The 142341-nt window shown below is 45.6% G+C and overlaps 4 protein-coding genes across 13 annotated transcripts; 2 read left to right on the top strand and 2 right to left on the bottom strand.

Moving 5' to 3' along the window:
• Positions 1-45738: 45738 nt before the first annotated feature.
• MRPL15 (mitochondrial ribosomal protein L15) lies at positions 45739-50523 on the bottom strand. The gene is made up of 5 exons (XM_043483899.1): positions 50352-50523; positions 49655-49809; positions 48952-49117; positions 46655-46778; positions 45739-46235 (listed from the first exon to the last, which is right to left on the bottom strand). Exons 1-5 carry the CDS (start codon positions 50457-50459, stop codon positions 45898-45900), a joined length of 891 nt encoding a protein of 296 aa, XP_043339834.1. The 5' UTR covers positions 50460-50523; the 3' UTR covers positions 45739-45897.
• A 6148-nt stretch (positions 50524-56671) lies between these two features.
• On the top strand, positions 56672-75114 carry LYPLA1 (lysophospholipase 1). 3 transcript variants are annotated; one of them, XM_043483164.1, is made up of 10 exons: positions 57019-57152; positions 57846-57953; positions 58140-58171; positions 63328-63393; positions 64890-64937; positions 67504-67574; positions 68550-68623; positions 70564-70665; positions 71581-71757; positions 73332-75114. In XM_043483164.1, the coding sequence occupies exons 5-10, from the start codon at positions 64897-64899 to the stop codon at positions 73383-73385; spliced, it is 519 nt and encodes a 172-aa protein (XP_043339099.1). In that variant the 5' UTR covers positions 57019-57152; positions 57846-57953; positions 58140-58171; positions 63328-63393; positions 64890-64896; the 3' UTR covers positions 73386-75114. The 3 variants fall into 3 exon arrangements, with proteins under 3 accessions (XP_043339098.1, XP_043339097.1, XP_043339099.1); XM_043483162.1 differs by lacking the exon at positions 57846-57953 and having other exon boundaries at positions 56677-57152; XM_043483163.1 differs by lacking the exons at positions 57846-57953; positions 70564-70665 and having other exon boundaries at positions 56672-57152.
• A 4148-nt stretch (positions 75115-79262) lies between these two features.
• TCEA1 (transcription elongation factor A1) lies at positions 79263-105365 on the top strand. Of its 2 annotated transcripts, none has more exons than XM_043483165.1 (10): positions 79263-79604; positions 89465-89527; positions 90996-91101; positions 95886-95973; positions 96862-97007; positions 98124-98180; positions 99157-99311; positions 101405-101551; positions 102187-102258; positions 103836-105365. In XM_043483165.1, the coding sequence occupies exons 1-10, from the start codon at positions 79542-79544 to the stop codon at positions 103842-103844; spliced, it is 906 nt and encodes a 301-aa protein (XP_043339100.1). In that variant the 5' UTR covers positions 79263-79541; the 3' UTR covers positions 103845-105365. The 2 variants fall into 2 exon arrangements, with proteins under 2 accessions (XP_043339100.1, XP_043339102.1); XM_043483167.1 differs by having other exon boundaries at positions 79373-79604; positions 96865-97007.
• Positions 105366-106190: 825 nt separating this feature from the next.
• RGS20 (regulator of G protein signaling 20) lies at positions 106191-137614 on the bottom strand. 7 transcript variants are annotated; one of them, XR_006272363.1, is made up of 6 exons: positions 136106-136591; positions 116234-116382; positions 113452-113538; positions 112027-112261; positions 110777-111164; positions 106191-107310 (listed from the first exon to the last, which is right to left on the bottom strand). XR_006272363.1 is itself a non-coding variant. In XM_043484035.1 (5 exons), exons 1-5 carry the CDS (start codon positions 137496-137498, stop codon positions 110976-110978), a joined length of 729 nt encoding a protein of 242 aa, XP_043339970.1. In that variant the 5' UTR covers positions 137499-137614; the 3' UTR covers positions 110289-110975. The 7 variants fall into 7 exon arrangements, 6 of the variants coding, with proteins under 6 accessions (XP_043339970.1, XP_043339973.1, XP_043339971.1 ...); XM_043484035.1 differs by lacking the exons at positions 106191-107310; positions 136106-136591 and adding an exon at positions 137430-137614 and having other exon boundaries at positions 110289-111164; XM_043484038.1 differs by lacking the exons at positions 106191-107310; positions 136106-136591 and adding an exon at positions 136952-137324 and having other exon boundaries at positions 110289-111164.
• Between the last annotated feature and the right edge of the window lie 4727 nt (positions 137615-142341).

Raw genomic sequence — 142341 nt, 5'->3', positions numbered from 1 at the left:
TTTGTCATCTAGGTCGTCTTATTTGTAACTTGATTAAAGAGAAGAAAAACTTGGGGTGGGAGCAAGGAGGGACAATGCTGGCACATATTATCATCAGCCCTAAATGCCTTCAAGTTCCTCATGTCTATCAGTGAGTTCTTCTCTTTGGAGGGGAAGTATTTTCCTAGGAGCTTCAGGATTTCTCATCTCTGACTGTGCTGCTTGCTGAGGACTGATTTGGTCACAGGTTCTCTTACTCTCTCAGCAAACAATACAGTCACCCCACACACCTAAGGCTACTGCATCATAAAGCTCAGTGCTCTTTCTTGTCAAGTTAGAACCTTGAATGTCTGTCTGGTTAACAGTATAGCCTTGCGGGTCTGTTCTTCAGAAATAACTGTGCAGTACTTCCATTTCCCAGGCACTCCTGTGAGAGTTCTCTGTGACTGTAACTAATTTGCCCTTTTCAGAAGTGATAAGTGCCAGTTAATTCAAGCACCAGGAGATGGTAAACGGTGCAAGAGAATAAATTAGCCACTTGGTCCGGGTGATCAGGGAAGCCTCAATGGCTCAAGAGGTAAAGAATTCGCCTGCAGTGCAGGAGAGGTGGGTTGAATCCCTGGGTCAGAAAGATCCCCTAGAGAAGGGAAGAGCAACCCACTTTAGTATTCTTGCCTGGAGAATCCCATGGACAGAGGAGCCTGGTGGGCTACAGTCTTCAGGGTCACAAAGAGTCAGACTCAACTGCGCATGCACATGCACACCAGATAATCAGAGAAGCCGCCCCTGAGACAGTTGGGTAGCCTGGTATGTGGGGAACAGCACACCCAGAAAGCTGACCACGGCCCTGCCTGAAAACCAGCTCTGTAACCAGGGGCCCCTCCGCAGCCTGAAATCTACCTTCCCCTGAGGGACCTGTTGGTCCAGCACAGAGGGTCCCTCGTGACACCAGGACTTGATCTTGTGCAAGGAACATCCTTTCTCTCTTGTACCACCTTTAACCCATGAGAACTATTTAGTCTGATCTATTTAAAGAAAGTGGTGCAATCATGCCAAGGTGAAGACTCTGCCAGAAAAAACAAAATCCTAATCACTCCTTTAAAGTTATATTTATTGCAAGTGCTGGGTAAGCTCCTCACAAAGAACCACCGGGTTAGACCTCATACCAACCACACAAACGGGCGTCACACCCATTTCTGAGATGCGGAAACTGGGGTCAAGAGGTTGGGAAGGTGCTCAGGTCACTCACTGGTACACAGGGCAGTGGGGAGGGATGAAGCCAGACCTCATGTTCTTTACTGTTACTCTTGGAAACTAAACTCACAGAGCTTTGAAGAGCATCTCGTCTGGTCAGACAGAACACATGGGGCTGGGACTGGGGCTGACCTAAAATTCTCCTGTGTTTACATGAACTTGGGTTTTCATTTAAAGTTCCTTTATAGTCTTCTACAGTTAAGTCTGTACGTTCTTGCATGAATCAGAATTAAAAAAAAAAAAAGGAATCTGTGTGTAGGACATATGTTGCTAGTCGCTCAGTTCTGTCCGCGGCCTGTAGTCAGCCAGGCACCTCTGTCCATGGAATTCTCCAGGAAAGAATACTGGAGTGTGTTGCCATTTCCTTCTCCAGGGGATCTTCCTGACACAGGGATTGAACCTGGCTCTTCTGCATTGCAGGCATATTCTCTATCATCTGAGCCACCAGGGAAGCCCAGGACAGATATTGTTAACCTGAAAAATGTATTCCTATATACAGCTTTTATGTATACAGTTTTTCTACACACAGTTTTTGAATATAAATGTATTACTATATACAGTTACAAATAGATGGGGAAACAATGGAAACAGTGAAAGACTTTATTTTGGGGGGCTCCAAACTCACTGCAAATGGTGACTGCAGCCATGAAATTAAAAGACACTTGCTCCTTGGAAGAAAAGCTATGAACAACCTAGATAGCACATTAAAAAGCAGAGACATTACTTTGCCAACAAAGGTCCGTCTAGTCAAACCTATGGTTTTTCCAGTAGTCATGTATGGCTGTGAGAGTTGGACTGTGAAGAAAGCTCAGTGTCAAAGAATTGATGCTTTTGAACTATGGTGTTGGAGAAGACTCTTGAGAGTCCCTTGGACTGCAAGGAGATCAAACCAGTCAATCCTAGAGGAAATCAGTCCTGAATATTCTTTGGAAGGACTGATGCTGTAGCTGAAACTGCAATACTTTGGCTACCTGATGTGAAGAACTGACTCATTGGAAAAGACCCTGATGCTGAGAGGGATTAGGGGCTGGAGGAGAAGGGGACGACAGAGGATGAGATGGCTGGATGGCATCTCCAACTTGATGGACATGAGTTTGAGTAAACTCCGGGAGTTGGTGATGGACAGGGAGGCCTGGTGTGCTGCAATTCATGGGGTTGCAAAGAGTCGGACATGACTGAGCGACTGAACTGAACTGATACACAATAGGTGCGGACAAACACTGTTTGATTCCACTTGTACGAGGTGCCTAAAATAGTCAAAATCAGAGTCAGACAGTACACTGGTAGATGACAGGGGCTGGGAGGTGGTGGTGGGGAGTGGTGGGGAAGGGGAGATGAGGAGTTAGTGTGTAATGGAGACAGAGTTTCAGTTTAGGAAGGTAAAAAATTTGGAAGCTGCATGCTGGTGAGAGTTAAACAGCCATGTGAATGTATTTAGTACCACTGAACCATACAGTAAAAAATGGTTAAAACAGTATATCTTACATTATGTGACTTTTACCACAATCAGAAGCATTTGAAAAATCAACAAAGCAGAAGAAAATGTCGAAGATGCTCGTGAGAAGATGAAGAGTGAGGAATATCACAGGCAGTCAGAGGAAATGATCATTTTCAAGCTGCTTAAATCAGCTGAATCACTATTTGTACAATTCGCGCTCCTGTCTTCAGGGCATGATGGTTGTAATGGGTTCGGTTCCTGGAGATGTTTTAACAATCTCTCCTGCCTCCACTGCCCCCCTCCTCACAATAAGGCAAATCAAACCAGGGACCCAGGACCCACCTCTGTAACACGCAGAGGTGGGAGAGAGTTGCGTGTGAGTCAGCAAGCTATGCAAGGAATTTGCAGAGGACACAGGAGTTTACTAATGGAATGGCCTCAAAGCTCGCCAAAGCATCTCGTTCCTAATCTTCCTCTGTGTTGTCAGACATGGGTGGAAGCCCACAGCCAGCCAGCATGAAGAGACAAAGTTCATTCTCCAGGAGGGAGGGCCCTTCCCCGTCATGATGCCCCTTCCCCTCGTATTCTTACAAGATGGTGAGCGGCTGGCCCACTCAGTGTGCAATCTCCCTTAATCTCCTGCTGGCCACCCTACCCAGCAGCCCACATTGACCTCTCTGATGCCTCCTCTTGTGAGGGAGCCGTGGACAGGTGGCCAAGAGAGGAGGTGGGAGGGGAGATTCAGGCCTAGGGAGCAGCCTGTGCAAAGGCCAGGGAGGCGAGAATAGGGAAGCAGCTCAGGGCTCTGAGCAGAGGTCCCTCCAGCCAGCTGCCCATTACCATCACCAGGGGGCTTGGAAGGTGCCCAGGCTCACGGGTGACCCCAGATTAACAAACAGGACCTCTGCGGTCAGGACACAGACATCCGCGACCCCAGAGGCAGCCACGGCTGAGACCAGGGGTGCCAAAGGTGAACGCAGAGGAAGGCCAGGGGCGAGGCAGAGGGCTGGCATTGGAGAGTGTACGGACTGGATGGTGGGGTCTCGGATGAACCTCCCATTTCTTAAGTACGAGGAGCAGAACCGGCTGTAAAGAGGCTGCTGTGGTCCTCAGACAGGAGACGGCGCTGTCAGCCCTAATTCTCGACACAGGAAGGACCCAGAGCACAAGGACAGTTTCGGAGATCAGAGGGAGTCAGGTGAGGGGAGTCAGGGGGAGGGGCGGCTACGTAGCCAAAGGGATAAAGAAACGGGGACTGGTCAGGAAGACCTCTTTACTTTTTATGTGACTATAAATATAGGGTATTTACTTATCTATTTTGGTTGTGCTGCATGGCTTATAGAATCTTAGTTCCCTGACCAGTGACTGAACTCACACCCTAGGCATGAAAACACGTGGAGTCCTAACCACTGGCTGTGCTGCTGGGCTTGGTCACTGAGTCTTGCCTGACTCTTTGTGGCCATAGTCCACCAGGCTCCTCTGTCCAAGGGGTTTCCCAGGCAAGAATACTGGAATGGGTTGCCATTTCCTACTCCAGGGGATCTTCCTGACCCAGGGATCGAACTCAGATCTCTTGCATCTCCTGCTTTGGCAGGCAGATTCTTTACCACTAGTGCCACCTGGGAAGCCCCCTAACTACTGGACCACCAGGGAATCCACAAAATAGGGTATTTTGAGAGGACTATTCCAGAAAACCCTAGAAGTGTAATTTCCAGACTCAAATATGCCATTGTTTTGTTTACCAAGTTCTGCTCACTCTGTAGAAAATAATTCTTAAAATGTTCACCAGAAAGGAGGACCTGAGCATCTGCAGTGATGAGCTTTCTTATTCTTACAGATAAAAATCAGAAGTGGGCCTCAACATAGCCACCTAATTTAATGCAGCCCTGCTCTGGGCTCTCCATGGTGTTTTTCATCACTGGCTCAGTTTTACAGAGGGAACATCAGCATTGTCTTCTGAAGCCTTTCAGAATAAAAATCTACACAAACTTGTCAGGAGAGAGCAAGAGAGGCCAATCATAGAGGAGTTTTTGGGAATGATAACATAAAAATAAAGTCCTATGATTATGTCTATAATAAAAAATATTTATGTGATGAAATAAAGCTATGAGGAAGACACCCAGACCCACAGTTGCAAATGTAACTAAGCATTTAGCACTTGATCCATTTTTTAGGTTTATTTCAATTGTAGGCACTGAACTGCTTTTGCACTGTGGTGTTGGAGAAGACTCTTGAGAGTCCCTTGGACTGCAAGGAGATCCAACCAGTCCATCCTAAAGGAGATCAGTCCTGAACATTCATTGGAAGGGCTGATGCTGAAGCTGAAATTCCAATACTTTGGCCACCTCATGCGAAGAGCTGACTCATTGGAAAAGACCCTGATGCTGGATGAGATTGAGGGCAGAAGGAGAAGGGGATGACAGAGGATGAGATGGTTGGATGGCATTACTCATATGATGGACATGAGTTTGACTAGGCTCCAGGAGTTGGTGATGGACAGGGAAGCCTGGCGTGCTGCAGTTCACGGGGTTGCCAAGAGTCGGACACGACTGAGCGACTGAACTGAACTGAACTGAGGCACTGATAAATCATGACGCAGAGCACAGTGGGCGGAGCACTGGGTTCTGTGGTCTGGCTGTGCCTCCCACTTTCCCTGGGACCCCAGCTGTCCTGCCTCTGTGGGCCTCGGATGCTACTCTATCTCATGAGCCCTTGGAATATGAAGTGTTTCTCTACCCAACTGCCTGTTAGAATCTCCTAGGGAGATTTTACATATCAACGCCCCTAGAAATTTCTGGTAGTAGGTCCTTGACATCAATATTTTTAAAAAGCTCCCCAATATATGGGTTAATAAAACAAATATTGTATGTTAGCACATATATGTGGAATCTAGGAAAAAATGGTACACTGAACCTGTTTGCGAAGCAGAAATAGAGACCTAGACCTAGAGAACAAATGCATGGACACTCAGGAGGGGAAGAGGGAGTGGGATGAGTTAGGAGATTGGGACTGACATATCTCCACTACTGTGTATAAAGTGAAAGTGAAGGTGTTAGTTGCTCCATTGTGTCTGACTCTGAGACCCCCATGATTTATAGCCGCCAGGCTCCTCTGTCCATGGAACTCTCTAGGCAAGAATAGTGGAGTGGGTTGCTACTCCACTTCTGCAGGGTGTCTTCCCCACCCAGGGATTGAATTCAGGTCTCCTGCATTGCAGGCAGATTCTTTCCTGTATAAAATAGATAACTAATGGGGAACACAGTGGTGACCAATATGGGAAGGAAATTGAAGGAAGAGAGAATATACGTGTACGTGGGGCTGATTTACTTTGCCATACAGCAGAAAACAACATGACATTGTAAAGCAACTAAACTCCAACAACGAAAAAGAAAAAAAAAAAGAAAAATCTCCCCAAGGGGTTCCAATGCATTGCCCAAGCTGATAATGACTGGATGATAAAGATGATTTCTAAGATCTCTTCTAAAAATCGGGTTTTTTAAAACCTAATTTCATGGGACACTTCTCCCTCAGTCTCTCATTCCAAAAAGAAAATCCGGAATAGCACAAGCTTCCTTTTGTTTCCAGGAAGCACACACATGCAAAGACGCAGCAGTCAAGACCAAGGTTTAAGTACTCCCTCAGCACTGGGATGGTTTGGCTGATTTTAAGGAGACATTCTCCAAAGCTTCTGAAGGGGTTTGCTGTTTCCAGGTGCACTGAGAGGCCCCCAGGTGAGCAAGAAGGAAAGGAAATCAATGGAGCCCTGGGCCAGCTCTCAGGAACCAGCCAAGCCGTGGTGGCCCTCCGGCCACTAACCTTTACGCCAGTGGAGTGAGCCGTCCCTGAACACAATAGAAGCTCTGCCACTTTGAAGATAAGCTCGCACAGCCTGCTTGAAACAATAATTCTGTACTTTCTTTCCTGTTTCTAGATTTATTTTAAGTATTAGTATAAAATGTCAGAGCAGCTGATAGCAGCCAGATCAGTTTGTATAAAACTCGACTGCCTGTTTGTGGTATATTATGGCTATATTTGACACAGGAAAGCACTTAATCATGCAGGCTATCAGCAGACCACACCCACCTTTGTGAGGACCCTCCGAGGCCGCGAGATTTATCACTGTGAACTTGAACTGGATGGACAGGCCCTGATGGATAACACAGGCTGCTTCTGAGAAGTTGGGGCTAGAAGGGTACCATCCACAACCCAAGGGCCAGGAGAAGGTCAGGAGCGCAGAGCCGTCTCCCACAGAGGGCCTGAGCGTCTCCCACCTATGCCCTGGCTCTTATCTCAGGCTGTTGAAATCTTCGGAGTGGAAATCTGATGATGTGGGAATTGTGGCAACCACCCAAAGCCCCATTTCACTCCAAAATGGCTTTTTCTGAGGCTGCTAACCAGTTTTCTCCGCACACCTGCTAATCAGTGAAGAGTGAATCTGTTTACAGAAAAAAGCCTAGCATCTCTGCTGTTCACTAGTCTCTTTTCCAGTGGGTTACTCTGTTTGCGTATTTGCAGGTCTTGGCAGTTGAGAGGCTGGCACTGCGGGCAGGGTGGGGTGGTGGGGCTCCTTCTCTCCCTTTCACTTACTGGACACCTGAGACCCATAAGAGAAGTAAGTGAGGGCTTCCCTGGGGGCTCAGGGGTAAAGAAGTCACCTGCCAATGTGGGAGACACAAGTTTAGTCCCTGGATTGTGAAGATTCCACATGCCATGGAGCAACTAAGCCCATGTGCCACAACTACTGAGCCCACATACCACAACCATGAAGCCTGTGCACCCTGGAGCCCAAACACAGAACTAGAGTAGTCCCTGCTTGCCGCAACTAGAGAAAAGTCCACAGAACAACGAAGACCCAGGACAGTCAAAAATAAACAAATAAATAGAGAAAATTACTTTTTAAAATGTGACTAATGCAAACAGAGAAACTGAACCTTTAAAAGCAAAAAGGAGTGAGCTGACCATGGGGAGGTATCCAAAAGTCCCCCAATTCAGAAATCCCAACCCTAAATCCTCCTGCTTGCATGTGAAGCACTCAGGCCATTCCATCTGGTGCTGGCATTTGCCCAGAGTCAAAAACTCTGAATTCTGCTCCTGGTTTCCCCTTTCTGTAGTGGCAGTGTGACCTTTCACAAGTCACCTGTGCTGTCTGCTTCCACCTCTGAGATGGGGGTGGTTGTCCCCAGGTACCCAGTGTACTGGGATGTACCCAGATGGGAATGTACACCGCAGAGGACTAGTGTCGAATGGGTGGGAAAATACTATTATGTTGTCATTAAATATTAATATTCTTAAATACCTGTTTGGAATTACACTCTGGGGCCAGTCTCACTGCTCACAGCTCAGCTCTTCCAAGTTGCTTACAAAACCCCTCCCAGCCTCAGTTTCCTCATCTGTAAGGCAGCAACAGTAGAATCTCATAGCTTCTTTTTCTCTTTATTATGGACATACTCAGACATATTTTTAATGGTAGAAGGAGTAGGAGAATCAACTACAGGAATCCGTGCGTCACCTAGGCCCAAACATTTTTTCTCTGATTTCCTCCAAACCAAGACCCAGGCAGCAAGCCCTTTCCCAGCCTCTGGCTAATTAGGCTATATGTTTTCTAATATCACCACTGTGCCATGTCACACCCGACAAAATCAACAACACTTCTTTATCATCCAATATCTAGGCCAGAGCCAATTTTCCCTGATTGTCTCAAAGATGTATTTTTACAGTTGGTTTATTCACTCAGAATGAGAGTAAGGTTCAAATGCTGAACATGGTTACTATATATCTTAAGCCACATTTATTCAGTAACAGTCTGCCCCCCCACCTCACCCCTACCTTAAATCACAGCATAGTTGTGTTGGAGAAATTGTATCATTTGTCTCCTGGAATGTTCCACATTCTGGATGAGGTTGATTGCTTCTTTCTGCTGCTGCTGCTGCTAAGTCACTTCAGTCGTGTCCAACTCTGTGTGACCCCATAGACGGCAGCCCACCAGGCTCCCCGGTCCCTGGGATTTTCCAGACAAGAGTACTGGAGTGAGGTGCCATTGCTTCTTTCTACTGGTATCTAACTCGCCACTCCATCCTCAGTACAGAGGTAGGTTTATGGGAAGGATTACATGAGTTGATACCTGAAAAACAGTGCTATATTAGTTTGTAAAGGCTGCTGCCACAAAGTATCACAAACTGGGTGGCTTAAACAACAGACCTTTATTCTATCACAGTTCTGGAGGCCAGAAGTCTCTCTTTGGCACCTAGATGCTGTTTCTTCCTGGGTCTCTTTACCTCCCCACCCCTGTATTTGTCTCTGTGTCCAAACTCCCCTTTCCTAGAAGGACGCCGGTCATATCAGGTTGGGACCTACCTCAGTGACCTCACCTCAGTTAACCACATCTGCAGCAACTTGATTGCCTAACAAGGTCACATCCTGGGGTGCTGAGGGTCAGGATTTGAACATACGCATTTTGTGGGGACACAGTACAACCCGTAAGAGCACAAATACCTGGCACATGGTAAAATTTCTATAAATATTAGCTATGTTGTCAATAATTCCATCACAACCATGTTATATTGTTACTTATTTAAGGATTCAGTGAGTCAATTCATGTAAAACATTGAACACAATACCTAGCCAGTAGTGAAATTTCTATAAATATTAGCTACGAAGTTGTAATGTGTTACAATGTTACTTATTTAGTAATTGTTTCTGTACTAATGTATATTCATGTTAGAGTGTTTCTTCTTTAGTAATTTTAATACTAATTTAAATTCACTCTTGTTATTCAGTCGCTCAGTCATGTCAGGCTGTTTTCAGTCCCATGGACCGCAGCATACCACTTCCCTGTCCTTCACTGTCTCCTGGAGTTTGCTCAAACTCATGTCTATTGAGTCAGTGATGCCATCCAGTCATCTTATAAGACTCAGTAAGAATGAGCCTCAGGCCAAATAAGTGTTACTAGGTAGGGGCACAGGAAAAGGTCTGCCACTTGGGAGAGAAGAGGGTAAGAGGGAGCCTGTGGCCACTAGAGCAGCCGGGAGCCCCCGTGGGGAAGGGCAAGTCCTGGCCCTCATGTGTCACTGGCCATACCATCTGGACCAGCTGCTTCTTCAGACTGAAGTTTCCTTCCCTCCGAAGTAAGCAAACATTTGATATTCTCCAAGCCTGTTTCACTTCTGCTATTTCTAGGTTCTATAAAGAAAAGGATGGTAAAGGGCATAGCAGACAATGTCACTTACAACATTAAGAAAGCTATTTCCTCTCTGTTTATAGTAGCATCAAAAAATTTACCAGTTATTAGGCAACTGGTAACCATGTTTAAGGGCTTCCCTGGTGGTCAGTGTTAAAGAATCTGCCTGCCAATACAGGAAACACGGGTTCGATCCCTGGGTTGGGAAGATCCCCTGGAAGAGGAAATGGCAGCCAATTCCAGGATTCTTGCCTGGGAAATCCCTTGGACAGAGGAGCCTGGCAGGCTACAGTTCATAGGGTCACAAAGAGTTGGACATGACTTAGCAACTAAACAACAAGAACAGTCATGCTTAAAATGCACCATAAAAAAATTGTTGTGTGTGTGTGTGTGTGTGTGTGTGTGTGTGAAACTGGTCAAGTAAAAGGTCAGCCTCCTTTTGTAACACAAACTTCTTCATTTTGGTTGATCACTAGTTGTTTTTTGTTTTCTATCTCACGGACCATTTTTATTTTCTTTTTATAAGTAAATTTTCTTTGCTCTCAGTGTTGTGGTTATTTCTTTCTCTTTTTTAAACCTGTAACTAATTACTTTCTTTTTTAATTTTTTAAAGTTATTCCATATTACAGTATAGTCAATTTACAATGTTGTATTAATTTCAAGTGTATAGCCAAGTGATTCGGTTACACATATACACCTATCCATTCTTTTTCGGATTCTTTTCCCATATAGGTTATTACAGAGTATTGAGTAGAGTTCCCTTTGTTATACAGGAGCTGCTTGTTGATTATCTAGTTTATATATCAACTAGCTACTTTCTTTGTCTTCCTTTTTCATTTTTTCATCACTAAGCTCTCTTTCCTGATCTGTGTTCTCTTTTATTTCCCTTCTTGGTACATTTCTTTTCTTCTCCCACTCATCTCTTCCTTCTCCAGTCTGGACGAAGGAGTCCAAATTTCTTGATACAAAGATGGAATCCCAGCATTCCAGTGAGAGTTAATCCTGAAAAATCTACTTACCTTTTTCAGATGAGAGCAGTAAACCAGAAAACTGCTCCTGGAGAGAAAGACACAGGGCTCAGTGTGGAACCACACAGCTCTTCACAGCTTTACACAAAGCTCTGCCTCACACCCCACAGGAAGCCACCGTCCCTGCTGGATAACCCTACCCTGGAACAACTCTCCCAGGGAGCTCAGATTCACTGCCCAGGAGCCCGTTGGGAAGAACTGTGGGCAGGCGTGATGCTCAGCCAGGAGGGAGCCTGTTGTGCAGCCAAAACACAGCCTTTGAGATGCTGACATCGTGAGAAGAGTGAGCATTCATGTCTGGATCATCAGAAATGATCATTCATTGAAAAGCACATCTGGAGTTGTCCAAGGGCCCTTAACAACTTCTTGTAGGTGTACCCACAGCAAGGGGGACCCAGGGGCAGCTGTGTGGGTATGTGGGGAGAAGGGGGCAGTGGGAGCTGCTTAGACCAGGAGCCAGCATCCAGGGGTCTGTTCATCATGATGGCTCCTTTATTTTCTGTCCCCACCCATCCACCAGGCAACATGTTCTTCCTGGTTTTGCTCCCCTAATAGACTTTTCTCCTGAAAAACATAGTTCCTGTTAGAAAAAAACTACATGACTTTCTGTCTCAGATCAATTTCACTTGCTTGGACAGTACAAGCCAGTTTTCCCCTAAAACCCGATTACCCTGGATAAACTGAAAGGCCAAAGTAATACAACCACAGGTCAGCAATGCTTGTGACTGGAGGAACAGACAATAAGGAAAGAGTCAAAGTCAGTTTCGAACGTGTCAGTCAGAGTACGCAGTAGGGTGACACACCACACAGCATGATGAGGTGGAATCACAGGTAAGAGCCTGCAGCCTGGCCTCCCCACTGGCATCTCTACCACCGTGTCAGGGCAGAGGGTCCCTCGGACATCATCGGGAACCTCAGGGCCGTATCCCACATCCATGTTCATTTAACAACGATGTGTCAAGTGCTCACTACACGCACGACCCTCAGAATGTGCCATGAGATCTTACAAGGATGAAGCACTCAGGGCCGCCTGTGCACTATAAGACGTTTGTAAGTGACTACAAGTGCAAATGTGTTGGTTATTTGTACCAAGTGTCACTTAAGATGCAGTTGGCAGCAAATACTAGAAAATGACAGCTTCTCATTTGGTTTCATGAGTAAAGTAATTGTATTATCTCACCGGGGCTTCCATGGTGGCTCAGACAGTAAAGCACCCACCTGCAGAGCAGGAGACCCGGGTTTGATTCTGGGGTCAGGAAGTTCCCCTGAAGAAGGGAATGGTGATCCACTCCAGCATTCTTGCCTGAAGAATTCCATGGACAGAGGAGCCTGGTAGGCTACAGTCCGTGGGGTCACAAAGAGTTGGACATGACTGGGAGACTAACACGCACGCATTATCTCACTAAGAAGTCTAAAAATAGCGTGACTGTATATTGGTTAATGCAACAGGCAAGATGTCCTCCTGGACTAGGGTCTCTCCTTTTCCTTGGCTGCCCAGGACACTGGCCTTGTCCCAGGGCTGTCCCCTCATGGACACAGGAGGACAATAGTTCCAGTCACTACACATGGCACATCAGGTGAAAGACCAGGGGCCAGTGTGTCCAAGTGTTGATCCTTCATTTTTATGGTCAATCATCTTTGGATCTGCCCCTCCCCCACCCTATGTTTCACTTCTCAGAATTCTCAGCATTATGTCACCAGCCAGAGAAATATTAACCTGAGCACCTGGACCAATCAACACTCAACACTCCAGACCTAAGGAAGGAGCCCGGGACGCAAGACACTGAAACAAAATCTGAACTCTGTTATCAAGGGGGAAAGGGGGGTGGGGGGGAATGGCTGTCAGGTGGACCTTTATGGAAACATGCGCCTGGTCTGGAAAGTTTACTTGAAGATGTTCAGCCCCGTCCCACAGACGGGGACCTGTAGAGAGATCTAAACCTGGACTACAAGGAATCGGAGAGTCTCCCACTGCTTTGCAGGAGAAAGGAAAACAGCGTGTCTCCCAGAACTGAGGCCAGCACTGGGGTCAACACGGCTGCTCCTCCTTGTAGCCCTACTGTGTGCCGGAACCCGCGTGCAGGTCTGCGCTGAGCATCCCACACCGGTCAGTCCCTTGCTTCCTCCTAAGTCCTGCTGAGGGAATGTCTTATCCCCGCTTGCACTGACTAAAGGAAACAAAACCAAAAACTTGGCTTCGAGGAAGTGAAGACATTTGGCAGTCACACAACTGATAGGTGACACAGGTGAGGGTCAGCCCCACTCCCGGTACCCACTCTGCTGCATCTTGTCGGGGTGACCGGCGGATAGGGGGAGCACGGCCGCATGCCCCTCACAGGCTCTGCACTGTCCCAGAACCCGGGGCTTGGGGCTGGGTGGAGAGAAGCCCTGGGGGCTTGTCCAGGGGGCTTGCTGGTTGTCTGAGGACCATCTGGGAATCTGGGAGCTACAGAGATAAGGCTTTCCTCCTCTCTCTCCCAGGAAAGAGAGCTCATCACCCTGGTGGCTCAGCGGTAGAGAATCCACCTACAATGCAGGAGACCTGGGTTCAATCCTGGAGTCAGGAAGATCCCCTGGAGGAAGGCAAAGCTACCCACTCCAGTATTCTTGCCTGGAGGATCCCACGGACAGAGGAGCATGCTGGGCTACAGTCCATGGGGTCGTAGAGTAAGACACGACTTAGCGACTAAATAACAAACAACATCGCTGCGGATGGTCACAGGAGAAGGAGAGCTGCCTCGTGAGAGGACTGGACAGGTACCCTAGAGCCACATCATCCCATCAGACTTCTCTTCAGGAAATCTGGGATGCCCTCTGCCTCCACCCCAGTCACCAGTGACACATGTGTTCTGTGCTTCACTGCACACAGGGTGTCCCCCACACACCACCTCGTCTGATGCTGAGATGACACAGCCCAGACCAGCGCTGTCCCAGAGAACTTCCCAGGACGGTGGGGAGGTTCCAGATCTGCCCGCCCGAGGCGGGAGCAGCAAGCTCCCTGGAGCTGGTGAGCACGTGAGGTGTGTCTGCGTGACAGAGGAACTGCCTCTTGAGCAGTAACTAATTTTAGTTTAAATTTAGAGAGCCACATCTGGCTGGTGGCTGCGGGGGTGGGCCGTGCATGTGCGTGGCGTGGCTGCTCAGGTTCCCTGCTCCGGTAAGCTCCGCTCCTCCATTTGTGGCAACCGGTTGTGACCAGAATTCCTCCCGGGTTCCTCGAGTTAATCATCAACCTGATCTCAATGCTGGAAATTAAATTCTGTGACAAAAACTTCTCAAGTATGAGTTCAATAAGGGGAAGGGAACAAGAATAGTTGACAAAAACTTTCCCTTATGTCAGGGAGGTCTGAATTTGTTGGGCAATGAGTATATGTATAATCAGGGCAAATATGTATATATATAATCATATATATATATATATAGTTCCTTTGCTTGAGTGAAGTTTTCCACTTGGGTTCTGGGTAATAGAATGAGCTGCTGAAGCCAGTAATGCAATACCCCAAGAAAATCTACTGATGAAGGGGTATGGCCATAGCTGTCTTTTCCCTCCTGGGAGAAAAAAACAGAACCTAAGCCTCTCCTGTGAGTCACTAGGGTGACCATCACTTCTGGAAAGTTCTAGGCACCAAACGGAAATCACTATCTGACAGCGGTCCTGCTTGTCAACCCTGGTCAGGCACGTGGAGGGGACCTGGGGACTGGAGGACAGGAAAGGAGGGACTGCATCAGTGAGGTCTCGTGCCTGAACAGAAAAGGCGCATGAGGGTGAGAGCCCGCCCTCCCTCACCCCCGGGAAGATGTTTCTTGCCTTGTGAGGCTGGGGGTGTAGCTCCCTGTTAACCTGGACAAACCCTCCATCCTGCAGCATGTTCTTCCTGGGCCCTGTAAGGTCATGGATGGCGTTTCTCTGACTGGCTGTCTGCCCACTATGGGATCTTGGGAAGGCTTGAGAAGAGCTGCCAATGACAACATCCCCACCCAACCCCCACCCCATGCCCCACAGCCTCGGCCTTGCTGCTCCATGAGGCTGAGGCCCATGGTCTCTGCCATCTCCACCGCCCGCCTTCCTGGACAGAGAGAGGGGCAGGTCAGCCGGGCAGGTGACCCTCACCTCCACCCCAGATTGAGTCCCGTGGAGTCAGACCCTTCATTTCATCATCATTATTAATAGCTGGGTGTGGGGATGTTTCCTGGAGCACACGATAAGAACCACATGGAATCAGGAGGAAACGAAGTCATGACTCAGCACTTGCCCCCCTCCCATCCAAGGGCTGGGGAGAGTTTCCTGTTCGACCTGAGGATATCTGGGGGGTCTGGGACGACTGCCCAGTGTCTGCTCGGAGATCTAACATCGCGTGCGGTCAGGGTGGGCGGCCGCTGAGAGCTAGCCTGTGTGGGTCACCCTCCAGCCCTCGGGTTCCTGACGCCTATGAGCAGAACCGCCTCCCTTAGTTCATCACAGTGCCAGCTTCTCTTTCCTGCACTCCAACTAGTCTGTCAAAAGGGCGGGAACCTAACGTATACTGAGGATTATGTTCAAGGTCTCTCTGTAAATACAGAGGTATATCAGATTAGTCTCTTTATCTCCCCATGAGGTAAGAAATATTAAACTGTTTTATGGGCATCCCAGGTAGCTCAGTGGCAAAGAATCCACCTGCTAATGCAGGATATGTTGGTTCAATCCCTGGGTCAGGAAGATCCCCTGGAGCAGGAAATGGTAACCTACTCCATTATTCTTGCCTGGAGAATTCCATGGACAGAAGAGCCTGATGGGCTACAGTCCATGGGGTCACAAAGAATCGGACATGACTGAGTGACTTACACTTTCACTTTAAGGTTAAATGAGGTCATGAAGGTGGGGCCCTCATCCAATAAGACTGAAGTTCTTAGAGAAGAGGCTGAGCCCCAGGAGATCTCTCTCCTTCCATGGCCACAGAGGAGAAGACTGTCATCTCAAGCCAGGACATTGTCCTCACCAGAATCCTCTCTCTAGGCAGCTTGACCTCAGCAGTCCAGCCTCCAGCACCATGAGAAGATGCCCGGCCCTTGTTGAAGCTGCCCAGTCTGCTGGGGCTGCCCTTGCAGACTCAGATGCCCAGCTTGGGGCTTTGAGACCTTTCTCTTCAAAACTCTCCACGTTAACACTCAGAAAAACGCCATGCCCTGAAACTATGCCCCCCCACACCTTCCTTGCCACTGACCTGCCTCACCAGCACGGCTGGAACACAAGACACATGGTAATTTCCCAGAGACACCAAAAAAGCTTGGTAATTAAGATAAATGCCATCTTATTGAAATATTCTTTCAATGAGTGAGTGTTGCATGTTCACTTGTGTCCGACTCTTTGCAACCACATGGATTGTAGCCTGCCAGACCCCTCTGTCCATGGGATTCTCCCAGCAAGAATACTGGAGTGGGGTGCCATTTCCTTCTCCAATTCTTTAAATAAATAAAAATTAATACCAACTGTTCCATGAGGCTTTGGCCCCTTCTGTTCAGCCCACAGCTAGCCAGGGTGAGAACTGTGTGTCCCAGGCTCTTCAGGGTAAGTGGAAACCCTGTGAATGAACCCCAGACTCCACTCTAGAGATGAAGGAACAACCACTCTTCCCAGGACAGATGATTGTTATTGAGCTGTTACTGATAATCAGCACATCTGGGTTGACCGCTTGTGTCTCACAGATTTGATCCTGGTTGCAGAGTGCTCAGTGATGAACAAGGGGGTGGGGGCTGCTGTCTGCAGAGGGACAGAAGCAGGTGAGGGGCAGTAACAGTCCACGGGGCTTGGCAGCCATGTGCCAAGAAGAGAGGACGACAGATGCAGGAGGAAGACACCAAAGCCTGACCGAGGGCATCAGGAATGGCGCCTGGGCAGGTGACATCTTAGTTTACCAAACACAGGGGCAAGGTAACATGAGCGTGTGCTGCAGAGCAGCTGCTTTTCACTGAATATTTGTATTAGTTGACAAATGGCAAACATCATGGCCCCAAAAACTAAGGATGTCCTGCAGGAAATCTGTGCTTCTTTCTTGAACACTCCCATCTAATCCATCAACAAATTCTTGTGGTTTCACCTTCAAAACACACAATCCAACCACCTCTTAACAAGTCCAGAGACCCCCCCCCCCCGCCCCAGATAAGTCCCTAAAGCCCCTGACTTCCTCCTTTTCCTCCTCACCCATCTTTTAGTGCTGGTTCCAGAGCCGTCTTAAACATTTCGTCACACCCAGACCTGCCAACCACTTCTCCCTCTTCTTTTTTTTAAAAATTTTAATATTTATTTACTTATCTGGCTGTGCTGGGTCTTAGTTGCAGCATGTGGGATCTAGTTCCTTAAGCAGGGATTGAACCTGGGCACCCTACACTGGGAGCCCAGAGTCCTAGCCACGGGACTACCAGGGAAGTCCCCAGTTCTCCCTCTTACTCAGAGAAGTCCAGTGAGTCAGTACTTCTGCTGCACAGTTTGCAGGAATCAAGGGGACCCATGAGAATTATTTATTTCCAAACAGCATCCACCCCTCATTTCTGTACCATTTTGGTTTCTAGTAGATTTTCCTATAAAAATACTGCTCTGTCATTCTCTCCAATTTATCCGACCACAGAGGCTGGGGCTAGGCCTCCTTGGTTAGTCTCATACAGCAATTAGTTAAGGTTAAGACCTCCTGGACCCTGAGCAGCAGGGGAAGGCCAGTCTGCAGTATAGACCCCAATCATATCCCCCAGGGTCCTGGATCCAACCATCTAAACAAATCCCACAAATCATCAGGGTCTCCCTTAGAAGTCAAAATGGCTTTTTCCTTAACTTTATGTATTAAGGAAACTTCAGTTCCGTTCAGTTCAATCGCTCAGTCGTGTCTGACTCTTTGCGACCCCATGAATCGCAGCACGCCAGGCCTCCCTGTCCATTACCAACTCCCGGAATTTACTCAAACTCAAGTCCATCGAGTTGGTGATGCCATCCAGCCATCTCATCCTCTGTCATCCCCTTCTCCTCCTGCCCCTAAGGGGAGAAGACCCAATGCAAAAAAGCAAAACGGTTGTGTGGAGAGGCCTTACAAGTAGTTGAGAAAAGAAAAGACATTAAAGGCAAAGGAGAAAAGGAAAGATATATCCATCTGAAAGCAGAGTTCCAAAGAATAGCAAGGAGAGATAAGAAAGCCTTCCTCAGTGACCAATGCAAAGAAACAGAGGAAAATAATAGAATGGGAAAGACTAGAGATCTCTTCAAGAAAATTATAGATACCAAGGTAACACTTCATGCAAAGATCGGCATAATAAAGGATAGAAACAGTATGGACCTGATAGAATCAGAAGATGTTAAGAATAGGTGGCAAAAATACATAGAAGAACTGTAGAAAAAAGATCTTCATGACCCAGATAACTGCGATGGTATGATCACTCACCTAGAGCCAGACATATCCTGGAGTCCGAAGTCAAGTGGGCCTTAGGAAGCATCACTATGAACAAAGCTAGTGAGGTGATGGAATTCCAGCTGAGCTATTTCAGAGCCTAAAAGACGATGCTGTCAAAGTGCTGCACTCAATATGCCAGCAAGTTTGGAAAACTCAGCCGTGGCCACAGGACTGGAAAAGGTCAGTTTTCATTCCAATCCCAAAGAAGGGCAATGCCAAAGAATGTTCAAACTACTGCACAATTGCGCTCATCTCATGTGCTAGCAAAGTAATGCTCAAAATTCTCCAAGCCAGGCTTCAGCTGTTCATGAACCAAGAACTTTCAGATGTTCAAGCTGGATTTAGAAAAGGCCATGCAACCCGAGATCAAATTGCCAACATCTGCTGGATCATAGAAAAAGCAAGAGGATTCCAGAAAAACATCTACTTCTGCTTTATTAATTACGCCAAAGCCTTTGACTGTGTGGATCACAACAAACTGTGGAAAATTCTTCAAGAGATGGGACTACCAGACTGCTTTACCTGCCTCCTGAGAAATTTGTATGCAGGTCAGGAAGCAACAGTTAGAACCGGACATGGAACAACAGAACGATTCCAAATTGGGAAAGGAGTATGTCAAGACTGTATATTGTCACCCTGCTTATTTAACCTATGTGCAGAGTACATCATGTGAAATGCCGGGCTGGATAAAGCAAAAGATGGTATCAAGATTGCAGGGAGAGATATCAATAACCTCAGATATGCAGATGACATCACCCTTATGGCAGAAAGCAAGGTGGAACTAAAGGGCTTCTTGATGAAAGTGAAAGAGGAGAGTGAAACAGCTCACTTAAAACTCAACATTCAAAAAACAAAGATCATAATATCCAGTCCCATCACTTCATGGCCAGTAGATGGGGAAACAATGGAAACAGTGAGAGACTTTGTTTTCTTAGGCTCCAAAATCACTGCAGGTGGTGACTGCAGCCATGAAATTAAAAGATGCTTGCTCCTTGGAAGAAAAGCTATGACCAACCTAGACAACATATTAAAAAGCAGAGATGTTACTTTGCTGACAAAGGTCTGTATAGTCAGAGCCATGGTTTTTCCAGTTGTCGTGTATGGATATGAGAATTGGACCATAAAGAAAGCTGAGTGCTGAAGAACTGATGCTTTTGAACTGTGGTATTGGAGAAGACTCTTTCCCTGGGCTACAAGGAAATCAAACCAGTCAATCCTAGAGGAAATCAGTCCTAAGTATTCATTGGAAGGACTGATGCTGAAGCAGAAACTCCAATATTTTGGCCACTTAATGAAAAGAACTGACTCTTTGGAAAAGATCCTGATACTGGGAAAGATTGGAGGCAGGAGGAGAAGGGGATGACAGAGGATGAGATGGTTGGATGGCATCACCAACTCAATGGACATGAGTTTGAGCAAGTTCCAGGAGTTGGTGATAGACAGGGAAACCTGGCATGCTGCAGTCCATGGGGTTTCAAACAGTCGGACACAACTGAGCGACTGAACTGAACTGAATACAAGCCCAAGGCATTAATTCTGGTACAGGAGGACATGTAGGACATTTTATTAGCCGTGATAATCCTGACCAATGAGTTTAGCCCAACTTAACTGGCCTTCAGGGATGCGGTCACAGCACTGACCACTTCAGGTAAAACCGGGGAAGGGTTCCCCACCACCTCTCCTAACATCACAGGAGAAAGTGCCCACAGCAGTGCATAAATAACCAGCCAGCATTCCTGCACAGTGCACCCCTGAGACCCAGGGCACAGCTGCTTTGGGAAAGGGGCTCCACCGCCACCCAAGGACCACATGACCTCCTGGTGGTGTTTTCTTAAACACTTGCAGGTCTCCTAGACCCACTCCTAGCAGTCAGGCCCCGAGTTGTCATGAGAAAGGAAGATTACCCCTGGACTTCCAGATTTGATGCAGAGTACCGAGCACACACCAGGCCCTGGAGAGAATGCCCACAGCCATGGGGGCCACTCAATGGAACACACGTCACCAGGTGTGTGTGGAAGACAGACAAGGCCAGTGAAGTGGCATCCTGGTCAGCTGGCATGTCTATGGGTCCCAGTTCAGCCTGAAAAATGGAGACTAGTCCTTATGTTGAGAATGACTGGGGACTTCCCTGATGGTCCAGTGGTTAAGAGTCTGCCTTTCAATGCAGGGCATGTGGGTTCCATCCCTGGTTGGGGAACTATGATCCCACATGCCACAGGGCAACTAAGTCCGAGCGCCACAAGTAGAGAGCCCGCATGCTGCAACAAAGATCAGTGCAGCCAAAAAAAAACAAGGAGAGTGAGTGCCTGAAGAACAGCTCTTGTAACCTGTTATGTCTGCACGCGTAGCCCGTGGGCAGTCTCCATTCGCCCTGCTGGATGGTGCGGCCATGGCTACAGTAACCAGAAACAAGGTTGGGAGCAGGAAAACATCCGGTGGGGCCAACAGTATGCTTTTGTCTTTGTGTGTGCGGGCCCCTCTGCCGCCGTAAACATGTCTGCTGCTGGCAGCGCTAGAACGATGAGGCTAAGCTCTCAGTTTGCAAGCAGGAAACATGCCTCCCAGTTCTTAATGGTCACCCTCATCACCTTGCTCATCCTGGTTACTGCCCTGGAAGCTGAGAAGGGAGACAATTCCATCCTGGGGACTGCAAGATCCAGCGAGCAAACGGCCTCCCTCAGGTGTGTAGACCAGGAAGAGAGGGGGGGTGAAGAGTCAACTTTGGAGAAGGCTATTTCCACACCCAGCCACACCGGACACCTGTGAGTGGGGGAGAGTGAAGCTCCATCCAACGCTGGACTGTCAGAGCCTTCCGAGGTAAAACCTCACCATTGCTGAGATGCCGATGGTCCAGAAAACCAAACAGAGATTCGGGTCAACGTTCCACCGACCAGGGCAGCCAAGGGCGCGTCCCACGTGACATGTTCCCCACTTTGTGAGGATGGTTGAAGAAGGGGAGATCATGCACAGCTCTGGGACAGCTTCCTTGAGGCTGACAGAGAGTCCTCGCACCAAGGAGGCACGTCTGGTCACCCCTGGAATGAGCCTGAGGATCCCTGGGAGCCCTTAGGCTGGGCCGCCTGCCCTCCATGTGATGTGGAGATGGGGTCAGAGGTCAGCTGATGGAGCTGGGTCCACCCACACTCTCTGAGAGCAGAAACCTTACAAGGTGCATCCTTATGACCCCACAATCCTGTGCTGAACAACAAGGGTCCATAATAAATCATATTATGAGGAAGCAAGGGATTAAGACTGAAGCAGAAAAATAGAACTGCAAAAATTAGGTACATATTCAGTATCTATATATATATACAATATAGTGAATAGAGAAAAGGAAAAGGACTAGACAGAGTGTCACACAGAGAATCAAATTCATAGTGTGTAAATATTTATACTTTAAAAAGATTCTATGAAGAACCAAAAGCCACCTTTTAAATCCTGCTGAGAAAGTCATGCTAATCTCTATGTAAATTGTTCAGTGGGATCCATCATGTTTTTCTTGTCTCCATAACCAAAAACAGCCTGAGGGACTTCTTCTGTCTTTTATGTTTGTGGGACTCAGTCAGGTAGGAGGAGGGTATGGGGGGGCCCCTCCCCTCCCCTCTCACTGTAGTCTGGGGTCCCCTCCTACCCCAGCGTGGCTGCCACCACGTGTGAGAAGGCTCTCTCACTGGAAAAGGCCTCCCTGTGGTGGCCTGGAGTCAGGATCGGAGTGGGGGAGGAGAAGAGAGTGTGGGGTGCAGGAGGCCCAGAGTTGCCACTCCACCTTGTCTCATCACCTCCCTCCCTACCTACCTGCACGTCAGTTATGTTAAAAACGAATTGGGATAGAATTTACCCCCACATAAAAAATTCACCCATGTAAAATACACCATTCAATAGTGTGAGTATATTCACAGAAATATACACTATCTCCATGGTCTGAGTTTACGGTAATTACACCACTCCAAATGTCAAGACCCATGAGCAGTCATTTCTCCAACCACCCCTGACTCCAGCCCAAGAAAACTGCTAATCTGCTTTCTGTCTCTCACTCTGCCTATTCCCGACAGTCCACACAAACGGGGTCACATGGTAGATGGTCTTTTTGCCCAGCTTCCTTCATGCACTTCAGTGTGTTCGTGGCTCCTCAGGGCTTGTCAGCAGGTCATCCTGCTTTATGGCCAAATAACATCCGTCATGCACCACACTTGGATGCACCCCTTGGTGTATATCTGTTCACTAATTAATGGACACTTGGGTTGTTTCATGTTTTGACTGTGATGAATAATGCTACTAAGCACATTTATGTACAAGTTTATGTGTGGTTGTATGTCATCAATTTTCTTGGGCACATACAAGAGGAGGCATATAGTAACTCTACGTTTAACATCTTGATGAGTTGCCAAACTACTTTTCTTACCCACTGCACCAGTTTACTTTCTCACCAGCATTCTAGGAGGGTTCCACTTTTTCCACCTCTTGGCCAACATTCATTATGGTTGATTTTTTTATTATACTTATCCTAGTGGGTTTGAAGTGGTATTTCTTTGTGGTTTCGATTCACGTTTCCCTTAATTCCAGAAAAACATCTACTTCTGCTTCATTGACTACGCTAAAGTCTTTGACTGTGTGGATCACAGCAAACTGTGGAAAATTCTTCAAGAGGTGGGAATACCAGATCACCTTACCTGCCTCCTGAGAAATCTGTGTGCAGGTCAGAAGCAACAGTTAGAACTGGACATGGAACAACAGACTGGTTCCAAACTGGGAAAGGAGTATGTCAAGGCTGTATATTGTCACCCTGCTTATTTAACTTATATGCAGAGTACGTCATGCGAAATGCCAGACTGGATGAAGCACAAGCTGGGCTCAAGATTGCTGGGAGAAATATTAATAACCTCAGATAAGCAGATGACACCACCCTTATGACAGAAAGCAAGGCGGAACTAAAGGGCTTCTTGATGAAGGCAAAAGAGGAGAGTAAAAAAGCTGGCTTAAAACTTAACATTCAGAAAATGAAGATCATGGCATCTAGTCACATCACTTCACGGCAAATAGATGGAGAAGCAATGGAAACAGCAAGAGACTTTATTTTCTTGGGCTCTAAAATCACTGCAGATGGTGACTGCAGCCTTGAAACTAAAAGACGCTTACTCCTTGGAAGAAAAGCTATGACCAACCTAGACAGCATATTAAAAAGCAGAGACATTACTTTGCCTGTAACAAAGGTCCATCTAGTAGTATGGAGACTCCTTAAAAAACTAGGAATAAAACCACCATATGACCCAGCAATCCCACTCCTAGGCATATATCCTGAGGAAATCAGAACTGAAAAGACACATGTACCCCCATGTTCACTGCAGCTCTATTTACAACATCTAGAACATGGACGCAACCTAGATGCCCACTGACAGATGAACATGTATGCAGTGGAATACTACTCAGCCATTAAAAGGAACCCATTTGAATCTGTTCTAATGAGGTGGATGAAACTAGAGCCCATTATGCAGAGTGAAATAAGTCAGAAAGAGAAGTATAAATATCATATAGAAGAGATGGCACTAATGAATTAATTTTCAGGGTGGCAATGGAGAAACAGACATGGAGAACAGACCTAAGGACGAGGTGGGAGGAGAGGAGGAAGAAGGGGAGATGTATGGAGAGAATAACATGGAAATTTACAATACAACGTGCTAAAACAGAAAGCCAATGGGAATTTGTTATATGACTCGGGGAATGCAAACAGGGGCTCTGCGACAGGCTGAAGGGTGGGGTGGGGAGGGAGAAAGGAGGGAGGCCTGGGAGGGAGGGGACACGGGTGTACCTATGGCTGATGCTTGTTGATGTATGACAGAAAACCACAAAATTCTGTGAAGCAATTATCTTTCAATTAAAAATTTTTTAGAAAGGTCCATCTAGTCGAAGCTGTGGTTTTACCAGTAGTCATGTATGGATATGAGAGTTGGACTATAAAGAAAGCTGAGTGCCGAAGAATTGATGCTTTTGAATGGTGGTGTTGGAGAAGACTCTTGAGAGTTCCTTGGACTGCAAGGAGATCAAACCAGCCAATCCTAAGGGAAATCAGTCCTGAATATTCATTGGAAGGACTGATGCTGAAGCTGAAGCTTCAATACTTTGGCCAACTGATGCAAAGAGCTGACTCATTGGAAGACCCTGATTCTGGGAAAGATTGAAGGCAGGAGGAGAAGGGGATGCCAGAGGATGAGATGGTTGGATGGCATTACTGACTTGATGGACATGAGTTTGAGCAAGTTCAAGGAGTTGGTGATGGACAGGGAAGCCTGGCTTGCTGCAGTCCATGGAGTTGTAAAGAGTCAGACAGGACTGAACGACTGAACTGAACTGAATAAAATGCTAATAATGTTGAGCATCTTTTCATGTGCTTATTGGCCATTTGTATATTGTCTCTAGAGAAATAGCTATTCATATCCTTTGCCCACCTTAAAAACTATGTAACTTGTCTCTTTGTTGACTTGGAAGAGCTATTTTTATATTCTGGGTACTAGTTTTTTATCAGATATATGATTTCTAAGTATTTTCTCCCATTTTGTGGGTTGTCTTTTCACTTTCTTGATATATCATCTGTAGCACAAAAAGTTTAAACAGTGACATAGTCCAACTTACCTATTTTTTTCTTTGATCGCTTGTGCTTTGGGGGGTCATATCTAAATGGACATTAGCTAATCCAAGGTCAGAGAAATTTACTCTCATGTTTTCTTCTAAAAATGTAATAGCTTTAGTCCTGACACTTAAGTCTATGGTGTATTGTGACTTAGCTTTGTGTGTGACGTAAGAAAGGGGCTGGCTTTCACTCTTTTGCATGTGGATAGCCCTTCTCCCAGCACCGTGTGTGGAAAAGGCCCTCCTCACCTTCTGGAACTCTGTCAGTTTTAAGCAAAAATAATTCTGTTTTGCTCTGACCCACAGCCTGAGCAGAGGGCAATCAGACCACTCACATTCCTGAATTTCCAGTACCGGGTAAGTGGTGAGACAAACCCCAGCCAAACGCATTTGTTAACTAAACAAACACAAGAAGCATACTTAATCTTGCTGAACTACCTGAGAGTTTGAACCACTTCTGTTTGCTATAAATACTCAGCACTGTGGAGGAGACTGTGTTTCTATTGAAACTCGATCCCGGAGTATTTGTCTGAGAAGCGGGGGGACTGATTTTCCTGTTTTACCCATGACCCCTCCCAATAAATGCATTTATTAATTTCCATGAATTGTTGTGGCTGCTGGGAGGTGTAGAGCAGCCGCCAGTGGGGGCCCAAAATCCCAGGCTGCCAGCTGAAGGCCACATAGACCGTGGACTCGCTCCTCCTCCACCCACCATGGTCTTAGTCCCTCTGGTTCACAACCAGTTCTTGCCCGACCTTAGTCTTCCATCTGACTGCAGAGAATCATGGGCACTTTCAAGTTCTCCAGGCCAGTCCTCTGATAGCTCCTCAAAAGCATCAAATGAAACCTCAGCCTTCAAAGTGGACCAACTCAAGCTCCTTGGCCCGCTGTGCGTGCTTAGGAATCAGTTGTGTCTGACTTTACGCGACCCCATGGAAGGCAGCACGCCAGGCTTCCTGGTCGTTTACCATCTCCCGTGATTTGCTCAAAGTCATGTCCACTGAGTAGGTGATGCCATCCAACCATCTCATCCCCTGTTGCCCACTTCTCCTGCCCTCCCTCTTTCCCAGCATCAAGGTCTTTTCCAGTGAGTCGGCTCTTCGCTTCAGCTGGCCAAAGTATTGGAGCTTCAACATCAGTCTTTCCAGAGAATACTCAGGGTTGATTTTCTTTAGGATTGACTGATGGATCTCCTTGCTGCCCAAGAAACTCTGAAGAGTCTTCTCCAGCACTGTAGCTCTAAAGCATCAATTCTTTGGTGCTCAGAAGCTGAGGCCCAGAGAACCCAGGAGCTGGCCTGTGTCACACAGGGAACTGAGGTTTTAGAGAAGGATTGTAAACTTTTGGTCATGATAAGGTTCTGGGTCAAAAACCACTGATCCGAGACAGTTTTCCAGTCAAAGCTGATGCCACTTCCAGCATGCCACTGTCCCACCCAAATGATGAAGGTGAGATTTGGATAATCAACCTCAAATTAATTGGGTAGAAGATGGAAGAGGGGAATGGGCAGTCACTGCAGCCTCAAATGAACCAAATCTAAATCTGATTCCCCACAGCAGGGCTGGACAGAAAGAAAGGGTCTCCTCTGGCACATTTTTCTCCGCATGAGGTGTGTGACAATGGGAGGCCAGCTGACCTGGGTTCCTGGGATTATGCTGAGATTGCGCAAAGAGCCTCCCAGTCTGTGTCTCGCAGGGCCCAGGTGCTGGCCACCCCGGGACGCGGGTCCCCAGACCTCACTGTCCACCGCGGCAATTACGCTCTCTCTGCAGCTGCGATCGGAAGAGTGCTTTGTGGACCACCAGGCATTTCCTGTGATAGAATATCAGAACGCCAGTGGTGGCTGGGAGGAGGTGACCTCACAGGGCAAAAGTTCCCTTTCTACAATAAACATTCTCAGCGTGGCCATGTCAGAGACTTCCTACACAGACCCCACACCTACGAGCCACTTGTCATCGTGACACTGAAGAGCTGGGGAAAGAAACGCAACCGTTTCCAGCAGATTCTCTTTCTGGAAAGGGAACTGGCCTCTGGCTTCTGAGTACATAGGCATCATCCTAAAAACCGGTGAACTTACAAAACAGAAAGAGACTCAACAAACGTAGAGAACGCACTCACAGTTGCCGGGGTGGGGGTGGGGGGGAAGGGATAGTTAGGGTGTTTGGGATGGACATGTACACACTGCTGTATTTAAAATGGATAACCAAAAAGGATGTACCGCATAGCACAGGGAACTCTGCTCAATGTTATATGGCAGCCTGGATGGGAGGGGGCTTTGGGGGATAATGGATACACATGAATATACATGCTTGAGTCCCTTAGTTGTTCATCTGAAACTATCACAACATTGTTATAAGAGAACTTAGGGGTTCTACCAAGCAAACAGTTGGTGGTTCCCAGGAGAGGGATAGAGGCCTAAAAACCTATGACCCTTTAGCATCTTGAGGGGAGAGGAGCAGGGGTGTTTGCTGTGCCACATGGAGGGCCCGGGAGCATCATGGGGGGTGACCGAGGCCATTGACCCCAAGGCTTTACGTCCCCAGCGGTCGCCATGCAGAAGAGAATCACTGAAGAAAGAAGCCAGGGCCGTGGATGATGCGGCATCAGACCCGATGTCCAGGGAAGACACGCCCCGGCGGGTGGCGGTCCAGGGAAGGGGCGCTGGCACGCTTGCCCCAGCCTCCTCCCCGGGCCCGCACGACTACCACCAGCAGAGACAGCACCGCAGGCCAGAGGGTGACGTTCTCTCCTCTCTTTCAAAGACCTCTCTCTGTGCCTGACTCTGCCTGCATGTCTGAACAAAGTCCCGGGTCCTTGCTCACAACATCTCCCGTCTAGGGGCTGCACATGTCCGCACCGGTAAGTAAGGAGCATCGCTGTGGACTGACCCGTGTGCCAGCTCGAGAGCAGATGGAACTGTCAGAGCTGGAGGTTAACTTCGACCCTTCCGAGGGCCTTGTGAGGAGCCACGTCCTTAGCGAGAACCCCTGCGAACATACCCATCCCTCCAGCTTGGAGCTTGGACCCTGACTTTCACCTGCTTCCATTGAGTGATGCTTCCCACTCATATGACCAGACCCCTCGGTAGCTCATAAGCTTCCATCCTTCCTCTAAAACAGGATGCAACGGTTCGACTAGCCTTGTGTTCTCCAAGGCCCTGTGGCTCCTACCCTGCCTCTCTCTCTCTCACACACACAGATACACATGTCTAGAGTTCTTCCCATCTTTCTGCAAGAAGGTGACCGCAGCTGGGTTGGCCTGGAGGCAGGGAGGTCAGCTGTCCTCACCCATGTCCTGAGCTCCACTCCCAAGCATCCCCAGGCCCGCGTCCCTCAGGTCAAGTAGGAAGCAAGTGTGACCAGAGGCAAACACTGCACAAAGCTTTAGTGCGTGTGTGCTCAGTCATGTCTGACTCTGCGTGACCCCATGGACTGCAGCCCGCCAGGCTCTGCTTTCTGTCCATGGGATTCTCTAGGCAAGAGCACTGGAGTGAGTTGCCATGCCCTCCTCCAGGGATCTTCCTGACCCAGGGATCAAACCCACATCTCCTGTGTCTCCTACATTAGCAGGCGGGCTTTTTACCACTGAGCCACCTGGGAAGCCTGCATATCTTTGCACAGTCAGATTCACCCTAGTTCTCCTCTAGGGTCCTATGTGTCCGAGAAGAGCCCTGAGCCCTGGTCTTCTTCTCCTTGTTCCATGTGAACTAGAATTATAGGCAGGACGTTGGAGCAAAGTGTTGGCCCCTTAGACCTTTCCTGAGCCCACATCCCATACAATTTGCCTTTGATGTTATGGCCACTGTGTCCATCTGAGGACTAGACAGAGGCTCCTTTCGAGACCACAGTGTGGGTGACTTGGGCTCCCGTGCCCCTAGTCCAGGGCACTCTAGTCAAGCTGCCGTTGTTCCAGGGGTAGGGTGGGGGGCATGCTTGCCCAAAGACGGGGGTTCCAGGGCTCTGGTCTAGGAAAAGGTCTAGGAAAAGGAGCTGGCAGGTTCATACAGGAGGAGGAGGGATTTCAGGCTCCAGCCTGACGCAGACAGCAGTTACATCAGAGATACCTCAGAGCTGGGTCCCTCCACCCAGCAGCCCCAGAGGCACTGCCTCTGCTGAAGGAACACAACGCATATTCATAGGTTTGGGGAATGAACGCGGCAAAGAGGCACATGTCTCCCACTTCTGAGCAGCTCCTGAGAGCTGAGACACTAGCTTTCTGAGAGGGGACCGCCTCCCCACCTCCGCCCCTGCTTCCAAGCTGCCGCCAGCTTTTCTTCTTGCTCAGCCCTGCTCCTGCCCGGGGTGCCTGGGTTCAACCTCGACTCACCCATTGTTCAGCTTCCTCCCAGGCAGCCTCCTAACCCACGGCTGAACCATGGTGAAGTGACGTTTACAAACACGTCTGTTTGGCTCTAATAAATTGGCACTGACTTCTTCTCTATAGAATATTCAGGAAGGATGTATACAATGGGGCCCAGACAGAGACCCAGGCCTGGCGGACGGAACTGGGAGCTGGGGGTGATGTCATCTGGGTCCCAGGGAGGACAGCCCCTCCCCCGCGGTGACAGGATCAGGTGCGTCATCGCCCCAGACCCCAGCCTGCCCAGCGTCTGTGCATCAGCAACAATGATCGAGGGGGGCTGAGGCCCTCGGCTCTAAAAGTTCGGGTCGCGCATATAGTTTCTGAGCGCTCATCTGGTAGCAGGCCTAAGACAGCCCAGACTCTATCCCCATGACCTTGACCTAAAGGGGCAGGGAGACGCCCAGTGAACAATTATAAACAGAGAAACACTGTGTGCTCTCCAGGCACATATGCAGTCTGGGCACCGTGACGGCATGGATTTTTGCAAACTTAAGGAACACGAGGGGGAAAGGTACAGAAAAAGCTGGGGTGCATCTCAGTGGGAAACACGTAAGGCCTGATGGCATCCCCAAGACACAGAACTTGAAGAGAAGACAAAAGCCAAAGGGTACGCTAACCCAGTTCTTACTCCCCGTGCCCACAGGGCCTGATCAGTCCAGGTGAATCCACACCAGCCGTCATGTCAAGACATTTCCACCAGCAGGAGAAGCTGATCCTGGCAGATTCAGGCTCAGCCTACCCGGAGAACCGGGTTCAGACGACCGGTAGGAACAAAGACAAGCCGGGCAGGGGGAGGCCGGCCAAACGCTCAGCAGGACCATAGCACACATACCACCCCACACAGTGGGCTAGCCTGGAGGCAGGTTGTTTTGTTGGGAAGACCCGATGGAGGAAATGGCAACCCACTCCAGTGTTCTTGCCTGGGCCATGGACAGAAGAGCCCGGCAGGCTGCAGTCCACGGGCTCACAGATCACATGACCAAGCGACCACCACCACCAACGAGCTGTGCAGCCCGGAGCTCGTTGCTTAACTTCTCTGTGCCTCAAATCGTCCTATGTAAATAACCTTAAAAATACATTGCAGCCATATGACCCAGCAATCCCACTCCTGGGCATACACACTGAGGAAACCAGATCTGAAAGAGACACGTGCACCCCAATGTTCATCGCAGCACTGTTTATAATAGCCAGGACATGGAAGCAACCTAGATGCCCATCAGCAGATGAATGGATAAGGAAGCTGTGGTACATATACACCATGGAATATTACTCAGCCATTAAAAAGAATTCATTTGAACCAGTCCTAATGAGATGGATGAAGCTGGAGCCCATTATACAGAGTGAAGTAAGCCAGAAAGATAAAGAACATTACAGCATACTAACACATATATATGGAATTTAGAAAGGTGATAACGATAACCCTATATGCAAAACAGAAAAAGAGACACAGAAATACAGAACAGACTTTTGAACTTTGTGGGAGAATGTGAGGGTGGGATATTTCAAAAGAACAGCATGTATACTATCTATGGTGAAACAGATCACCAGCCCAGGTGGGATGCATGAGACAAGTGCTCCGGCCTGGTGCACTGGGAAGACCCAGAGGAATCGGGTGGAGAGGGAGGTGGGAGGGGGGATCGGGATTGGGAATACATGTAAATCCATGGCTGATGCATATCAATGTATGACAAAACCCACTGGGGAAAAAAAAAATAAAAATTAAAAAAAAAAAAAAATAGAAAAAAAAAAAATACATTGCAATGAGCCTACAACGTTGCCAATTGTAAGGTGTGCTATTTTATGAGCCACTAAGCAGGAAAAAAAAACACTGGGACCCAGTGCTTTCTCATTGTTCCAATTTCTGATTTTATATTTTGTAAAGAATCCATCTTAGATCTTCTAAGATGCAGGCTTTTACTATCCCACTCTTATACAGGCATAGAAAGGAAAAATAAATTAATTAGGAGACTTCTGTTGTTGTTCAGTCGCTCAGTCCTGTCTGACTCTTTGTGACCCCCATGGACTGCAGCACACCAGTTTCCTCCATCCTTCATTATCTCCTGGAGTTTGCTCAAACTCATGTGCATTGAGTTGATGAAGAAGGAGACATCTAGACCTTTCTCAGTTCAGAGCCCAGCTCTCCACCTTCCCCATGGCCTGACGGCCTGGTCGTTGTCACCCCGGGCACTGCAGCTCCAGCACTATTTCCGCAGAGCACTTCTGCTCCGTCTCCTCCTGGACTTGCGACAAGCCTCAGACAGCCCTCCTCCAAGCGTCACTTTCTTACTGCTGCTTTCTTGATCTCCCAGAGGTGTCGAGCTTCCAGAGCACAGCCACGGGCCTTTCCAAGTGACCCTCAACCCGTTCACCCCCTGAGACAGCGAGGGTTTGTATACCCTCCAGGCCACCAGGAACACATGTGAGCATGCGCAGCAAGACTGGCCCGGCGACCACAGCCGGATTCTAAACGCTGGCCAGGCGGTGCCTCGGGTCCCAGCAAGGAGTGACATTCCTGCTGGACCCCAGCTGAGGGTCGTGACCTCGAGCTCACTTCTTTACGGAGCCCAGTCCTGGTACACTGTCAGCACTCAATAGACATCAGTTCTTTTCTGCTTTTTAAAAAAAAATTTCTAAAATAATTTTATTTATTTATTTAGTCTTGGCTGTGCTGGGTCTTCGTTGCTGCCCAGGCTTTTCTCTAGTGGTGGAAACTGGGGGCCACTCTCTAGCTGGTGCTCCGGCTTCTCAATGCGGTGGTTTTTCTTGTTGCAGCTCACGGGCTCTAGACACAGGTTCAGTAGTCGTGGCACACGGGCTTAGTTGCTCCGCGGCACGTGGGATCTTGCTGGACCAGGGATTGAACCTCTGTCTCCTGCCTTGGCAGGTGGACTCTTTACCACTGAGCCACCAGGGAAGCCTAGTTCTTTTCTGCTTTTAAGCAAAAAACTTGCAGCAACCGGGAACGGTACTCAATATTTTATAATAACCTCTAAGGAAAAAAATTTGAAATATATACATATATATATGTGTGTGTGTATATATATATATATACATATATATGTGTGTGTGTGTATATATATATATACATATATATATGTGTGTGTGTATATATATATATACATATATATATGTGTGTGTGTGTATATATATATATATATATATATATATATATTTCTTCAGCTCTGCCAGGTAGCATGAGGTCTGCTGTCCTTGGGATGAAGTTCAAGATGTGTAACCAGCAGCCAGCACTCAGATCAGCTCAGAGACATCCCAGCAAGGGAGGCACGTTCTTTACGGGTCTGCACAAGTATCTACATACAGTTTTTTCCATCTCTAATTATTTCAGCTTAGCTCGGTGATTACGTATGTTCTTGGGAGCCCAGAACAGCCTTGATGGTTTTCTTTTGTGTGATAAGGGACTCGGAACACTGAATCCTATTTCTGACCGTGACACGCCTTTCCCCCATGTGCAAGCGGATTGGGGGATGGGAAAGGCCCTCCCCTGGGTGGGGCCCTTGGAGGGGCCAGTGGAACAAGGGCCAGGACACCCTCTTCCGGTGCCCGATGCCTACTGCATGAGTGACCGGGGGCCAGGGGGAGGCAGCTGATGCCCCACTAGAAAAGCCATCATTTCATGATCCTTTGTGAAAAATAGAAGACCTTTGACCCTTTACAACCATCAGTCCCTCCCCCTTGCATTTGCCTTTGGTGCAATTTGGTGTTTCTAAGGGAAATACTTTGAAATCCTGATTTGATGAGTCATCAGCTACAGGGACCAAAACTCTTTGTTTTGTCTGTAAAATGAGAATCAACAGCACAGGCCTGGGTGGCAGGCACCCAGGAAGAGGAAGGGGAAGAGGGGCACTTGCCTTCCCTTGAAATGAAAGCTATGACAAACATAGACAGCATATTAAAAAGCAGAGATATTACTTTGCCAACAAAGGTCTGTCTCGTCAAAGCTATGGTTTTTCCAGTAGTCATGTATGGATATGAGAGTCAGATCATAAAGAAGCCTGAGGGCCAAGGAATTGATGCTTTCTAATTGTGCTGGAGAAGACTCTTGAGAGTCCCTTGGACTGCAAGGAGATAGAACCAGTCAATCCTAAAGGCAATCAACCCTGAATTTCACTGGAAGGACTGATGCTGAAGCTGAAGTTCCAATACTTTGGCCACCTGATGTGAAGAGGCGACTCATTAGAAAGGATCCTGATACTGGGAAAGATTGAAAGCAGGAGGAGAAGGGGGTGACAGAGGACGAGATGGTTAAACGGCATCACTGATTCAATGGACATGAATCTGAGCAAACTCCAGGAGACAGTGGAGGACAGAGGAGTCTGGCGTGCTGCAGTCCACGGGGTCACAAAGAGTTGGACACGACTGACTGCACAACAAAGCATCCACAGGTCAGCATCAGATGTCAGGTTTCAAGTGTTCCAACGCCACTGATAGCTTAGGATGTGGCTTTGAGCCCAAAACATGAGGATTTTGCATTTCAGTAAATACCACCCAGCTGTGCCCAGATGCAGTTCCAGCACAGAGTCAGAGAGAGCCAGCTCCACACTCGCCCACAGACCCCAGGTTCTTTGGTTTTTATTGCATCGTTGGTGAGATGCTGCAGGCGTCATGCAGTCATGAACAACTCTGAATTTCTCCTTTCTCTATCAAGTTGGGGGATCCAGCTTCATTTGTATCTTACCCCAGCAGCAAAGGGGAGAATATCCGCTTGGACTGAAGGAGGACCAGTCACCGATAGAAATTGTTGTTGTTCAGTTGCTCATTGTGTCCAACTCTGCAACCCCATGGAGTGCAGCAGGCCAGGCCTGCACTCAGGTTCATGTCCACTGAGTCAGTGATGCTGATAGAAGAGAGCCTCTCAACTCTCCAGGGCAATTGGGCCCACAGAGCTGGGAACCTCTCTCCATGGAACCTGCTCCTGAAACCTTGAGGTGGAGAAGAAAAGTGCTCCAAGGAGCTCCCAGGGGGCTTAGCTCTGCCCAGAGGGCTGGGCTCCCATCACAGGGTGGCCCAGGAGTGCAGGGCAAGCGGCTGCTTTATGCTTCCTCTCTGCCACTTAGCCCAGCCACAGAGTCCCCGGAGCTGGTAAGCCTGGAATCTCAATTTATAAATTTCTTTGTTTATTCTGAAGGAAAGAAGCGGGAAGTTCATTTTTACTGGTGACCTTGACTAAAAGTCTTTGATGAGGAGGCTTCACGGGTTAAAGGTTCACCATGGTTTATTTATGTCTTGATAAAATGACGCCATCCTTCTTCTTACATTTTTTTTTCACATTTCTCTGATGGATGTACTTCTTGAAATAAACTACACACAAACACACTCACACACACACACATACACCTGTAGTTAAAAGCCTAAGTTCTTCAATTTACTATACCTATTTTTATTGTAGCTCCATTCCAACCTATCATACAACAATGCCATGTCATTTTCAGATATTTGCCTGGACTTTTAGAGCAAACATTCTTTCTAAAATGTTTTAGACTTCAAAATATTCCTTCTCCACAATTATTCCTCAAATATAACTTTATATGTTGTACATAATTTTTTGCTATTATATTTGTTTTCTCTTCATTTAAAAAGCAAAACATTATTTCAGTAAAGGAAAAGAACATTATTACAAAAAAAAAAAAACCAGCACAAAAACTATGCTCTGAGTTTTGTCACCCTTAAGTATAAAAAACTTGAGGAGCTGGCTCCTCTTAGTGGTCGAGATGAGATACTGCAACATGCAAGCTCCATATCTGGTACCAGAGCTTCTCAAACTTGAAGATGTACAGAAATTATCTGGGATCTTGTTAAAAGGAAGACTCTTACTCAGCTGAAAGGTGAGGACTGGAGATTGTAAATAGCTAATGAGCTCCCTGGGGATGCCAGTACTGCTGGTTCATGGAACTTCCATGAATTTGATGATGTCTAGTTGTCTAAAAAGAATTAGAAGGTTGTAACTATATGTAAGGACTTCCCTGGTGGCTCAGATGGTAAAGAATTTGCCTGCAATGTGGCAGACAGGGGTTCAGTCCTTGGGTAGGGAAGATCCCCTGGAGAAGGGAATGGCAGCCCACTCCAGTATTCTTGCCTGGAGAATTCCATGGACAGATGAGCCTGGTGGGCAACAGTCCATGGGGTCACAAAGAGTCAGACATGACCAAGAGACTAACACTTCACAAAGACCTTTTCACATGGTAAAAATTCCTAAGTCAGACTCATTTCCTCCATTTTTTACAAAAGGCACTGTATAGTTGAACTGGTGACGTTGATTACTAATTGCAGAAAAGCTAATTGCCCTAACTGAATTCCCATTAATGCTCAACCCATATTTTGTTAATACCACATGTCCCCTACATATGAACAAGTTCCATTCTGAGAGGATATTCATAAGTCCAACAATGTTAACCCAGTACCCAACCAGCACAATTGGTTATATAGTACTGTACTGTAACAGGTTTATAAGATTTTTCCACACAAATAATACTCAAAAACAAACATAAAAAATAAACATTTCAAGGCCCTTTACAGTATAAGGCCCTTGAAAAGTACAGTACAACAGTGGCATACAGGGGCACGTTTGCATCTTTGAAAGTTTGAAACTTGAAGGTTCGTGTGTAGGAGACGTACTGTACAACATTTAGAATGAGTTCACTTGCTCCTGTGCCCACTGCCTTACCGTGAGCAGCTCTGAAAGCAGTCTTTCTGTGTTCTGTTTCACCTCCCTGGCAGCTGTCATCGGCTGAATTATAGCAGGTGCCCAGCCCACTGGTCTTGGGAGATGAATTTTCCAGATGAGGGAACTAAAGCAGGTGGGCACACAATGAACCCCTTCTGGCAGGTGTGGACCCAGCGAGTGTGCACCCTGAGATTCTGCTGTGTCACTGGGCCCACCCTCCCTGAAGCCATCCACACGGTGTCTTCACGAGGATAACAAGCTCCCCGGCTTCCTGGACCTCCACTCTGCCCACCACCTGCCAAGGATGCACATCTCTCTCACCAGCACCACAGCTGTTGGAGGAAAGGATCATGCTCTTGCTGTCTTGCAGGGGAAGCCGATGAGGTTTGAGTTTTAAAGCCCCCTAGGGAAGCAGCCCCCACGGGACCACCTCATCCAAAACCTGTGGCTTTAAAACACTTTGCAACCACGTGTAACCCCAGCCTGTGAGCACATACTGCCTGGGACATCTCTCTTAGGTAGTCTGCAGCCAGCTTTCAAACGTGTGTGAGGATATATAGTCCCAGAAATTAAGAGTTTGTCTATTCTGTACCCTTAACATGTTAGGAGGTGCTATGAATGTCAGTGCTGGAAATGGGCAAGCGGACACCTCAAGCTTTACGGGGTCTTGGGGAGAGCTGAGAGAATCAGAGTGGATCCTTTGCAGCTACTTTGGGTTTGGTTCCCCCTTCCTTTCACCCTCCTCCTCCTCTTCCTTTGTCACCAACTGCAGCCAAGGAAGAACTTGGGTTTGCTGTGCCCACATGCAGGTCTCAATTCCTTTAAAACTGAGGATGAACCAGAGTGTTGGGAGCAGGCTACGCGCGGCACTCGGGCTCTGTGATTTCCTTACTCCTTCCCTTAGCTCCTCGTTCCCTTCTACTGGTCTGTGTGGGTCAATCACTCCACCTTTCTCACTGTAGTGGCCCCAGTGCCTAGCGTTGTGTCTGCTGTGTGAATGCTTCAGGTGTGCTGAACGTACCGAGCATGAGTACATCCTAACTAAGGAGGACCGAGGTCACACCTGGAGATGCCTGCAGTCTCACATGTGGTCACTAGGTGGCAGCCTTGCCTCATTTCTGATGGCTAAGGATGGGGGGGTGTATATGTGTGGTGTGTGTGGTGTGTGCGGTATGTGTATATGTGTGGTGTGTGTGTGTATGTGTGGTATGTGTGTATATGTGTGGTATGTATGTGCGCATATAGGTGGGGGGTGTGTGTATGTGTGGTGTGTGTGTATGTGTGTGGTGTGTGTATATGTATGGTGTGTGTGGGACGGGTGGTGTGTATATGTGTGGGGTGTGTGTGTGTATGTGTGGTGTGCATGTGTGGGTATATATGTGTGGTATGCGTGTATATGTGTGGTGTGTATGTGTGTGGTGCATGTGTGCATATAGGTGGGGGGATGTGTATGTGTGGTGTGTGTGTGTGTGGTGTGTGTGTATATGTATGGTGTGTGTGGGACATGTGTGGTGTGTGTGTATATGTGTGGTGTGTATGTGTGGGTGTATATGTGTGGTGTGTATGTGTGGGTGTATATGGTGGTGTGGGTGTATGTGTGGTGTGTGTGTGTGTGGTGCGTGTGTATGTATGGTGTGTGTGTGTATATGTGGGGGGTGTATATGTGGGGGGTATGTATATGTGAGGGGGTGTGTATATGTGAGGGGGTGTGTATATGTGGGAGGTGTATATATGTGGGAGGTGTGTATATGTGGGAGGTGTGTATATGTGAGGGGGTGTGCATATGTGAGGGGGTGTGCATATGTGGGGGGGTGTATATGTGGGGGGTGTATATGTGGGGGGTGTATATATGTGAGGGGTGTATATGTGGGGGGTGTGTATGTGTAGAGGGTGTATGTGGGGGTGTGTATATGGGGGTGTGTATATGTGGGGGGTGTATATGTGGGGTGTATATGTGGAGGGGTGTATATGTGGGGGGTGTGTATATGGGGGGTGTGTATGTGGGGGGATGTATATGTGGGGGGTGTGTATATGTGGGGGGGTATATATGTGTGTGGTACATGTGTGGTGTGTGTGGTATGTGTGTGAGGTCTGCAGCAACCTCTCCCAGGTCTGGACACACACCGTGTCTCAGAGACCACAGCCACGGGTGCACACCAGGGGCCCACGTGGAAGCAAGGCACGGGCTCTGACAGCAGCTTCTCCAACTTCAAACAATACTCGGGAGCATCTGGGCTTTCTCTGGATCTCTTCCCTCCATTACCGGAGATGTGAGCATTTCGGATGCGTTAGGACGGCTCTCTTTCCGACACCAGGGGGTGAATTTAGTTCCAGTCAATGTGACTCCACAGAGGGACTGGGCTCAGGACCAGAGTCCCCAGAGGGTTGGGCTGGAGCCTAATTCTTCATAGATTCTTCAAAAAAAAAAAAAAAGACAAGGAGGAAATACTTTCAAATCATTCTATTTGCCCAGTATTACACTGATACCAAGCCAGACCAAGACATCACAAAAATCATGAACAAAATACTAGCAAACCAAATCTAAGAACAAAAAAGCAAGTGGGGTTTATCAATGATCTGCAAAGCATGTTCAATATATCTGAAAATCAATGCAACACCCCCAAAACAGAATAAAATACAAAAACCACATGATCATCTCGAAGACACAGAAAAAGAAATGCACAAAATTCAACATCAACTGATGATGAAAACACTCAAGAAAACAGCTGAGGTTTCTTTAATTCCATAAGACCTATTACAAGAGTCAGAACTGAACAAGCTGGCCTTGCAAGTGCTGGTGAGAACAAGGAGTACATGGGATCTTGCTCAGGGGTGGGAGGGGGATGAAAAATGGTTAAATGACTTTAGACAACAGCCTGGTATGTGATGTAGGCGTTTACCCATGAACAAAGGAGTGCACACCCAGAGACTGGTACACAAATGTTCGTGGCAGCTTGATTTGTAACAGACAAAAACTATAAAGGAGGCAATTACCCTTCTCCAGGTGGATGAGTGAGCAGGTTGTGTAATGGAACATGTGTGCTGCAGTGGGAAAGAACGCACTACTTATAGGCACGTGGGTGTGCAGAGGTCTGAAGCTTATCATGATGGTGGCAGGCTGTGGCACAGCCACGAAATGGAGCGGCACTCAGCAATCAAAGGGCAGAACTACCTGCAGAGACAGCGGCACAGCTAAGCCCTCCACAGGCCTTGTGCCAAGTGAAGAAAGCCACACTCAGGATGCTCCAAAGCCCAGGAGGGAAATTCTGGAAAAGGCAAAATCACGGGGACAGAAGTCAGATCACCGGTTGCCAGATGTTAGGCTATGGGGGAAGGAACTGACTAGAAACGGACAGGAGGTAACCCTGGAGAGGGTAATTGAGCATATAAATGTGTCACAACTCAGTTGGACACCTGAACACCTTTACTGGACATAACTCATGTCTCGATAAGCTAGAGTTCTTAGGAAAAGACATCAGCAGTTCTTATTGGAGAGACACAGGCATCAGCCAGGCCACAGAGGAGGAGGATAGAGTTGACTCTACAGTGGAAAGGGCCCTGTGGAAAGTTTTGCCAGGAAGTCCACAGCTGTGGACTTTGGCTACCTGATGCGAAGAGCCAACTCATTAGCAAAGACCCTGATTCTGGGAAAGATTGAAGGCGGGAGGAGAAGAGGATGACAGAGGATGAGACGGTTGGATGGCATCACCGACTCAATGGACATGAGTTTGAGCAAGCTCTGGGAGATGGTGAAGGACAGGGAAGCCTGGTGTGCTGCAGTCCATGGGGTCACAAAGAGTTGGACACGACTGGGTGACAGAACAACCACAGCTGTGGGAAGAAGGCAGATGGGATACACAAAGCTGTGAGCACGTCGGAGGAGAGACCTGAACACACTGACACAACACACAAACCGCTCCCGACTGGCTTCTCCCACTGGAGACGAGAATCCCTTTCCTGCAGAGGGACTGTACAATGCTTTGAGCCTGGATTTACAAGGATTAGCAAGATCATGGCTACTTCTGTGATTGATTCAGAGCAGTGAACGCTGCCAGGCTCTCTGACGAAAGCGTGCACTGGGGCTTAGGCTTAGTGGATGGCAGACGTCTTATCCCAACCCACTTACCCCACCAGGTTTTGCCTTTTGGTCTCAAAAGGATTTATTCTTTGAAAGATGCAAGTGTCTAGAGCTCAAACGAACAGAAAAACTTCCTCTTTAAAAACCTTTTCATTTTGCTTTCAATGTGAAAGTAATTATTTAAAACATGCAACCTCAAAAACAAAACAAAAACAAAAACATGCAACCTCACAAAACCTATACTAGTAGCATTCAAATTTATTTATGAGATAAGAGACCAGAAGGTAAAACCTAGTATTTCTTGATTTCTTCCAACAGTACCCAGGTTACTCTGTAATTCACAAGGAACTTAAATCCTGAGCCAGAAATGCTGACAACTGCTCTGTGCAGCAAATGCATTTCCCATTTCACATCTGGGGAAACTCAAGTGTCAATACATCCTCTGTGGTGGCCAGCACGGAGAAGCGTGGGTTAGAAGGTCAAGTGCAGTCTGATCTGTGCCCTTTGGCCGAGTGAGCGGGTCAGGAAGATCCCCTGGAGAAGTGAATGACTCAGTAATATATTTATATAAAAGAAATTAAAATTACTTTGATGTTTATAAATTATAAGATATACACAGGGCTTCCCCGGAAGCACAGAGGTAAAGAATCTGTCTGCAATTCAGGAGAGTAAGGTTTGATCCCTGGGTCAGGAAGATCCCCTGGAGAAGGAAATGGCAACCCACTCCAGTATTCTTGCCTGGAAAACCCCATGGACAGAGGAGCCTTGTGGGCTACAGTCCAAGGAGTCACAAAAGAGCTGGACATGACTGAGTGACTGAACAATAAACAATCACATAAGAGGTGGGCCACGTAAGATGCTTAATTCATCAACACTTAGAGGCACTTCTGTGCCAGGCACAGCGGTAAGTGCCAGGCACAGCGGTAAGTGCTTCACACGCTGATTTCTCTCAGTCCCCACCATCACCGGATATGTTAGGATCTGTCATTATCCCGCATTTTTCAGATGGTGAAGTGGAGGCTCAGAAAGGTTAAGCAGAGGTCACATTAATGCTAGATTCTGAGCCCAGGGAAATTCTCCTGACCAGTCTGCACACTGGCCTCTGCGCCTGGAGCCTCTGCCCAGGTAACCGGGTGAGTCTCCTGCCCAGGTAACCCAGTGAATGAAGGAGACAGAAGGAGTGGGTGTTGCAGGTCAGCCGGCTACCGTGAAAGCCTAGATCAGCACCGAGGTTTACAGAGGCAAGGCTGTGCCACGCACGCCATAGCCAGCCCCCGACACAGCACAGCGTGTGCACTCACTGACGCCAGGGAGCGTGCTTCGTTCTGACACACGCTCAGCAGACCTGCTGCTGCTGCCGGACGCTTGCCCTGCCACTGCAGAGTCTACCCACAACCCAAAGAACAAAGGGACATTAAAAAGGGAAAAGAGGGGAAATCCCTGACGGTCCAGTGGTTAGGACTCCATGCTCTCACTGCCAAGAGGCGTGGGTTCGATCTCTGGTCGGGGAACTAAGAACCCCCATGCCAAGAGGCACGGCCAAAGAAAAGGAAAATAAGCCAAAGCAATCCACAGTAATTACTTTCAAGCACTAAAAGATCTTTTCTAACCCATATCAACTCAAGACTTCTCTGCAGACACGCACAGGCCACGTCCGCTGAGAACAGGCTGAAGTCACACCAGGCAGGACTGGCATGTAGACGGAGGGCGTGTGGCTTTCCTACTTAGATCTGCTGCCTTGGAAATGACCTGGCACACAGCACTGTTACATAATGCGGCTCCAGTCTCTCCACTGACCTCGATGAGGGCAGAGTGGACGGACTCTGTGGAACGTGCCTGCACTGGCTGAGAATGAGCTGCAAGACTATGAGATTAAGGCCAGGATACAGCTGTTTGTGACTAAGCCCCATGCCCCGAGCAAGTGATCCCCGGCGTGACGCATCACCAGGCACCTGTTTCCTGTTTTCACTCTTCCCTTTATCGTTCTCTCCCGACTTCCCTCCACCTGGAAGGCCCGAGACCACCAGCTTCAGCAGGCCTGGTGTCTGCCCGCCTCCTCCTCCACTCTTACTGCGGCTCCGGGTAGCTGAGTCACTGACTGGGCGCGGGGGACACTCCTAAGTGCCTCCTGAGTACTTCCTGGGGCTGGAGAGTGAGGTCCCATCGTCCACCTGCCCGTGATGACCGCCCCCCTCACATCTCCTGAAGAACTGCCTGTCGGGGCCCCTCCAACTCGGCTGTGAACTGAATCACGGGACAAGCTCCAGCAGCACGTCTGGGGGTGGGGGCGGGCGGTGGTAGTAGCCCACCCACAGCGAGGTCCACGCTCTGCAGAGACAAGTGGTCCACTCCAGACGGACACAGGACAGGATGTGCTTAAATGTAAGGAAGTTCATTTCTGCACAAAAGGCTGAGGTCATACAAGCCTTCCTCAGCCCAAGACAACAGCTCAATCAGCCTGGTATTTGAGCCTGTGCTACACAAACAGTACGTGTCACCACAGTTCAGCCAGGAAGGTGAAGGGACTCGTCTAACGGACCCTGTGTGAACGGCTTGTTAGTCGCTCAGTCCTGTCCGACTTTGTGCGACCTCATGAACTGTGGCTGGCCAGGCTCCTCTGACCATGGGATTCTCCAGGCAAGAACACTGGAGCAGGTTGCCATTTCCTTCTCCAGATCTTCCTGACCCAGGGATTGAACCCAGGTCTCCCATATTAGAGGTGAAGTCTTCACCATCTGTGCCACCAGGGAGGCCTATGTGAATAGCTTAGTTAGTAAGAGTAGACATCATTTAGAGTGGACATTTAATTTCCAAATACATGGGGTTTTTGAAGTTTGATATTAATTTCTCATTTAAATGCTTTCTTCTCCACAATCACCCTGTTTTTTTCAGTCTAAATTCACTGAGGCTTTCAACGGCTGAGTCAAGTATCTCTCTCGGTAAAGGTCACATTGCACTTGAAAATATGTGGGTTATTTTCAAGTGACTTTTGATATTGATTTCTAACACAATTCCACAATGACAAGAGAACGGACTGTAATGTCTCAATACTTTTAGACTATGAAACTTATGCACCTTGGTTTATGTCCCCAGATATGTTCCACTGTCTCCTAGCTTATAGTCTATGGAAACTTCAAATTTGTATCCTACTGTTGTATGAAAACTATACAAACCTTAATTATGTTGAATTGGTTCATAGTGCTTTTCAGGTCTATTTTTGAGAGTGTGACATCAAAACTAAAAATCTACTAAAAAAAATCATAATTATGTAGTGGAATTACAAGTAACTTTGGTCTCTATTTTCCAAGTCTCCTGTAAACATGTTATCATACTTTCAAAATTTAAAAAAAGAAAAAAGGTGTTGTTTACCCTAATGGAAAGTGTTTTTGAAACACTATTAGATGTAACAAGGTTAACTGTCTTTATTTTCCATCTATGCCATTTTGATTAAAAAAAAAAAAAAAGACTCCAAACAAAGCAGTGGTTTTCTCACCTCTGGGAAGTAGGTCAGGAACCAGCAACAGTAAGACAATATGGACTTTCAAATTTTTAGACTTCAGTATTACATAATTTCAAAACAGGCATTGGCTACTTTCATGATACCAAGTTTTTGAGGACCTTTCCCAGTGATTTTAAAAAATGAAAATGTATTCTATCTCTGGTTCTTAATGAATCACTGTAATCATCAAAAACATGTTTTCTGTGTACCATGTCTTTGCAATATAGCACCTCTCTTCTTCCACATACAGTATTCCAATATAACTTTTTAGAATCTAACACAGGCAGCCTAAGACAGCTTGATGGTCAAAATGTTTAGAAAAAGGAGGCATGGAAAAAAGTAGATGGTGTCTGGTCCTTTATCATCACTCTCCTTTAAAAACGTCAATCTTACCCAGACTGATGAATTAATCAACGTAAGTTTTTGTAACTCACTGAACAGAATAGTGAATATACCATTAACACATACTTGCGTGTGCTCAATCATGCTCTTTTGTGACTTCATGGACTGCAGCCAATCAGGGTCCTGGGTCCATGGAATTCTTCAGGCAAGAATACTGGAACCGGTTGCGATTTCTCCCTCCGCAGGATCTTCCTGACCCAGGAATCAAACCCATGTATCCTGCACCTCCTTGCATTAGCAGGCAGGTTCTTTACCACTGAGCCACCTTGGAAACCCCTACTATTAAGCACAGAAATAAAGAATTCTGCACTTTTTTGGATGTTTGTCTAACTTAAGTCAATCAACCTCAGGGTTGAAGTTTGGTCAAAACCCAAAGAGGCGTCAACCCCCACTGCTGGTTACCAACATTCCCACTCGTGATTCACCCATCACAACAGGGTTTTTCAGCTCAGCTGAGAACACAAGCGGCCGAAGAAAAGACTTCAGACCCTTGTGTTAGCAAAAGACTGTAGCCAAGCTTTGGCCAGTGGGATGGGTGTAGTGCAGGTTTTGTGTGGCAGCTTCTAGACTCATCTTGGGGGAAGTGGCCCCGTGTGGGTCATATTTGGGTCCCAAAGATGCACCTCTCTCTCTAGGGCTGGGGGAAGTCAGGGACTGGGAGTCGACCCTACAGTGATCGCCACACTTCACTTGAGAGAACAAGAAACCTTATCTTATTCAAGCCACTGGGACCCAGGGCTCCAGTCAGTGGAGCCAAATCTAATCCCAACACTGCCAACTCTTGTCACCGGGTGTCCTGGAAAAATAAAAGCATGTTTTTAAATTGTTGCCTATCTTCTGAAATTCACAGGTGTCTTTTCAGAGAAGGTAATCCTAGTACTGATTCTTATGAGTTCTGGGTACTAAGAAATGGCTTAATAACAAGCCAGACTAAATAATCCTGGATAAACTGAAACATCCTCTTGGTACATAAATTACTTCATCAATTGAATATTAGACCAGCAATATTTGAGGTAGATAAGTTAACAAAGTAATGCACTGTTTAGGTTTTTTAAATTTTTTAAATAAAATAAACAGGAATCATTTTAATTCTACTGTAGAAGAATTATCATGAATTATTCAAGATTTAATTGCATCAGGATAAATTAAGCTTCCATGTGGTTTAGACAACAGATCTTTGCAAAGCTAAATAAGCTTACTGACCACTGAACCTTTTACATTAATAGTTTAATTTTCACATTACCAACTGTTCTAATGGCTTATATAACCACTGACCGTTTTCTTCAATCATTTAAAATGACTGAAACACAAAGGTTTTCAAAGTCTAGGAAATAAGCAAAATTATATCATTAGAACATTTACCTTCTTCAAAGAAAAAAAAAGCTAATGGCTTGATCGTTTTGACAGCTCTGCTGGAGTTGAGAAAAATGAATTCACCTGGAATTTTCATTTCAATCTTGCCAGCAAATACTGCAATACTTGGAAACTATTCACCAGCCTTACACTCACATCCAACATCTTCATCAGTCTGGGTTGAAGGGTTGCTGCCTTGACTCTGGGTAAGAGGTTCCTCAGGGCTAACCAAGAGGTACACCAGCAGCCCTCGGACCCCAACTGAGCGGACAATGAAGTGAGCCCAACCCATCTGCATTCATTCTGATTTGCAACAATAAGACAAGACCTGAAAGGGAAGATGATGGAAAACTCAAGGGGAAATGGTCTAAGAGCCTCCTGCTCCCTTGGGCAGCGTGCCAGCAAGCTCGTGATGCTGAGACACACACAGATCCACATCTTCCATGCAGCCCTTGCTTACTGTATTTTTAATTTTGATTAAAAAAAAAAAGACATGATTACACAGAAAACATCATCCGTGGCAGAACCACAAACTGAGCCAATGCAGTGGGAAACACGTGTCACCGCCCCTTCCGGTGCCCTCCTACCACTGGCTCCCCTGGACGGAGCTCAGGAGCTGTAGTACTCAAGCAGCTTCTCATCCGTAGGTTTCAGAATCTTCTTGTCTGCCATGTTCACCACCCATCCTGGAGCCAGACCAAAGAAAATCTGCCGTGGATCCTTCCGAGTACTGAGCATTTTGAAGAGTTCGTCTTTGGTGATGTCGGGTAAAATATAGCCGTACTTCTTGGCGAGCTCCAGTCTTGCTTCGGGAAATCCGGCGGGATCCGCCAGGTAGCCTCGGTTTCTCGCATCAGTGTAGTAGGGCACGAGTGCCTCGGGGGGGAGCATCCGCTTGGGAATGGGTTGCCCACGGAGAAAGAATGGGATGGGTTTGCACAGAATTTCTAAAAAACATTTTTAATAGAGAGATGCAAATACTGGCAATATATATACTGGTTTTCTCTTAATGATATTCTTTTAGCTATTAATTTTAAAGTATTTCCAAGATAAGAACTTAATCCCCAAAACTTTTTTTTTTTTAACTCAGTTGACTTAAGGAAACAAATGGAAACACTTGATCTTCAAATATTTGCATCTTGAAGGTCAAAGTCACTCCTGGGTCATCAACAATTAGTGAATTTCTAAACAGAGGGTATTTAAGCCCCAGGTTTTTTTTCTAAAAAATCTTATCACATACTGGCTGAGGTGTATCAGAAGATAGCCCCACCAGCCACACCACTAGCAGAAATTCCCAAAAGAGAAATCGAGGTGTCTGAACAAGTCAAACCCTGGTGAGCAGTTGGCCCGGGGAGGACAAGCTTACCCAGGCTTCGCGGGTCGTAGAAGGCTGTCGTGACGACACCCCCATTCTTCTCGATGGCGGCGATGGCCAGCTCAGAAGCTAGCTGAACTTCGATGTTAACTTTTGCCTTAAAGGTGTCAGCGCCCTGTCATCCATCAAAACAAAGTGTGTGAGGAGATGGCTGGGCTACCAGCAAACATCACGAGGGCCTCCTCCCTGCCCTGTTTTCTCCTCCGGAGTGCCTACAGCCCAACAGTGACTCCTACTTTAACACCTCTGCTTTGAGGTCTCATCAAACACCACCAAATCGTTCCTCATTTCTTTAGGCCACTGTATTTTCCTAGTTTTCACTCCCTAAGAGCAGGGATGATAAGACTTCCATTTTACATATTCAGCAGGCATCATCGAAAGCACCCATTCCCAACACCTCCTCAACAGCAGATTGTTCAGCCCTCAAAACAACTCTAAACCAACAGAATTACTGCAACACCAATGCCATAGACCGTGGCACAGAGAGTCTGGGCAACTTGCCCAACAACATAAAGCAAGGGAGCCTAGTCCCAGTGGCTGCATTCCTAACCCCAACATTATGTCATGTGATACAGACAGAAACTTACCTTCCTGACCCACAAGTAAGCAAGAGGCCAAGAGATGGTTAAACCAGGGGACAAGCACGCTGGAGCCAACGGAAGAACAAAATAGCTAAGCTCTGGAGGGGACCAGCCCTCTTGAGTGAAAGAGACAGAGACAACAGAAGTAAAAATAGTTCTGAACTTTTTAAAGTCCTGTCTCTGGTCACTTTCATTAGGCCTAATTTCAAAACAGATTCTGACAAAAATTAAAAGGTGGTGGCACTACCATTCTTTTTGCAGTGGTAAAAAAATTTTTTTGCTCTTTTCATGTGGTTGAAACAAGGTGGTTCCCAGTTTCAATATATTCCATCAATTCTAAGACACATTTCTCCCATCTCTGATACTGGTAGGCATTTTTACAATCAATGGGACCTCTGACTCAATAAAACAAGGTCTTGTCACGTTACTTGACATTTCTCATTACTATTCCATAGACTACTTAACCATTTCCCTGACTCTGGGCACTGGTGTTATTCCAGCATTTTCAGGGCTGTAAGAAGCCTGTTTAGCATTTCTTTATATCAGTTAAGTTTCTTTTATCTTGTTTTACCTTAGGACACGTGTTCCTAAATTGGTGATTTTACGCTGAAAAGATCAAAACCACCTTATTACCCAATACTGATTGCAAATCTGAAATCCAGAAAAGGGCAACTGGTTTACAAAGCTGTAAATGATGAATAACTGTACATACTCAACCAATAGATTTCAGAATGATTTCTGCTAGTTTAATAGACATATGTCCAAAGCTGTTGGGATGTGCAGTTTAAGGTCTCATGAAGTCATGGGTTTTTCCATATGCTATTTTATAACCATGTTCCTTGATATGCCTAAAGTAGAATACTGAGGTTTAATCCTGTATTTGGTGTTCTCTCTTCAAATCATTTATTTGAAAAACTTTTATTGACAAGTTTACTTTTTCAAAGATCTGAAAGGTTTTCCCATAAACTATGCTTCCCTCTAGTGGACACTAAGTTAGTCACTTACACAGAGATCAACTATATTATTGACACAGATGAAAAAGGGGGTGGGGGGCAGTAGCTGATTAGCAATGTACAGGTTCATTTGCCAATAAAACTCCTGGCCAACTTCTCTAAATAGAAAACCTCTTCCCTACAATCAGAACTGGATTTCATTCATCCCTTTCTTTCATAAATATTGAGTGACTATCACAAGCCAGTATTTCCAATGTTGAAAATACAGCAATGAGTCAAAGTACCTGCACTCAAAAGAACTGACATTACAGTGAGGAAGACAATGAAAAATGCATGCACTGTTTGGTAATAAATATCAGGTGTTCATATATTCAAAGAAAAACCCTTTTGGGCACAATAAGGCAGACTGTCAAGATATGAGAGTGTTCCTTTATAAAGAACATCTCTGTAACAAAAATAATTTGTCTCAAATAATTTGGAAGGAAAAAAAAAGTCAAAAAGATCTTCCTACTAAGATGGTATCTGAACAGAGAACCAAAGAGAATGAGGGAGCAAGCTGAACAGATACACAGGAAGAATACCCCAGGACCAGGAACAGTGGCTTTCTAAAACCACAACTGAATATAACACAATCAACCATTATGTAATGGTTACAACGCGAAAGAGATAAAAATAAAGGAGGCACAGTGTTGAATATATGGAAATCAGAAACAGTCATCTACGAAACTCAAAAAAAAATCTAATTCCGACTTACCTCCTCTACTAGCTGGACTCCATAGTCCCTTTTAGATGGCTGGATGGTAACACCTCGCCCATTGACCAGCTGGGTTAAGTCAATAGGTTGTGTGGGATCAACACGGCCCAAGTCAATCAGGTACTGAAGCCTGTTGAGACTCAAAGGCTGATACTGGCGTCTGAAGCTACAAAAAAAGTAACAACAGATAGAAAACTCAGCCAGACTTATCTTCCTGTAAGACCTCCAGATGAACGCAGAGCTCTGTCCTGTGCTTTCCTGCATCAATTTAGATGGTTTAAAATAAAACTCCTACATTTACTTCGCTCATTTATACAAATAAATATGTGGAAAATTTAACATACTCTCTGAATTATGCATTAACGGAACTCAAAGTAAGAGCAGTTACCATTTACTGGGTGATGACAGTGGGCCAGAGTTTCAAACATAAAATCATTCTAAACCTCCAGAGAATGCACCATTACCTCCATTCTGCAGGTCTGAGTGCAACCTCTGGCTTTTTCCCTCTACTAAGTCAGGCTAAACTTCATTACCAAAAATGGTTCAGAGGAACGGTAGCAAAAGTTTGCTTTAAAGAAGTGGATTTAAATTTCTACCAAGCTATCATTTGGTGATTCTCAGAATCACATATTTTTACACTAAGAAGCAAAGCAAAGTAAAAAACAAACAAACAAAAAAACCCCCACAAACAAAGCAAACTTACCTGTGTCCTTCATTAAACCCGTATTTTGGGATTCGAAGGTAAAATGGAGTCTGGCCTCCTTCAAAGCCCAGCCGGGGCCGGGTTCCTCTCTGACGTTCTCCCTTGTGGCCCCTGCCACACTTCCTACCTCTTCTCTGACCTCTTCGTCGTCTTTCCTGGAAAGAGAGAAAAATGTTTTATGAGCTGAAAATGCACTTTTTAAATTGTATTTTACCTCTGCGCTGTGTCTGTTGGTAAAGCCCTCATTCATCCTGCCAGCCAGCAACGGGCCAAACCCACTACGTGCCAGGCACCATTCGAACTGCTCTGAGGTCAAGACACCAAATTATAAAGAAAACATTTTTCTTACTTCGCGAAAGCAACGAGTTGATTTTTAAGGTGGCAGTATGACCATAACAGCTTTTCTAGCTGTGTTCAGTGACTTGCAGAACGTAAAGTATCTTTCCCCTGAAGATAAAGGCATAATGGAAAAGCACTTCATGCTAACCCAATATTGAATGAGGCAACCATGTGCACTTCCTGCGACCTCGCTCCCCGCCCAGGTTAACGTGATTACTCCTCTAAACCCGAACCTGAGAGCTGGGACTACGGGGGCAGGCTTCCCGCATTACTCAAGAGTAGGGGCTCATAGGCCCCTCGTTTCCGCAGCGCCTCTAGACCCGCGATCCCAGGACTCCCGCTCCATCCCCAGCATTACCGGTTTCCTGGAGCCCGGGTTCGGCCTCAAGTTAGCCAGGCTCACACGAGGCAGAGCCCGAAGCAGGTCCAGGGCCCTGGGCCCTGCGCCCCGCACCGGGCCGGCCATGACCCGCTTGCCTGAGACGCCGCGAGGGCGCCTGGCATCCAGACCCACGTGACCTCCGGCGCTGCTTTACGACCGCGGCCCCGCCCCCGTCGTGAAGTAGGCGCCGTAGCGCCGCCGGCTGCGGGGCACGCCGGGAGCCGGTCTCCATCCTGGCGGCAGCGGGTACTCTAGGCTACCTTCTGCGAGCTGAGCTGGCTTTATGTTTAGTTCACTGGGGATGGGACCGTATTTTGAGAGATCGTGGCTTGCTCTTGGCTTGGAATGTGCTGCATTTTCTTTCGCCGCACAAACACGGATTGAAACGCTGCACGTTGGAGGGTTGGTGTCACTGTGTTCTGAGCTGTCTCAGTCTGGTCCTTAAAAGAGGCAGGGTCTTCTCCGAGCGCCACGTGGAGCCCAGAATAACATACTTGGCGCTACCAAGTTCCGGTTTGGAGCTGGGAACTGGGCTGATTATACGCCCTGTCAACTGAAAAATTGCACAACACAGAGCTGTGAGTTATTTGGGGCAAAATGAGAGCTATAGCCCAGATGACAGCCACTCAGCTCTGAGAAGCAGTTCCGAAGAGGTGGGGGTGGGGGGAAGTCGGCTTGTATGTTATTTTAGTGGAGTCAGCAGTCATTGGAAAAGACCCTGATGCTGGGAAAGATTGAAGGCAGGAGGAGAAGGGGACGCAGACGATGAGATGGTTGGATGGCATCACCGACTGGATGGACATGAGTTTGAGCAAGCTCCAGGAGTTGGTGATGGACAGGGAAGCCTGGCGTGCAAAGTTGGACACGTCTGAGCGACTGGAGTGAGTGGAGTCAAGCACAATTTGCAGAGGCTCCTGCTAGTAAGGAGGAGCAGGTGTCCCCTTTAATGATTTCACTGCTTTTCTAAACACAAGGAAAGTCAAGAATTTGGGCTTGTAAAATCTGACAATTATCTGAATATATGAAGGCCTGTTCTGCCGGTTTTTCCCAGAACACAGATGCCTCACTCCTGATCTCAGACCTGAACTCTGAGGTTGCGGGGGGCGGGGGTTGTTGAAGGACAGGGGCTGCAGTGGCTCCTGACTTCGTCCTTGTAGAGGCAGATAGTGAGTGCCTTTCAGTTGGCAACCCTGAGATGTGAGAATAATACCCAGAGTCGAGCGATTACCAATGACTGGCTGGTACCAACCTGTGCTGAAGACTCAAACTCTGCACCCCATCCAAGTGCGCTTGTGCTGCTCCGACCAAGTCAGAGATGCTGACCTCATCTGCTGTTAATGAAGGAGCGGAGCACTTGGTAAGCGTCAGTAGCCTGCAGAGCCACCCTGGCTTGATTCATCAACTAAACAACCCCTTGTCGGGTAGATGTTATTACCTTTGACAGACTTGGCAAGGCCGGTAGCTTAACCAAATTCTAATAGTAAGCAGCCAAGATTCATACACTACCTCTTACTATGTAAATAGTATTTTTTGTTTCATAGCATAAAGTTGAATATCTGCAGCCCAAAATACATTACACTATTTTCACTCAGAAATATCAGCTTCTCTATTTTTGTCTTAAGTAAGTGTGATACAGACCATGCCCCTTTCTGTTCTTTTTATGTTTCACCATCTTGCTGGGGGGTTGTTCCCACTGGTGATCACAAGTAATGAAGGTGGAAATAAACTTTTGGAGGGCTATTTCTATGTTTCTATGTTTAGCTATTTCTGTGTTTATCTATGTTTCTATATTTATCTATGTTTAGCTATTTCTATGTTTAGCTAAACCTTTTTGAAGTCATTTTAAATCAAGTGTAAAAAATGAAAGGGAATTCCCTGGCGGTTCCGTGGCTAAGATTATGAATTTTCACTGCTGGCCTGGGGTTCCAGCTTTGGTCAGGGAACTAAGATCCCACAGGTTGCATGTGTTGGGGCAAAAAAAAAAAAAAAAAATACAGAAAAAGTTGCATTCATTCCTTTATTTGAGCAAGATACTGAACTTGTTACAAAAATATACACAGACGAAGTCAAAAGTTTTGTTCCCAGATTATTTCACGGTAAGGGAGATCTTCCAAAAATTAGTACTTTTGAAAAGTTAAAAAAAGCCTTTTGTAAAGCCAATAGCACAAATACTTTCAAGAGGGAGGGGACATATGTACACCTGTAGCTGATTCATGTTGACATGTGGCAGAAAACAACAAAATTCTCTAAAGCAGTTATCCTTCAATTGAAAATAAAGTAAAAAAAAAAAAAAAGAAATACAAATATGTGAGTTTCGTAAAACAGTATGAAGATACAAGACCAGGCTCTATTTAGAAATACAGAAAGAAATATAGTGAAAAAATAAAAGCTAGTTCCTGACTTTAAGGCTTCTTAGTTCAATATATTTCATCATCTTTCTGTTAGAAATTTCATACTTCTGGGAAGAAAATTGCAAAATATGTTGCAAAATGTGTCCTAATCTCCGGAAAGAAGCACAAATCTCCCCCTTATCTAGAAAAATCATAGTTTTCACTAAATAATAAGCTTCTGGGTGAGTGTTCATTCCAATATTGTTTTTTATCATCAAAAAATTTTATATTGAATAAATGAGATACAGGAAACATAAAACAGTGTGCTGCACTTCTGGGAAGTAGATGCTTTTTGGTTGTATAGGTTATGTAATGTTATTGGTGGACATCAGTTAATAATAGTAGAAGTAATAATTGTTTGTGGTTAGCTGTAGACTCCAGTTTATCCCATAGCAACATGTTGACCAAGCATATAAAAGCGAAAATAATTTGAGGAGTCTCACCTGTGTTTTAAGAATGTAAAATTAAAGGGTATGTGGTGAATAAGTCATAAGTCATTGATCTTTATGCCTATAGAAGTTTTACATCATCATCATTATCATTGCAGGATGTTTATTAAGCTCCCACATGCTTGGGGTGTTGTGCTGTTTAAATCACATTAAGGAGACCTTGTAATAAGAAAACACCTCAGCAACTATTTAAGTTCATCTTGACTCCAGCCCTGGTTAATAGTGACCACTGAGTCATTAAAGAATGAAGTGGGACTTCCCTGGCAGTCTGGTGGTTAAGACTCCATGCTCCCACTTCAGGGGGCAAGGGTTTGATTCATGGTGGGAGAAATAAGAAGATCCCACATGATGATCATTAAAAATTAAACCAGCATGAAATATGGATTTTGGGGGGATAAATCTGACAAAAAATTAGGCCGATGGGGCTTCCCTGGTAGCTGAGCTGGTAAAGAATCTGTCTGCAATGCAAGAGACGCCAGTTTGATTCCTGGGTCAGGAAGATCCCCTGGAGAAGGGATAGGCTATGCACTCCAGTATTCTTGTGCTTTCATTGTGGCTCAGCTGGTAAAGATCCGCCTGCAATGCGGGAGACCTGGGTTTGATCCCTGGGTTGGGAAGATCCTCTAGAGAAGGGAACGCCTGCCCACTCCAGTATTCTGGCTTGGAGAATTCCATGGACTGTATAGTCCATGGGGTTGCAAAGAGCTGGACACGACTGAGCAACTTTCACACTATTCAGGTCTATACGATGAAAAGTATAAAACATTACTGACTGAAATCCAACATTACCAAAATTAATATCAATCAGTTCTTAGATCAGAAATTATAGTTGTCAGATTTCCTCAAACTGGTTTGTAGACTCGAGCATCTCAATGAAAATCCCAAAAGCCACACCCCATTTTTTTTTTTTAATCAGCATCAATGGGGAGGGAGGTGGGAGGGGATGTTCAGGATGGGGAACACATGTAAATCCATGGCTGATGCATGTCAATGTATGGCAAAAACCACTACAATATTGTAAAGTAATTAGCCTCCAACTAATAAAAATAAAGGAAAAAAATAATAAGCATCAATTTAAGAGTTTTGAGAGCCCACAAAATTCTCAGCACTCAGATTCAGGACAAGAATGAATGAAAAAAAAAAAAAGTATGAATAAGACCTTCAACTTCCAGCATTCTGGCTATCATGTGAGTAATGTGAAGGTTTTTTGTTTAAGATCGTCGCTTACTATCTTCCTTACCCTGGACTCCCTAAGGACTGTTAAAAACAAAATTCAAACTGGGGCTCCATAACAACCTAGAAGGCTGGGATGTGGGGGGGATGTGGGAGGGATATTCAAGTGGGAGGGGACATGGGTAAACCTATGGCTGATTCATGTTGATGTTTGGTAGAAACCAATGTAATACTGTAAAGCAATTGTCCTTCAGTTTTTAAAAAAAAATACGTAACTTCAACTGAAATTAAAAACTAATGGCTTTATGCAACCATTCATGAATTGGGCAGCATCCCATATGGCAAGTAGAAAGGAGGTCTGAGGAGCTGCACAGACAGGACTTTTACAGGCAGAAAGAAGGTGGGAAACAAGAGTTCAGTTCAGTTGCTCAGTCATGTCTGACTCTTTGCAACCTCATGGACTGCAGCATGCCAGGCTTCCCTGTCCATCACCAGCTCCCAGAGGTTGCTCAAAGTCATGTCCATCCAGTCAGTGATTCATCCAACCATCTCATCCTCTGTTGTCCCCTTCTCCTCCTGCCTTCAATCTTTCCCAGCATCAGGGTCTTTTCCAATGAGTTGGCCCTTTGCATCAGATGGCCAAAGTACTGGAGTTGCAGCTTCAGCACCAGTCCTTCCAATGAATATTCAGGATTGATTTCCTTTAAGATTGACTGGTTGGATCTCCTTGCAGTCCAAGGGACTCTCAAGAGTCCTCCAATACCACAGTTCAAAAGCATCAGTTCTTTGGCGCTCAGCTTTCACATCCATACATGACTATTGGAAAAACCATAGCTTTGACCAGACGAACCTTTGTCGGCAAAGTAATGTCTCTGCTTTTTAATATGCTGTCTAGGTTAGTCATAGTTTTTCTTCCAAGGAGCAAGTGTCTTAATTTCATGGCTGCAGTCATCATCTGCTGTGATTTTTGGAGCCCCCCAAAATAAAGTCTGCCACGATTTCCATTTTTTCCCCATCTATTTGCCATGGAGTGATGGGACTGGTTGCCATATTAGTATTTTGAATGTTGCATTTTAAGCCAGCTTTTTCACTCTCCTCTTTCACTTTCATCAAGAGGAAGCAGATTAACTCATTTGGGGGGGGGGGGCGGCGCGGAGATGGAAGGGATCCTTTCAGGCTCTTTAACTCCCTCCTGCCCACCAGGAAATTCCAGACTGACTCTGACATCTTCCTGCCAGAGACTGAAACTCAGACAAGTTCAGGTAGTAAGTTTCAGTTTGGTGGTGATTCGGGCTTGGCACAAAGGCTTGGCTCCATTTGGGGCTGGTTGTTACTCTTTTGACAGATTGCACATATCCTTTAGGGCTTCCCAGATGGCTCGGTTAAAGAATCTGCCTGCGATGCAGGACACACAACTTCGCTCTCTGGGTCAGGAAGACCCAGATCTCCTCCCTAGAGGAGGAAACGGGCAACCCACTCCAGTATTCTTGCCTGGAGAATCCCATGGACAGAGGAGCCTGGTGGGCCACAGTCCATGGGGCTGACTTAACATCTAGACAACAATATAAGCTTTAAATTTCTCGACTAGATTAAGACAATGTCATTTGGTTCTACAAGAATGAAGTCAACAGTCCCTGACCTTCAATACCCCCTGAAAGGAGTTCAGGGTGGAAATCAAGAATTAGGCATCCAGGGGCTTACCTGGTAGCTCAGACAGTAAAGAATGAGGCATCTTGTTTCAGTAGAAAACTCTAAAAACAGGCCTTCAGATAGTAGATACTTCCAGCTGAAAATTTTTATGAACCCAAACTCTGGTATCTTCCCACCTTCAGAAAAGCACCAAAACCGTATTTTCTCCTGACTACCAGCAACCTACAGAAATGCTGCTTGACCATCTGAACACTTGAACCAAAATCGTATGGATGCTGACCTCACCCACGCCTCCCATTCCAGAGATGCTCCTCAGCGCTCTGAGGCTGTGTCCCAGGGTACACAGTCTTCAGTGAGCCCGCAAACAAAACGGGACCATAGCTCTCAAGTTGTGGCTTTTCACCAGTGGTCAATCGTAACCTTCCGAAGGTCAGGGCATTCTGACTTTAAGTGTGCCCATCTCTGCTCCTCCCAGATCCCACCAGGTAGTAGACAAGCATCGGGCCCCCTCCTGTGGTCACGTGCCTAAATCAGTATTAACTCCACATCCGCCCATCGGTGAACCGTGGAAACCCGCTGACAACCGTTTCCCTCTCCAGCTGCAGTTTAGAGGAGGGAAGCGGACGCCCGAAGTAAACGGTGGCGCGGCCCCAAAAGGAAACGCGGCCAAAGCTACCCCAAGTCCCCACCTTCTCAGGGCAGAGACCCGATGCCCGGGGTCAGCAGTGACCGCGCGCCCGGGCCCACCAGGCCCGCCACCCGCATGGAGCATGCGCGGCCCGCGCTCGGAGGTCAGCTTAGGCAGCCCTCGGCCGCAGCCAACCGGGCGCCACTCTGCCGGACATTGTGACGCGCGGGGAGCGGCGCGGAGGGCGGCAGGGGTGCGCGGGGCCGGAGGACGGCGCGGGCGGCGCGGGGCCGGGGGGCGCGCACGCGCCGGAGCGCGCGCCCGTGGGCGGGCCCGACTCGCCGCTCGCACGCCCTTGGGCCCGGCCGGGCGCCCGCTCCGTCTTCCGCTTCCGACGCGCGGCCGCTGGAGCCGGTGTATGTGCGGCAATAACATGTCGGCTCCGCTGCCCGCCATCGTGCCCGCCGCCCGGAAGGCCACCGCCGCGGTGAGTGCGGGCGCGGGCGCGCGCCGCGGGCCGGGGGGAAGGGGCGGGACGCCGGGCCGGGGGTCGGGTGCGGTCTGGCTGGGGTGGTGGGCGCCGCCCCGCCCGGCTGTGTGCGAAGGGCGCGGGGTTACGGCGAGCGGGAGGCTGTTTTCCCACCCTCGAGCCCCCATCCCCATCCTGAGCCCCCGGCCCGGATCCCCGTGTCCCCATCCTGAGCTCCTTGCCCAGATCCCCGTGTCCCCATCCTGAGCCCGTGCCCTGATCCCCGTGTCCCCAATCCTGAGTCCCCAGTCCCGATCCATTTGTCCCCATCCTGAACCTGCAGCCCGAACCCCCATCCACATCCTGAGCCCCCCGCCCCCATCCAGAGTCTCCCACCCGCGCCCCGGCCCCGGGACCTTCCCTTGCCCCCTCCCCGCCCGGCACCCCACACCCAGGCCCGCATGTGAGCGGACGGCGCCCCAGCCCCAGGCAGCTCCGGAGCAGGTTTCTGCCTGTCTGTGGATAGGAGAGGCCTTAAGCCCCCGGGAACAGGACTTTATTTTCGCACCTCACACCCCCTCATCTCAGAGTTTGAAGGTTTAGTGTCGTTTCCGATCAGGGGTGCCACTCCTTAGGAAACTTGTGCGTAAGGATCTCAAACTTTTACCCTGGGAAGCTCCTTTTTTGTGATGGAAAAATTCTACCGTGTAGGTGAGACTCTCACGGTCTGACCTGAAAGAGACAACTGTGTTCTGTAGAATGTGATCGTTTGCCGAGAAGCATGTCTAACTGGAACCTCTAGAAGTGCTAAAACCCCACGTAAGTTATCTGAGGAGCTGCAAAGAAAGAAGTTAAGTATTTTTGCTGCTTCAGCGAGGTCTGTGGAGATAATTAACTTGCTGAAGGCAGTGTTCTGTGACTCCTGGCATCCAGCTTAACCAGAGCCGGGGGCTGTGACATTCTGGTGGTTTCTTGGGGTGTTAATCAGTCATTGCTCTCTTCTAGGTGATCTTCCTTCATGGATTGGGAGACACAGGGTAGGTACCATCCTTAGTACCCTGATGAACTGGGTCATGCACCCCTACACGAGCAAGAATTCACTGTTAAAGAACTCTAGGATTGTATACAAAAGACTGCTAGTCATATTTCTTACACTCCGGTCATGAGATAGAATCCTTTTTTTTGATTCCCACCTGCCCCCCTGCAATTTCCCCCATCCTCTTAATTTGTCATGCATCAACTCCTGTTTCTGGAACATATTAAAACTGCAAACTCCTCCTTGAGTTGCCATGGGTACTGGATGCCAGAGATGGGAGGTATGTTTTTAGAGTCTGCACTTGAGAACTTTCTGCAGGTGAAATTTCAGGGCAGCTTGAGAAGAACTGGTGGATTTTAAGTGAGATACTAGCAGTATGAGTGTTCTAAGTGAGAGTTTAGATGTTCTGTTCAAAAATCAGTTGAAGGGCAGGGGATGCAATTTAAAGATTTGTTTGGAGGCTTATCAGGCACATGGCTTTAGCCCTGTGGTTTATCTGTCACTCAGCTTTTCTCTGTATCAAGAGCTTTTTAGGTTTTTTAGGGGGAAGCCGGGGAGCTACGCCAGGTCTTAGTTGCGGCGACCCAGGATCTTTGTTGCAGTGTCCAAGATCTTCCTTGCTGTATGAGGATCTAATTCCCTGACCAGGGCTCAAACCCTGGCCCCCTGCATTAAGAGCTCAAAGTCTTAACCCCTGGACCACCAGCGACGTCCAGAGAGCTTTTTAAAATTTAAATCCACTATTATCTGTTTGAAATGTCAGTCAAATTGTTGTTTTAAAATTGTTACAAAATTACAGAATTGGAGGGAAAGTGAAACAAATAAATTTTGATAAAGGAGCCAAGACACTATTGAGTCTTTACAAGGAGGCACTGGGCTTGAATTAGATTAAGTCTTAAAATCGATTTGATTCCTAGTATCCTTTTAGGCCTCCCAAGTGGAGGTCCATGCCTTACATGGAGTTATGGGAAAGGTTATAGGACTTTATGGTCAACAGGTAGTCCTATGAAGAAGACAGACTTGTTTTCCTGTTTATTTATCCATCTATTTATCTAATCCAGAGGTTTTTAGAGAAGCCCTGGTTTATTACCTGACAGGGAGCGTCTTGGTCCCCTGCAACTTTCCCAATAAAGAGCTTTGAGGCCTGAAGAATCAGGCCAAGAGAAAAAAGCTTCATTTGGAGGAAGGTTCTGTGTGGACCCCAGTATAGCCAGATTCTTTAGATGGAAGTTAAGAGTAAGATGGTGACAAAAGTGACCACCATGAGATTATAAAGGCTGAGAGCAGCTGTGACATCTTGACTAAGAGTGAAGTTTATATAAAAAATTAAAGTTCTGAAGAACAAAAATTAGAGGTCTCAGTTCTGACAGTGCTTTCTTGGTGTCAGCACCAAAGAAAGCTGACATTTAACTGGTTGCATTAACACATGAGAAAATTCAGCATGATCTGACAAATGGTAATTCAGTGTTTAAGATAGGTTTTGGAGAACTGAAGTTCTTTTGTCAGGTTGACTTGCAGGGTGAAAAGGATTAAGCGATTCAGTTTGTTGCTATAAAAATGGGCAGTTTTTTTTTTTTTTTGGTTAAGGTTCTTTTTTGCAGGGCCAGCCAAGGTGTGCTGTCTTAACTTGGGTCTAGCAGTCTGTGTCCTGTAGATTCCTCATGAAAAGTGTTTGGTGGCCAAATGAGATTGGGAGACCCTGTGTAATTTCATATTTTCTCAATTCCCATATGTAATTTTCCCCACATTTTTATGTTTCTGAGATTGGTATTCATCTTATATCTGTTTATTGTGGTGGTGATTTTTTTTTTAATATAAAAAGATTTTTTTCAGTGGTGCCCCTTAGATTTTATCTTATTGTCTAGGGAGTATGATATGGCTTATTCTCCTTTTGAAGCTTTACTGTCTGGGCACTCGCATGCTTAAAGCTCTGAAAACTTCTGCAAGAAACACATCTGACTACGTGTTCCTCTGGCTAACCTGTATAATAAAATGTGTTAGTCCACACTATATTGCCTGACATCAGTTTTCCTTCCAAAATAAAAATAGCTTTTGTTATGATTATGGGAGTGTTACATTTGTCTTATAAAAAAAATTCAGATGCAAATATATTTGAGAAGAGAATGAAATCAGTTGAAATCCTACAACCCAAAAGATACATACTTTTGAGAGTATTTAAAAAAAATTTTTTTTAAATACTCTCAAAGGTATAGAAGAGTTGCAAGAATAAAGGGGCTTCCTAGGTGACTCAGTGGTAACTGAGTGACTCAGTGGTGACTCAGGAGTCAGTGATTCCTGACTCCACCTGCCAGGAGAGGAGACGAGGGTTCGATCCCTGGTCAGAAAGATTCCCTGCGGGAGGAAATGGTTATCCACTCTAGTACGCTTGCTGGGATAATCCCATGGAGAGACGAGCCTAGTGGACTCCAGTCCATAGGGCCAGCAAAGAGTTGGACACGACTGAGTGACTGAGCATATGCTAGAATAAAACAGATTGCTCGATTCCTTCTACTGAGATTCACTGATCTCTATCTAACATGTTACTGTGTTTGCCTAAACTTGGAAAAGTTGCCAGTACCATGATTCTTTACTTCCCAACTTTAGCACTTAACCTCCTAAGCACGAGCAGAGTCTCCTGTATAACCACAGAACAGTATCTGATTCAGGAAGTTTAGCACTTGTTTAATGTTGTTATCGGTCTACCCTGTTACCTAACAGACCTTGGCAGCTGCCCCGGTAATGTCTTTTGTAGTAATCCTCTCCGCTTGCCCTTCAGTCTCTGCCGCGCTGCCCTGAGCAGCTGCAGCGCTTGAGTCTCCTTTAATCTGGGACAGGCCCTCTGCTCCTGTGGCGCTCAGGATGTTTACCTTTCTGCACGGATGGGGCTGGTCCCTCGTTTAGGTTTGTTTGGCACTTCCTCACATGGAGGTTCAGTCCTGTTCATTGCCTCACGTTGGGAGCCAGATGGGGTCCTCTGTCCTGTTACTGATGCCACCCCGGTTCAGTGGGTGAAGGTGGTCTCTTCCTTTGGGGCTTCTCTGCCGCCGTGTTTTCCCTGCGCGGTAAGCTCAAGTCGTGGGGAGGTGCTTTTAGACGATGCAAATCATACAATGGACTTTCACCCAGGGCTTTTACCGTCCGTGGGTGATTCTCACTGGAGGCTGGTGTTACTGTGACGTGGTTCTCTAACTGCCACTCCCCTGGTGGTTTTGGCTTGACCCTCTTCACTTCTGTCATGTGGACTCATAGAATCACTTAACAGATTACATTCCGTCATTGTCTTTATGTAAAATTTTAGCTGCTTCTATTAAAATAACTTCACATTTACATAAAAGTTACAGAAGTGGTATTTAGAGGTCCTTTTGCCCTTCACTCAGATTACCCACTTGTTAACATTTCTCACACATTCAAGAATAAAGTTTCAGGCCTGTTGTCACGTTACCCCACAGAGCTGCAGTACGTTTTGTAAGCAGAAGGCACGGCCATGTGGCCACAGCGTGCTCATCAGTCAGGCCATTTTGTAAGCACAGCATACCCATCAGGCCATTCATGTTGACCCAAAGCTCCCGTCAAACCCACTGTGCACAGTCGCATCCCCCTGCTCTGACCAGCAGTGTCCTTTGTGGGTCCAGAGCACAAGTGAGCTGGTCAGGTTGAGCTGTCGCATCTCCCAAGGCTTCTTCAGTCTGGATTGGTCCATCTTCTTAGCTTTGGTGACCTGGACCCTTCTGCCCGACAGATCAGTTCCTGGGTGGGGTGGCCCTCAGTCTGGCTTATGTGACTTTTCGCTTTTGGTAGGGACACCACAGAGGGTGCCATGCGGGTCCCGGGCCCACACTGGGTTGATTTTTGTACCTCTGATGATGATTTTATGTTTCACTACCTGGTTAAGATAATGTCTACCAAGTGTCTCCAGAGTAAAATTAGTATAATTGCACTTAAAAAGTATTTTATGGGGAGATGCTTTGATTTCATGAAAATGTCTGTTTCTCATCCATTTTTCACCTCTGGATTTAGCATCCATTAATGATTGCTGTCTGGATCTGTTACTGTGATGGCTGCCAAATAGTGATCTTCTAAAAAATTCCTTCATTCTGTGTGTATTCACTGGCAGTCTACAGTATCGTTTTCAGTCCTGTCTGTGTTGGCCCTTCCTGTGAGGTTTCTTTGTCCTTAACACTTTTGGGGAAGGTGGATTAAAATAGAGAAGTAGTTAACAGAAAAGCAGTTAACGTTTATTTCAAAACTATTTTATCCAAAAAAAGGCTTAAGTTACTTTTATTTTACCCTTTAGCAGAGGAAACAGGGCTTCCCTGGTGGCTCAGTGGTAAAGAATCCGCCTGCAATGCAGGAGCCGCAGGCTCAATCCCTGGGTCGGGAAGATCCCCTGGAGGAGGGCATGGCAACCCACTCCAGTGTTTTTGCCTGGAGAATCCCATAGACGGAGGAGCCTGGCAGGCCACAGTCCATAGGGTGACAAAGAGTTGAACATGACCTAAGCTACTGAGCACGCACACAGAGGTAACATGTAGAAAGTACTAGAGGTAACGTCAAATGTAAGCAAGCAGGGAGCTGTGCGTTTGTAGTGTGACCCCATTCTTATTAAATCTGTGTTTACCTCTCCAGTGATAGCATGCAGAACTTGGAAGAAAATATGTAAAAAGATTAACTGTTTATTTCTGGCTGGAAGGATTTTGATGACGTTTATATTTTTCTAGTTTTCCTCTTACTCCATTTTGAACATACATATGTCCACATTTGCACAAGGAGCGAATGTTAAAGTTGATGGTATAGTAGCAAAAGAGAGATAGCAGACAGTTGCTTTACCCCTCTGAGGGTTTTTTCTTCGTATAAAATGAATTATATCATCTGTCTTGGCTATTTTGTTAGGCACTTGGTTGGAAGATTATAGAGTTTTAAAAAATACACTTTTGTAGATTTGAAAGCCCAGTGAAGTATATGAAAGAGAAAACACTGCTCTCTAGGAACCATGAGAGATTTTCTCATGGTAAAGCTGAAATCATATGCTTTGGGTTATTTCTAGGTTGGCAATGATTTTTAAGGGGTTAAAATTTATCCTTACAAATGTAAGTATTTATTCTGTTACTAACTAACTGGACTGTAAAACAGTATCTAATGGCGTTACTTCTCCTCCAGGCATGGATGGGCAGAAGCCTTCGCCGGGATCAGAAGCGCCCACATCAAGTACATCTGCCCACATGCGTAAGTGTTTCCAGTTTTCAAGCTTGCGATTCGGAGTCCAGAGAGGAAGCATCATGATAGCTTTACTTTTCCAGAAAAGCATTTGTATATGTTCAGTTTCAAACTAAAGATTAGTAAGTTCTTTAAAACATAAATGTGACCTGTTTACCTTGAATTTTTCTTCCTTTTTTTAATTGCAAAATTTAAAATAATGCTCCCTTAGAGACTGATTGAACTCACAGCCAGAAAAATTCCTGTAGATACACAGATACCTGTTAAGCTCTGAGGAGATCCATGAGCTGTCTCTGAGGGGGATTTACCTGTCAGATTTGTGACTGCCTTGAAAACCCTTCCAAATTCCGTCAATTAGAGACAGTATGATGCAGCACAGAGAGAATACAGACTTTGGAGTCTGTTAGATTTGGCTTTGAATCCTGAAAATGTTTGTAGGTGTCCAAAAGATATTAGTAAGTTTTGAGCAAATTCAGAAAGTCCCCGAGATGAGCAGGCCTTAGATCAGAGGGTGCTGAGGAGTGGTAGCCGTGGAGAAGCTAGTGGGATGATACGCGTGCTGACCGGTCAGTAGTTCAGCCTCGGAAGTGGTCCTAGCAGCAGAGTCAATAAATACGAAAGAGGAAGAATATCTGAGACTAAGTAAGAAAAGGTTCCCTCCTCTTCTTTTCCTGTAGTTTAGGCTTCATCTTAACTGTTGTCGGCGACAGCCACAGACTGTGGCCAGAGTTGCATTGTGCTTATTAATGATTCAGGCCAGAGACAGAATTCTTGATGCTGCTGGAATTTCTGCTCTGTTGTTATTGGACCCCAGACTGAATTTGGTGTAAACCTATCTTTGAACCTAGGGAAGCAAGTTTATGTCCTCAAGGAAATTTTGCTAAGACTTTGTGACATCTAAGGTGGACTTGTTTCTCCAGTAAGGAGGATGGTGGTGGGATGCAGTTAGAGTGAATCTCTTCTCTCCTTTGGTACCTGGCTGTGGGCGGGTGGTCCAACATTGTCAGCACAGAATTGAGTTGGGTATAATGGACACTCAGGCAAAGCTTATGTTTCCCTTATTTATTTAGAGGTCTTGTAAGCAGGTAAGAACTAGAAAATCAGCACACATGTCATTGGAGCCTATGGGAATCGACATCACCTTTTCTATGCAGTAAATTGCTTGCATCCCTCACCCCTTAGCCAGTCTCAGACATTTCCAGCCATGTTGGTCACTGTTTTCTTTCTCACGTCTGGTCTGAAAGTATCGAGTAAAGGTGTTGATAAAGAAAGATATTTGCTTGCCAACTTTAGTCCATCCCAGTGGCCGCTCTTGTCTCAAGAACCATTTGGAGAGAGTGGAGCACAGAGTTATACTGGTGTGCGTGCAGCTAAACGGATCGTCTGTTTAAAACTGCACACTCGATGTTGTGTGAGCCTCAAGTAATTATCTGCAACAGATGATGTTGACTAGGTTCTGTGCTTCGGTGTATTATTCTTGATTTTCTTTTTTCTTCCCCATGTAGGCCGGTTATGCCTGTAACATTAAATATGAACATGGCCATGCCATCATGGTAAGTAAGACTTCACTTATTTACTAAGAACTTTTTACTTATACTTAGGGTGTTGTTTTTTTTTTTTTTGTAAGTTTTTGTTTTGTTTTAATCAGAAGTGCTTTTGCATACAGCAATTTTTTTTTTTAAATAAAAAGTTTTATTGGAGAAAAATAGAACCACCACGTACACAGGGAAAAGAGCACAAAAATTCAACTGATAGAGAACTGAAAGTCACAACTACCCAATGTTGTTTGCAATTACTTTTCAATTTCTTAAATGGCTTCCCTCAATTTTTTAGATAGCCTTGCCAATTTTCAGCTGAAATAGAATCAAGTTTTCAAAAAATTAAGAGCCTCAGCGAAGGGACCAGCTTTTAAGATAACAAATGTGATACCAAAAGTCTCCTAATAGGACCAATTCTACCGAAAAATTCCTGAAGCACGTAACTACTGAGTCTGGTAGAACAGAGACCATCAGGGATTAGTGAGAACACTGACTCAGACGGTCCAGTATGCAGAGAGGGCAAACAAAAAAGCTGCATTTCCCTGTCAGGTAAGTTCACATAAGAAAACCAAGGAGGTGCTAAGAAAATACAGGCAATGGCTGCTCAAAATAATTAAGGCATTCTAATTACCACATATTGTTAGACAACAGTGTGTAAAGTGATGCAATTAGAAAACTGGCAACTTTAAAAAAAATATGGTCACAGGTCTTTGAGAACTCAAGAAAACAATCAATAGCAAACACAAGAGCTGAAAGTCTTCTCAGCTGAGGGTAGAAAGTGAAAGTGAAGTTGCTCAGTCATATCCGACTCTTTGCGACCCCTTGGACTGTAGCCCACCAGGCTCCTCCATCCATGGGATTCTCCAGGCAGGAATACTGGAGTGGGTTGCCATTTGCATACAGCAATTTTTAATGAACGGTCTTTAAGTTGCAAAGTTCTAAATGAAATGTAGCCTTTATTTCACTGTCTTGGTTCTCATGTTTTAGATTCAGGGGTACACTTAAGGAGCTGCGGCAGCAGGTAGAGAAAGAGGAGGGAATGGGTGGGTAGAAATGCCGCAGAGTCTCTCTCACCGCTCGACACACCTTTGCTGACTGCCGTGACCAGACGGGGCGTCCACCTCCCGCCTTGGCTTCCTGGCAGGCTGGCGGGTGTGCAGGGAGACCACTTCCTGATGAGCCCTCTGGGGGTCTTCAGGGTGCCAGGCATTCCCCGTGTGCTTCACAGTCGCTCCTTTGTTCTCTGGGCCGCGTCCAGGCCACGCGTTGTTCCTGCTGCTCTGAGATCCCTGCCCTTGGGTCCCTCGGGTCTGCTCAGAAATGACGACTCCGACCCCCGGGTCCTGTTTTCCTTTTTCCTCCAGCTCCTGCCGACGTCTTGCCGTTCCGGTGAGTCGGGGATCCGATGTCCCTGGCCCGTTCACAGCCTTGAGTGGCTGTCGCTTCCAGGACTCCTCTCTTCCCGCTGACCTTCGCCTCTCTAGCCCCAGGCTCCCACACCTCCCCTGGGTCCTGCCACCTGGAGCCGCCCCATCTCCGAAGGCACTTGGCCCAGACCTGAGCAGCAGGCACACTTGTTCCTGCTGCTTTGCTCCCCCGTCTCCACACCCCGTCAAGACGTCGTGGGGGCTCCAGCGTGTTGCCACCTTATCCTCTGCTTGTCCCACCGCCTCTAACCCACCTGAACGTTCATCCGTGTCTGTGGGAGATTCCTTGGCGACTGTCACTGGTTCCTGGCTACAGTGGCTTCTGGTTCTTCTGTCTTCCCTCTCTGACAGAATCCCTGTCTGGCACCAAGACTTCCACCTCACGTTGCTCCTGACCGTAGTCTGAGCACATCTGAGCACATAGTGGATAGCGGCGCAGACCCAGATTCAGGGTCGAGTGGTGACAGGCTCTCCAGACTATGATGCAGGTGGCCCAAGGGCCTTGTGCAGCAGGTGCGGGCCTTGCACGCGAGGTGCCACGCTGGTGCAGGGCTTTCCAGCCAGGGGACTTAGGATGACTAGGAGGGAAGTGAGGAGATGGTATCTATTCGGGTGTCTCAAGGGCTGAAGATTCCTCCCCCAGGTGTCAGGTTGGACTAGGTCATTCTGCAGGTTCTAACTTTAAATAATGTGACACTGATTTTCTAATAGAATCTGCGTCTACTTAGTGCAAAAGGAACTCACAGGATGTCAGATTCACACATTTAAGTTGACTGTTTGGCCTGCAGAGACAGTTGTTGTCATTTAGTCGCTAAGTTGTATCTGACTCTTTGTGACTCCATGGACTGTAGCCCACCAGGCTCCGCTGTCCTTGGAATTCTCCAGGCAAGAATGCTGGAGTGGGGTGCCATGCCTTTCTTGAGGGGATCCTCCTGATCCAGGGATCAAACCCATGTCTCCTGTGTCTCCTGCACTGGCAAGTGGATTCTTTACCATCTGAGCTATCTGGGAAGCCCAGAAACAGTTTAGTTTGAATTTAAAGCTCTAGAGAATATTTCTGGTTAGCCTTTTTTCTCTGAAGTTACCCTCTTCTTATCAAAGGTATATATTCTTAGAATCAAACAATTCTTTTAGGACTTTGCTTTGTTTTCCAGGTTTGACATTATTGGGCTTTCGCCAGATTCACTGGAGGATGAAACTGGAATTAAACAGGCAGCAGAAAATGGTAAGTAAGGAAAGTTTTATAGTAGATTTGGTTGTTGTATTTTTGTTGATGAAAACTATGCAACTGTCTAAACTCAGGTGGTGGCACTATGCCATTCTTTTCTGGTCACTCTTACCTTGTTTGACTGTTAATTACGGTCCATGAAGATGAGGTGGATGGGGGGGGATGGTGTTTTATCAAACTTGAGTGCTGTCAGATACATCATTTGCTTTCATTGATGCAGGCAAATGGAGAAAGTCACAGAGTATCTCATACTTGTGGCCAGTTAAATTTGGAAATTTTCATCTTAAAAAGGTGAAACTCTTATATACATATCAAAAGTGAAAGGAGGTAAATTTGTAAAAAGGTGCAGTTATTCTCTTAGTATTATAAAGAAAAATGGAATTATAGGGAGTTACTGAGTAATGTAGTTAGTGATATGTGTTGAAATATTTTACGGAAACAAAAGAATTCATCTGTTTCCCACCGCCCCTGCCCCCCCACCCCCACATTATTTACTGGCTATAGGGAAAATTAATACCTGTGTTTGGGGTTTTTAAATAATAAGGTAAATTATACAAGCACTGTAAATCACGACCCACGTAAAGTACTTAACTATGATTTTAAAATAACATCTTTTAGGTACAAATGCCTGGGGTTCATTGGAGAGAAAAAACTATAGAATGTATATGAGCAGAATAGACCGTAGATAAAGGAATATTCATATCTCTCTACATTGATGAAAGAAAAAACTGCTTTACAAATCATGTAACAAATAACAGTTTAAGCAGTGTCTACAAAATTGAGTTCTTGAAAATACATTCTAATTTTGTGTTTTAAGAGAGTGGTTCAAGTTTTTCACTTGTTTTGACCTTTAATACACTGATACAATTTAAATAGGAAAAAATTAATAATGGAAAAGCACATCAGTGGACTTATTTTTGAAAGTATTGGTGATTTAATTTTTGGTGATTTTATTTTTTATGTTATTTTTAGTAAAAGCTTTGATAGATCAAGAGGTGAAGAACGGCATTCCTTCTAACAGAATTATTTTGGGAGGATTTTCTCAGGTAAGATAAAAGTTTGGGTGGTGTTTCATCAGTGTATTTGTCTAGAAGTCTTGATCCTTTTTTTATGGGAGTCCTGTTTTTAGAGATGTTACAGAATGTGATGTACTCCTTACCTTTAATGCTGAATTAAGTTTGGATGGACTGGGAAGAATGATTAGAGCATATGCCCTGCTCTTCTCCTTTTGTAGTTTTCTCTCTCAGTGATAGGCTTCACTCCATAGATTACGACTTGAAAGTCAGTTTATTAAGGAAATCAATTGGAGCCTGGAATATATTTTTCTCGAGTAACCACAGCGCACACGCAGCTGTATCTCAGTCAACAGTGTGTGCCCCTCTGGATAAAACTGCTGAAACACAGGTATGAGGCCCTGTCCCAGGAGATGACCGACGGGAAATAAGGTCAAAGAAGAGAAAATTCCTTCCTTTTTTTTCATACAAATTCTCAGTGGTCGAGCCCCACAGACCCCCTGGAATCCCAGTCAGGCGGGATCAGGGTAGGGGCCCCAACAAGGGGACCCCAGTCGGGGGGCTGCGCCGGCCGCTTGCTGACCACCGCTGCGTCTGTGCTTTTCCCAAGGGCGGGGGTGCTTAGCTGCACCGTGTGTTCGAGGATCCCTCTGAGGTTCCCGTTCTGGAGTAGATGGTTCTGGCGAGGGGAGCAATGTCAGTCTTGGTGATGTCATTCTGTCCTCTTCTTTCTTGTCATGCAGAACAGGTTTTAGGTAAAAGTGTATGATGTTTACTTTTGGCATCTTTCTTCTCTTCCTGTACTTTTTCTCCCACCTGCGGTACTTTTTCTACAGTTACGACATACTCACATTTACATCTTAATTTCAGCTCATCACCTGTTTGCCATGTCACACCCCATTCCCCAAACCGCCCTCACTGCCAATCTGTAAATCCTTCAAGGCAACAATTTAGTGTCCAGACGACCTGAATTAGGGCAGTGTCGGAACTCTGGAATCATTTAGAAGTTAGAATTCCGTGGAAATGCAGGTTGTTGATATGATACAGTAAAAAGACGTGCTGCTGATGTGGTGTTTGTTGGAAGTCACGGGTAATGTACATTGCACTACACGCCCTGTGACATAAATGTAGTTATAGGGTGAACGCTTGGTTCAGAAGTCTGTCGATGAGATCCGTTGGTTAGAGCAGACAGAAACGAGATCCTAACACCTTAGGCAAGAAAGAGTAAGTTACAAGTCTGGGGTCACATCCCAGAAGCCAGCGATGAGAATGAAGCCAGGCGCCCGGAGGCAGCTCGGACTCGGGTAGCCCCCCCACCCCGCATCTGCCTCTCTGCCGTCAGCCTCACTTGCCTCGCCATCTGTGGCTGGCCTGTGCTTCCTCTCGCTGTTCCCATTCTTGAGCTTGTATGTTACGGTTCCAGCCACACAGAGCGTGAATTTCTCAGATGAGAAAGGCTCTCACGTCTTCGTGTGGCCCTGGAAGCTGTGGGCCAGAGTGAACGCAGGCTCCAGGCCTAGGCGGGGGGTGGGGGGTGTTGTGAGCTGCCGGCCAGTGCTCCCGAGGTGTCCTCCCCAGAGAGCCCTTATCATCCTGTTTTCTTGTTTTGGAAAGTAATACCAGTTTAAGACCAGATTTGATTTTCTACGTGAGACTTTGCAAAGAGGGTAGTGACTATAAATTTGGACTACCGCTCAGGCATTGTCAGGGCAGCCGTGAACTCTGCTCTTCAAACTGCGTCTTGGCTGGTTGGGGCATCACTGGGGTCTCATGACTGTCTTCAGGGTGGAGAGTCAAGTCCTGGAGGACTTGCTGCTGGGGTGTGTGTGTGTTTCTACCAGTTTGCCTAATTTCATTAGATGTCAGCCATCCAGTGTGACTGTTTTTCTAACAGACTGTATTGACAACAAGAATCCCTTCCCCTGCTCTTGGCAGCAGACCCGTCCCACTGATTCCGCCTGTTGTCTCTCCAGGGAGGAGCTTTATCTCTGTACACGGCTCTGACCACACAGCAGAAGCTGGCCGGGGTCACCGCTCTGAGCTGCTGGCTGCCACTGCGGGCTTCGTTTCCACAGGTGCCTGGCGCACGCGTGCAGCGGGGCGGCGCTGGGCTCTGAGATGGCAGATATTGTTGGGAACAGCCTCATGTTAGCTTACTATCAGTAGCAATAAACTTACATTTTTAGGGCGGTTTTAGGTTCACAACAAATTGAGCTGAAAGTACAGAAAGTATCTGTTTACTTTGTGATGTATTTATTCAGACTTTATTTGCACACTACACTGCCTTTACTGTGGGTTGCAGGAAATGGAAGAAATGAGTGAGTCCTTAAAACAAGAAAGAAAGAAGTCCCTGCTGTCATGAAGTCTATATTTGATGTCTTTGGTACACTGTAAGATTTATATTAAAAATTAGGGCTATTTTTAATACATAGAAATAATGTTTTTGAAAAAAAAAATGTTTTTGGAATGCTCAGGATGCTCACTGCTTGATAGCACAATTTTGCCACAGAATGTAATTTTTAAATACTCGACCATGTAAAGCAACACATAGTACACCCAAGGGATAAGGACATTTTCAAATTCATCTTTAAATCTAGTGTTTTTTTTTCTCCTTGTCACTAATATAGTAACTCTTTTGTGTCTTGCACATAGTAAGTGTTGTTTATTAACCTTCTTATTTAAATCAAGTAAGAGCTGAGAACATGATTGAGCTAAAACATACAGAGTCCAGACACTGGATGTATGATTCGGATACAATGTGCTTTGAGGAACTGATTCATTAGGAAAACATTTAATACAAGCAGGGTGATCCTATGTCCTTTAAATGAAGAGGTGGAGGACACAGGGATGGAGGGAGCTTCATTTCTGTGGCCAGATGTCACCTGTGATGTAAGAACTTGTATGATACAAGCCTGTCTCTGGTTGTATGCCCCTGGCACAGCGCGCCACCCCTTTGAGTGAATAACGCGGTTTTGTCGTGTTGTCTGCAGGGCCCTATCGGTGGCGTGAACAGAGACATTTCTATTCTTCAGTGCCATGGGGACCTGGATCCTCTAGTCCCCCTGATGTTCGGTTCTCTCACTGCTGAGAAGCTGAAGACATTGGTGAATCCAGCCAATGTGACCTTCAGAACCTACGCAGGCATGATGCACAGTTCATGTCAGCAGGTAAACGATAGGAAGCAGTGATGACAGGCATACCTCTGCAACTTTTTGCATGTGATATTTTTAGGATAAATAACTTCTGACTCCTTGGGGATTTAAAGAAGTTAATGAATGAATTCACATTGAACCATAGGTTAGTAGGACTTATATCAAAGTTTATTTCATTTAATTCAACAGACATTCATCAACTTCCCACCTGCAAACATTGTAATTCAAGGACAAAAAACATTCCTTTATTAAAATCTAAAGTAGATTAACTCAAATGAGAATTTTTAATAGGGGAGAAGGGTATATATCCAAATGACTATATAGTGAGCAGACTGTGATGTGTGTTACATTAGAAATTTTTTAAAAGTTCTCTGAAAAGCTGAGAAGGGTGATTGCTTATTAAGAATGAAGGACGTCAGGATAGGTTCAGAGGCTCTAAAAGGCCGAGACTAAAAACTGACCGTTCAGCACCAAGGCAGTCCAAGTTAACATTTTTTGCACCTGTCGGCCCGGCTAAATCATTTGCTTTAAGGGCAGAGAAGGCAAGTAGTAAGGTTTATCCAGAAGGTCGGGGGACCTAGGACTCTAGGTGTAACTGAGAAGGCAGTTGAAACCCTGATGACGTATCAAGTTCGGAAAGGCTGGCAACCAGATCCCAGGAGGGAGGGGCTAACCGGTGGTCCTCATAGCAGGCATCCCGTCACAGGTGACCCGAGCTTAGCAGACACACACCCAAGCCAGGACCCCAAACTCAGTGCCTCTGGGTCAGCACACCGAGGGCTTGGGGGTGCACCTGGGCCCCGTGTTTGTGTGGAGGGGACCTATGTACCCAATGGGAGGACAGTGGATGGACAGCTTGGGGCAGAAAGTGAGAGGCGGTGGGGATGGAGGAGGTGGTGTTGCAGGGACCTTTGGGACCACAGAGGATGTACAATAGGCTGGAGGTGATACGGATGAAGGGTCTCTGCGTGCTGGGGTGTGAATCTGTGAGGTCAGACACCAGGGGTAACAGCAGGGAGCCTGTTCTGGGGCAGCGATAAGGCGGACCCACATGCAGGAGGCATGGAGCCATGTCCTCGGGGATGGGCTCGCTTCCACGGCTCTCCAGGCCTGTCTTGGGCACCTGCCCTCCCTCCTTCGGGTGGCTAGTTGTGTGTGAGTCCTCATGAAGGCACAGTGTGTGGTGCTGCTGGTATAACATCATCGTTTTAGTGGGGGTGTGTTAGAAGCTGGGCACTGACGCTGAGTTGACAGTAGCTGTGTGTGCGTACCATGTCTTCTGCATGTGGTTATTGTCACTTCTCAACCCCCTTCCCCGCCTCCACCCCCAGTGGGGAAAAGTGCATACCTGGGACTTCATAACACGAGAGCAGTCATTGAATGTATTAATACAATCATCACTATCATCGTAGGAAGTGTTCCTAAATTTCTGTTGGTGCTTCATTTCTCTGTCACCACTTTTTATGTAATTATAGTAAAACTGTGGTTTCACCTTCTCTGTGCATACTGTGGATTCAGTTAGCGGAATTTAGTGGGGATTTCATTTCTGATTTGTGAAACTGCTTATCAGACCTCTTTATTCCAAACAGGAAATGATGGACATCAAGCAGTTCATTGATAAGCTCCTACCTCCCATTGACTGACGCCGCCAAGAGGCCTTGTGTAGAAGTGCACACCAGCATTGTCCAGTGGAGCACACACTTCTTCCTGTGCCCGGCCTTGAAACCTCTAATGTTTGCAGTGTTAAAACGTTTTGCAAATACACACCAATGACACAGACTAAATAAATCTCCTCGTGGGAAATGTATGATCTTTGACATTTCTCTATATGTATTTATATGATATGATCCAGGATACACTAGTATTAAAATAGGTGAAGCAGCCAGCTTCTTCTCCCAAAAGTAATTCAGCAAAATCATAAAATACTGCAACCAGACTTTTTTTTTACTACATCACTTGAAAATTACTAGTATGCTTAATGAAAACTTGTTCAGGTGTAAATGAGCAGTTAAGACATAAAGGGTTTATACGTGCTGTGACTTAAAGACTATGGACATATCCCCAAATTACATAGTCACCATGCAGTATCCATATTTTTATATATGTGTTCGTATATACTTAATGATTATAATACATATTAAGAATGAGGTGTTATTACATTATTCCTTATAAGAGGGATAATGCTTCTAAGTGTCCATAAAGAGTAATATTGCTCTCTTGAATTAATGGCCCTTTTATTTTGGGGACCAGGTTTTTCTTTGCTGAATATAATTTCTATTGTATTTAATATTCTTTTTTCCTCTCTAGAAATATGTTCTTTCTTCTTTTTATCCTTCATAACAGACCAAATATTGCCTCCTTGCCATAGACACCCGCAGTCAATATATGCTGTAATTTGACATTCTGAATCACAGACGTGATGGAGTAAAAATGTATTGATAGTTATAGAAAGAAACCTGACATCCCTTCAGAGTTTGTACACTACTTCCTAAACTGGAGTTTAGTCCACATTTTGGACCTGCAGAGTTACTAGAATCTTCAGTGCAGGTAATGAAAATAATTCTTTGGCTGTATTTTCCTGTAATTAACTGAAAGAATAGTTAGTTCATATTCTAGTATGTTCTGGAATATTTAAAACTGATCTTAAAAACTGTAATCTCTAAGATGATTTGCTCTAAGGTGATTCTCCTCATAGCATAGAATTTACTTATTCTGCACATATGTTTGAAACCAACTGCTGTAGGAAATGAACAATCCTTTCAAAAATTTTGCTTTACTCTTCTCTGCCAACAGACTCATTTAAAATTTTCACTGTAGTCAAATGATCTTTTTAAGTTAGCTTTTGTGCAAATGTAAAAATAGCAATTATTTGATTTTAAATAATTAGATTTTTCAAATTATCAGTTAAAATTACTTGAAGATAAATTTATGGGTAACAAAAGTTAGTCAGAACTCAATACATATGGTGTAGTTACCACAGTTTAATACATAGCAAAAATGTACACTTGACATTTCTGAACTGGTGTTCATTTTTCTGCTGTATTCAAGCTGACTAGGACAGTGTTAAGATGGCATCTTCATAAATGGGTGCTATTTGATGATGGAAATGGCTTGATATGGACTATATAGAGCATGTGAATAATGAAGCCATATGTTTATGTCTGGATTCACAGTTTTTAAACAATCATTTACTAAGTCATCTTGCTTTACCTTAAAGAATATAAACTGTTGTTTCACTGACACAAATCAGCAAGATCTAACTTATGGCAAGAAATATTCCGTTGAAATGCTGTGCTGTAATATGGGAAAATGTAAATCTTTTTCACGGTTTCTATCAATGTGAAATAAAATTGAATTCTGACTTTGCTGTGACTGGCTCTTTGGAATATCTTTGACTTTTGAGTTTGCCTTGGAATGGCTGTACAGAAAAGGAGGAAGATGATGATCCAGTCACAGGAATACAGGTAGAGAGAGCAGATTGATGGAGTGGAACCAAGTGGGAGCCAGTGCTAATGAGCTAAAAAAATCTCGTTTGATCTTCAGGGTTCCCGGCCTATTGAAGTTTTCTGTGGTGTCTCCTTCTGTCTTCTCCTTTCAAATAGTTTCAGGGGATTTTTAAATTAGTGTCATAAATCAGTTATCCAAGTGGGTTTTTTCTCCTTTTACTTCACTGCTGATTTCTTTCTTTTCCCTGTAAAGGAATCCTGTCTGTCTTTTAAACAGTCCTTCGGCTTTTGATTTTGAATCAAGTGACCAGCTCACCTTTTTGTGAGGCTGCTTGTTCCATTTGAGGGTGACCTTCCTACTTATGAGAGTTCTGTGCTGAAATTTTGTCTCCAGCTTTAAGTCTTTCTTAGAATTATCCTCCACAGCAGTGGCTTATTTCATGTGATAACCTTTGATTTCACCATCCTTTTGAAACTCATGGCTCAAAAATAGATGTGGTCCAAGCATGGGGTTTTGTTTTAAGTCTATCTACAGGTAACAACAGTGTTTTACTAAAACTTAAGTACTTAATCCATTCCAGGCAGGCACTGTACTAGGCATTTTATATCCTTTACTCATATAGTCCTCACATCAACTTTATCTTCATTTTCCAGAAGAGGAAATACATTTGGAGAGATGAAGTGTTTGCCCGTGGTCCCAGAGCTGATGTGTGTAGAAGCCGGGGTTCAAAATGACCTGTTTTCCTTACCCTGTAGTCCCCTGCTGGGGGACTCATGCCCTGTGCCCCTGGGAGGTAATTTAAATGCTTCTATACATTAAAAAAAAAAAAAAAACTTGTTTCATACTCAGAACACCTAGTAATGCCTAATAGATTCGGGTAAAATTCAGCTTGCCCTAAATAAATTGCATCCTCCAATGCTCAGGAAGAACCAAAAAGGAACCTAAACCCCACACAGGCCACACCTAATTTGGGGGCTCAGAAATAACTCACCATGAAGAAACAGGCATACTTTCAGGGGCTCCACTCTGTCACAGGGTGAACTGGAGAAAAATCTGACTCCTGGGAAGGGATAGGAGAAATTTGTCTATCTTTGCTTGGACTCAGACAGCAAAAAAAGGGGGAGCCTTTCCCTTGAAACCAGCAGCTCTCTTCACAGATACTTGGATTCGGAATTTGTACTATTAATGTGGCCTGGAAACACATAAGCTTCTAATGAACAAGAATTTCCCTGGAAAGGTCCATGGTGGTTCAGTGGCTAGGACTCTGCACTTTCACTGCCAGTGGCCAGGGTTCATTCAAATCCTGGTCAGGGAACTAAGATCCCACAAGTCTCAGGGTGCAGCCAAAAAAAATTTTTTTTCCTAGGACTGGGTCTGCCCCTCTGGTACCTGGAAGAGGCAAACAGATTCTCCCATAGACAGTGATGTATTCTCAGCCCAGGTTGGTTAGTTAGTCCTGCCAAAAGTAAAGCTCAACACCCCTAAAGGACAAACCTGATGAGAGAACTACGTGCACAGGTGAGTACCAGGTGACACAGAAGGCAGAGGGCTCGCTGGGTTCTCAGGACGAGAAGAGAGTGATGGTGAGAGAGTTCGACCAACCAGAGAAAAGAACAGACAGGTGAAACGACACAGTATCAGAAAACGCAGGTTTGAAAAAGAAAACTTGTAGAAATAAACACTCAAGTGAGAAATCTTCACGGAGAAGGATTATTTATGATGGTATTTATGATGGGGTAAAATACTTGAAACGACCCCATGTGGAATAAAAGTGGCCCAGCTAAATAAATTACTCTTCACCTGTACAATGGATTGTTACACAGCTGTTAAAAAAAAAAAAAACAACTAATTTGGAAAGGATTCAGAATACATTATTGATGAAGAAATGTGAAACACAAAGGGGTGGAGAAAATAACAACCATATATTTCACCAGGCTAGGATTTGCATTAAAAAAAAGAAACCCATATGTGAGAAGGATGTGAAGAATCTAATAAAACAGGTTACACAGCATGACTGGGGCAGGGGTGAAGCCAGTAAGGACAGGAGGAGAGCAGGCCAGCCTTGGATATACTTTTTTTTTTATTCAGATTTTTTTTAATTGTGGTTAAATATAGCAAAATTTACCATTTTAACCACTTTCAAAGTATACAGTTCAGTAGCGTGTGCAACCGTCACCACCATACGCCTCCAGAACTTTAATCAGCTTCCCAAACTGAAACCCCACACACCTTGTTCTTGAGTTTGAATTGTAATATATGACCTACAAAAAATACTCAAATAGATGAGTTAAACTGTATATTAAACACAGAAGACTTGTATGCGTGGAACTATGTATGAAAGAAACATTAGAAGAAATTCGAGGGAGCAAAAGGAAGGGTGAGAGACTGGAAAAGTAAAATGAAGAGGTCCAACCTAAAGTTTCATGGGAAGTTGCAGAACACAGAATGGCAGAGAAGCAATACTTGAAGATAAAATGACTTGACATTTTTCCAGACTTCAGGAAAGGTAAGAAATCTCAGAGTCAGGAAACAACATGAGTTACAAACAGAAGAAATAAAACTAAGGCTCTAGGGGCTTCCCTTGTGATCCAGTGGTTAAGAATTTGCCTTTCAATGCAGGGGATGTGGGTTCCATCCCTGGGCAGGGAGCTGAAATTCCACATGACATGCGGCCTGCCTGTGTGCCACAACCAAGACCCAGCGGAGCCAAAAAATTAATTAATTAAAAAAAAAACAAAACCCAAAGTCTCTAAAGAGACATTTCATGGTGAGAAGCAAAACTGAATACCATAGAAAGAGATTCTTTTTTTTTTTTTTTTAAGAAAAAGATCTTAACAGCAACCAGAGAGAGCCTACTTGAAGAGTCGCACATCACACTTAACAAGACCACCACCAGAGGTCAGAAGATAATGGAATAACATAAAAGTGGAAGAGAAAGGATAACTGATTAACTTAGAGGTGAACTCATTTTACAGTGAGGGCAAAAGAAAACCACTTTGATATAGAAAGTTTATGAGAAAAAAGAACAGTGAAAGAACCATGTTCTTTCAGAAAAAAAAATGAATTAGAGAAAAGGAGAGATGCAAAGAATGGGCCGAGTGATAAACATTTGGGTAACTCAACAAGCAATGGCTGCATGAATCTAACTAACTTGGGAGCTGAAACATGGTTAAAAATGACCTATAGGTCAAGGAACTAGCAAGGAACATGTGAAAACCAAAATTAAAAATACAATACTATTTACAATTGCCCCAAAAGAAGAAAAAATACCTAGGTGTATATCTAAGTAGGAATCAATGATGAAAAGATAATTTTAAAACTAAAACGAAATAAAGAGAAAGGGGCATGGTTCAAATTACTCTTTCGCTCAAATAACTGAGCTAGAACAATACCTCACATCCTAGTATAGAGGAAACATTATTAGGTGGTGAGTTTTGATTAGTGATAGTTAAATTGGGTGTGGGGTATGTCTGCAAACTGCACGAGATGGTAGTCCAGAGTATTAACTGGGCAAAGACCTACGGAAGAAGCCTACACTCTCCAGTACTGATTATTTCGATTTTCTACCTCGGTTTTGGGTTGTTAGTCATAGCTTCTTACATTTCAACTTCCTCATTTATCTTCAGAGCAGGTGAAACGCCTTCATCAATTTCCTTGATGAGAACGTTGCTGTCAACAATTATTCTACTATATTCAACGTACAGCGTCCAACATTCTAAGTCAGGAAACAAAACAAGATTGGGTCCCCGTCCTCACGGCGTTTACAAACGGCTTTAAAGAGGAAACTCTTACAACGGCCACATCCTTACGATACAACGATCTATTGAGGGGAATAGAAAATCCAATTTCCAGGCAGCGGTCGACGGCGGGGAAAAAGCTGAGGTTCTCACCACGTTCCATCCTCCAAAGCCGCCGGGGCTGGGGGACCCCGGGCGGGGGTCTCTGCGGGCGCCACGGCTCGTGGACGGGAGACCAGCAGACCAGGGGCACGCGGGTACCAGGGGAACGCAGTGGGGAGGGCTGGGGGCGGGGCCGCAGGGCGCGCGCTCGAAGCTCGGTCGCGCAGCCCGCCCACTTTCACGACAGCCGGCGAAGCTGTGCAGCCCGGCGGGCCTGTAGCCCAGCTTGTCGCTGTCGATTGGTGACGCCTGCTCTGCGCGCGCGCCGCTCGATTGGCTCTGCCTGCGGGGGAGGAGCGCCGCCGCCGCCGCTGCCGCCGGCTCGGTGGGTGAGGAAGCGTCTGGGCCCGGCCTGCTGAGGCGCCTCGCAGACGCCTGGGCTCGCCCACCGCCGGCCAGCTTCGCGCACTTCCCGTCCCATACGGCCGGGCGCGGGGCAGGCCCGCCGGAGCCATGGAGGACGAGGTGATCCGCATTGCCAAGAAGATGGACAAGATGGTGCAGAAGAAGAACGCGGTGAGCGCGTCGGGCGGCGCGGGCCGGAGCGAGGTCGGGCGGCGGGCGGGGACCGGACGCGGGAGCCCGGCGGCCTGACGGGGCTCGCGGCCCGCGCTGCCCGCCCTCCCTGCGCGACGCCGGCGAGGCCTCGTCCTGGAGCAGGGGCCCTCGAGGGAGTCCTGGCCCGCGTCCTGAGGAGAAGGTCCCGGGGGAGGGGTCCTGGCCCGCGTCCTTGGTAGGGGAGGCCTGGGGGGGCGAGTCCTGTCCAACGTCGCGGGGAGGGGGTCCCGGGGCGGGAGTCCTAACCCACGTCCTTGGGATGGGGTCTTGGGAACGGTGTCCTGTCCCGCATCGCGGGGAGGGGGCCCTGGATGAGGGGTCCTGGGGAGGTGTCTTGTCCCGCCTCCTGGGGACGGGTCCCGGGGCGGGGAGTCCTATCCCGCGTTCTTGGGAGAGGGTCCTGATGGAGTGGGGTGTCCTGTCCTACATCCTGGGGAGGAGGTCCTGGGACGGGAGTCCTAACTCTCGTCCTTGGGAGGGGGTCTTGGGAGCGGTGTCCTGTCCCGCATTGCGGGGAGGGGGCCCTGGAGAGAGGGGTCCTGGGGAGGTGTCTTGTCCCGCATCCTGGGGAGGGGTCCCGGGGCGGAGTCCTATCCCGCGTTCTTGGGAGAGGGTTCTGGTGGAGTGGAATGTTCTATCCTACATCCTGGGGAGGGGGTCACGGGACGGGAGTCCTATCCACGTCCTTGAGAGGGGTCTTGGGAGGGAGGGGCGTTCTGTCCCGCCTCGCGGGGAGGGGGCTCTGGGGTGGGGTCCTGGGGATCCTGGGGGGTGTCCTGTCCCACGTCCCGGGGAACGGGTCCCAGGGCGGGAGTCCTATCCCGTGTTCTTGGCAGAGGGTTTTGGTAGCGAGGGGGTGTCCTGTCCCACATCCCGGGCAGAGGGTTTCGTGGGTGGGGGGCTCCATCCCGCGGTCGAGGGCCCGCTCTGAGCGTCGAGGCCCCTGGGGCCGGTGCAGTTGGGTGAACTTGATCGAGGCGTTCTCACTGTAAACTTGACGGTGGCCGAGCCTCGCTGGCTTAGCCCAAGAGTACAGACAGCCCTCGCCGTTTGAAAGAACCCGTTCTCTTTTTCCGGGCTCATTGGCTAAAAACGAGAGAACTTCAAACAGCGGTTTGTGATCTGCTTGAGACACGAAGCTGATAAAGCAAAACGTGAAATTCCCGGATCATTTTTTTTTTTTTTTAAGAGCTAAACATGCCCTCTATTATCTCAACTGTCCTCCATGTTTGTTTAGCAATTAAAAAGGTAAACGATGCCGGTGTGTTTGGCAAGCTGCTAAACTTTTTTTTTTTAAAAAGTGGATCTCCTCAGGCAGTAGAGTGCAGAAGGGCTCCGTCTAAGGCACACACCGTGACGAGTGTGCGCTGCTGGGCGGGTTTGCCTCTCTGGGTGCTTTACTGTTGATGCCAGCAGCGTTTTCTGTCACGAATAAAGTGTTTATGTGGACGTGTCCTCTTGTGGTTTGTATGAGATGTCCCAGTTCCTGCATTTCTGTCCACCTGCCTGTGCCACTTTGAATCCCTTGCTTCAGAGCTGTCTGTCGTTCAGTCGCTCAGTCGTGTCCAATCTTTGCAATCCCATGGACTTAAGCAGGCCAGGCTTCCCTGTCCTTCACTGCAAAGCTGTCATTTTTCAGCTAAACTGAATTCTCAGACTAACTGGAGAGAGGAAAGGGATGCTCTGGTTTTACAGCACTTAGAGAAAACACTTTACAAAGTGTTTCATCTATGCAGCAGCATTTTGGGACTCCAGACAAAACTGTGCTGCATCCATTTTACAGAGTAAGAAACCAAGTCAGGCCAAGTAGTTCCCAGCTTCCATGAAGTGTACACTGTGGATTAAGCCAGGAGCTGAGTGTTCTGCTGGACTGCATGCCAGAGCAGGAAGCAACCTTAAACACCGAATTCTTCAGGCTTCAAACTTAGTCTCTTCCTCTTTTCCTTTCACAGGTGCATTGCCTAGCATGTGATTTCATAGACTGTTAATCTGCATTTGCAATTTTAGGCTTTTAAAGTATTTCCTGTTTGTTTTCTGTTCTAGACAGTTGCCTTTGCTATTTGTTTTTTCTATTGGTACAGGCCATTCATTGCTCGGTGCAAGTGATGAATTCTCGATATTTCATTGGCTGGACATTTCTGTTATTTTGCTTAAACTGGCAAGTTTTTTTCTCTGCCTAGGGAACGCTAGACTCCCACAATAGAAGCGTAACCTAGGGGAAAAGGCTGTTAGTTGGATAATTTTTTTCTCTAACTTGGGCCATATAGTGTATCCTTTAATCATCTAGTGATGCTTGTGTTTGTTTCCTTTCCTTGTAATAGATGTTTCCTAAAACTGAGGACTTTCCTAGTGAGCAAGTATTGAGAAGACCAGTTGCTTATCTGCAGTTCTCAAATTATAAAGACATAATGCTTCAATAGGAGAATGAGAAGTACCACAAATAAGCCTCAAGTCTCATTTTTCTTCTCAAATCTTCTGTTTTTCTAGTAGTATAAAACTTAACCAATATAAAACCTTGCTCCCCCTCCCCCCGCCCCCACCAAAGAAAGGTAAAATTGACTGGCTCTTTTACTTTTTTCCTTCTCTCTTTTCCTGTCTGTGTTACAGAAATTCAGATAGGCAAATGAAATAGAGAAAGGAAAACAGTCTAAATGACTCTCCCTCTCGGCCCAGCAGCAGCCCGTGAAGGCTTTTTAAGTTGTTCAGTAATTTAACAGAAGCTGTTCTGGGGAATTGGAGGATTATGATAGATTTGTTTCTCTTTATGATAGGTTTGTTTCTCTTTTTCGTGTGTGTGGCTTCCAGATTTTCACTACAAGCTATTTTTTATACTGTTTTTATACTATGAAAAAGTGAACTTTGCTGGAAAAATAATAGTTGTCCTCTGAATTGAAGTTTAAATGCCGTTGTTAGATAGTGCTTTACTATCACAGTAAAAATCATAGGTGTCACTTTTAAGTAATAATAAAAACTGCTTCCATTTATTGAGCTATTACTCTGAGCTAGGAATTCTTCTGATTTATTCCTCAGACAGTTTACTGAGCTAAGTCTTAATCTCTATTCTAAAAATGAGGAAATTGGGCTTCCCTGTCAGTTCAGTGGCTAAGACTCCATGAGTTTGATCCCTTTTGGGGATCTAAGATCCTACGACTGTGGTGTTGGAGAAGACTCTTGAGAGTCCCTTGGACTGCAAGGAGATCCAACCAGTCCATCCTAAAGGAGATCAGTCCTGGGTGTTCATTGGAAGGACTGATGTTGAAGCTGAAACTCCAATACTTGGCCACCTGATGTGAAGAGCTGACTCATTGGAAAAGACCCTGATGCTGGGAAAGATTGAGGGCAGGAGAAGGGGATGACAGAGGATGAGATGGTTGGATGGCATTATCGACTTGATGGACATGGGTTTGGGTAGACTCCGGGAGTTGGTGATGGACAGGGAGGCCTGGTGTGCTGCGGTTCATGGGGTCGCAAAGAGTCGGACACGACTGAATAACTGAACTGAAGATCCTACATGCCATGCAGTGCAGCCAAAAAATAAATAAATAAAAATATATTTAAAAAAATAAAAATGAGGAAATTAAGTATTTAGGCTCTTGAGTGAATTCTCAAGTCTAATAGCTACAGAGTGGCCAAATGAAGGTGTAATCTGAATCTGTTTTGTGTCAAAGCCAGTACCACTCTGTTCAAGCATCTACCACTCCAAACATCTCTCTAGAAGATCTGGATCATGAACCTTGTCTGGGTACATTGGGCAACCAGGGTGTTTGCTGTTGTGGGGCAGACAGGTTTCTCTGAACATCCCCACAATATCCTGACCCTGGTGCTACCCAGAATGTTGCCCCGTGTGTGCACTTAATCTTAAATAGGGCGCGCTTTGAGGCCATGATGAATCACATGAATTAGTTCCAAATTTTCAGATATTAGCAATTTTTTACATAGATTTTTTTTTTCTTGCCATTTTGACTTAACGTCAGTAAACAAGTCTGTCTCCTAATCTTGGTTCAAATTCTGACTCTTCTAAACTTTAGCTGTTAGCGTCTAAAATGTTTTTTGGTAGTAAATTGGATATAATTTAGTAAAGATTAGATGAATATAAAACTCTTGGCAGTGCCTAGGATATGAAGGACTAATGTTGAAGCTGAAACTGCAATACTTTGGCCACCTGATGCGAAGAGCTGACTCATTGGAAAAGACCCTGATGCTGGGAAAAATTGAAGGTGGGAGAAGAAGGGGACAACAGAGGATGAGATGGTTGGATGGCATCACCGACTCAATGGACATGAGTTTGGGTAAACTCCAGGAGTTGGTGATGGACAGGGAGGCCTGGCATGCTGCAGTCCATGGGGTCGCAAAGAACGGACACGACTGAGCGACTGAACTGAACTGAAAAAAATCTTCTGGTTTATCTTTGTAAAGGATTTGTAACACCAGACTTAGAGGAATCAAGTGAGAACTTAAAATTTTCAAGTTCATGGACACATTTAATGAGTGATGTTGAGATTTGTTTATTTTTTTTCTTCACTGAAGGCTCAGGGCTGAGTAGAATATTTAATTTGAAATTTATTCAAAGAGAGAAACTGAAATTAGATGTTAGACTTTCCTAGGTGCAGGGATACCTGAAATAAGTACATTTCTAAGTCTTAGTCTTACCTGGGCTGGAAAAAGAAAAAAAACTGGTTTCCATATCAGGGTTGGATTAATTAGCATAAGTCAGAATTTAGAATGACTACAGCATCTTTTGTAACAGCTCTGTACGGCTGTACAGTACAGTCCACCCTTTAAAGTCAATTCAGGGGTTTTTAATATGTTCTCAGATTCGTACAGCTATCACCACTGTCTAATTTTAAAACGTTTTCATCACTCCAGGTGGAAACTATCTGTCAAATAGCCCCTTACATAGTCACCATGTCTCCCCCCAACCACTAATCTACGTCCTTTCTCTCTTGATTTGCTTATTCTGAGCTTTTCGTGTAAATGGAATCATTTAATAAGTGGCCTTTGATTTCTTTCGCTTGGTGTTTTCCAAGTTCGTCTTTGTAACAGCATGTCAATATTATGTTCCATTGTGTTGTTGAGTAGCATCCCTTTATTCTGATGGAATTACCACATTTTGTTTATTTATAGTTTGATGGGCATTTGGTCATTTTCCACTTTTTTACTATTATTAATATTCTAAGAGCATTCTTGATCAAGTCTTGGTGTGGACATACATTTTAATTTCTGTCGGGTGTGTGCATTTCTGTAGGAGTAGAACTGCCAGGTCATCTGATAATTGTATCTATCTAGCCTTTGGAGGAACTGCCAGACGGTTTTCCAAAGTTGTACTATTCTGCATTCTCACCAGTAGTGTGAGGGTTCAAATTTCACCTCATCTTCATCAGTACTTGTTATTACGGCTTTTTGATTACAGCCTTCGTAGTGAGTATGAAGTGGTATCTCATTGTGGTGATTTGCATTTTTCTGATGACTAATGATGAACATTTTTCAGTACTTGGTGCCCTTGCGTATTGGAGAAATGTCTGTTCAGATTCTTTGCCCATTTTTTAAATTGAGTGCTTGTATTACTAAGTTGTGAGAGTTCTTTAAATTCTGAACACTAGATCCTTATCCGAGATAGGATTTGCATATATTGTCTCTCATTTTGTGGGCTGTTGTTTCACTCTCTTGATAGTGTCTTCTGAAAGATAAAAACTTTTGTTTTTCTGACTGCACTGTGTGACTTGCAGGACCTTAATTCCCCAACCAAGGACTGAACCCAGGCCACTCCATGAAAGCACTGAATCTTAACCACTGAACCACCAGGGAATCCCCCAAAGCTTTTAATTTTTATAAAGTTGAATTTATGTATAAATTTTGTATCTTGCCAACCATCTCTTATATGTCAGGGACTCTAATTTGATACTTTTTATGTGTTATATTACCTCATTTGATCATCTTAACTGAAGTTTAGTGTAATATGCTTATCTTCACATGAAGAAGCTGAAGCTTGAAAAAGCAAAGTAACATGCCCAAGATCTGATAACAGAGCCTGGACTTTAATCTAGATCTGCCATAGACATGTGTGTTCTTTGTTGCTCCTTCCCTCTTCCTTGAACAAGGCTGTTTGGATCCTGTACAGTCTCATATGTACTGGGTTCTCATCATGTTTTATAAAGCACTTCTCTCTGATGACAGGTAGGAGTACCAAGGCTGTAATAAAGTAGTCTGTAGCTGTTTATCTTTTAGCCAGTACTGTGAACTAAATTTGACTCTGGAAATTGAGGCAGACTCTTTCTTTCTCTTGCATCATTGTCTGTAGGAGATGCTGCAATCGAATAGACTTGACCTTTAGAGGCAGGTGATGATTAGGGACTGGTTAGTAGTGCTGTTGGCTGGAGCTCACACAGAGCAGAACTGCCGCAAGGGTGGGGCTACAGAATGGACAGAGCAGTGATGTAAGGCCAGGAAACTGGGCTCTTGTCCCTTTGCAGTACCCATCAGTGTCGCCTCAGGCAAATTACTTACCTTTTCTGAATTCAGGGTTTTGGTTTTTTTTCTTGTTTAATTGAGGGTTTGAAGTGGAGGCTCAAAGATTTCTGCTTATTTTTGGATTTCCTGAGGTCAGAAAGGGTTTCTCTTTTGCCCATTGCTGTGTCCTCAGCACAGCAGAGAGCTTGGCATGTGGTGTAAATGGGTGTTTGTTAAGGGGCAGTATATCGTTTGACAGAATGGGGTAAATCTCACTTTTTCTGGTTAGTAATCATGTGACCTTGTGCAAGTTTCTTAACTTTTCTGGGCTTTAATTTCCTCATCTGTAAAATGGGGATAATAAGATTCCTGCTTCCATAGGATTCATTGTAAAGATGAAATGAGATACTATATGCTGTGCTTGGCACATAGTAACCCTCAAAAAAGTTTAATTTCCTCATCTGTAAAATGGGAATAATAGGATTCCTACTTCCATAGGGTTCCTTGTAAAGATGAAATGAGATACTGTATGCAGTGCTTGACACATGGTAACCCTCAAAAAAGTTTTTGTCACTGAATTAACATATGATTAAAAAAAAATATGATCATCTCTTTTTTGCCCTTTTCACCCATCCAGATCATCATATTAATAGTTGCTTATTTCCTAAAGAACCTTGATTGAACTACTCATCTTATTTGATTGGAACACACTGTAATTCTGAGAAATTTATCCCATAAGTGTTATTTAACTTTTCCTTCCTTCCATAGCCTATATCTCTAACCCCAGTCTCACCAAAGAGATCCGAGTGAAAAAGGAGAGTGTGATGAAATTAATGCAAATCTGTTGCTTCCTTCTGCTTGAAAAACAGCCTAGACCTTAAGCCACATTGCTGATGTGTTAGAAGAATCAACTTTATATGCAACCAAGCTTTATGTAAACCTAAGGAGACCCTGCTTTTTAAGGAACTCTTAATTGTGATTTTCTTCACTTTTAATTGATCCTAGGTCAGAAATTGTTCAAAAAGACCACAGAGACGTGAGTAGAAGAAAAATATCTACAGTAGATAAGGATACAGGCAAACAGTCTCATAATCAGAATCTTCAGAGTCTTTATTTAACGTATTTGAGAATTCCAAATTTTTCAGTTTTATAAAGATATTGGTATAGTACAAACATCATATGATACATATTTTTCAGTTTTATACAAAATTTTCAAAATTTGTACAAGTTTATACAAAATTTTTATACAAATTTTTCAGTTTTATAAAGATATTGGTATAGTACAAACATCATATGACGATACATATTTCATAGTATCGTCAGTGAGAGCTGGGCAGTTCCGGTAATCAGACATTGGCATTTCTATAGTGAAATGTAACATTCACACATTAAGTAGGATAAATAGAACTAAATAGCTCTGTACATCTGTCGAGATTAGCTGTTACTGCCAAATGAGTTTATTGAAAATTTATGGGAAATCTTTTGGTTTTTAAAGGATTTTGGTTTGGGGATTTGCAGATAGAGGATTGAAGACACTTGCTCACAAAAATGGCATGCATATAAAAATTCTTGATTAACAGTAAATTTAAAGTCAGTGTTTTATTTTTTAACAACTCTAATGTTTTTCTATTTTTAATTGCCTCTAAATAAAAAGAAATTATAGAATTTATGATCAGGAGGAATCTCTTAAGAGGTGGATCCTTAAAAATCCTTTATAATGACCTGTTTCATAATTTCTATTGAACTTGTTTTTAGCTAGGAGGTTCTGGGTTAAATTAAAAGGATGTGTCTGTTGCCAGAAGAAAAGTTAATACTGCTTTATTCTCCAGGGCCACATCTGTCAACTTTAAATGGAAGAATTATCTGGCTAGAAACCTTTGCTTGATTTTAGACTTAAGAAATACAGTGATACCATGAGGTTCCATGCTTGTTCCGTGCTCTGGGCTTTCTGTTTCCCCAGGGTGTGCTGTGTTTCACTAGTTCGTGGAGTGCCTAGTTTTCATATTTTAACATTTCAGAAAGCAGAATGAGTTACATGTGTTGCTGGCTGGATGGCTGTTGAGGTGTACTTTCACAGACAGAACATCCAGCCCAGCATTGACATTGCGGAGCAGGTGTCAGTGACTTGGAAAGAAATCTGAGAGTAGTGGGGTGCTCTTGGCCCCCCAAGAAGCCAGTGGGAGAAGAGCAGTGGGGTAAAGGCAGCAGGCTCACACATCCAGAGCCCACCCTGGTGCCTGCAGAGAGCTGATGGCTCAGAGCTCGGAGCTCTTTTATGGATTCTTTTGTGAAATGTTGTGTTACTAGTGTTTTGACACAGCTTTTTGTGGGCTAAAATCAGATATTATTGAATCTGAGTCAATAGGTAATTCATAAGTGTTAGAGTCTGCAAAATAGTTTTAGAACCACCACCTTAGCCAGTTTTGATTATATTTTTCTATATGTGAAAGGTAATATGACAAAAATTCCAAGTCTAAAGGAACTGCAAAAGTAAAAAGAAGTGATAAGAAAAGTTTATGATAGTTTTAATAGTTTTTTTTATTAGTGGTATATAGAATGATGATCTGTCCAAATATAGTATATTAAGTCACTGTTAGACTAAATGAAATATGATTGATTAAGTTAAATGTATTAGATGAACTGAACTGAATTGAAATGTGGTTGGTTGAATGAGTATCACGTTGGAACGTTGGCCCCAAGCTGTAGGTGGCACTGTTGCTTCTCATGTAATTCCAGCCCCCTTAGCATCAGTATTAAGTCTCATCCTCATCAGCTGCATGGGAGCCTTTGATTCTAGATGGGAATCAGAGCCCTGGCAGAAGATGGGCCTGCGAGCTTAACAGAGATCTCACTTCTGGATTTCCTTTCAGAATTTGCTTCTTACCATGCAAGAACCAGGTAGACAGCAGTGTCCTTGAGTCTGAGCTGTGAGGTGCAGAGGCATGGTGAGAATTCTAGAGAAGCGGTGCCCCCACAACCACCACTCTCCCACTCCTGCTTCCATAGCTAATTGCCCTGCATGGAAGTCTGGGGGTATTGTACCACCACAGTGAGAAACAGTGCATACTTCTAGTTGGGACACATAAACAAATACTACTGAAAGTAACCTTTCACAAGACAACACGTAGGTGCTGGTTAACAACCCAGCAAATGGATTTTATGATCCTCTAGTGAGTTGCAGCCTGTTTGGAAAACTTTCCTCTCTCTTTTTCTCCTCTTTCGTCTATGTATCTATATCTCTATATACCATTCTCCTCACATGAATAAATGACTCTCAGTGAATTATGGATAGGAAAATATACTTTTAAATCTCTGGTTAGTCTTTGCTTTACTCTCTGGAGAATTTAGTTTGAAATTATTTTATTTTATAGGCTGGAGCATTGGATTTACTGAAGGAGCTTAAGAATATTCCCATGACCCTGGAACTATTACAGGTATGTGCTAACATGTCATAATTTTTGACTAGGTAATTGTCATAAAATACTGAAACATCTTCAATACCAATATAAGTTTTTTGTATTTTCCTCTTATAGTGTAAAAAATTATTAACTTATTTTTGTTTTTTTTAAAGATGGTAACATAAATTAGTAATCTGCTGAGTTACCATCATAGTAAAATGTTGCCTGCTTCTGCATTCAAGTGCATGCCCCACCAGCTGAGAAGGCAGTGCTTTAGAGAAGTTCTAAAGCATTCTAAAGTTCTAACAGTTTTTCTTCACTGAAAAAAGTTCTTAGAACATACTATCTTCTACAAGAAAGAAACCACTTTCTGTGGGGAAAACATCCCCCAAATGCTGATCTCAAACCACCTTGGGGTTTTAGGGTGGTGAGTCCCTTGTGTGTGTCTGCTGTGGAAACTTCCTCCGCCATGCTCCACTCTCCGAGAGACAACACAGGGCAGTCCAGTCAGACACATATTCTAGATTCTTCAACAGCTGCCCCAAATCTCTTTGTTGAGTACATTGAGTAATTTAAAAGGAAATCTTAAGGATCCATTTATTTCTCAGCTTTAAAGTTTATAGCAGGGGCTCCCTTTTGTATCTCGCTAACAGTTCCTTTTGTTATTTTATTTCTTCCATAACCATATTTTGAGAGGTTGTCTACTGACAACCTGAACTTACTAATTAAGTCACCATTTTTTATTTATCATTCATAATTGGCCATCAGAGCCTTTATGTTCTCTGAGCACAGTTTGAAGACAGTTGATGTGTGGGAAAAGAACATAGATTTTGAGGCAACAGACCTGGATTAAAATCCCAGTTTTGCCATTTAGTAATGGTGTGATGCCAGCCAGGTTATTTATTGACACTTCCAGTCTCTTATCTTTAAAAATAGGGATGATGATCTTGATTTTAAAGGATCTTGGGAAGGCTGATGAATATGGGTGCTCCCAGCACGACCCTGAGCACTTATATCACCTCAAGTTAAGTTGTCTGTATTCTGTGAAGTCCATTTTTAGTATCTGTGATTATGTGCTGGTGTTTAACCTTGTGTGGATGGTAGTATTTGTTTAGATGTCCTCTCTATAAGGTGCAGCACGTGATGTACATAGTAATCTGTGCAGGAGAACGTGAAGAAGCAAAGTGGGTGTGTGTGTGGGCCATGGTTGCATCTGCCTGCCTTGCGTATACACACAGACACTCTGTGTTCTGTTCTCTTGTGAGAGAGACTGATTTCATTTTACTACTTGACCACCCTCTCTTCAGTAGCGAGTTAACATGCCAGCAGATCTCAGTGATGAGACCCTTGACGTGTGTGTCTTAAGTCTACTGCTAAAAGAATTCATACAGTTGATGTTTTTTCTGTTCTAAAATGAAGTGGCATTTGGAAAACAAGAAAATCAAACAATGAATTGCTTGAAATAAAATTGCTTGTATACATTTTTTTTGTCGTTGCCTTGCAGTCCACAAGAATTGGAATGTCAGTGAATGCTATTCGCAAGCAGAGCACAGATGAAGAAGTTACATCTTTAGCAAAGTCCCTCATCAAATCCTGGAAAAAGTTATTAGGTATCTTCCCTTACATATATTTATGATCTGGTTTATTCAAACATTGAGTTGTTGAATTTTTTTTTCTTTTAATGAATATAGGTGTTTTGAAATCAGTACTTTATAATCTGGGAGGGGGCTTTAGTCTGACCTCCTTGAGGGATCTGCTTTTCAAGCTAGTCAGATTTAACTTTCTTTTTTTTTTTAATGCTTACAACTTGATTGCCTCTTTTTTTTTTGCCACTTTATTTTTTAATTGAAGGATAATTGCTTTACAGAATTTTGTTGCTTTCTGTCATACATCAATAAGAATCAGCCATCAGTAGACCCATGTCCCCTCCCTCCCCACCCCACCCTTCTAGATTGTCACAGAGCCCCTGTTTGAGTTCCCTGAGTCATACAATAAATTCCCATTGCCTGTCTATGTTACATATGGTGCTTAAGTTTCCCCGTTATTCTCTCCATGCATCTTCCCTCCCTTCTCCCCTGGATTGCCTCTTTAAGAAGAAAATTTTTCCCCAAGGGGAAGGTGTCCCACTTTTTGAAAAAAACTATTTCTAAGAGAAAATTTTCAAAAATAATAAAAATAATTCACGTGTCATTTTTCTAGGGCGTTCATCTTTAGTATTTGCCATGTTTCTTTTGTCATAGTCTCTCTCCTTTTTTTCTCTTTATGTATATCCTGACGCATACACTTTATTTTTTCCAAACTATTTGAGAATAGGTGGATTTCTCTTCTTCATTTACTCTTGAAAACTTAAGTGTGTGTTTTCTGTAATCCTAATACAGGAAATTCAGGAAATTTAACATTGGTACAGTTACCTTAATCTGCAGTGCACATTTGTTCCAGTTTTGTCAGTTGTCCCAGTAATTACTTTTCCAGCTTTTTTCTCATCCTTAAGCTTTTTTATGTCTTTTAGGACATTGACTTCTGAAGAACACATGCCCCCCTCCTCCCCGCCCTCTGTTGTTGTGGGGGGCGGGGGTTTGTGTGTTTCTGGTCCGCGCAGTGCATGTTGCAGGCTCTTAGTTCCCCAACCAGAGACTGGATCTGGGCCCACTGCAGTGAAGGTGCTGAGTCCTAACCACTGGACCGCCGTGTCCCCTGTTTGGGCTGTATCTGGCATTTTCTCATGATCAGACCCGGTTGAGTGTTGACAGTTGAGGTACCGCGCATGTGTGTCGTATCCTTCCGGGGTGTGGTGTACAGAGATAGGATGGTGTTATTTCTGAGACCCAGCCAAGGTGTACACTGCATCACTGATGATTTCGCCTCATGTCTAATAGGAGGTCTGTGGGAATCACTTTAGGACCCTGAAACCATGGTGCTCCCTGTCAGACCTTCCCCCACCCCCATTTGATATCCCCCAGTTATTGCCCAAACCATTCTTTCCAGTGACAGTTGCAAAATTATGATTTTCTAGTTTTTCTACTTTTTGAGTTTTCACACATCATCATTCTATAAGAATCCTCATCTTGCCTCCCAGTTCTTTTTCTGTTGTGAGTGTGGACGCATAGGTTCCTGTTCTGTATGATGGATTATAGTCCATTCCTGCTCATATTTGTTTTGATATTCACACTGTCCCAGCTGTGACCGCCGGGCACCCCTCAAACTTGCTTCTGTGTCTCTTTGACAGGCTCCTTGCTTTTTTGTTTGTTTTTTAACCTCTTTCCTGCTTTCTGGCACCACGCAACATGCTGGGCTTATCTATCCCAGCCCTGGAACCAGCCATCTCCTGAGCAGTTACCAGCCTCATGTGGAGGAGAAAATAAAAAAAGTGAAGCTTTTAAAACTTCATAGATAGCAGCAGTAATAATAAAACACTTATTACATATAAGAAGTTGGAAACTAGTAACCAAAAATTATAAAGCCTGTGAAATTTAGAAAGTTTAGCCTTAAGAAAACTAATGAAATATATGACCCTGTATTAGATTCCAAGCCAGAAAGGATTGCCGTTTAGGTTGTTAGCTAGATTTCTGGGAGATTTCCTACTGCTTCTGGGTAGCACAGCTCTGAAAACTTAAGACACACCATGCGAGGGCCTGTATTAATGCACTTAGTCCTCCCAACTGTCCCGCGTGCTCGGAGCTGCTGTAACCCCATTGTGCTGAGACAGTCGAGGAGCTGCTGTAACCCCATGTGTGCTGAGACAGTCGAGGAGCTGCTGTAACCCCATGTGTGCTGAGACAGTTGAGGAGCTGCTGTAACCCCATGTGTGCTGAGACAGTCGGGGGGCTGCTGTCACCCCATGTGTGCTGAGACAGTCGGGGGGCTGCTGTCACCCCATGTGTGCTGAGACAGTCGGGGGGCTGCTGTAACCCCATGTGTGCTGAGGCAGTCGAGGGGCTGCTGTCACCCCATTGTGCTGAGACAGTCGGGCCTGCTGTAACCCCATGTGTGCTGAGACAGTCGAGGGCCTGCTGTACCCCATTGTGCTGAGACCCATTGTGCTGAGACAGTCGAGGGGCTGCTGTCACCCCATTGTGCTGAGACAGTTGAGGGCCTGCTGTAACCCCATGTGTGCTGAGACAGTCGAGGGCCTGCTGTAACCCCATTGTGCTGAGACAGTCGAGGGCCTGCTGTAACCCCATGTGTGCTGAGACAGTCGAGGGGCTGCTGTCACCCCATTGTGCTGAGACAGTCGAGGGCCTGCTGTCACCCCATTGTGCTGAGACAGTCGAGGGCCTGCTGTAACCCCATTGTGCTGAGACAGTCGAGGGCCTGCTGTAACCCCATTGTGCTGAGGCAGTCGAGGGCCTGCTGTAACCCCATGTGTGCTGAGGCAGTCGAGGGGCTGCTGTCACCCCATTGTGCTGAGACAGTCGAGGGCCTGCTGTCACCCCATTGTGCTGAGGCAGTCGAGGGCCTGCTGTAACCCCCATGTGTGCTGAGGCAGTCGAGGGCCTGCTGTAACCCCCATGTGTGCTGAGGCAGTCGAGGGCCTGCTGTAACCCCATTGTGCTGAGGCAGTCAAGGGCCTGCTGTAACCCCCATGTGTGCTGAGGCAGTCAAGGGACTGAGAGATCAGGTGCCTTGTTTGTGCGCAGTAGGAGGGGTGCTGCGGAGATGGCAATGGCACCCCACTCCAGTACTCTTGCCTGGAAAATCCCATGGACGGAGGAGCCTGGTGGGCTGTAGTCCATGGGGTCGCGAAGAGTCGGACACGACTGAGTGACCTCACTTTGACTTTTCACTTTCATGCATTGGGGAAGGAAATGCCAACCCACTCCAGTGTTCTTGCCTAGAGAATCTCAGGGACAGGGAAGCCTGGTGGGCTGCCGTTTATGGGGTCACACAGAGTTGGACATGACTAAAGCAACTTAGCAGCAGCAGCAGGAGGGGTGCTGAGCGGCCGAGCTAGGGTGTGATCTGAGCCCTCTGAGCCAGGCTCTGCTGCGTGGCTCATCACCCTCTGCTCAGAGGTTGGAGTGTCTTTACGACCATTCCTGCCTCTTACTGCCCTGCCTTCTCAGAGGGCCACCCTAGTGTACAGTGCACCATGGCAGCGTTACTGCTCCCCCACCACCACTGGACCTTGTTAGACGGTACTGCCTGATTGTATTACCTGTCCCTGGTGGCTCAGATGGTGAAGAATCCGCCTGCAGTGTGGGATACCTGGGCTTGATCCCAGGGTCAGGAAGATCCCTTGGAGAAGGAAACGGCAACCCACTCCAGTATTCTTGCCTGGAGGATCCCATGGACAGAGGAGCCTGGTGGGCTATACAGTCCATGGGGATGCAGAGAGTCAGACACAATGCATCATGTCACCTTTCTGAAGCCTTCTACCCCCTGTTGCTGTGGGAACATGTCTTGATCCTTGCTCTGTTCTGAAATGTCATCGCTGATCCGTGCTTTCTTCCTCATGATACCATAGCATCTTCAGGCCTTCCAGGGAATCATAGAGTAAAAGGGGCAGTACAGTTGGTCTCTGAGAACTGACATGTGTCATGAGGACTGGATTCCCATGATAGTTCTGGAGTTGTGGTTGGGACCATCCTCTGTCAGTCAGTCCCTTCCAGAGTGGCATGTTAGCGTCGTCTGGGGACACTCAAACCCCCTTCTCCGCTGGGAGCTGAATGGAGTGTTCAGATGGGAGCTTAGGGCTACCTGTGCAGTCCTGCCTCAAGGGTGAATGTTCTTCCGTGTTCTGTACAGAGAGCAGTGGAGAGCTGAGTTATTCATGCAGCTCTAGGACTTGTGTATGGATTAAAAGGTAGACCAAACTGGGGTAGTTCAGACAGTGGGTCCAAATATTTCTGAACCCAGCTTCAAAGCTGTTTTGATTGATATAAACGTGAATGTTTCTTTCCAGTGCTAAACTGTTGCCTTCGCCCAACCTATTTTATGTACTTTATTTTTCCGTGTCTGATTACTCACTTCCTTAAGTCTTAAAGCTTATGCTTTATTAGTATTAATAACCTGTATTAGTTTTCAGATTATTTAAGATAGAGGAGATGCTGAGTAGGCCTAACTAATAATCCTGAAGTAGAAAATCTTTATTTACTATCTAGGAAATATTTATTTGTATTTTGAGTACCACCTCAAATTTTTTTACTTCATGAAAAATTGTCAAAACAACATTGTTATATATACTTTGCACTTAAATTTTTTAATGTGCAGTGTTTTTTCCATGTACATTTGCTAATAGAACAGCTTGCGTAAACTTCATTTACTTGTTAAAAGCTTAGGATTTTATTGGGGTTTTTTTTTTTCGCTTGCATAAATAGCTTGATAACATGCAGTAGTCCTGTTTTTTGTTTCGTTTTAACAAGTGCTGAAACTTAGGAATTTCATAAATTTTCAGATGGACCATCAACAGATAAAGACTCTGAAGAAAAGAAAAAAGATACTGCAGTTACGTCACAGAATAGCCCTGAAGCAAGAGAGGAAAGGTATTTCACTTCACGGAAGCTCGTGTGTTTTGGGAGACAGGGGTCACGGAGGCTTCAGGAAACACAGGACTGACCTCAGAAGGCCTGCAGAGTGGCCGCCGGGCCCATGCAGGCTGTGTGTGGATGTCGGCTGGGTTACGGGTGAGGGCAAGGGCTACCTGCCAGCAGAGAGCAGCAAGTGAGGTCCGTGGAGTGAAAGGCAGGATTAGTTTGGCAGAACTAATTGGCAGAGATCTTTACTGTGGCAAAAATTAACTGAAACCAGTCAGAAAATATTTCAGTAAGAATCTCACACAGGAAGTTAATCAGGAGTGGTTGAAGTGATTAGGTCAACTGGAAAAGTTATTAAATTGTCCCAATGGTATTGATGTTTTTAGGGAGAAGTTATGAGATGTTTGTATTTTCACGACTACTTTTGACTACATGTGGTTTTTATCCTGAAGCGGTGTCTCATGTATAAACCTCACTGGTTGTCTGATTGGAGCACGGTTTGCCAGCATTTTTCTCTCTGGTTTTGGTTAAGAGTGATCATAGCCTTTGTGCCCTCCCCTTACCCACTCTGCTCGTAACTGAGATCCTGTCTTTTCATGTGCTGTATTGAGCTGTAATGTGTGTTTTCTGTATTAAAAATATTGTTTAATGTTTAAAAGGAGAATCAAGGTTAAAAAAAATAAGACTTGTCTCATCTTTACTAAAGTTTTAACTTCTTTTTAATCTATATACAGGCAGGTGTTTTGTTTTGTTTTCCATTTAAGAGTCACTGGAATACTATTTCATTTATTTAGGCCCAGAATTATTATTTTTAGAAAGTAATGGTAATGATACTGACTTTAAGAGAGTTTTCCTGACTTCTTTTTCTGTGTGTCTGTGTGTGTGTGTATATTCTAGCAGCTCTAGCGGCAACATGAGCAGCAGAAAGGACGAGACCAATGCCCGGGACACGTACGTCTCATCTTTTCCTCGGGCGCCGAGCACTTCAGATTCTGTGCGGTTAAAGTGCAGGGAGATGCTCGCTGCTGCTCTACGAACGGGAGGTAAGTGTCGCCGCTCAGTCCTTTGAGCAAGGCCGCCGCTGCCCTGCCCACCTTGTGCCATCCTCCAGGTGGAATCCCGATGGTCGCTGCCCCCCACCACCCAGCCCAGGGAGAGGGTGTTGCGACGGGCACTACTGAGAGCAGAAAGGCGCAGGCATCCAGGGCTCTGCTTATTACATGTGATTCTCAGAAACAATAGGTTCCTCCTTGTGGTGAATGTTCCCCCGAGTCACAGTTATTTAAACTCTTTTTCACAATCCTTTTTCCCCTCACATTTAGTCTGCAAACTCAGTATCCCCCCCCTCATACTGAGAGTTAATGATATTGTATTATTGTCCTGTTGTTAAATGTTACTATGACATATAATAAGTTTTACATTCATAATTTCGTTTCCTACTTTTTTTAAAAGGGAAAGAGATCTTGGTTTATATATGGGAGCTTTAATTTAATTTGGAGTTATTCATTCCTATGTAAAATTTTGGCTTTAAAGTTTCATATATAGGAACATGTATTTATTGTCTACTAAAACTTCATCCTTTTCTATTATACTGAGCCCTGGTTAGTATGACCTATTTCTCATCTTACTCTGCCTTTTCTTTACTCTGATTCCTTTACTATCTTTTTATATATGTTTTCTTGTTTCTTCCTAGTTTCTTTTTGTTTCCTTCTGTCACTTTGAACATTTGCCTAGTAGTCTTCTGAATGTGTCCATATATGTGATTGGCAGATGAAATGAATGGTTTCTTTGCATGGAAGCCTGAGGCGGGAAGGAGACAAGACAGTTCTTTGCATAAGTTTCTCTGCTCTCTGTGGGAGTAGCCAGAATTTCTGGAGTTGTGCAATGAGGGGTTGCCTGCTGGATTCATGACTCCCCGACTCCTGAGGGATAAGGCATCATCCATGCAGGAGCCCTGTGGACACTAGGTGAATCCAGAGGAGGAGCTGAAGGGGTCACAAAGGAGACCAGATTCTAAGGAAACTATACTGAAAGGATTCTTTGTACAGGGCAAGTGGGGTTGAAGAAATAGGAATACAGTTTAATTGGCTCTGTACTGAAATTTTCTTTTAATATGTTGTAATCATTCATTCATGACACTTCTCTGTGTCTGTGTTTAGATGACTACATCGCCATTGGAGCTGACGAGGAAGAATTGGGTTCTCAGATCGAGGAAGATATCCTTTGCATGTATATTCATAATGGTGTCAGGAATCCACTAGATTATTTTTTATTCCTGTAAAGAATAGAAAATCTTATTCTACAGTTTCTGTCTTGATTGTTTTGGTGGGAAAGGGGAGGGCTGTCTGAACATGTTATTCTTGTTTTTCTGTTATGCAAAAGTAAGACACATAATAGTGATAGTGTTTTTATTTTTCCACCTTGCAAATTGAGACTGTAACTTCTCATGGACACATGCTAGCAAGTGTAAAGTGGGGTCTCACCTTGTGGAGGGGGGGCCCTCAGCAAAGCATAGAAATCCCCTGAGTTCGTCGTCCTGTGCGTTCACACTGGGTGCCTCAGAAAGAGCTCTGGTGGAGTCGAGGGAGTCTTACACATGGGTCCGGGGAGCAGGGACCGTTTGGTGACAGATGACAGTGTACCACGGGCCTGTCCTGGCTGAGGGGTGGCTGCCCTAGGGCTGGGCCCCTGTTGGAGCCTGTCCCATTGAGAAAAACCACATGCTAACCTGGCTTCTTGCTGAGCCGGAAGGAGGTGAACCTCCAGGCCACTGTGAACTGTCTTCTCTCAGGAGGCCCTCCAGGGAGCTGTGTGGTCTTTTTGAGGCTTTTAGGATCCTTGGCAGAATGCAGATTTGGACCAGGGAAAGCATGTACAAGTTCAAGCTCTTTTCCTAAAGTTTTCTCACTCAGATTGAATACCTGAGTTAACATTTTTAAACCCTTTTAATCTGTGTCACTTGGCATTAAACATTGAGAAAGTATTGCTCATTCTTAGCATAAAATGACATAGCATACAATCACTATTTTTTGCCAGGACTGATCAGGAAATCAGGCAGAAATAGTGCCTTATTAATTTAATCTGAATTGGAAATACTGCATAAATATTTCAGAAATTCTTATCGTAGCAGAATAGGAAAAAAATGATCTTAGGACCTTTATAATTTAACCTTTTTCTTTAACGGCCTAGTACCTATCTATCAAGAAATAAGGAATACAGACATGAAATACAAAAATAGAGTACGAAGTAGGATATCAAATCTTAAGGATGCCAAAAATCCAAATTTAAGGAAAAACGTGCTGTGTGGGAACATTCCTCCTGACTTGTTTGCTAGAATGACAGCAGAGGTGAGTGTATTTGAATAGAACATTTCTGTGATGGTATTCCATGATGTCAAGTGTAAAGTCTGTTTAAATTATGAAGTACTGTATAAATACTACATATGTAATAACTATCCTAATATGCTTTTATACACAGTATATACAGTATACTAGACAAGAACTTAAGGTGATTGAATCTGTTAGCATCAGTACTTTGTCCCTTTCATAACTGTACCGTTATCTGAGTGGTTGCCTTATTAAATTATTGTCAAAAATAAAAATGTTATTTATTATAGATTCATGTATAATCAGAATTAAATCTCTAATTGCAAACAGACTTTGTAACCTCTAAGCTCTTTTCTTGGTTAAATATTATAAGATTGTCTACATCTTATTGACTATCCTTATATTTATTTAGAAAGTGATGCAGAAAATGAAATTCATTGTTTGCTGTTTTTAGATGTCACTGTTTATAGATATAAGCTGAAGTGTGTCTACAGTCTCACTGTCTTACTGAGCATCCAAGTGAATTTATCTTTCTATATAATAAAAACTGTTATATTTTTAAGATTCATTTTTTAAAACCTCATTAGAATAATTGTAAACTTTCACAAGGTACAGAGCATAGTGTAATGAAGTCCTATCTACCCATCACCACTTGTTTATCATCTATCCCTTCTTTATTTTCTTTCTTTTCCCCTGAATTATTTTCAAGCAAATTCCAGACATTATATCTTTCCACCTCTCTATCCTTGAGAGAAATCTCTAAAAATCTGACATTCTTCTTATGTAACTACACTGTCATCACTGCATCCAGCAAGTCTAATGATGATGATTCCTTGGTGTATCCAATATCTGGTTTATAGTCATTGTATGTTCCTGGTTGCGCATTTACTTTGTATCAGGATCCGAAGTCTAGATATCATCTTAAGCTTGGTCTCTTAAGACTGTATGAACATAGTTAAGTCTCCTTTTCCAGCCCCCTTTTCTTCCATGACATTGACCTATTGAAGAAACTGGGTTATCTCTTGTGTATCTCACACTGAATTGCCCGTTTCTTCCTCATTATGCTAACTTTTCTGTCTCCATTCTTTTCTGTGAACTGGAAGCTAGTTTTGTAGGCTTAGATTACGTATAGGTTAACTTTCCCTGCACAAATGCTTCATCAGTGGTCCTTCTTACTTCATACTGCATCACCTCAGGAGACACGAATCTTGTTCTCCTCTTCGGATGTGGAAATTTATCAGGGATTTGTACGGACAGTCTCATCACTTCTCTGTGAGGTTCTCCACTGGCCTTTCATCTGCGTGTTCACCCTCTGATGATCCTTGCCTGAACTGGTGTTGCCATTAGGAGTTGCAAAACAGAGATTTCTAGAATTCTGAAAGTCCTTTCACCTTTCTTAGCTAGATTTCTTTGATAAAGGAGCACTTGCCCTGAGTTTAAGGCTGTTGGTTAGGATAGGAAAGGCAGGTGAGTGTGTAATTCTTCCCTTTGGTTAACAGTTGTCAGAAGGAGTGGTTGGCACCCCACTAACCGCCAATGGGGGCTTTTGTTGCCATTTTTGCATGTGTGTGTTCTCTACTTTTTTAAGTGTCGTCACAGACTTGTGACTTTATTTATCCAGTGGGGTTGGTCTTTTCAATGATTTATCATGATGGCTGAAGAAATCATCCTCTGTCTGGTCAGTGGAGCTCTGTCACGTAGCCCCTCTGTCCAGTGATGTGCTCACAGTGGTCAGGCAGCTCCCCCGCTTCCTGGCATAAGGAGATACCCTGCCTGTCTTGTGCATTTCTTGACTCAAAACTGGAACCAGACGTTCCTCTGAGGGCCCTGGTTCCTTTTCCGGCAGAGGAGGTGGGTGCAGTAGTAGAGACCGTGGTCTGGATACGCTCATCACCATAGGATTGCATTAAATGCTGTTTTCACATATAGACTTCAGAGTGTTTGGGGAAATGTAAGATTAAGCAAACTGATGAGTCCTTTGAGGAAGAATATGATGTTTCACTTTCAAAACTTTAAAAGTTGATTTTAATCCTATTACTGTTAAACTCTTGGAGCATTTATGCATGTGTATAGAAGGTGCCTATAACTGGGTGGTATTGCTGTCCTTGTGACAGGAGATGGCTAGTGATGAGCTCAAAGAGATGCGGAAAAACTTGACCAAAGAAGCCATCAGAGAGCATCAGATGGCCAAGACGGGTGGGACCCAGACGGACTTGTTCACGTGCGGCAAGTGTAAGAAGAAGAACTGCACCTACACACAGGTGTGTGGCTATTATAGGCTCACTCAGACTAGAGGCTTACAGCTCCTGTTACAAGACAAATACCAACTTACTTTCAGTTAGCTGGATTTGTTAGTATTAAGAATGTATCCTTATACTTGAGATCTCTCTCAAAACATATCAAGAGAACTTTGTGTTTCTAGTTACGGTCTTATATTAGAGCAGATGTCAAGTTCCTCAGTCACAGCGGATGGGTATTTAAGGCTCTTGTTGCTGTCTGACTTTGAGAAAGGTTTTGGCAGTTTTTGTCAGAATGAAGTATTTGTAATTTTTATGTTTTTGCGAATTTGTAAGAAAATTGAGAGTTCTTTTAATTAGCATTTCTGTGCTTCTTAGTTATGATGAAAATTTTTCATATTTGTTAGCCATTTATCAGTAGTATAATGTGTGAGTTTAGATGATTTTCCCACTTATCTGGGATAAAGATGAGAAGACAAGGACTTTTGTTTGGAAATGTGTGTTCTTTCCTTATTATTTCGCTAATTTATTAATAGCTTGTTTTGGACTGTTACACATTTTATTGTGCTACCATTGTAGTTCATGTAGGATATTCTGGTTGAGGTTGGATTTTCTGTAGTATTGTGAAAAGCAGTGTTTTTCACCCAACTTTGCCATAGGTACAAACGCGGAGTGCTGATGAACCCATGACAACGTTTGTCGTCTGCAACGAGTGTGGAAACCGGTGGAAGGTGGGGCGCCCCGCGGGTTTCCCGTTCCCCCGGCTCTGTGGGGTGGCTTCTCCCTGGGGTGGTTCCCCCGGCCCTTCTCTGGGGGCTGTGCTGTGTCCCATGCCCACACTGCCCCACACTGGGGAGGCCGAGGCTGGCGTCTGCCGTGGGTCACACTGGTGCCCTGCTAGAACTAGAGCGGTGACTTCGCACGCCGCCCCCCGCCGGGTCTTGGCGCAGCAGTCACAAGGCTGGATCTTAGAGGTGCAGCTCCTGTGTCCACCCAGGTGCTCCCATGCTGCTTCTTCCAGAACACCTGCACGTGTGCATGATTGTCTGCGTAAACTTTTTTTCTGGAAAAACTATTGTACATCGTTGAAATCCAGCCCACTGGTTTTAGTGTTTATTCTAGGAAATCCAGATGAGTATCGCCATGATCTGGTAGGCTCACAAAGCCTTTTTTTGTGTTGCCTGTGTTCTCCTAAATTAGCCCCACACAGGCAAATTATGTTACATGAATGATTCATTCTTCAGTGATTTCTGTGAGTCACAGAAACATCACACCTAAAACAGAAGTGGGGACACTAGGAGCGTGTGACTGGGGGCTCCCATGGGAGGAAGGTGGGCTTTGGAGCCAGACATGCTTTGGGCTCCTTTGCCCCTTACTGTTGCTGAACTGTAATATTCTCACAGATAAATATAAATAAGACCCATATTACAGGTCATGCTGAGTAGTAGAAATGATAAATTTAAAACTGCCTTTGGTCATTGTTAATGCTCCCAAAATGCTTTCGATTTATGATTAGTTTTGTGTGTGTGTGTGTGAAAATTCTACAAGCTTCTTTTCAAATTATTCTTACCTTAGACTTTTCCTTACTTTGAAACAATCACAGAGGTTAAAGCATTTCCTGAGATCAGAAGTGAACAAAAAAGACAGTGGGAGGAGGGCTCTAGCAGTGTTCCAGGTGTGAGGCCAGTGCCCATTTTGTTACACACAGAGATTCTGTTCTTGGGCCTGGAGGTATGGTGCTGACAGTGTCTTCATGGCTTGAAGCAGTGTCTCCTGTCCAGAGCTGGCAGGTTCTTTAACTGGTCTACAGGAGGGATGTTCATGCTGTTCAATCCTGTTGGGCAAACCTGGTTTTTCCAGCACTCTCCTGGATTTGTTTAGCATCATGAGGAGGAGGAAGACTGGGTATATAACAGTTTGTATTGAATACAGGCAGTTTTCTGCAAAGTGCTGACATAGTTCCTGTTGGATTTAAGAAAATTCAGTGTAATGTAGAAAGCTGATGCCTATGGTGGCTTACTCTGGAAGTTCAAATTTGGAATTAATTTTTTTAACCTAAGAATTATGGAGAGAAGTGCTTAATAAGAAAATATTTGATACTATTTCTTTATGTGTGCTTAGCAGTCCTAAGTTGGAAGAGTCAAACACAATATAGGTGATTGTTCATGTCTGGAAAATACAGCATATTTTTCAAAAATGCTTCTTTCTTTAGCAGTGTCATGTTGTATGCTATGTTGAACAGGGCAAGGAGATACACCCCATTGTCTGTATTTAAAGGTCTCACAAAATATTTCCTCTTTTTTGACAGTTCTGTTGAGTTGGAAGCATTGGCACAACATCTGGACCATTAAGAAGATGGATTTTGTAATTAGCTTTAAGACTAGGTCAACTAGCTAGTTTTCCTGCAAATCAGATTTTTAAAGTAACTTGCCTCCCTTGGGTTAGTCTCTGGTTTTGACATAGTGTCCCTTTCTTAAACGCCTTCTGTAGTTTCAGGTCAGTAGGGAGACCACATAATGGTATCTGTTTCAAAACTTTTTTTTTTCAGTTTTATAAGTTGATATTAAACTTTTGGCAGTTAATTTTTACCTTTTTTTTTCTTCTTAAAAGAAAATATAACAACTTTTTTACAATATGAAACATACACAGTAGAATGTTACTCTTCTCAGTAAACACACAAGTGGAAATTACATTTTTTTTTCCTATATTGGCATGTACCTACAAATATTAAAAGAGGATAAGAGGCAGTGTAATTATAAGTTTATCAGACATGGTGTGTATTCAAGTAATACTTGACCAGCTTATCTAAATTGTATATAATATTTGAACTAGCATATGAAATTGATTTTAATTATTCTGTTCACAAGTCTGGGATAATTAGATATTATTTTGCATTTGTAACTAACTGTGATCCTCATTTCTTGTAATTTCTTGTACATGTGTATTACTTGTTCTTAATAGATTTTGGCTTTTGGAAATATGACTTGACTTTGTTGAAATCAGTTTGGTTTGTTGTTTATTTACCTGTTTGACTTTGTAGTGTATTTTAGTTTTTCAGAACACCCTTGTAATTTGGTATGCTTTTCATAAATCCCAGACAGGCAAAGAGTGGAAAGTTTGGACCATTTTTCCTTTTGTAGGAAGACACACTGGGAGGAAGATGTTAGCATTTTAGAATAGTGTGGTTCCTGTGAACAGTTCCTGACTTGACTTTGATTTGGAAATCTGTCCTGACTGAGGACTTTAAGGCTTATAGAGATCATTAAGCTGTGGTCTTTCCATATGGAGACTGACAGGGTACATTTCTGTCCTGACTGACTTGCTGCCTCTGTTACACAGGAGTAAGGCTGAGGGACAGACAAGTGCGTGGGCTGTAACATGGCCCATGTTTATGGGACGGACCTTGCAGTTAAGTGTGTGCCATCTGCTTGGTTGGGAATAAGGAAGAATGATCTCACACTGGCTGTCGCATATCTTGAGTCCCCAGTTACGAGGACCACATCTCATCCTGCTCCATCTCCACTTTCCCACCCCTATGGAAAGACTTCAGCACCAGCTTGCACGCCCCCACCCCCGCCGCCCCTTCCCCACTGCTCACCGCAGGTCAGTTTGATGCAGTAGAGAAAACTTCCAGGAGTCCACCTGAAGACCCCACATGTAAGAATTGGCCACTGGTGCCGTCCCACCTCCACTTTGTCAGGTCACAGAGTAACCTTTTATCACTTGGAAAATAACATGAATTTTTGAAAGAGTGAGTGTGAGAATAAAATAGTCCCACTTCTAAGTGAGCCATTTTTAAATTTGTAATTCAATAAAGTTTCTTGTTATTAAACATGTATCACATTTTGTCATTTTGTTTGGATATCTATACTTGCTTTATTTTTTGTTTAAAAAGTTCTCCTTTCCCAACTATTAAGGTGTTTTTAAAGTGCAGTTTTAACTAATGGTTGCCTGGCTGTGGGTATGAAGGGACTAGTATCGAGCAGCGGTGCAGAGCACGTTTGTAGTCTCCTCCCTGGACCCCGGTGAGGGATTCAGGCTGGTTCAGAGCAGAGTACATGCGTACATCCTTGTGTGTGCACTCAGTGTGATATGAGAAACCAAACAGGGAGTCTTAGATTGGAAAACGTCAGCCAGTTATAAAGTAACTGGAAGTAAACAGTTCTCAAGGGTAATATCTTATAATGTCTATTTCTAGGACAAAGCAACTGTGTTAACATGGAGGAACCAAGATGTTGCTCAGTCGCTAAGTTGTGTCCAATTCCTTGTGACCCCATGGACTGCAACACGCCAGACTTCCCTGTCCTTCACCATCTCCCAGAGTTTGCACAAATTTATGTCCATTGAGTCGGTGATGCAATCCAACCATTTCATCCTCTGTCACCCCCTTCTCCTGCCTTCAGTCTTTCCCAGCATCAGGGTCTTTTCCAATGAGTTGGCTCTTCGTATTAGGCGGCCAAAGTATTGCAGCTTCAATGTCAGTTCTTCTAATGAATATTCAGGGTTGATTTCCTTTAGATTGACTGGTTTGATCTCCTTGCTGTTCAAGGGACTCTCAAGAGTCTTCTCCAGCACAATTCCAAAACATCAATTCTTTGGAGCTCAGCCTTCTTCATGGTCCAACTCTCACAGGAAAGCTATGACAAACCTAAACAGCATATTATTGAAAGCTGAGACATCACTTTTCTGGCAAAAGTCCCATAGAGTCAAAGCTATGTTTTTTCCAGTAGTCATGTACAGATGTGAGAGTTGGATCATAAAGTTAGATGTAGTGACAGTTAATGAAGAACCATCCCCAGAGGGCAGAAAATCACCACCTTGGTTTTCCAGCTCTCCTGAGAGTGATGAGCATTCATGTAAGTGTTGGGAAGCCATGGCAAGAGTTCTCAACACACAAACATACGTGCATCAAAATCTACATGCCTCACAGATGGAACAATGTTTAAAGTATTAACACTAGACTTCCACAATGATTGCCTCCAGTTCAAAGTATAGTTTGGGGATTTGAGGTATCAAAAACAACAAAAGTGGTGAGATTTAAGGTGTTTTAAATCAACAGTTACTCTTTCCTGCCCCCTGCAGCCCCCCACCTCCACCCCATTTAGCTGTAGAAAATTAGCCATTCAAGAAGAATTGAGGGACTTCCCTGGTGGTCCAGTGGTTAAGCCTCTACCTTCCACTGCAGGAGATGTAGGTTTGGTCCCTGGTAAGAAAGTTAAGATCCCATATGCTGTAGGATACAGCCAAAAAGTGAAACAAGAATGTCCCACCAGGAAACGTAAGGTGAATAGTCACTGATGTAAAAATCCACGTGTTTCTCCAAGTTTCAGAAATAAGCAAAGTGCCAACATTGAAGACACTACTTCACAATGAGTAGGACAGAGGTACTGCCTGATGAGTTCCTAGGTCAAACTGGTGGTGGGGGCTCCCTTCACCCCCAACATAGTTCCTAAGATGCATGACACAAGTGAAACCAGTCCAGTGCAACAGCTGTGACGAGTAGCTGTTAGGGAAGGCGGAGCCCATGCGTTTCTATGAGAAACTTGTTCACTGCTATGTTCAGCACCTCGGAGAATGGGTGCACCCAGTGGGGGCTCATGGAATAGTTTTCTTGCTTCTGTTTGTGTCATATCTCGACTGGGGGAGCTGAGCCATGAAGGCTGTCCCATGACTGTGGATCTGGGGGAGGAGGGCAGGTGACCAGTGCCGGCAATGCTGTGGACTCGGTTCCAGGAAGAAGTAACAAGCTCCAGCCTTGGGAGGTCTCTTCTGATACTTCGGTTCTGTAAAGTGATGCAACAGGTTTATTATTAATTAAAAATCTTATTCAAATCAACCTGTGTACTCTGGTACTTGTTTATCTAAGTGGTGGAGGGAAGATGAAAGCACAGATGACTGCCTCCAATGACTTGCTCTGATTCATCTCCCCAGTGCTATAAAAAGACAACTAATTATTTTTTTTTTCCTTAATGGCCCCAACTGCAGAGAGAAACAACATTTCATATGCGATGTGCCATAGAGTCTGGGCAAATTAGCCCAGGTGTTTCCATAATTGGAAGACTGAGCTGCTTTGACACAAAAGGGCTTTTCCATTCTTATATGTGGCTGACAGTATGTATCCAAGTTACCTTTGTAATAGTGCTGTTAGAAAGTGTAGCTGATAGAAAAGCAGAATTGTGAAAGCCCTGGGAAGGGAGGGCATTGCTGTATCTCGTCTCTCTGGGACTAGTTCCCAAACATCTGATTCATTTAGGGGATACCTCATCCCCATGTGACCCTGCTGGGTCTGTCGCTCAGGGTCCTGTGCCACCCCACCTGTGCTCCTCCGTGGGGTTACTGTATGAAAGGTGGGATGATAGATAAGTGCTTCCACTGGACAAGCTGCACCAGGAGGAGCTGCCCCCCGGGCTCCCTGTACTTTGTACCCGATGTGTGCAGAGACCCTCTGTGTGTGATGAGCCGAGGGAAGTTGGGATGGGGAAGGGAGGTCAGGGTCCTGCCCTGCAGACACTGCAACTACCCTGGACTTCTGCTAATGGAAGCCAGTCCATTTACTTTCTGTTTATGCTAGTTTAAGATAGATTTCTATAACAAGCAACTGGAAAAAGAAGTGTTTTCATTTTAAATGGTTTCGGATGAATTCTTGAGTTCAAAGTAAATGCATGATTCTAAGTAAAAGTGAGATAATACAACATCAAAACCTGTGGGAACACTGCTAAGATTTCCAGTTAATTACAGAAGTGTTTTTGATCCAGAGAAGCACTGAAGTCCCAGGGGAATAGCAGGCTGATTTATCTCAGGATTGTTTCATATACACAGATGGCCCTACAGATTCACACATTGGATTTGTTCATGGTGGGCTTCCCTGTTGATGCAGATGGTAAAGAATCTGCTTGCAATGCAGGAGATGGGCATTCAATCCCTGGGTCAGCAAGATCCCCTGGAGGAGGGCATGGCAACCCACTCCAGTATTCTTGCCTGGAGAGCCCCATGAATAGGAGAGCCTGGTGGGCTACAGTCCATGCGGTCACAAAGAGTCGGACACGACTGACACTTTTGGGAGAAATGGAAAGGGAGCTCAAGTGAACCCAGGGAAGAGTGTGGGGGGCGGCACACAGATCATGAGGGCCAGGTGGGCGGGCTCAGAGCAGGCAGGTAGCACTTGGACATGAGCTTGCTCCCCTGGGGATTCTCGGGTGATGTCAGCCAGTACCAGGTTCCCAGGTGAGAAGGGGTGGACCAGAGCCTGGTGGGAGCTCTGGGGTCATCTTCACAAGCTCCCCGTCACCTAGAGGGCTTCCAGAGCTCAGCTCCTCTCTGGACCAGTACTCACGGCTGTTGCTGTATCCACCCCACACATCTGTCGTCCTTACTCAGGTGTAAGCGACAGCAGGGCAGCATCGATGCCTCAATCCCGAAGACATCCTCTTTGTCTAAGGGAAAACATGAGACCCTAGGAGATGGAGTCAGAATCAAGATCCAAACTATCATTATATAGGAAGGATAAGCAATGAGATCCCATTGTAGAGCACAGGGAACTCTTCAATATCCTGGGATAAACCATTTGTTGTTCAGTCGCTAAGTCCTGTCCAACTCTTTGTGACCCCATGTATGCCAGGCTTCCCTGTCCTTCACCATCTCCCAGAGCTTGCTCAAACTCATGTCCACTGAGTCAGTGATGCCATCCAACCATCTCATCCTCTGCCGTCCCCTTCTCCTGCCCTCAATCTTTCCCAGCATCGGTCTTTTCCAGTGAGTCAGCTCTTCACATCAGGTGGCCAAAGTACTGAAGCTTCAGCTTCAGCATAGCCTCAGTGTTTCCAATGAATATTCAGGGTTGATTTTCTTTAGAATTTACTGGTTTGACCTCCTTGCTACCCAAGGGACTCTCAAGAGTCTTCTCCAGCACAGTTTGAAAGCATCAATTCTTTGGTGCTCAGCCTTCTTTATGGTCCACTTCTCACATCCGGATAAACCATAGTGAGAAAGAATATACATAGGTACAACTGAATCACTGCTGTACCGCAGAAATCAATCAACACTGTAAACCAACTATACTTTAACAACAACAAAGTACATGAGAGGGTTTAACGTCTTGGAAAGGAGGAAGGAGCACCTTCACAGGAGCTGGGCTCAGGAGAGAGCATGGATGCTGGTCCACGCAGATGTATAGGTCATCAGGAAGATGGAGGCTGAGGGGCACCTTGGTCACAGTAAAGGACGAGAAGAGGTGTTTGCTGAGAATGAAGACCAGGGGCTTGAAGAGTATAATGAAATCTTCAGACTGAAGGGCCAGGGAGCGGGTGACCAAGAGGAAGGCCGTCCTGTGAAGGCTGAGGCACAAGTGTGGTTCAGTCTCTCAGTTGTGTCCGACCCTTTGTGACCTCAGGCTTCTCTGTCCGTCGGATTCTCCAGGCAGGAAGAATACTGGAGTGGGTTGCCATTTCCTTCCCCAGGGAATCTTCCTGACCCAGGGCTTGAACCTGGCTCTCCTGCATTGCATCCGGGTTCTTTCCTGACTGAGCTTCATGCAAATTTTGTTCTGGATGCATTTCTTCCCCACTCATTATAGTGATGGTTTAGATCTGTAAGGCTGTATTTTCACCTGTGAGCTATGAATTTATTCTGTTCACCTGTGATAAACAACAGTGGGATCTAAAAATGAAATCCTGGTCTGGGAACTAAAAGAGAATCTTGAGTGTGTCTGTACTTACTTAATCTTATATTTCCCAAATAGTTATATGTGCAAAAAAAAAAAGGCTGAGATAAAACTCTTGTGCTTTATTTTTTTAGGGTGAAAATGCCCATGTTTCTTTCAGTACTAAAAAAGGAAATATACTTATTTGAATGTTTTTGATGAATGCCACTAAGTTGAAAATTCATTCTTTAGGTTGGCAGGCTCTGGTAATAAAAAATAAAGGTAACTTGTCAACAAAAGGATTTTCTAAACACTGCTACTCTTACCAAACTTTTGATGCTGATCCAGTTAAGAGCACGGTGCTTTACATCAACTATGTAAGATACAAATGCACATATATGCATTTAGCAATACATAGATGTATCCTAAGATACAGTGGGATACCAATTGTACAAGTAGAGGTCACATTTTTATAACATGGGAATCTGGGTCCTTTTGTTCCCATGATGTACCCTTTGAAGGCAATGTGGCGTCTTGTGTATCCTTTGTCACTTGAGAACAAACTACTGTCACTGTAAATGTAACTACACAACCTCTGTACAGAGCCATACCCCAGTCTTTCCAAAAGGATCAGGAAAGGTGGCTGCAGTTTTCTTGATGAATGTATCAGTTTTCTGCAGAAGAAAGCGTCTGTTATTAAAACAGCCCGAGTACGACCAGCAGAAGACACTACCGCCTCTAAAGTCCCTGTCCTAGACGGAGCCCACGAGTTCTTGGATTATTTTATTCATAATAAATATCTTTGATATCCTAGGCTTCCACTGCTTTCTCGGATAAAGAGCGGAGCAGGTCTTTGTAGAGAGCGGAGTTCATGAAGCGGGGGTATGAGTCCCTGTGCATCAGCGTGTAGATCTGCAGCTGGGCATCGTCAAAGATGTTCTGGGAGGGCTCGGCCATGCTCCTGTTGATGGCCTCCCGCACGCGCGAGTCCAGGCTGACCTGGCGGAGGCGGGGGAAACACCAGGCTCATCAGACATGGTCCTCTCTGGACATCCACCCCCGACTCCCACAGCTTGTTCGACTTTTTAAAAAGCCCAACCAAGCAAGGTTGTCCCCAGTGCTAAGCTGCCAAAGGAGGAATTGAACACAGAACAGGGGTCCCAAACTTCAGAGGCGTTGGAAGCCCCTGGTGGGTTGGTTAAACCGGGTGGGGCCCCTGCAGAGCTTCTGGCTCAGTGTATCTGGGTGCAGGTGAGAATCTGCATCTCCCAAGAGTTCTCGGCAATACTTATGGGTGTTGCATTTCTTTTTGTTTTAAATTTATTTATTTTTAATTGAAGGATAATTGCTTTATGGTATCGTGTTGGTTTCTGCCAAACATCAACATGAATCAGCCACAGGTATACCTGTGTCCCTTCCCTCTTGAACCCCCTCCCACCTCCCTCCCCATCCCATCCCTCTAGGTGGTCACAGAGCACTGGGTTGCGCTCCCTGTGCCACACAGCAAATTCCCACTGGCTATCTATTACAAACGGTAATATACATATGTTTCCATGCTACTCTCTCGATTTGTCCCACCCCCACTCTCCTTCCCCCTGTAACAGTGTTTACAGCCAGACACAAAGACACCTCCTTCTGGAGAATCTGATGAAAGTTATACACACTTTCCCCAGGAAAATGCTCACGATCTTTCACAGATTTTCGAGGGTACTTGGCACCCATTGGTGGGACCACTGCTCAAGTCTATGATGAGTGGGGGGCAGGGGGGTTCCATATTCTGGAGCAGCAGTAACCGGGCCAGGGGACCAGACACTGAAGGGGTCCTTTTTGCCCATGGCCTCAACCTCTGGCAGGCACCTACCTCCTTAGGAGAGAGAATAGAAATGTAGTCTTCATATATGACCCTCGCTTTCTCTTCAATCATGGCTTTATTCACTTCTTTCTTCAGCTCCTCGCATGCCATCCAGAAGAGCATGTTCTCCTCGCTGAACTCGGTCCGCAGAAACTCCCGGAAGGCGTTCCTGCCCGCGGGCGTGAGCATGAGCTTGTCAAAGGACTGAGCCCAGGCGCTGGCCTCCTCCAGGGTGGGACCCGGGCTGGGGGCGGGAGGAACGGGTGTGGGGAGCTGAGGAATCGGGGGGCTGATGGGAATTCAGCCCTGGACAGATGTCCTTTTCCCTCTGAGAATGAAAACGTGCACCCAGGCCCTTTTAGGCCGAGAAAGAGTTGTCCTCATTCCTCAAGCCTTCAGCAAAAATATGAGCATGGATTGAATTGTGTCTCCTAAAAAAGAGATGCTGAAGTCCTGACCCTGGACCTTGCGTTAGAAGTAAGACCTCTGCAGGTTTAACCAAGTTAAGATGCGGTTGTTAGGGAGGGTCCTCATTCAGTATAACTGGTATTCTTATAAAAAGGGGGATTTGGATACAGACAGACACATGCAGAAAAGGTATGAGTCGATAAGTGAAAATAAGTCCATTGATAACACAGGAAGAAAAAGACACTTTTAAATTTGGCATTATGGAAAGTAATTTATATGTTTTTCTCAACTTTTTTAAAAAAACACTTCAAAAAATAACATATTAGCTAAAGTATAAAAGAAGAGTTAAGAAAAAATGGACCTTTAAAATTTTCCTGAACCTCAACATAATGTGTATTTCATTATATTCTTTTATTTAAAAAGGTGAATCACATAAAAATAAAATATATCACATGTTTTGCCAAGAAGCATCAATTTATATTTGTGATTAACAGGCATTAGATTAATAATGGAACTAACTTTTCTCCCTGTCACACAATAAATTGAAAGGAACCTGCTGGAATTTCCCTGGTGGTCCAGTGGTTAAGACTCCAAACTCCCAATGCAGGGAGCACAGGTACAGGTTCAATCCCTGGTCAGGGGACTAAGATCCCACATGCAATGTGGTCAAAACATTTTTTTAAAATTAAAAAAAATAATTAAAAGGAATTCTGCTGAGTGAAAATGTGATGCAACATTATGATCTGATATTAAACTGCAGTTAGAGAAGCTATTCTAGTGACACATATAATGCAAAACACCAAAAAATTCCAGCTGGGCATCCATAGGATGATGGATGTTCACTTAACTTATGTGAACATGTGCAAGTTAAATATTTACGTGGTATACTTTACGATTATACAGCACTGGATGTCAACTATATCTCAAAAAAAAATAATTGGAAGAAAAGAAAAAATAATAAGGAATTAAAAATAGCAAGGCTGGCATTTCTGTCAGTTCAGTGAGCTAAACACTATGAGATTTTACCTTTCTTCACAGGTGGGAAGGTCTTCGGTTCTGACTTCATAGGAAGTCCTTCTAAGTCTCTGTTCCTCCTGGTTTCTTACAGTGAGACTGCATGAAAGGAGATGTACATGTGAGGGTTGAGATCACTCTGTATCAAGTAACAAGTTCCTTGTTTTCTTGACACAACTGACTCTGCTTTGTTTTCTTAAGAAAACCAAAAGTATGACAAGCAAGTATTAGCAAAATAAATTCTACATATAATACTCTGGTCTACACGAATGAGGGACAGTTTACATTTAGAATAATAATTCTTTTCATAAAACAAATGAACAGTTAGGTTGTCTGTACTTTGGGGCTATTTGTAGTCATTTTGTGTGGATGTCTGTTTTTACTTCTCCTGAGTAGACACTCAGGAGTGGAAATACTGTCACATGATGACTCTATTTTTAACATATTGAGGAAGTCCCACACTGTTCTCCTCCAAAGCAGCTGCACCATGTCACGTTCCCACCAGCAATGTTGGCGGGCTCCTGTTCCTCCACACCCAGACCAGCCCTTACTATTGTCTATCTTTCTAATTCTAGTCTTGTAGGTGGCTACGAAGGGTATCATGCTGTGTGTCTGATTTGCAATTTGCTAATGACCCATGACACTGAGCCTCTTTTCAAGTATTTATCAGCTATTTGTCCATCTTCTTTGGAGACACCTTCTTGAGTTATAGTTTGACTAAATTCTCTGTTACTTTGCTTTCATACTTTGAAGACACTGCTCTCATCTTTCACAGATGCACATACCACATGATACTTGCTTTCTGACTGTGATGATGACATCCAGGCATAGATTTATATTTTATTCACCATAGTTGTTATTAGTAGGAGGAGCCTGCTCTGGGGCCTGCCACCACCTGCCCCCCAACACACCATCAGTCCCAGATTTTGTTCAGGCCATGATCCTGCCTCCTATGCCTCTCAAGGCAGCAGATCGAGGACTGGGTAGATAGGATAAATGCCAGCGGCATCCCACAATCATGGGGACATCTCTGAGCATCTTTCAGGCACCATCTCACTGAGCCTGATGAGCAGAGTGAAAAGTGCAGAAAAAGGGGCTTAAATGTGGTCTCTTCTCCATTGGTGGGTCTCCTTCCCACTAGGGCATCCTGGACACTCATGGTGTAGGGGCTGCCAACACACCCTTCCCTCTAGTCCCCTGCTGGGTCCTCTAGACTCCTACTCAGGGCTGAAGGCTTGCCTCGAATGACAGGCTGCTCAGCCCTGTATTCCCACCAAAGTCTGGGGTTCTGTCCCAAATGGACAGACCTCCCAGCATTGGGTTCCATCAGTCCTCAGAGGGTCACACTCACTGGAGTGGAACTTCTTGGAAATTAATGCCAGCCCAAGGCAAGCAGGAGCAAACCAAACAAACTGTCCTGGACATTTCATTTTCAACCTTCAGCTCCCCTCATCGCCTCATGTGATTCTGTCACTGATCTATTCCAGGGTTTCTTCTCCACAGTCTGGGTCTAACTCGCAGTCAAGCCCAAGTACATTACAATGGTTTTATTGACTAAAGCTACACGCACATTTGGTTGGCACGAGGCATGTTTCATATACAAGATTTCAGAGATGCAATCTAATGCCCATGTGATTTCTGAGGGTAAATCATACCCCTTTCTCCAGATTTTCAGCAGTGACTCAGTCAAGTTGTATCTCTTTTTTTAAGCAATGAATGTATATCTTCCTCTCTGAGTAAGTTAGCCTGTATTTTAAGCTTTTCCTCTCTCTGTCCAGCATAAATTTTAATACTTTTCTTTATCAAAAGCAATATTAATAGAATAGAAGCAGGAGAATATAAAATGCAGGCTCATGCTCTTTCATAACCCTAATCTTTAGGACCCACATTAAATTGTAACTCCTCCAATAAGTATTTATCACCAAGTAGAGGGCCTTGAATTCACTGTTTTTTGACAATCTAGGCACCATTTTTGCCCAGATGTTAATATTCAATCATCAGCTGGCTTAGATTGTTCTTTAGACACTTGATATACATTAGTTAGCCTGATTTCAGGGACTTGACTATGTCCCTTCAGAGCTAGGATGCAGTCTTGTCTCGGTTTTTTTTTCCAATATTTATTTTTTTTAATTAATTAATTTTGCCTGTGCTGGGTCTTTGTCGCGACGCTGGCTTTTTCTCTAGTTGCAGCAAGTGGAGGCTACTCTCTAGCTGCAGTGTGCGGGCTTCTCATTGTGGTGGTTTCTCTTGTGGAGCGTGGGTTCTAGGTGCACTGGCTTCAGTAGTTGAGGCACACAGGCTCAGTAGTTGCCTGATGGGGACCCTAGAGTCCATGGGCTTCAGTAATTGTGGTTCTCGGGCTCAGCTGCCCCATGGCATGTGGGAATCTTCCCAGACCAGGGAACAAACCCATGTCTCCAGCACTGGCAGGCAGATTCATAACCACTGGACCACCAGGGAAGGCCTTGTGTTTTTACTCACTTGGCTGACCCCAGCCTTAGCTGGGGGAGGTGGGATCTTTTAGCTGCGGCATGTGAGATCTAGTTCCCAGAACAGGGATTGAATCCCGGCCCCTACATTGGGAGCACAGAGCCCCAGCCACTGGACTCCCAGGGAAGCCCTCATCTTGGTTTTTTATCTGTTTTGTTGTTTTTGTGGTCCTTTATAAAACCCATATCAGTGTCAGCCATATAGCATTTGCTTAAAAAGCACTTACTGAATCATCATAAGCTGGCACTGATCAAGGTACCGTTTTCTTATCAGGAGCATGGTCATAACAAAGCCACCAGCTTACCAGGAACAGCTGCAGCAGCAGCACCAGCAGAAGCAGCAAGCGTTGGACCCCTGGTTCTCCACTCCGGGCTGGCCGGGGGCGCAGGCTGCAGGCTCCTGGGCTGCACACACAGGCCGCTTCCGCATCTCCATCCATTCTGACCCCATCGGCTGCAACAGAAGTGAGGTGGGGGGCAGAGTTAGCATCAGGTAAGCTGGAGATTCCACTGTTTGTGTCACTGAGAAGATGCAGTGTGACTCTATCCCACCATCTCTGCTAATTCTGGTAAAAGTTGGTCCTTAGAACCTATTCGTGTGTGTGTGCTAAGTCACTTCAGTCATGTCCAACTCTTTGTGACCCCATGGACTGGGCCCGCCAGACTCCTCTGTCCATGGGATTCTCCAGGCAAGAGTACTGGAGTGGTTTGTGATGCCCTCCTCCAGGGGAACTTCCCAACCCAGGCATCAAATCGTGTCTCCTACGTCTCCTGCATTGGCAGGTGGGTTCTTTACCGTTAGCGCCACCTGGGAAACCCTTAGAATCCATTCATTTACCATTTATTCACTGTCTAGAATCTGCCATGTGCTGTGATAAATTCTAGGAGCGAAACAATGAATGGAGGTCTCTGCGCTAAGTTGCTCACAGTTCGGTCAAGAAGGTAGATGCTGATAGGACATCCCTTGACATCACAGTGAGGACCTCCCACAGGTGCATTTCCCAGTCTGAGTCCCCCCAACCCTACCCCTGCTGGACCAATATCGCGGGGCATGTGGGGGCAACTGCACTGACTGGATCACAGTGGCAAAGCTCTTGGAGCCGCGCCTGTGTTCTGCTCAGTGATGCCCTGGGCACACCCAGGAGACAGTGACTCCCTGCCCACAAATGTGCTGCCACCTGTGATGCCCTGGCCTTCCTCCCCGGACATGGCACCCCCAGAAACCCCTTCAACCCTCCCGTATCCTGAGAACTACAGGAATGACTGGAGGAGAGAACTATAAAAGCAGCATAAGAAAGAGAAATTGCTGAATCCATTTTTAACTTTTGATACAGTGGTTGAAAAATTGTTGGCAGAGGAAAAGGAAAAAGATTTAAAGCCCCGTTAAAGAACCTTAAATAGGTCTTTGGAATTAAATTTTGTATTTGTTATTCCACTCCAACATTAGATTTATCTATTCTTACTACTACTTATCTTTTTGTGTTATTGGACTTTGTTTTAATTATCATAGTTCTATTATGTGTTTTCATATTGAGTAGGCTAAATTCTCTTTATGAATTAAAACCAAAAAAGGTTTTTGGCTGTTCTTGCCTGTTTGTTCCTTCAGGGGAATCAGCTTGTCAATCCCATGTGGAATTCTGGTTAAGACCATGTTGAATTTACAAGAAATATTTGTGAGAAATGACACCTGTTCCAGCACCTATAGAGGATGACCGCGTCATAGACTTTGTTCTATTACAAGTTCATCATTAAAACCGTGTAGTCTGTAAGCTTTAATTATATGCGATGGCCCACCTCTGGGCACCCTGCCCCCTAGGTAATGAGCATTAAGCTAAAATACCTTTGTTCTGCTCACAGGAAACATCTTGACCTGGCCCACCCTCTTTGCAACAGAGTCAATCATCTTAGTGTGCTGGCTTTTTGTTTGTTTTTAGTTTTACGTATTTATTTTTGGCTGTGCTGCGTCTTTGTTGCTGCTCTTCTTATTGCTGTGGCTTCTCTTGATGTGAAGCACAGGCTCTAGGAGCACAAGCTTCAGCAGTTACGGCTCACAGGCTTGGTAGTTGCAGCTTGAAGGCTAATCTGCCCCATGGCATGTGAGATCTTCTGCCCCATGGCATGTGGGATCTTCCCTCACCAGGGATCGAACCAGTGTCCCCTGCACTACAAGGTGCATTCTTAACCACTGGGCCACTGGGAAGCCCCTGCTGGCTTTCTGAATAAAGTCGCTATTCTTTGCCCCCAAAACTGGTCTTTCAATTGACTGGCCTGTCCTGGTCATGAGCAGGCTGAGCCTGGACTCATTAACAACAGCTTTGGATTAGCCCTTGTCTTTTGATTACACAGGGATGTAAGTCCCAGGACAGAACGAGAGGCCCATCAGAGGGGCGTTCTGTCCCTCATCCACAGGCAGAACGACGCTCACAACACCTGTCCAGAGCACCCAGCCTGGGCAGTCCATCCTCCCAGGTGGACCCAGTCCTCATCGCATCAGTGGCATTTCAGTGGCGCCAGAGACAGACGACGCTCTCACTTCACTTAGGACGTGGAGGGGCAAAGACAAGCCAGCACAATCTCCAGACTAATCAGCTTTGAACCACGGATGTTCTAGGTAACTTATTTTCTCAAAGATACTGATGCAACTTGCCTCACTAAAAACAAAATCCCAGGCCTTCCCTGGTGGCTCACTGGTCAAGAATCCACCTGCCAACGCAGGAGACACGGGTTCAGTCCCTGGTCTGGGGAGATCCCACATGCCGCGGAGCAACGAAGCCAGTGCACCACAACTACTGAGCCCGGGCCCCGGAGCCCAGGAGCTGCAGTTACTGAGCCCATGTGTTCTAGAGCCCGTGCTCTGCAACAAGAGAAGCCACCAAATGAGAAACCTGAGCGCTGCAACTAGAGAAAACCCTGAGCAGCAACAAAGACCCTGCACTGCCAAAAATAAATAAATAAAAATTTTTTTAAATCCCAGTTGTTTCTCAAAAAAAAAAAAAAAAAAAAGGATTGTGACATGGTCATGTCGGCAGGCTTCAAGAGACTCCTGTTTCAATATGTTTGCAAGACTGGCTCTTAAAATTTGATTTCTGTTCTCTTCATACTTTCTTCCTCTCTTTGAGTCAGTATGGGTATTTTTCATTTCCTGAAATATAAGCCATCCCTTTCATTGTGTTTTCAAATTTACTGGAACTTACCATTATAGGTTATCTTAATTGTTTGATCGAGACGCTTTAAATTACTGCAGGCCTGTTCAACAGGCAAACATGTAGTAACTTATGGGAGAGTTGTGTAAGTGTCACTAAGTATTTGTAGAGAATTAATTTTTTCAAATTTCATAGTTAATTAATATGAAGGCTAACAACATATATTAAATACCTGCCTATATACAAGATTCTAAAAAACATGCCATTGTCATATGGGTTAGTTCAGCTCATCCTTTCAGACACTGATATGTGGTCTGATTTGCCAAATGAGCTTTGTGCATCTTTTTTTTTTGGCCTCCATCATGTGTGGGAGAACTCTGAATACATTTCATTTCCATCTGCTCTAAGCAACACAGAATCAGTACTCCTTTGACACTGCCATTCTATTCTTCTTGTGGGCTATGTGTGGCGCAGACTACTGGCCATAATTTCAGTGTCTGTTGGCATGATCTAAGCATGAGGCCCCAGCAACTAGCCTTTGTTTAAGGGTCCAGAGGCTTAGAAGTTAGATGAATGTAAAATCAATGTCAGTGACCTCAGAAACTGTTTCTATAATTTATGGCAGCCCGAGGAAATGGTAAAAAATATGTTGGCAGTTTATTAAATGTTCTGTAGTCCACTCGGCTCCTCTGTCCATGGGATTTTCCAGGCAAGAATACTGGAGTGGTTTGCCATTTCCTTCTCCAGGGGATCTTCCCAACCTAGTGATCGAGCCCGTGTCTCCTGCTTGGCAGGCAGATTCTTTACCACTGAGCCACCTGGGAAGCCCTATTAAATATTTAGATCTTAACTAAGAGATCATCCTACTCAAACATGGCTTTTCCATTCCCAGGAACCCAACATTTAAGAGAACTCTTTTCAAGATCAAGTTAAAAAAAATGTAAATTCTTAATCTTGATCAAAATCTTTGGTAATTTGGAATTGAAAGGAATAACTAGGTCTAAAAAAATTTAGCCTAACAGTGACTCTCTCAGAAAAGTTATTTTCTTGTAAACTTAAACTTGGCAGTTGGATTCCATGAATAGCTATTTATTTTCATTATGGTTTCCAAATTCTGAAAATGGCCATTATTCAATTACACATAGGGAATATGATGAAAGAACAAGCATTGCGCGGGAAAAAAAAAAAAAATCTCTCTTAAAAGGCCCTGATTCTATGTAGAATCATAGACAAGGTCCCGATGAAAGAGAACCAAGAACCTTCAAGGACATAACATTAAAACCATCCCCAGGATGATCTTACCATCAGTAGGAAGTGATGGGCCCTGAAAGAGTTAAGCCAGAACATAAGGAAATTTGAGAGACAAACTCCCCCTCGAGTCGGGAGTGCTCTCTCTTTATAAGGACACCCTTTACAAGGACACCCTGGTCTTTATAAGGAGACTCTGGTCCAGTGTGACCTCATCTGCACTTGATTACATCTGCAAAGGCCCTTTTCCCAAATAAGGCCACATTTACAAGTGTGAATAGTATTCAAGGATAATTAAGAGAACAATGCTTCATATTTTTATGGGGCTTCATAGATTACAGGAGACTTTCATATGTATTACCTCATTTGTATTTTTCCCCACATTTCCGTGAGCCAAGAAAGACAGTTATTAGTTCCTTTTCTCAGGTGAAGAAACCAAGGCTCAAAGAGGCTTACCTCATCCCTGAGGTGCCTCTGATGACCTGTAGCCTGGGTGGCCAAGCCCATTATCTTTCTTCATGCCAGTTTGTCAATCCAAGGGCCTTCTGCAGAAATTTGACAGCTCAGCACAGACACATGCATTTTATTTTTTTCAGATGTCTGCATTTTATAACACACTAATGTGACAATATTTCCAGTTATGACATTTACTTTCACCTGTACGTGATCTAATCTACTTAATTTTTAGGCCAAGGGAGCTAAGTGACTTTTCCACGGCCCCTTGGCTAGTTGATAGTGTGTAAGTGACTAGACTCTACAAACTGCTCGCACACACACATGACTCATGTTCTTTCAGATACATTATGCTGCTTCCCTTCAGACTGTACATATTTACATCTTCTTAAAAAACTTTAACCATTTTTTTAATTGAAATATAGTTGATTTACAATGTTGTGTTGGTTTCAGGTGCCCAACAGTGATTCGGTTACTTTGAATAATCTTTTCCAGACTCTTTTCCATTGTAGGTTACTATAAGATATTGAATATTGTTCTCTGTGCTATACAGTACGTCCTTTTTTCCTATTTTATATACAGATTCTTTCCATCTGAGCCACCAGGGGAGTGCATTTTATATACAGTACTGTGTATATGTTCATCCCAAACTCGTAATTTATCCCTCTCCCGATCCCTCTGGTAACCATAAGTTTGTTTTCTACATCTGTGACTCTATTTCTGTTTGTAAATAAGTTCATTTGTATCATTTTTTAAGATTCTGCATGTAAGTGATATCATATGATATTTGTCTTTCTCTGTCTGACTTAATATGATATTTTTACAAACATTAATATATACCCATTGGAGAAGGAAATGGCAACCCACTCCAGTGTTCTTGCCTGGAGAATCCCAGGGATGGGGGAGCCTGGTGGGATGCCATCTATGGGGTCACACAGAGTCGGACACGACTGAAGAGACTTAGCAGCAGCAGCAGCAGCAGGTATTTAGATATTTCCATCAGTTTTTCATTTCTTTTGGCCCCAAATGCAGAAACCATTTGCAAATATAATTGCAGATATAAGATTTCATCAAAGGCAAAACTTTAAATCCAAACTTGAAAACAAAACTTTTTTTTTTGCCTTTCTGGGCGGTATGTGGGATCTTAGTTCTGCGACCGCATGGAGTCTCAACTACTGGACCACCAGGGAAGTTCCAATAAAACCAATTTTTTAAAAAATGAAAATCCCCAGTAAAAAAGGAATACATGCTGGTGAACCCTCAACCAGGCTTCCATGCTGAGCACAGAGGCACACAGAGAAATCAGAGTTCCGCTGAACTCTTCAATCCTTCTCCCAGCCCCAGAAATAACCAGTGTTAAGATTTCAATGTGATTCTTTCCAGAACCATTTCTTTATCTCTTTTTTGGTTGTGCCACGAAGCATCTGGGATCTTAGTTTCCCAACCAGAGATCAAATCCTCAGCCCCTACATTGGAAGTGAGGAATCTTAACCACTGGAGTGCCAGGGAAGTCCCTCCAGCACCATTGCTATGAAGATAAGAACACATAATTAACTTTAGTTTAAAACACAGTCTTAGTAATGCTTAGTATCTTAGTTTAGTATCTAAACAGCCTCGGATGCTATATATGACTCTGTGCCTTATGTTTTTTGCTTTAAAAATATATCAGAAATCTTATTGGATGGGACATGTAGCTCTGACTCCTTCATTTAGTAGGTGACTAGGCTCTCATAGTTCAGATGCTTCGACATATCATGATACAATTACTCTTCCCCCTAGAGACCATAAAAGATTGGCAGATTTGACTATATAAAAATTCTAAACTTGGGAGCCATGAGCTAATATAAACAAGGCTGCCCCTGCCAAGTGTGGGAAAGTTTAAGTATCAGAAAGAAAATCTTAACTGCAATGAAAAAAACATCAGATGTGTGTGAATCTGTGATTTCACAGTGATGCGAAAACACTCACTGTTTTTTTAGAAAATGTTAGGGAACCAACTGGTTTTGAAAACTGGTAAATACTGACAGAGAATCAAGGTTTTATCCTGTCTTTTCCAACACAAACATGACTCCAGGGTAACCTAAGAGTTGATACGGAGAAATTTCTCTTTACAAAAATTTGCTTGTTGTTGCTCAGTCGTGTCCAAATCTTTGCAAGCCCATGGACTGTAGCCTGCCAGGTTCCTCTGTCCATGAGATTTCCCGGGCAAGAATACTGGAGTGAGCTGCCATTTCCTTCTCCAGGATCTTCCCGACCTAGGGATAGAACCTGAGTCTCCTGAATTAGCAGGCTGAGTCTTTACCACTGAACCACTAAGGAAGTCCCTTACAAAAGTTTACTAGCTAATAAATGGAGATGCTCCCGCCTAGGCCATAATATCTGACCACCTCTCACACACATTATGGGGCTTCCCTGGTAGCTACGTGGTAAAGAACCTGCCTCCCAAAGCAGGAGACATAAGAGACATGGGTTTGATCCCTGGGTAGGGAAGATCTCTTTGAGGAGGTCACAGCAACCCACTCCAATATTCTTGGCTGGGAAATCCCAAGGACAGAGGAGCCTGATGGGCTACAGTCCATGGGGTTGCAAAAGAGTCAGACACAACAGTGAGCAGCAGCAGCACACACATTATGCTAGGGCATTAACTTGGCTTGATTTCCTCTATCTCGCCCTCAAAGAGCTCTCCTAGTATTTTACGTGATGCTAGGGAAGAATGAAGGGAGAAGGGGGTGACAGAGGATGAGATAGTTGGATGGCATCACCGAGTCAATGGACATGAGTTTGACCAAACTCTGGGAGATTGTGAAGGACAGGGAAGCCTGGCATGCTGGAATCCATGGGATCTCAAAGAGTCAGACAAGACTGAGCTACTTAACAACAAATACTTTTTTAAAGATTTTTTTAAGTGGATCATTTTTGAAAGTCTTCATTGAATTTGTTACAGCACTGCTTCTGTTTTATGTTTGGGGTTTTTTGGCCTGGAGGTAGGGTGTGAGATCTTAGCTCCCCGACCACACCCCCTGCACTGCAAGAGGAAGTCTTAAGCACTGGACCAGGGAAGTCTCCCCCAATATTTCTTGGAGCCTGTTCAAAGGACCAGGTTTTTGTCGCTTCTCTGAATTCAGAACAGCTCCTCGCCTCCACGGCCACACCTGCTCATTTCCCTTTGGCTGTTTCCTGAGCTCCCCTCGAGGGGTAACATCATCAAGAGAACAGTCTTCCAGGAACATTCTCTGCATCCTCCTGAGACACGCTTTCCCTTGTTCTCTGCAGTAACATTTCTGAAGACTTAGCTCCATTTGCTCCTAATTTTAGCCTCCTTTCGGTCTTTCTGCCTTCTAAGTCTTCCCAGCCTGGGAAAGCTCTTTCTATTAATAACATCCTTCCCCCAGATGCAGGATGATTTTTCGCAGATGTGTGTCAGTTCTAGGTTCTGCTCCGGCCCCGCCTGCAGGGCGAGTGCATCCAGGGAATGCTCAGTGGTGGTACCTGGTGGAGGGCAGGGTAGGGCTCCTACAGGTTCTTCTTGGGGTCTGGCACTCACCCCAGGGTGGGGTGGAGGAAGCTGTGATCCAGGACCCTCTTAGCCCAAGCCTCTCACTCCTGGCAGAACTGGAAGAAATCTAAGGCACAGGCTGGGAAAAGGAACTGTTAGACCTCCTTACTCTTGAGGGAGGAGAGAGCAGTCTGGTAAGCCAACCCAGAGGAGCTGTTTCTAAGGATGAGTGGCTCTGAGGCTGATGAATCTGGCAAGAAGTCTTTTTTGGCTTCGTCTTGTCTTTCATTGAAGAATCTACACAATGGGACTTCCCTCGTAGCTCGGTGGTTAAGAATCCGACTACCACCCGGGTTTGATCCCTGGTGCAGGAAGATTCCACATGCCCTGGAGTAACGAAGCCCAGTGTGCCCCAACTGCTGAGCCTGTACCTGCTAGAGCTCCACAAGAGAAGCCCCTGAAAAGAGAAGTCTGTGCCCCACAAGCAGAGAGTAGCCCCTGTTCACTGTAACTAGAGAAAACCCTCGCGTAGCAATGAAGACCCAGGGAAGGAAGGAAGGAGGAAGAAAGAATATACACAATGAATAACCAACAAGGTCCTACTGTGGAGCACAAGGAACTATCTTCAATATCCTGGGATAAACCATAATGGAAAAGAATATGCAAAAGAGTCACTATGCTGTACAGTTCGAATTAACACAATATAGTAAATCAACTGAAAAAGAGAATTTACACAGTGGGGTTTGAAAAACAGACCAACTGATATTAGAGGGTGGATCACAGTGCACAACTCTCCTTGGAGTTAGCTACCTACTCTGAAAATAGCAACAGGTGATCGTGGCTTTCTCTAAATCACATACTCCAGGCATAAACACCAATCACCTGGTGCCAATTAAGTCACAAACAGGCGCTCTGCCTGCCCAGGGCTCCCACCTGTTATTATTAGCAGCTGAGAAATAAGAAGAATCCTGACAACAATGATGTTTCTACTGTTTCGTGGGATCTTGAAGTCAGCTGATTTTAAGTGTGAGAAGCCTGTGGTCTAGTCATCACCAGAAAAAAGTCCGACTCACTCTGGCTCATGAAATATTAATGAAGAGTTAGAGTTACTTGCATTGACTTCAGCACAGTTAATAGACCAAAAGTCAAATCAAATCTGTGTCTTCCACTTCAGAGGACACAGAAAGCTATCAATGTTTAGTAACCTACCAGTTTTAGCAAGAGATCTTAATGTGTCCTCTAGTTTTCAAATTTTTCTGCCTTTTGGTTTTATTGCCTAAATAATTTCGGGTCTATTGTAAGGAAAAGTTGGTTCATTATTTTACTAGGGGAAATCAACTGAGAGTTTAATAATAATAGACTTTTTAAAATTATAATTACTTCCAGATGGATGATTACATCTGTCCTTACCTTCTAAAAGAACTACTTAAGTGACCATCTGTTTTTCAGTAACTTTGAATGGAAATCTTTACTCTCTTATTTAACTGGTTGTCACCAAGTTTGTAACTTGAACCACACTGAAGGTTTTTAAGACTATGATAGTGATGTGCTTTCCTTCTGTCATTAAATGAACATATTGTATAACTCAACTTTTGCAACTGCCTTTGGGAAATTAAAGTATGATCAGAAGAAAATAAATGAATTATACATGCTTTTACTTGTTCTTTCTTAATATCAATCAACAGTTACAGTGTATTTTGCAAGTACTGATTAAAATGTTGACCGTGGGCATTCCTTACCCCATGAGGCCATGGGACTTTCTCAAGGAGACTGTAGATGACTGCTTAGCCCAGGGCACCTCTGAAAGTATTCAGCATTTACTAAATCTTTGTCTCTATGGCTGTTTCAGCCAATCTTCAAACTGGTAAAGAACGTGCCAGGTTTGGGTAAGAATTTCTGCCAACTTTTACTGGTTTCTTTCAAAGCAAGGAACATGTGTTTGGTTGCATCCAACTCTTTGCGATCCTGTGGACTGTAACCCGCCAGACTCCTCTGTCCATGGGATTTCCCAGGCAAGAATACTGGAGTGGGTTCCCAGTTCCTCCTCCAGGGGATCTTCCTGACCCAAGGATCAAACCCAAATCTCATGCATCTCCTGCATTGGCAGGTGGATTCTTTACCACTGAGCCACCTGGCTCTCTAAGAATATCTGAGCAATCATTGCAAATTACAGAAAAAAACAGGAGGAAATATTTTCAACACAAATGAATGTCTAAAATCAAAAGAAAGGGACTTGGTGGGTGACAGCTGACAGAGGTGGCTTTCTTCTTGGGATGATGCAAATGTGAAAATGTTCTCAAGTGGATAACAGCGATAGTTACCCACTCTGAATCTACTAACAGTCCTTAAACTGCACGTGTCTAATGGGTGTCATCTGACATAAGCCACTTGCCTGCACTGTGCTTCTGGTGGCTGTCATCCCTGCTTCCTGTTTCATCAAGTTCTCTTGACTCAGGTATAGTAACTAACTGGGCTTCCCTGGTGGCTCAGTGGTAAAGAATCTACCTGCCAGTGCAGGAGATGTGGGTTCAATCCCTAGTCTGGGAAGATCCCCTGGAGGAAGAAGTGGCTACCCACTCCAGTATTCTTGCCTGGAAAATGCCATGGACAGAGGAGCCTGGAGGGCTACAGTCCATGGGGTCGCCAATAGTCAGACACAACTTAGTGACTGAACAACGACAACGATAACTAACTGGACAGTGTTCATTTGGTTGGAAATGATAAAGCCATCCCATGACTGAAAGTTGAGACACATCAGAAAAGCAAAGAAAAATATCCAGGGATGAAGGGAGACAGAAGATGGTGGGGACTAGTGCCCATGCTATGCTGCTGCGGTGGAGGGTAGTGGTGATGCCAAGAACGAAGGTGATGCTGGGGAGACAGAAATGGAGCATTCCCACGGCACTGGGGCCTGGTCCCTCTGGGGACCAGAGCCTGGCTCCGGAGGGAAATGCTACATCACAGTCCAGAACCATGGTATTTATCACAAATCTTTAAGTGTGTATTTGGGGGGAAAGTGCCATGGAAATCCTTTCCCTGCATGTCATGTTACAGTGGGGAGTCCAGACGGGCATGCTGGGTCGGTGACATAGCATCCCTGTGCTCTCCTTTATCCACACAGGTTAGCACCAAGGTCAGGAATGCGAGCTCTTTCCTGGTTAAAAGCACTTGAGTGCTCTTTGGCCCAGAGAATTTCGATATTTATAGCCTTTCCTACAATCAACAGGGAAGAAGTGGGTTCCCAAAGTGCACCCTGAGAAACAGAAATGCACAGAATGTAACTAATTACACTTCAGATTTTACTTAATAGGGAAGACAATGGGTAAATGCAATGAATGCCTCCTAAGTCCTGATTCTGTTTAGTCTCATACATATTTCATCTCTACCTCTGGCTTTAAAATCTAAATAAAACTAGAGCCTGGAGGGTATCATGGATTACATGTGCTTCAATGAAACCCTGAGAATGTGAATAGAAATTCCATGTGAATTTAAAGCCTTTACAAGTCCATACTTCTATGAAAGTGCCTGAAATACTGATGAAAGCAGAAGAGCATTGAGAGAGAAACCAGTTTCATCAAGAAGACAAGAGACAACAGACATTGCCGAGGTGGTGAAAAAGGAAACTTTACACATCGTTAGTGGGACTGTAAATGGTGTGGCCACTATGGAGAACGATATGTAAGTTCCTCAAAAAACTAAAAATAGAACTCCCAGATGATCCAACGATTCGACTCCGGTAGATACCCAGAGGACATGAAGACAAGATTTGGATATCTTATCTGCACCCATGTTTACTGCAGCATTATTCACAGTAGCCAAGATGTTGAAACAACCCAAGTGCCCGTTAAGGATGAGTGAATTATAAAGAGGTGCTATATACACAGGACAGAATATTATTCAGCCACAAGAAAGGAAGATATTCTCCCATTTGGGAAAAACATGGATGGACCTTGAGAACATGGTGTTAAGTGAGGTAAGACAGACAGAAAGACAAGTACTAGATTGTATTGCTTACATGTGGAATCTAAAAAAAGTTCAATCTGTAAAAACAGACAAATGGTGATTACCAGGGAAACCCAGAGGGTCCTCCCGAAGCTCCCTGCAGTCTTGGAGTCTGGTCCAGTCTGCGGGCTCTCCTGACCCATTCTGTGTTTACTGAGCGCAAACCTCATAAACAACAGGCTTGGAGGAATACTTGCAGGTTGAAGAACTTCTTTTCCACCAGTTTCAGCATATGGGTTATGAAATGTACATGCAGACCAAGGATAATAAAAAGTTACAAAAAGGTGTGTTCGTAAGTCAGGAAAGCAGGCTTTTCTACTTTCAGGTCTGTCTGGGCAAATTTTCTCTTCCCCCCACCCCCCCACAAATTCTACTTGTTGCCATAGGAAATTCTCCACGATCTGTGACTGGATGGTAGGGTTGGCTAGTCAGACTTGGCCTCTTGCACATCATCAGTTAGAATTTTCACCTGTGATGATAATCCTATTATAAATGATATGAAATATTCAGCTAAAGCTTTTAGGCTGTAACTTGAATCCCTAAGAGCCTTCACAGTCTGAGCACCCATCCACAAAATCTTTGTGTGGATCATTTCTCTCTCCTTTCTTCATTATGACTTTTAAAAAATATTTTATACCAAATTTAATAAAATATTTGTACTTAATTATTTCCTGCCTCCAGTGTCATTTTTTTATGCATCAATTTTAAAAATTATTTATTGATTTAGGGCGTATAGTTTACAATGTGGTGTCAGTTTTGCTGTATAACAAAGTGACTCCGCCATGTGTGTTCATACATCCACACTCCTTTTGGATTTCCTTCCCATTTAGGTCACTGTGTTAGTACTTTTGGGACTTGCTAACAGTCATTAAGTTTTCCCATTCATATGAAAATGCTGAATGCTGAAATGGTGGATACCAAAAGGAAACTTAAATTAGAGCCTTTGATTTTATCTCCTAGAGGAGATTGTCTTTCACTGGATTCGTGGTGTGTCCTTCTGAATTTTTTTTTTTTCTTGAGAGTGCCTTATCACTCTAAGAAATGTCACTGTTATTGGTTGAACTTACTTTTTGAGAGGCCGTTTCCTACAAGAACCTGGTAGTGGTACTCCACACTGACATTTAGATTATGGATCAGAAGTAACCCTTTGTCTGAAAAGGACTAGAGAGTAAGTACGGTGGCCGGTGAGCAGTCCATCTCCAGTTCTCTCCCCCCACAGATTTTTAGGGACAGTGACAGAGTTCAGTAGTTGCAATGGAGACCACGTGGCCCTCAAAGCCCAAAATATTTACTCTTTTTATCTAGAATCCAGTCTTTGTTAGTCCCCCTCCTGTGGCCATTAATGTTAATCCTTGACACCAGAATAAAATCTTAACTCTAAATCAGGGCCTGCTTTCTCTCAATAATTTCCAACCTATGTGCAGGTTTCCCTTGGTCTGAACGAGCAGATGGAGTAGTAAGCACACCTTACTTCTGTTTACCCCATGGGGCAGTCTCCACACTGACTCAGATCAACACCATCCACCCACAGTCTCGCTCTTCACCCCACAGCTATATGCAGGCCACCTTTAGACAGACTGGGATTGCTTTTTGATGCCCATCAGTGGATGCCTCCGGAGTCCTTCTCCAGCAGGTCGGCTGCAGGTCGGGCTAACAGACATACCAGCACACCTTCACCTCGGTTCCACACTGCCTTCCTGTTCCCAAGACAGTTCTCCAGGGGCTGAGGTGTTGGGATTTTTTTGTCTGCTGTTCCTAGGACGTGTGTGACAGAATCTCTGTTTTGGTTTTCTACAATTTGCACCAAAATATCTCCTGAATTTTAGGTTCCCCATCACCCCACACCCTGCCAGCATGAAGTATTAGATGGCTAGATATGCTGAACAAGCAGATCCAAAATTGAAAAAATTCTCAGTGAATTGGAATGTTTAATGCTTATGCATTTTAGACTTTTTGTAGGGAACCATAGCCGTTCATCTATTTTTTGTGTGACCACATAAAGCAGTCAGATATAGGGAACTAGGAATAAAACCCCATCCTAAAGGATGCATAAAAAGGCTCATAAAGGAACAATTTCCATTAAAAGATAATCTCTATGCAGTCGCCTCATTCTCAGGCTACATTTGATGTATTTTAACAAATAAGTGCTCTATCACAATTAGAACTTAGAGCTTAATGCCCTCAGGATTTTGAATACCTCACTAGAAGATAACGAAGAGATATCTTTTGGAGGTTAGTTAACGATGCAAGCTGTTCATGTTATTAGATTTTGTGAATGTTTTTCATAACTCTTGTACCATTTTCTTCACCCTTATTTAACCCACATTTATTCCACCTGGTCTGGTATGCTGTTCAGATATTTTTGTTCATAAGCAAGTACTTCATTTTGCCACAAGTACAGTACAGAACTTCCAGGTCATTTAAAGGTCTAGAAATGCCTTATTTGCTGTAGCAGAGACTTAGCTCAAATGAGAATTTGATAAATTCTAGGTTGTTGTAAAACTAGATCCCATAATTCTTTTTTTTTTTTTTTTTTTGGCTGCACTGCACAGCATGTGGATCTTGGTTTTCTGACCAGCGATCAGAACTGTGCCCTCTGCAGTGGAAGGCAAAGTCTTAACCCTGGACCACCAGGGAAGTCCTGAGACCCCCCCAGCTCTTGTGCCTTCACTGCTGTAAGGAGGGCAGACATCTCGGAGTCTGGAGGCTAGACCAGCAAAGCCAGCTCCAGTGGCCCCTATCACGCTGAACAACCGAACTCTGAGCAGGGTCTTTGTCCCCAGGAATGCAGGCCCACAGCGCTATCCCCCTGGCCAGCGGCTTAAGAGGCCGGCAACTCCGGAACTGCCCAACCACCCCCCAGGACTACTATTTCCATCTTAAGCTCAGTCACTCAGCCATGCCTGACTTTTTGCGACCCCATGAACTGTAGCCCACCAGGCTCCTCTGTCCATGGGATTCTCAGGAGAGAATCCTGGAGTGGGTTGCCATTTCCTTCTCTAGGGGATCTTTCTGACCCAGGGATTGAACCCATATCTCCTGTGTCTCATGCATCAGCAAGCAGATTCTTTATCACTGAGTCACCTGGGAAGCCCAAACAGGAAACTTAATGTAAAAATTATTTGTATTTTGGGACTTCCCTAGTGGTCCAGTGGTTAAGAATCTGCCTTGCCATGCAGGGGATATAGGTTTGATCCCTGATCAGGGAACTAAGACCCCACATGCCGCAGAGCAACTAAGCCCAAGGGCTGCAACTACTGAGCCTAGGTGCCACAACTAAAGAATCTGTAGGTGGGAAGGAAGGTTCCCACATGATGCAACGAATATTCCATGTGCCACAACTAAGACGCAACACAGCCAAATAAATACGAAACCTACTGGTCCCTTAAATCTCGTTATCAACCTCCTCCCCCCAGACATGAAAGTCATCTACAAGGGTTGGGTAGGGTGTGGGTTGAACAATTCTTTCCACCAACTTGCATCGGAACAGCTATACAAGCTTGCATGGATCTAGCCAAACAGCCCCAGAAGGCTTGGGAGCACTGCATGTGTTGCTGCCTTAGAAGGATGGATGGGTACCACAAACTCGTGTTCTGGCTCTGGAGCAAACAGCATCCAGTTAGCATCAGAGGCGACAGGCGCACAAACAGGAAAACCAAGAAAACAAGGTGCTTTCCTCCACTTCACTGTGGGACTGAGATGCACACAGTCAACCCAGGATGTTAGGAAGTCCAACTGCAAGGTGACTTTGCATGAGATGCCTTGTCTAAAATCCAAACACTGATACGTACTTGAGAAGGATTTTACAGTGTAAAGTTTATTAATAACTGGAAATTGAGCACTCCCAAGCTAGCAAGGTCAATCAGCTGTAATAATCATTGAAATAACTCCAGTGAAATATCACTGCCGGGTAATAGAGCATATTGCTCACTTTTCACAAATAACTCCCCACACAAACAGCTAGAAGGAAATCAGCTGGGTTCTGTGAATCCGTAATTGCGGAACACCACCTTGAGCACTCAGTCACATCAGACTTGACCGTGAACAGCTGCAGCAGAAGCCCATTCAGTCGTACTGTGAACTGACTCATGCAGTGCAGGGCTGTCTCTTAAAGTGGCTGCTCAAGGCAACATTCAGGGACCATCTCAGAAGTGCTGGGGAGTCAGTGACTCACGTGTAATGTACTGAATGCTAGGCTCTGACTCTGACCCCTATTAGCTGCTGCTGACACTATACGAATCTGAATAGAAGCTCATCTGTGAGTCACCTGGTGCTGTAGCAAACCAATCTGCTGTATTCCCAGTTGGCCCGTGATTCACATGATAATCATAAGGGGATCTGACTTGATACATGTGGTTTCAAAACTCAGTTCTGCTGAACTGACTTTGGAGCCTGCTAGAAAGTCACTCCTTAGTGCCCTGGATTTCCATCTATGAACAAGTGTACGGAAATGCAAAACTGACGGTAAGATATCCAGTTCACAATTGGACAGAACCATGGTCTCCTTCTTCAAGGATGCAGGTGCAGTTCCTAGAAGTACTTTCCGTGGTAGATACATCATTCCTGTGAATAACTTTGCAAGACCACTCACTTGAAAGGCTCTGCCACGTCAGACCACTTATGTGAAGTCTGGGGGCTTTTCAGGTAGCACTAGTGGTAAAGAAACCACCTGCCAATGCAAGTAGACTTAAGAGATGAGGGTTCGATCCCTGGGTCGAGAAGATCCCCTGGAGGAGGGCCCAGCAACCCACTCTAGTATTCTTGCCTGGAGAATCCCATGGACAGAGGAGCCTGGCAGGCTACAGTTTAAGGGGTCACGAAGAGTCAGACATGACTGAAGTGACTTAGCATGCACACACGTTATGTCATTTCTAAACCACTTATGTGAAGTCTGGACCTTTAAGCTGCATCTGTTAGTGAAAGGTGAACGTCATGAGCCGGCTCCATGCAGAACTGACAGAACACCAGGACTTTTGGAACTGTTCAAGTGTCTGAAATGAAACCAGCCACCTGGGCCACTGCATTGAAATAAGAAAGCTTCTTTACCTCTCTCACTCTTAATCTGGAATCATAAAATCTCCTTGTATATAATCTAAGTTGTGTATGACTCTTTTGCAACCCCATGGACTGTAGTCCACCAAACTCCTCTGGATCCATGAGATTGCCCAGGCAAGAATACTAGAGTGGGTTTCCACTTCCTTCTCCAGAGGATCTTCCCAATCCAGGGATTGAACCTGAGTCTCCTGCACTGGCAGGTGGGTTCTTTACTACTGAGCCACCTGGACAGCCCAATCTTGGAAGACTTTCCAAAAAGCTCTCTTACAGGCTAAAGACCTTCAAAGCCAGGAGAAAGGAGATTAAAAATCTATGAAAAGGTCAAAAATGTTTTCGAATGTAAAACTGCTACAAGGGATTAACAGAAGATTCAATCAAATATGTTGAGTCCTGGCCCGAAGGCCACAGGGGCAAGGCCTCGCACCAAGGCCACAGAAGCGAAGCCCAGAATCAAGGTCACCTCTGAAGCTGACTGAGCCACTTTGTAACCTTGCCAAAAACCCCTTGATCATCACTGACAAGCTTCCTGACTCCCAATTAGGCAAAGATGCCCACTCCAGTAAACACCCTATAGCACCCCAACCAATCACCTAATGCCAACCTTCCAGCAGGAATTTTTTCTGAGGCTGTAAAAATTTACTATTAACCCACTAACACTGTCGGTTTTCCCTGGTTTTCCCTAATGGTGGTTGGACCGCTGTGCTCACAGTGTCCACTTTATCTCTGCTCTTTGTTCTTAATAAACTTCTCCCTTCTGAAATGCTCTGTGTCTGGAAATTCTTTTCCAACCCGTGCTCGGACTGCTTCAAAAAAATGTGGGATATGAAATTCTAATGCTGTCTCTGCTTTGATCTGACACCTTTCCGTACCTCGAGCAAGTCACATGGTCATATCTTCTGGGGTGAGGGACCACGATTAAGGGGTCTGACAATAGTAACAACATTACTGCCTGGGCCTTCTTATGTTGAAGATAATGCATGCTTGTATATTTCTTCCTTCTGGTTTCCTATTTGTTAGAGGTTCATGAATCTGCAAGGGTTTCCCAGGTGGCTCAGTGGTAAAGAATCCACCTGCCAATACAGGAGACTCAGATTTGAACCCTGAGTTGGGAAGATCCCTTGGAGAAGGAAATGGCAACCCACTCCAGTACTTTCCTGGGGAAATCCCATGAACAGAGGAGCCTGGCAGTCCTGGGGTCTGCAAGAGCTGGACATGACTGAGGGACTGAGGACCCGCATACATCAATCTGCAGTCAACAGAAAATCATCTGCTTGGTGTATAAGAGCCCTGGGCATCGAGTCAGATCTAATTCCAATCCCATTTTGGCCTCTGTTTAGCTGGAGATGTCTGACAGGGCCCTTAACCTCTCTGAATGTTTCCACATCTGTAAAGTGAAGGAGGTAAGTGAGTAATCTGAGTTTTATCATTCTATCTTTGTGATATCGGGCTTCCCTGGTAGCTCAGCTGGTAAAGAATCCACCTGCAATGCAAGAGACCTGGGTTCAGTCCCTGGGTTGAGAAGATCCCCTGGAGAAGGGAAAGGCTACTCTCTCCAGTATTCTGGCCTGGAGAATTCCATAGACTGTATAGTTCATAGGGTCGAAAAGAGTCAGACACACTGAGCGACTGATTGGATTTTAGGAAAGTTAGCATTTCTAGCTCCCAAGTTTCCACATTCTTTTAAGTAAAATGGACTCAGTGTAGTATTTTAATGCAGACATTGGATTTTCCAAATATAGCATGACCTAAAACATAGTTTTAATGCATATTTGATTTATGAAGTGAAATATTTTGAAGTTTAGAGATAATCTTTTCTTCTTTTTAAAAATAATTTTATTTATTTATTTGGCTGCACCGGGTCTTAGTTGAGCTGTTGGAACTCTTAGCTGTGGTATGTGGGATCTAGTTCCCTGACTAGGAATTGAAACTCCACGCCCTGCACTGGGAGCAGAGTCTTAGACACTGGACCACACCAGGGAGGTCCTGAGATAATATTCTTAAAATGCTATTTGATGTTTATAAATAAACAAAATAATTATTTGAAATAAAAGGGTCCATATAATGTAGAAATGTATTGTTTTTAAATTTAGATACTGACAGAAAACATTTTCTATTTTCCTAATTTTGATGGACATCTTCTATTTTCATTATGTATACTCTTTTTAACAAATAAGAGGTGCACTTTGTTCTTGATCTTTTTATAATTTGAAGTCTACTTGGCCAATTTAGCATCAATATAATAACAAGAGTAATACTAGCTTTTGTTGGTATATAACAGGGCTCTACTGCATTAATTTACTGAATGTGTGCTAAGTCTCTTCAGTCGTGTGGGACTCTTTGCGACCCCATGGACTGTAGCCCGCCAGGCTCCTCTGTCCATGGCATCTTCCAGGCAAGAATACTGGAGTGGGTTGCCGTTTGCTTCTCCAGGGAATTTACTGAATGCTGGCAGTCAACCCATGGCATACCTACTCTTCTTATCTCTATTTTACAGACGATAAAAACTATGGCACAGGGAGGTTGAGTAACTTGCCTGAGGTCACACAGCTAAGGGGAGATCTGAATCTAGACAGTTCTTGAGTCCAGGACTTCTACCTATTACGAAATATTGTGCCTCCTACGCAATACTGATACCTGATACAAAAGATGACACTAAATTTACAGGACGAGGCCCAGTAGAAAATCAGGTCGTGAGCAAAAGGAAAAGAAAGCTAAGAGTTTACAGACAGATCCGTTTCATTACAAATTTCCTTTGCCAAGTCTTGGGGAAAAAGTCATACCCATTTCGTCAACTCGGACCTTTGGTCAGCTCCACGATCTGGAACCGCCAGAAGGGAACTGAAGCCCAGCCACACAGGGGCCCTGCGCTCCAGAAGAGGGGAGCTGACGCCAGAGGGTGACGAGAAGGTGCCCCCGCCACCGGGGAAAGCGCGAGCTCCACGGGTGAATGACTGCTTCGGCCCGCTGGTGGCGGAGGGGCGTTCCGCCGGCGCCACAGGCATCCGCTGCGGTCGGGACTCCCCGCGCCCTCTGGCCAATCGGCTCGGCGGGGGCAGACAAAGAGCGCTCGGCCTCGGCCGGATTCTCTGGAGGAAGGGAAGTCGGGGTGAGTTCCCCCGGAGCGCCCTCCTCCTCATGGACTGAAGCTCGGCCTCGGCGCCCTCTCCTGCAGCCGGTCAACCGCGGGGAGCGCGGGGACAGAGCTGCAATCCCGGCCTCGCCCCCTGCCCGCCGCCCAGGCTTTTCCCGCCCGCTGGCCAGTCCCGGGGGCTCGCAAGCCATTCGGGTCCCCAGACCCTACCGCAGTCGGCTCCGGCAGCGCCGAGACCATTTCCCCACACTCGCTGCCCACTCCTTCCAGCCCGCTGCCCCCACCGCTGGAGGGCCCCGGGAGCACAATCCAATCCCGCCTGCGCCCCGCCTCCTCCACGACCCCTCCCTTGCCCACTCCCCCACAATCCGAGGAGGGGAGTCGCGGCGCCCACCGACCCCCCAAAGCCCACTCCCTGCCGCGCGCCGCCGCCCCAGGGGTCCACTCCAGCTCCCGGCCAAGTCAGATCTCCGTAACCCGGGCTCCAGACTCGTTCAAACTTCCGAGCGCAGCCCCGAGAGAGCGGACGACTAACCGCTCGGTTCCTGCAAGTAAAACACCCGCCGCGCCGCCTCCACCTCCTCGGCGCGGGCAGAGGGTGCCGACAGTTCTGTCCAGTAGGTTTTCAAGAGCTTCAGGGCCGACACAGAGTCAGACCCCCGCGGCTCCATGGCGGGCGCCCGCGGGAGTGGAAGTCTCCACTTCCTCTCCACCTGGGCTCACTGCCCGCCTCCGGCGCCCGGTGTTTCCCAAATCCGCTTGGGGTGTCAGTAGCCCACCCACTCACTGACGCCGGGCCACCGGGGTCGAATCCTGCGGACTCCTCGGCGGAGCCCCCTGGAAACGCGGTCACAGTCCAAGCCCGGCACCCGCTGCGCACTGACTCAGGCCTGCTCCCGCCACCGCGGTCCTGCCCCCCGTGCGTTCCCCGCGCGGCCCCCGCCGCCCCGGGATCCGAGGTCTGAGCGCGAGTCCGGAAGGGAGAAGGAGCCGCTGAGCTAGCGGGTACTCACGGTTCCTCCGTCCACCGGGCGAGCTGGAGGGGTGGCTAAGGCCAGCTCGCCTCCGTTCGCTATGCGCATGCGTCCCGAGAGTGCCTTATTTTTATTATAATTCCAAGTGCAGCCCTCGTTAAGCCCGCGATCGCCCTCCCTGGCTCTCCTCTGCCTTTGGCTCTCGGCCTTTCCAGTCGCCCTCTTCTCCTGCTCTTTCCCTCCCTTGGCTCTGCCTCTCCCCGCCCCTCTCTCACTCTCCCTGGCTCCGCGATCCCAGGGCTCGCCTCCCTCCTGCGGCGGCGCGCTGCTCTGCGGCGAGAGCTGGAGGTCCTCATCCACGCCCGGACAGTGGTCCCCTTCTCCAGGCCCTGATTAGGACGTATGGAGAGTGTGGGCGCCGAAGAACCCCCTCGGCTATTCCTTACGCTGGGGTTCGCGAGGACTGAGTGGGACTCCGGCGTGCGGAGAAAAAGCGTGGGACCTTGTGAATGGAGCGCTGGGAAGGAGGAGCCAGTGTGCGCGCGGGAGTGGGCCGCGCGCCCAGGTGCTGCTGCCGGGAGAGTCCGGCCGCCGACTGTCCGCCTCGGCAGGGCAGTCCCCACCGTCTCCTTTCCCCCGAGTGCTTCTCGCAGCTCGCCCTCCACCCCCTCAGGCTGCAGCCTCAGCCTCCAACGGCCCGATACTGAAATGGGGTTCCTTACCCCCTCCCCACCCGCCCGAGAGAGTCGAAGCCCCACCTGGCCGGATGGCGCGGGGGTGAGGGTGGGGGGGAGGAGCGGGAGATAACTCCTTTTGGAATCCGAGGAAGGAGGAGACCTGGAGGGTGGGGGGAACCCGCCGCCCGGCTCTGTGGGTGCGGAGGCCCTAAGACCCCGGGGCTCCCTCGGGATCGAGACGCAGTCTGACGGCCGGGGCCGTGCGCCCGAGCGCGGAGAGCTAAACTGAAGTTGGAAGCCGACCTGACACTAAAATAACATCACGTCATTTCCTCCCTGGCCACCCCAGCCCGCTGTAGCCTGGGGCTGGGGAGTGGGAGCGCGAGGAGGGGGCGGAAGCTTGCCCCGGGTTGGCTTGGAGTAGCCGGAGGAGAGCGACGCGTAAAGATGGAGAGTTTGAGAAGCCGCCTCGCGGAGGGCGGGGACCCCCTCCCTCTTCCCTAGACTCTGGAGGGAAGTGGTCCGGGAAAAGTAGCCTCGAGGGTCTCCTGGGGGGAGGGGTCTGAGGCGGGCAGCCTGCGTCTTTTCCTTGAACGTGCGCCGCCGGGTCTGACCTTCCCGCTTGCCCTCCCGCTCTCCCCTTGCTGGCCCCACGTGGAGTGGGTCAGTCCGAGTTAGGGAGGAACCCGGGATACTGGCGTCCTGGTGAGGTCGCGGACTGTGAGGAGACCACAGTACTCACGGGTATGGGCGAGCTTTGCTCGGCGCTGGCGTCCACTTCCCGGGGCAGGCGTCCCCCTGAGCGTCGGCCAGGCAGTACTAGAGCTGCCCTGAGCAGGAGCGAGAGGCGACCCGACCGCTCCTCGTGCCCGGGCGAGAACCCGGCGGCTGGCAGGACGGGGATCAGGGCGGAGAAGTCCCGGCGCCGCAAGGGAGCCTCAGGAGCGGGTCGCCGAAGGAGGAGAGCGAAGAAGCGCGCGAGGCCGGAGAGCGTGCTGGAGAGGAGGCTGAGCAGCGTCGGGGCAGCGGGCGAACCCGGGAGCTGTGCGGGGCCGGCGGGCAGGGCGAGAGGCGGGGGAGGAGAGAGAAAAAACCACACAAGGTCATTGTGGGGTCCGGCTACAGACCGAAGAGGAAGTGCAGAGTGCCAGTCTGCGGCATTTTGAGGCGTTACTTTGGGGGTGCAAGAGAAGTCGGTGAGAGCAAGAGGAAAAGGACTCTGCTTCGTTTCTCCCACCACTCATTCCTCCCCTCTTTTCCCTCTCCGCCCCACCTCCTTTTCCTCCCACCCCCTCTAACTGCCTGCTACTTAAGGTGTGGTCCTTGGACCGGCAGCTTGGATAATACTTGGGAGCTTGTTGGAAAACCAGAATCTCAGACCCTATCCTGACCCACCGCCTCAGAATGGGAATGTTAACATTCCCAGGGAATTCTGAGACCCGTTGCCTGTGAGGTGCGGTGCACAACAGTGTGTGTTCACCTCTCTTGGTTCTTTCGAATTTGGTGAAAATCTCCTAGTTCACTTTTGCAACTCTCACTCTGCCTCATCCTCTCATCCTGCCTCTTTCTCTCTGTCTTGTTCCATCTTCCAAAGTGCCCAGAGCTCTACTAGAGACGGGTGAGGTCACCAGGGCCTGTGAGAACTGTCCAGGGGAGGCCTGGTTACAGGTAGGAGACTGAGGGGCCTTCAGGCTGGAGGAAAATGCACTGGCGATTTGATTTCGGTTGTGCTGGGTACTGGGGTCAGGAGAGACCAGAATTTAGCACAATCTGCAGCCCCCTTTCCACACGCCCTGTGTCCATCTTATTCCTCCAGCGCAGGCCTCTCACCCTCCACTTGTTGCTTGAAAGATCTAAGAGGCTAAGGTAAAGATAAACTATTATTTTCTTGGTATGTATCAGTTCAGTTCAGTTCAGTTCAGTCACTCAGTCGTGTCGACTCTTTGCGATCCCATGAATCGCAGCACGGCCAGGCCTCCCTGTCCATCACCAACTCCCGGAGTTTACTCAAACTCATGTCCATCGAGTCTGTGATGCCATCCAGCCATCTCATCCTCTGTCGTCCCCTTCTCCTCCTGCCCCCAATCCCTCCCAGCATCAGTAAACGTTAACTTGGAACTCAGGGGCTCAGGACTCTACCTTGCTACCAACGCGACGGCTAACCTTTGGAAATTCTTATTCTTTGAGTTTATCTGATTCATTTACGCAGTAAAGGGATTGAACTCTGGCTTTTTGAGGTCACCCGCCTTGTTCAGGTTTTTGGAGCTCTCAGAGCTTCTTGGTCCACTAACATTTAGTGAAGTTACAAACCGGAACCTAACTCAGCCAATCCAAACAGCCCCCGCAAGCAAAGTGAAAAGACAATTTAATCTGTGTGTGAAAAGCAAGAGCTAGTGGTTGCCAAGAAAAATAAAGGTGGAGGCGGGAAGCAGCGAATACAGGCGACCCGGGGGCGTGGCGCGCGGCCTCGGGGCGCGGCGGCCGCTCTCCAGGGTCCTGAAGGCGGGAGCAGCCGCGTGGGCTTGGCGCACGTCCCCGTTCGGCAGTGGCAGGGCCAGGCCTGCTTCCTTTCCTCTGGTGGGAAGCGGGTGTCGGGAGGGAGCGAGGAAACCTAGCAACCCATTCTCATTCATGAGGCCCTTTCTGGGAAGCTGCCGGGCGCGCCGGCTTATTCGTCCTTCGCTCGTTGGTATGCGCCTGGCGAGAGTGGAGCTGGGTTTGCATTTCCGAGCAAGTTCACTGTTTAGCTTCCCTCATTACCTTTTCCTAGAGAACGGGGTCGTTCTCATGGTGTTTTCATTCTCCGCGTGCGGACGCTTCTCTCCCGTCCCCCGCTTTCTGGACTTCTGCCGCGTTTATTTTAGGGGTTGGACCCGGAAATCCCCGAGCCTTCTGGATGCGCGCCAACGGCTCACTGGAGGGGGGAAGTGAGAGACGCGGAAAGAGCCCAGAGTCGGTCTCGGCGCTCAGGGTCTGTCTCTCGGGGAGGGATGCAGGCGACCAGCCCCTGGGCGGGGGTTGGGAGGAGAGCTCGGCCGCGGTTGCGCCCCTGCATCCGGGCGGGATGCCCCTAGCCCCGGGCGCACCTGCGGGGACCGTGGGCCATCGGCCGCGGCAGCTCCAGAGCTGTGCCCTTGGCCGCAGGCCTATGCCGCTATGCTAAGCAAGTCAAGAGAAAACAGGCCTGGTTCCCGGTGACCCGGAATTGGCAAGCCCACCCCGCGGCCTTCCCAGCCGGCTTCAGGCAAGCGCTGGAACAGAGCGGAGAGCCCAGAACCGGAGCCGCAGGCGCACCTCTGCCGAGCGCGCCCGGCCGCTGGGGCCCTGAAGGTCGCTTCACAGGCCTTTCGTGGGTCCCGGTTTTCAAGTGGCTTTTCGAGAACACGTGAACCTGTAACCTGACTCTTCTCCCTCCCCAGCCCTTCTTCCCGAGTTGCTGGACGCCCCTTCCTCCGTACGCTTCATTAGGCATTGCGCTGCGGTCCTGTGAGCCCAGACAGAGACGCTTGTGAGGGAAACCGCGGACATGTGCAGGCAGAATATAAAAGGCCGGCTCCTTTGGGCCTCTGGAGAAGTTCACCTCTTCCTCTTCTCTGGAGTGGTGTTTTCCCTCGGGTCAGCAGCCCGCTCCCCCCAGTTCTGGCTCCTGTCTTGCGAAGGACCGTCGGCTTCTCCAACTAGCGGGGGTGGGAAAGCTGGAGGCATCGGGTGCTGAAACCCAGCCACTTCCTTTGCTCCTTTTGGCAAAGTCAGAGCGCGGAGTATCAAAGCAGCCACAAAATTCGATCCCAGAAAAGTTATCCGAGGAGAGACCTTCAGCCGCAGGCGGTGCTGATCCCTCCGAAAAGCCCTATCTTACTTTTAGGCCAGGTTCTGTATGACAGTCCAAGGGTTTGAGAAACAATTCCAAATGGAATCATCTTGGAATCTGTATTCCTAAAAGCACTGCTCCCAGGGACTCCAGAAGTCTTAGGGAGTCCTTGATTCTGATGGGGAATCCACTTTCCTAACTGTTCATGTTGTTTACTGAACCAGGCAGAGTCAATATGAACAGAGTCTCACGCCCTTCGAAAGGAAAATTCAGAAATGTCATTTACCCCTAAATAGTACATTTCATAAAGGAAACATCCATGGCGGAATTAAACTACTTCTTTACCAAAAAAATTCTGAAGGCCTTTAAAATGAAAATCACAGAATGGAATTTGAGATAAGATTTAATTTTTTGAGCTGACCTATTTTTCCTGAACTTTATTTTTAAAAATTTTATTTTGCTG

The sequence above is a fragment of the Cervus canadensis genome, chromosome 12 (assembly GCF_019320065.1).
Source record: "Cervus canadensis isolate Bull #8, Minnesota chromosome 12, ASM1932006v1, whole genome shotgun sequence".
Taxonomy (NCBI): Eukaryota; Metazoa; Chordata; class Mammalia; order Artiodactyla; family Cervidae; genus Cervus; species Cervus canadensis.
This window is presented reverse-complemented; position numbering and strand designations above follow the sequence as displayed.

Excerpts from the sequence above, each read along its gene's own strand:
- LYPLA1 (XM_043483162.1), top strand. The coding sequence starts at position 56,808 with ATGCGCGGCCCGCGCTCGGAGGTCAGCTTAGGCAGCCCTCGGCCGCAG. Across the intron at positions 58,172-63,327 it reads CATGGATTGGGAGACACAGG|GCATGGATGGGCAGAAGCCT; the intron begins GTAGGTACCATC and ends CTTCTCCTCCAG. Across the intron at positions 64,938-67,503 it reads AACATGGCCATGCCATCATG|GTTTGACATTATTGGGCTTT; the intron begins GTAAGTAAGACT and ends TTTGTTTTCCAG.
- TCEA1 (XM_043483165.1), top strand. The coding sequence starts at position 79,542 with ATGGAGGACGAGGTGATCCGCATTGCCAAGAAGATGGACAAGATGGTG. Across the intron at positions 95,974-96,861 it reads CCTGAAGCAAGAGAGGAAAG|CAGCTCTAGCGGCAACATGA; the intron begins GTATTTCACTTC and ends TGTATATTCTAG. Across the intron at positions 101,552-102,186 it reads AGAACTGCACCTACACACAG|GTACAAACGCGGAGTGCTGA; the intron begins GTGTGTGGCTAT and ends ACTTTGCCATAG.
- MRPL15 (XM_043483899.1), bottom strand. The coding sequence starts at position 50,459 with ATGGCCGGCCCGGTGCGGGGCGCAGGGCCCAGGGCCCTGGACCTGCTT. Across the intron at positions 49,810-50,351 it reads ACCCGGGCTCCAGGAAACCG|GAAAGACGACGAAGAGGTCA; the intron begins GTAATGCTGGGG and ends CTCTCTTTCCAG. Across the intron at positions 46,236-46,654 it reads CTACGACCCGCGAAGCCTGG|AAATTCTGTGCAAACCCATC; the intron begins GTAAGCTTGTCC and ends AATGTTTTTTAG.
- RGS20 (XM_043484033.1), bottom strand. The coding sequence starts at position 136,462 with ATGAGGAGGAGGGCGCTCCGGGGGAACTCACCCCGACTTCCCTTCCTC. Across the intron at positions 113,539-116,233 it reads TGCTGCTGCAGCTGTTCCTG|TCTCACTGTAAGAAACCAGG; the intron begins GTAAGCTGGTGG and ends CCTTTCATGCAG. Across the intron at positions 111,165-112,026 it reads CTATTCTCTCTCCTAAGGAG|GTCAGCCTGGACTCGCGCGT; the intron begins GTAGGTGCCTGC and ends CGCCTCCGCCAG.